Raw genomic sequence first — 144,179 nt, 5'->3', positions numbered from 1 at the left:
TCTATTGGCCATTCTCAAAGAGAATGTTACACCCCTGCACCACGGTGAGGTTACAGCACGCGCAGGGGTACTCAGAAATAAATGTTCATGTGTAGAACGTTTTAGCCCCGTTTTTAGCGCTAACAAGACTTTCGTTTATTAGGAACCAAACAAAACACACATCAACCAATCACGTATTCACGAGGGGTTGAGAAGGGGGGGGGGGGGGGGTGACTGGATCGATGGAATCGGCTTTTTCCGTCTCAACCAGTGCCCCACGACTGATATATTAAACGCTGTGGTATGTACTCTCTCGTCTATGAAAAATGAAATGCATATAAATGACCCTTTTCTCCACAAAATGTCCAAATAACCAACTATATTTTAGACACCAAATTTTCGTTTCATTTCATCTTATTTTCGTGCTTATATCCAATTTAGGTTCAAGCACGCAGTCCTGGGCACACACTTCAGCTATCTGGGCTGTCTGTCCGGGACAGTGGGTTAGTTGTTAGTGAGAGAGAAGATGGTGTAGTGGTCTTACACCTACCCACCGAGTCGTTAAATCTCGCTCTGGGTGGCTGCGAACAATGTACCTACCAGCCTTACGTCCGATGGCTTAACCACGACATCACCGAGGCCGGAAGACACCAAAATTGCTGTAATTTAAAATGTGCTCACGTTAAACAAACACGTCTTTTCTTTTCTCATTGGGCTGGTAGTATTGCCAGCGGGTTCTGTTGTCTAGAAGCTCTATAAGATACCAAACTAATAATGGATAATGGATATGTAGCTTTGATGGTTCAGCGTTACTAGCTATATGCATATACACCAGAAGCAAGAATTCTAAGCTATATTCCGTTAGGTGGGCAGATGCTAGTGTTCATCATGACTTTCGGGTGTAAATGCTATGGACACTTGAACAATAATTACAAATAGCTTTGTTCCGGGTTATATACAAAGTCGGTTATCATGTTTACCGTGGTGAACAAATACAGCCTGTTTTGTCTAACGATGAAGAATTAATCATCGGCTATAAAGTTAGTTCTATCTGAATACACCGCTAGAGCACACTGATTAATTAATTATATGCTATCGTATGTCAAACATTGGACAGCCTCGATACGTTTTTCCATTAACAGCACTTGCAAGTGATCGTTTGAATGTATAATTTCCTATAGTAAAGTCTGTTTTGTTTAACGACACCATTAGAGTATATTGACTTATTAATTATCAGCTATTGGGTATCAAATATTGGTAATTTTTACATAGTCTTTAGAGAGGAAACCCGCTACATTTTTTTTCATTAGTAGCAAGGGATCGTTTATATGTACCATCCCACAGGCAGGACAGCACATACCACGACCTCTGATATACCAGTCGTGGTGCACTGGCTGGAACGAGAAATAGCCCAGTAGACAAGATACCACATACCACGACCTTTGATATACCAGTCGTGGTGCACTGTCTGAAACGAGAAATAGCCCAGTAGACAAGATACCACATACCACGACCTTTGATATTTTGGCAAAGCGTTCTTTGCTTTCATGAATCACTGCCACTTAACAGGAGACTCTCCATTGTCCGTAACGTCTTTGCGTCGCATATAGGAGGACTGCCACTTACCAAGAGACCATTCGTGGGCCGTTGCGTCTTTGCGACGCATATTGGAGGACTGTCACTTACCAACAGACCCACTGTGAAGATAGTGGTAATATCAGGTGTTTACGAAATGTGAACATATCCTGCCCCACTTGTGGCACCCGTTATAAGTACAGCCTATAGTCACATTGTTTTCATTAAAAAAAAGATAAAAAGCATGGGCGTACACGGGGGGGGGGGGGGGGGGGGTCGCTTTTTTTATAATTTAATATATCTGACATTGATATCTGACATTATTATATTTACTCAACATAGAAATATATGCCTGTGACGGAACATGCTCTTATCTTTTCGCCTGTGGCGATGTTAATTGTTTTAGAGGGCCGTGTGCAGCTTGGTTACGTAATACCCCCCGCGCGACGGTGGTAGAGCTGCGTCCCAATATGCACTTAGACCAGGTGTGGAGGCCATGTGGCCAGTAGTTACGTAATAACTCCGGTAGCGCGGTTTACGACCGGGGTATTAATAGCGAACTGGCGACAGTACGTCTGGCCATCTAAGAAAAAATACCGTCCCTGGGAGTTGTGGAAATATCACATGATAGGTGAGGTACCGCGTTGTGCCCCCCGTTCGATATTCGCTGTCTCTGAGATTTTTGGATAAATAGATAGGATTTTAGATATATCGGGGAGAAACATTGGAAGGCTCCCGGGGAACGTTGTCCGTCTGGACTGGTAAATATATTTTTCTGCTCTGTTGTATAACCTTGATGTGATTGATGTGACTTTAAATATTTTAATACTGTATTATACCAATATTATTTAGACAGTGTCTCCGGTAGTCTGACGAAGTAAATTGTAGGCTTCACTGTTCTAAAATATTAAAGCTTAGCCAGTCATCCTAGAGGACCTAGGTAAACTGTAGGTTATTGTCTTTATTGTGATAGGTACCAGTATTAATTCTGTATTATAAGGTTACTGAATGAGTATTTAAAGGTTAATTAAAAATTAACCAGTTAGGAATAGAGTTGTAATTCCTTTATTAATTAAGTTCCCCTGGCAGCGTTTCTCATTATCACACGTGTGTGTGCTGTATCACGGTGAAGTGATTAGAATATTGTGTAAACTAGACACCTAGTGATTAACTAATTAAGTGATTAGTTCTGGGTTGTTATTATATTGTTGTTGTTAATTAACTACTGTGGCAAGTACATTTGTCAGCGTAGAGCTAATATAGATTCCAAAGTGTATTGTGTTTGGTTGTGTTTTCTAGTGAACTAAACGTCCTATATATATATATATATATATATATATATATATATATATATATAAGATCTTATCCCTGATTATACCTAGAACCGAGCCACTCGGGTATTAGACTGCCCGGTACAGAGAGATCTAATAGATATACAGTTAGGAGAGATATTTGGATAATCGTGTTTTATTCAGTTACGGGTATTATAGGATCCCCGTGACAGGAGATAAAAATTGGGGTGCTCGTCCCGGATCTGAAACGGGACATGCATATTTGAAAAGTATTGTTTGTAAATGGGGGTTTTATAAATTATTTGTGCAAATTAACTAGAAGTAGCAACGTTGTTCACTAGAAAACAATAATAATAAGTGCGTCATATCTAAACATGGATAAGAATTTGCTGGATACGCTCAGTGTAGTGGAGATAAAGCGAGCGCGTAAGGCCGAATTAGTTGAAATCGCGAGTGAGCGGGAAAATGATTTAACATCAGCTAAAACATTAGGAGATATAAGGACAATTATTATCCAGGAAGTTTTTGGTGATAGTCCTGTTATGGAAGAAAGTGAGATTGTTCCAGACATAGAGATAAATGACTTGAGTATGGAACAACAGTTAGCTTTTAAAAAGCTTGAGTACGAAAGAGAAGAACGTGCATTAGATAGAGAAGAGAGGGAGAGAGACAGAGAGAGAGAGAGAGAGAGAGAGAGAGAGAGAGAGAGAGAGAGAGAGAGAGAGAGAGAGAGAGAGAGAGAGAGAGAGAGAGAGAGAGAGAGAGAGAGAGAGAGAGAGAGAGAGAGAGAGAATTCCAGTTAGCAAAACTAAAAGTGGAACATGAGTTAAAGTTGAACACTGAAGAAGTTAGACGGGAGGAAGGAAATGGGTTTAACATGTCGGAGGCTTATAGATCAGTGCCTGTATTTGACGTCCAGGAGGTAGATATGTTCTTCCAACTTTTTGAACGGGCTGCTAAGCAGCTAAATTGGCCGCAGACTAAGTGGACATTGTTAGCCGTGTCAAAGTTTAAGGGGAAGGCTAGTGTAGCTTATAATTTAATGAGTGACGAGCGAGCAAGTCAGTACGACCTAGTTACGTCTGCAGTGTTGAGGGCTTATGAGTGACGACCTGAGGATTATCGTTTACGGTATAGCGAGTTGAAGAAAACGCAGGGTCAGTCTTATAGTGAGTTCGTGGCTAAGAAGGCAGGGATGTTTGATAAATGAGTGGTTTCTCATCAGGTAGGGTCATATACCGAGTTACGGGAATTGTTGATCTTACAGGACATTAAAAATGGATTACCAGTTAGCTTACGTATTCATTTAGAGGATCGTGATATCAAAAAATATAGAGGAGGCAGGCATAGCGGCATATGATTACGTGTTAATACACAAAGCTCAGGCAGTACAGGGTAGCTCTATACAACAGGGTGATAAGAAGAAATATTCAGCCAGGTTTTTCCCGGGAAAGTAACTATCGGGGAGAGTCGATCTAGTTGGTCAGCTAGTTAGGCAAGGAATGCACCTGGTGGGCAAAGTAAGGATAAGCCTGCATTATCAGCCAATGCACGAACTTTTCGTCCACATTGCAGTTACTGTAAAAAGGATAACCACCTTGTCGGGGACTGTTTTAAAAGGAAACGCGATATAAAGCGCAAGTGGTCGGTTTAGTGAGGTCAGCTCTGTTAGCGAGAGAGTTAATGGATGGTCCTATGACAGAGAAAGTAAACCCATATGTGTCCACTGGTATGGTTTGTGATGTGAAACAAGAGTTGAGTCCTAAGGCAATATCAATCTATCGAGATACAGGGTGTAGCCAGTCTCTTATAACGTCAGATTGTTTAGCTGGTATTGAAAATCCAGATACAGGACGTAGTTTGGCCGTAACCTCAGTTACTGGCGAAAATATGGTTGTCCGGTTACATAACGTTTTCTTGTGTTCGAAGTTTGTGACGGGACCAGTCGTTATGGGTGTTGTGAAGGACTTGCCTTTTGAGTTTTGCTGGGTAACGATTTGACTAGTCAGTGTTGCCAGCCACCAGGTGACAAATTGTTAATTGAAGACAGCCATAGAAGAGTGTTAGGTTGATGAGATTAGATATCCTGCGTGTGTAATGACTAGGGCTATGGCCAGAAGGGTAGCACGAGACCCAGAGAAACATTGTGATTTGTCTGATACGTGTGTGAGCCATGAAATTGGAGTGGATGAGGTTATCAGTAAAATGGTAGATAAGTGATAGGGTTAGGAAAAGTAGGTATTGTCACATCAATTTGCTGAAAGGTTATTTTGACAGACTGCTGATAGTTCCAGTGTTACCTGTCCAAATTGAGAGTCACTGAATTTCCTGTGATGACGTCAAGACTGCAGAGATCAAATTAACCAACAGCCAGATTCTAGCAGACTTGAGTTCTTATCTACAGCACCTTAACAGCCCCCAGCGAGCAAAGTTGACTACGTTAATACAAGACAATGTTTCCATTTGTCAGGACTTTCCAACGGTTACCAATACCTTAATCCAGGATGTGCGCTTGGAACCCAACGCTACACCGATTCGACAGCATGCCTATCGGATAAACCCTGTAAAACGTACGGCACTGAAAAAGGAGATAGATTACATGTTGGAACACGACACTGTGGGTGCCAGTGACGTGGGAGCTGGAGCCGTGCTGTTCCAAGAAGACGAAAATGGACTGGACCATCCTGTAAGTTTCTTCTCCAAAACGTTTGACAAACACCAGGTGAACTATCCCACTATAGAGAAGGAAGCTTTGGCCATGGTACAAGCTCTGAAGCATTTTCAGATCTACGTGAAATCGGCATTGCATCAAGTGGTTGTCTTTACTGATCATAATCCGCTTACTTTCATTCACAGAATGAAAGCACCAACCAGAGAGTTTTGAGATGGAGTCTTCTTCTGCAGGAATTCCCAATTACCATTGAACATATCAAGGGCACATCCAATGTAATCGCTGATGCCCTGTCACGAAGTTGAACGTTGTGATAATGTGTTGACGTTCTTGATTTCTGTTCTTGTTTTTATATATTTTATTGTATACCAGGGACTCAGAGACTCAGTGTGATTACTGGTAGTCACCTTATTACTATATATGCCCGGATGCGTCGGTTAACGCACATTTTGTTTTGTTTAAATGTAGTATATTTCCCTATTCCTAGAGTAGAGGAAATATCCTTTTTGAGGTGGGGGTGTGTGACGGAACATGCTCTTATCTTTTCGCCTGTGGCGATGTTAATTGTTTTAGAGGGCCGTGTGCAGCTTGGTTACGTAATACCCCCCGCGCGACGGTGGTAGAGCTGCGTCCCAATATGCACTTAGACCAGATGTGGAGGCCATGTGGCCAGTAGTTACGTAATAACTCCGGTAGCGCGGTTTACGGCCGGGGTATTTCTAGCGAACTGGCGACAGTAAGTCTGGCCATTTAAGAAAAAATACCGTCCCTGGGAGTTGTGGAAATATCACATGATAGGTGAGGTACCGCGTTGAGCCCCCAGGCGATATTCGCTGTCTCTGAGATTTTTGGATAAATAGATAGGCTTTTAGATATATCGGGGAGAAACCTTAGAAGGTTCCCGGGGAACGTTGTCCGTCTGGACTGGTAAATATATTTTTCTGCTCTGTTGTATAACCTTGATGTGATTGATGTGACTTTAAATATTTTAATACTGTATTATACCAATATTATTTAGACAGTGTCTCCGGTAGTCTGACGAAGTAAATTGTAGGCTTCACTGTTCTAAAATATTAAAGCTTAGCCAGTCATCCTAGAGGACCTTGGTAAACTGTAGGTTATTGTCTTTATTGTGATAGGTTCCAGTATTAATTCTGTATTATAAGGTTACTGAATGAGTATTTAAAGGTTAATTAAAAATTAACCAGTTAGCAATAGAGTTGTAATTCCTTTATTAATTAAGTTCCCCTGGCAGCGTTTCTCAATTATCACACGTGTGTGTGTTGTATCACGGTGAAGTGATTAGAATATTGTGTAAACTAGACACCTAGTGATTAACTAATTAAGTGATTAGTTCTGGGTTGTTATTATATTGTTGTTGTTAATTAACTACTGCGGCAAGTACATTTGTCAGCGTAGAGCTAATACAGATTCCAAAGTGTATTGTGTTTGGTTGTGTTTTCTAGTGAACNGATATAAACGTATATATATATATATATATATATATATATATAGATCTTATCTTATCTCTGATTATACCTAGAGCTGAGCCACTCGGGTATTAGACTGCCCGATACAGAGAGATCTAATAGGTATACAGTTAGGAGAGATATGTGGATAATCGTGTTTTATTCAGTTACGGGTATTATAGGATCCCCGTGACAATGCCCAATATCTCTGCAATCTATTTTGGAACCCCCCTTTTCAAAACTCAACATAGAAATATATGCCCAATATCTCTGCAATCTATTTTGGAACCCCCCTTTTCAAAATCCTATGTACGCCCATGAAAAGGCATGTATAAATTCAAAGATCATTTTAGTTAGTGATACGTCATATCGTGAAATGTCGACCAAAAAACGTTTTGAAATCTTTAAATGTTATAACCTTGATCACACAATTGATCAACCAGAATATGATGTTGTTTAAAATTACTATGTCAGAATTTGCAAAATACAGACCCTAAAAGTTGGAGCAGAATGAATAGTGCTCGACATAACGGAAAAATATACTATTGGAAAGCTGAAAGGGACATTCCTGAGTTTGCTGCATTGTAAGATGTTTCCGACTAATAAAATAGTTCTACGATTAAACTTACATATTAAATATATGTTCTTGTTTAGAATATCAGTGTCTGTATATTCAATGTGTTTCTGGTCGTTTTAATATTTGTAAAAAGCTCAAACTGGATTTGTCTTCAAATAATTTCTTCTTCTTCTTCTTTGAAGGTTATCGCATAAATCTTCCAGTGACAGTTTTTAGTATATAAAAAATTACTAGGTTTAATCGATAGAACTACACCACTATTTTTATAATATAATGATGATATATAGAATACTAAACGAGGTTGCTTGCCATACCATTTTTATGAAACTCATGAACAGTTTTGGTATCTCACGAGCGAAAGCGAGTCAGATACCAACACTGTTAACGAGTTTCATAAAAAAAATAGTATGACAGGCAAGCTAGTTTAGTATTTTATTTTATTACAAACCAACTGCAAACAAGCCGGAACGCAGAAGTAAGCAGCAGATGTCGAGACCTACTACACGTTAGTTTTCTACGAATTGAGTCAGCAAGTGATTTACGTCATGCTCACGTCACGCCAATATTATACTAGTTAGATATTGGTTGATTGTTATGACATCAGCAATATCTTACACTGGTGTGTAATAAATACGTATAGGCGTCTGAATTTCAAATTAATAGATAGCTGCCCCCACCCCCTCTCTCACTCCCAGTTGCCATTTTCCGACGATGAATTAAAATGTCAGTGTACTTGGTAATCATTAACGCCACTATAAGCATTGTAGGATTACGTGCACGTGTCATTATCTGTCTTGTGGTGACGTCAACGGATATGTAAAACACGATCTTTATGACTTCCAAGAATAAACTGTCAGCACGCCGTGAGACTTGACAAGGTAATATGTATATATTCTATCGATAAGACAGGCTTTAAAGAAATCATTTAACCTTTTCGAAATTTGCATCAGATGTGACGTTAGGTCCAATGTGCAGGGCGAAGTCACTTCTTTATCAGTTTTGAACAGAAGGGAGACATGATTTCTGGAGTACTTTTTTTTTCTGTTTTTTACGAAAACATAACTTTTAAGACGACTATTATATTATAGTCGGGTTCCCAGATGCCAAAATTTGACCTAACCTTGAACTAGGGTACATACAATATTTTATGGTGGTTTTATGTCATTTAAGTTATCCTGAATCAGAAACCGCATGATGACACTTTGTCATCATTGAGCAATTTTTGTACAGCCATTTTAAAAACACCTCCACCAGGCTAAAAAATTACCGTTTTTTTAGTTAGGCCTACTGTGTCATGCTATAATGTCCTATAGGTACAAAGTTATTACAAGACTTCTACTTATTTAGATACCTTTTACAAACATTAAAGAATAAATTAAAATATATAGCAACATGTAAGTGGAGTTTACTGGTGGCCATCTTGGTTTTCAAAATGGCCGCCACTGCAAATTTTATTACGTTTCAAACATCTTTGTACATTGAGTTTACACGGTATTCATTAACAGAAGGGGCCGGATTTAGCTCAGTCGGTTGAGTACTCGCTTGAGGTGTTTGCGTCACAGGATCGAACCACCTCGGTGGATCCATTCAACTGATTGTGGTTATCTCGTTCCATCCAGTGTACCACTACAACTGGACAAAGGCCGTGGTATGTGCTGTCCTGTATGTGGGAAAGTGCATATAAAAAATCCTCTTGCTACATTAGGAAAAATGTGGCGGGTTTCCTTTGATGACTACGTGTCAGAATTACCAAATAGTTTGACATTTCATGAGTAATACATCAATGTGGTCTAGTGTTGTTGTTAAACAAAACAAAACCTTTAAAGGGACATTCCTGAGTTTGCTGCATTGTAAGATGTTTCCGACTAATAAAATATTTCTACGATTAAACTTACATATTAAATATATTTTCTTGTTTAGAATATCAGTGTCTGTGTATTCAATGTGTTTCTGTTCGTCTTAATATTTGTAAGAAGCTTAATTTTTTTTATTAGGAAATAAAATTAAATTTAACCTAGAACGATCAGAAACACGTTTAATATACAGCCACTAATATTTTATGCAGAAAAATATATTTGATATGTAATTGAAATCGTTAAAAAGTCTCCGTTAATTGATAACACTTTAAACATTACAGCAAACTCAGGAATGTCCCTTTAAGCTCATTAAGAGAAAGTCTGTGTAAAACTCTCAAAGAAATAACGTGTAATACCTAAAAATGTAATACTCCTATAATCCTCAAAAAACGTACTGCACATAAGAATTGAAATAATTAAGAAGAACAAACAATTTTAAATAGCAATTTCAATATTACCGTAGAAGAACAAAGCTAATTCCGAAAGGCTTTTCCCAAATGTCTACAAAGGATATCAACCTTATTGTTTTAGAAGGCGTCATCGATTTTTCTGCAGAGACAGTGATAGGATGAAGAAAGAAGGAAGGAAATGTTTTATTTAACGACGCACTGAACACATTTTATTTACTGTTGTATGGCGTCAGACATATGGTTAAGGACCATACAGATATTGAGAGAGGAAACCCGCTGTCGCCACCATCCCACAGACAGGGTAGTACATACCACGGCCTTTGATATACCAGTCGTGGTGCACTGGCTGGAACGAGAAATAGCCCAATGGACCCATCGACGGGGATCGATCCTAAACCGATCGTCCATCAAGCGAGCGCTTTACCACTGGGCTACGTCCCGCCCCGTGATAGGATGAAGTCAGACTGATTAAAGCTGTGTGTTATCACTACAGCTGGCCTTATTGAGTCTTAGGGGCGGGACGTAGCCCAGTGCACCACGACTGGTATATCAAAGGCCGTGGTATGTGTTATCCTGTCTGTAGGATGGTAGATATAAAATATCCCTTCCTTCTAATCAAAAAGAGTAGCCCAAAAAAGTGGCGACAGCGGGTTTCCTATATCAATATCTGTTTGGTCCTTAACCATATGTCCGACGCCATATACCCGTGAATAAAATGTGTTGAGTGCGTCGTTAAATAAAACATTTCCTTATTTATTGAGTCTTAATTCAGCATCCGAAAAACACTCTAAAAGACGCTTGTACTTATTCGCTTATTGTTTTTAATGTTGCTGAAAACCATATTAGTTGCTTAGAAAGGATTGATTTTGTAATTTTATATTTAGCATTCTTCAAAGTAGTGGCAGGATTTAGCCCAGCGGTCGGTCTAGGGTCGATCCCCGTCGGTGGATCCATTGGACTATTTCTTGTTCCAGCCAGTGCACCACAACTGGTATATCAACCGTTGTGGTATGTGCTATCCTGACTGTGGGATGGTGCATATAAAAGATCCCTTGCTACTAATGGGGAAAATGTAGCGGTTTTTCTCTAGAAATACTATACGTCAAAATTATTAAATGTTTTACATGCAATAACCGATGATTCTAGTGGTGTCGTTAAACAAAACAAACTTTAAACTTTCTTTAAAGTGGGATCCTTGTACGTAGTATATTTTCATGTTAATATTAGCTCAGTCTTCTTTGCTAAGGATGGAACGATCTGGCAGTTTTTACACATTTTCTAAATTATGCAGACCTTTGTACTTTAAAGGGACATTCCTGAGTTTGCTGCATTGTAAGATGTTTCCGACTAATAAAATACTTCTACGATTAAACTTACATATTAAATATATTTTCTGGTTTAGAATATCAGTGTCTGTATATTTAATGTGTTTCTGGACGTCTTAATATTTGTAAGAAGCCCAAACTGGATTTTGTCTTCAAATAATTTCGACCGAAAAAATATATCTTAGGAAATAAAATGAAATTTAACCTAGTACAAATATTAGAAAGATCAGAAACACGTTTAATATACAGCCACTAATATATTATGCAGAAAAATATATTTGATATGTAATTACAATCGTTAAATAGTCTCTGTTCGTCGATAACATCTTAAAACGTGCAGCAAACATGGGAATGTCCCTTTAAAATGTATTATATTTTCATAGTCGCTATGAAATAAGGGAACTACAGTTTTTTTTCTTATCGATGTTTTAATTCAGTATTCACAAAAACTTATAAAAAGTTTGGTTGCTTAGAAAAGAAAATGATTTCACAATTTTTAAATATCGATTCTAAACATTCGCTATCTACCAAATGCTATAAATATTTTCATAAAACGTTATTGAAGAAATGCCTGTTACTAGCAATCGGTTATTATTGTTTATTTTAGTTGGTGGCTGTTTCCAAGTGGCACTGACCGCTTCGAGGTCAAGGCTATTTACAACCTCCAGCGATAAGGTACTTATACGAAAATGACAAGACTTAGCATTCGAAGTAAATACAGCTATCACTTGAATATCATACTAATTGGCATTAATCTCATCTCACGGGAGATTCAGAAGAAGATTCAGAAGAGGATTCAGCACTCCGGCCAATCCCATTCAGTGACTTGTTGACAGTTTTTAATAATAAATGATCCACAGCATTTAGTCAAAATCAAAATGAGCCAGTGCAAATTATGCTGGTACTCTCACATAATTATTTCCACCACTGCATGTTGATCGTTTGTAAAGCCTAAGACAATAATTTGAAACAGAAGAGTGTCTACATCGTATCAACGATTATAGGGAATTTCCCTTAATCTGCTCCTGGTTTTTCCCCGCCATAAAATTTCTCTTTTATTAACTGTTTGTCAATAATAGGTTGTATGTGAAATCACCATTGCTGGAAAAACAGTTCTAGTTGTTACCGAAAATTACTCAATATACCAAATGTTCTAGCAAGGTGCATGAAAGGAACGGAATGCTTTAAAACACCCCTCTCTACTAAACCTCAGTTTCTGATCTAAACAACCCTGCAGAAATATCCATCATGCTGTTTTGAGATCCAGATACATACACCTAACAAAAAAGCATAGTTAAGTTTGGTGCTCTCGGATGGTACCAATTGGTCAAAAGTGGGGTTTCGGCTCATGGACTATTAGCATTTTGTCTTCACCCCTATATTAAAAATGAAATTATATATATATATATATATATATATATATATATATAGAGAGATATAGAGAGAGAGAGAGAGAGAGAGAGAGAGAGAGAGAGAGAGAGAGAGAGAGAGAGAGAGAGAGAGAGAGAGAGAGAGAGAGAGAGAGAGAGAGAGAGAGAGAGAGAGAGAGCCTATGCCGTGACATAAGTTACTTCAATCAATGAATCAATGTAAGAAGATAGTTTCATCTGGGCAAAAAATGTATGCAATTTTATTTCATCTAATACCACTGTGTCACGTAGCCTTCTGCTTGAAACATGTATGGGGTATCTGTAAAAAAACTGAAAAAAAGTACTCGTATTTTGTGCGGAACTACGATAGTCATAGACGCTACCCATTATCTTAGAACTGATCAGCTTGACCCCTATTTTTTTTTATCTGATTCACTTTAAGGGTGAGGAGTGGTAGTATTTATATCCGTGGCGTTTATGTCAAATGTTACGCTGCAGTTAGGAGTTTTAGCCACATATTTGTTACTTTTGTCGTCTATGGGATTTGGTTTGGTAATATAAACCCTACAACGAGATTGTGGACGGAATTTAGCTCAGTCGGTTGAGTGCTCGCTTGAGGTGTTTGTGTTACAGGATCGAACCACCTCAGTGGATTGGGTTGTTTGTTTTTTTCGTCCAACATCCAACAGCAGATGATTAATCAATCGATGTGCTCTAGTGGTGTCGTTAAACAAAACAAACTTTATCTTTACAAGCAGACTACAGGGCAGTTGAGAAAACCGCAGAAGCCATCCACCGAGGTGACACTCATATTGCATCGTTTGCAAATGGAGGAAATAAAAATAAAAAGCAATCCAGATTACGAAAGAATGCACGTGGTAGCTAACGCAGAAATGTTAAACTGATGGCACCCTAGAAAACAGTCTAATGTTACACTGATGGCACCCTAGAAAATAGTCTAATATTACACTGATGGCACCATAGAAAACAGTCTAATATTACACTGATGACACCATAGAAAACAGTCTAATATTACACTGATGGCACCATAGAAAACAGTCTAATATTACACTGATGGCACCATAGAAAACAGTCTAATATTACACTGATGGCACCATAGAAAACAGTCTAATATTACACTGATGGCACCATAGAAAACAGTCTAATGTTACACTGATGGCACCCTAGAAAACAGTCTAATATTACACTGATGGCACCCTAGAAAACAGTCTAATGTTACACTGATGGCACCCTAGAAAACAGTCTAATATTACACTGATGGCACCCTAGAAAACAGTCTAATATTACACTGATGGCACCATAGAAAACAGTATAACATTACACTGATGGCACCATAGAAAACAGTCTAATGTTACACTGATGGCACCATAGAAAACAGTATAACATTACACTGATGGCACCCTAGAAAACAGTCTAATGTTACACTGATGGCACCCTAGAAAACAGTCTAATATTACATTGATGGCACCATAGAAAACAGTCTAGTATTACACTGATGGCACCCTAGAAAACAGTCTAATATTACATTGATGGCACCATAGAAAACAGTCTAGTATTACACTGATGCCGCCCTGGAGAAGTCTAATATTACACTGACAGCGCCCTAGAAAACAGTATAACATTACATTGATGGCACCATAGAAAACAGTATAACATTACACTGATGGCACCCTAGAAAACAGTCTAATGTTACACTGATGGCACCCTAGAAAACAGTCTAATATTACATTGAACCATAGTCTAATATTACACTGATGGCACCCTAGAAAACAGTCTAATATTACATTGATGGCACCTAGTCTAGTATTACACTGATGCCGCCTGGAGAAGATGACAGCGCCCTGGATACACTGATGGCACCCTAGAAAACAGTCTATTACCCATGTCTAATATTACATGATGGCACCTAGAAAACAGTATTACACTGATGCCGCCCCTGGATAAGTCATTACACTGACAGCGCCCTAGAAAACAGTATAACATTACACTGATGGCACCCTAGAAAACAGTCTAATGTTACACTGATGGCACCCTAGAAAATAGTCTAATATTACAATGATGGCACCATAGAAAACAGTCTAGTATTACACTGATGCCGCCCTGGAGAAGTCTAATATTACACTTACAGCAACCTAGAAAACAGTATAACATTACACTGAGATGACCATAGAAAACAGTTTAATATTACAATGATAGCACCCTAGAAAACAGTCTAATATTACATTGATGCAGCCCTGGAGAAGTCTAATATTACATTGACAGCACCCTAGAAAAAAGTATAATGTTACACTGAGATCACCCTAGAAAACAGTATAATATTATACAGATGGCAACTTAGGAAATCGTCTAATATTGTACATATGGTTAAGGACCACACAGGTATTGAGAGGAAACCCGATGTCGTCCCTTCACGGGCTACACTTTTCGATTAGCAGCAAGGGATATTTCATATGCACCATCCCACAGACAGGATAGCACATACCACAACCTTTTATATACCATTCGTGGTGCACTGAAAGGAACGATAAATAGCCCAATGGGCCCACCGACGGGTATTGATCCCAGACCGACCGCGCATCAAGCGAGCGCTGTAGCACTGAGCTACGCCCCCACCAGAAGCCAATAAAGATAATACAATCCATACTATTGTTGTGTAGAACGTAGACACCAAACCAACTGTTAAAATGGAGAACTCGGTGGTCAAACCGGTAACGACTAGAGCACATTGATTTTGTGTCTTATCATCGGCTATTGGACGAGAAACATGTGGTCATTCTGACATTGTTTTTCTTTTAGAGGAAACCCGCTATCTTTTACGATAGGCAGCAAGGGATCTTTTATTTGCGCTTCCCACAGGCATGATAGCACAAACCATGGCCTTTGTTGAACCAGTTATGGATCACTGGTCGATGCAAGTGGTTTACACCTACCCATTGAGCCTTGCGGAGCACTCACTCAGGGTTTGGAGTCGGTATCTGGATTAAAAAGCCCATGCCTCGACTGGCATCCGAACCCAGTACCTAACAGCCTGTAGACCGATGGCCTAACCACGACGCCACCGTGGTCGATCTCTATTTTATAAATAGGCTCGCCTAAATGTTCGCGTAAATAGTTTGTCCTTACAGAGAGAGAGAGAGAGAGAGAGAGAGAGAGAGAGAGAGAGAGAGAGAGAGAGAGAGAGAGAGAGAGAGAGAGAGAGAGAGAGAGAGAGAGAGACAGAGACAGAGACAGAGACAGAGAGAGACAGACAGACAGAGAGAGAGAGAGAGAGACAGAGAGAGAGAGAGCCTATGTCGTGATATAAGTTACTCCAATCAATGAATCAGTAACGAATCTTTCATAAACATATTCCAAAAGACGGGAAAATACGTGCCATGGGTTTTGATGCACCATTCATAAGGTATTGAATATGACGGGGGAATCCAAGTCTATCGAGTATGATCGATCCTACGACCAATTACATCTCAGGGCAGGCGCTCTACAACTGAGCTACATCCTGCCCTCAGGGTATATCACTTCCGCCTAAACGTGATCGCTTGGTTTAATCTGGTCCCAATTATTTATGTACATTCAACATCAGAATTAAAATATGGCCAGAGGTTTGTCTTCCGCCTACGTTAGTGTATGTAGAGGTATCATCAGCAAACTATTGTATTTCATTCTATTCCATTCACTTTATCAATATATATATATTACGTATAACGATGGACATAGGACATAACCTTGGGGCACGTAGCAGAACTTATCTTAATACTGGAGCAATATCCTTCAACAGTTCGTTGCTTACGGCAAGCCAGATAATTTGCGAACCAACTTAAGAGATTGCCAGTAATTCCTATGGATTTTGGTTTCATTACCGTGTTTTGGTACCACACTTTGGCAAAGTCTTTACTGATATCGCAGAAGACAGGTTTAACCTCCCTGCCCTCACCCATCGTTTGACAAACAAAATTATGCGAGTTAATACGTTCATTAACCGTAGAGGCTCTTGGTATAAATTTCGACTGAAATTTGGTTATAGTATTTCTTATTAAACGTATTTTAAACTAAATTTCTTAATACTTTGATAAATCAATTAATTTGAATATTGTTTTTTAATTACTTATATCATGAATGGAATAGTTTTCATTCAGAAGAAAAATGTGAATATAGTTTTGAATTTACTGAAAACGTAGGAATATTTCCGCGGCCATTCTTTTGAGCAGTCTCTTGCTTATCAGATCAGGGTCAGTGACCCTTGTTGGGTGTAATGACTTTAAAATAGCTTCTACCGCTTTGGTTTTCATTTGATATGGAATCAATATTATACGGAATCTCGGATGAAAGGAGTGTTGACCTGTTAATGGGAAAGTCATTGCATGCGTCAGCTATATCAGATGGGTTATTTACCACATAAATATTATTATTACCGAACAGATGTTGCAGTTACGTTTGGAATGGAATAGGACAAAGGACGCTATTTGCTTGACCGTGTCCACTTAAGGTTCGGACACGTCCATCTAGGGCTCAGTCTCTGTCAACTGTTGGTAACTTTGTACTGGGACGGGGGGAGGGGGGGGGGGGGGGGCGTAGCTCAGTGGTACAACGCTCGTCTGATGTGTGCTTGATCTAGGATCCATCACAGTCGGTGGGTTTGATTGAAAGATATTTTATTGCATATAAGGTACAGATGGATTGGGCACAAGTTATCCAACTTACGAGGCCCTCTTCTAATAACATACAATAATGACAATATGACAATACATCGGTGGGTCCATTGGGCTATTTCTCTTTCCAGCCAGTGCCCCACAACTGGTGTAACAAAGGCCGTGGTATGTACTATCCTATCTGTGGGATAGTGCATATAAAAAGATCCCTTGCTGCTAATCGACAAGAACCGTCCATGAAGTGGCGACAGCGGGTTTCTTCTCTCAATAGCACTGGGACAGAAGAAAAATTCATCGATGGGGTGAAATTGGTTTATTTTTGGATTAGTAACGCGATGTGCTTTTAAATTCATATTAGTCATCTTTTACCAGTCTTTTTAACCGGAATCTGCTCAATAATTAATTTTACTGTGTAGTTTGTTGTTGGTTTGTTCTTTGTTTTGTTTTTGTTTTTGGGTTTTTAAGTTTAGTTTTTTGCTTTTGTTGTTTGTTTGGTTTTGTTGTTTTGGTTTGTTTTGTTGTGGTTTTGTTTCTTGTGGGTTTTTTTTTTTTTTTTTTTTTTTTTGGGGGGGGGGGGGGGTTCGTTTCGTTTCGTTTTGTTTGTTTTGTGTGTTTTTTCTTTGATAGTGTTGTTGTTGTTTCTCTCGTTGTTGTTGTTGTTGTTTGCTGTTTTCAAGTATGGTAACTACAGTTGTTTTATATGGGGGTTTTTTAACGACACCACTAGAGCCCATTGATTTACATTGTATTAATCATCGGCTATTGGATGTTAAATATTTGGTAATTTTGACATAGTCTTAGACAGGAAACCCGCTACATTTTTCCATTAGTAGCAATGCATCTTTTATATGCACTATCCCACATACAGGATAACACATACTAAGGCCTTTGATATACCAGACATGGTGCACTGGCTGGAACGAGAAATAGCCCAATGGGCCCACCGACGGGAGTGTGTAGTCAGTACTGGTTCTAACCTACTTTGGGTGTTAACGGCTCAACAGGTAAGGAAAGAAATATTTTATTTAACGACGCACTCAACACATTTTATTTACGGTTATATGGCGTCGGACATATGGTTAAAGACCACACAGATATTGATAGAGGAAACCCGCTGTTGTCACTTCATGGGCTACTCTTTTCAATTCGCAGCAAGGGATCTATTATATGCATCATCCTACAGACAGGATAGTACATACCACGGCTTTTATTACACCAGTTGTGGAGCAGTGGCTGGAAAGAGAAATAGCCCAATGGGCCCACCGATGGGAATCGATCCTAGATCAATCGCGCATTAGGCGAGGGCTGTACCACTGAGCTATGTCCCGCTCCCGGCTCAACAGGGAGATGCAAGACCACTACAAAGCTTTTTTCATTTTACTCACCATAGCAACCAACCATTAACGCGTTCTGAACAAACAAACAAACAAACAGATTTTAAAATAACACACAAAAACCGGAAAAAACGCCGTCGAAGGATTCTGGAATTGTATAGAGTCAAAGTACTGTTTAATAACGTGCATATTATATATTCATCGAAGGTTCCCTCACATAGGGCTACTCAGGATCAATGAAAACTTGCAACAGGTGTGATGGACTAAAAACATTTTTTAAATGTAAATATTAAACAAGGGAGAAAAGGGGGACACACCACACACAAACACACACACAGTAAAGTAAAGTAAAGTTTGTTTTATTTAACGACCCCACTAGAGCACATTGATTTTTTATCTTATCATCGGCTATTGGACGTCAAACATATGGTCATTTTTGACACTGTTTTTAGAGGAAACCCGCTGTCGCCACATAGGCTACTCTTTTTACGACAGGCAGCAAGGGATCTTTTATTTGCGCTTCCCACAGGCAGGATAGCACAAACCATAGCCTTTGTTGAACCAGTTATGGATCACTGGTCGGTACAAGTGGTTTACACCTACCCATTTAGCCTTGCGGAGCACTCACTCATTTTTTGGGTGTATGGGGTCCCATTTTTTAAGTTGGAGTCGGTATCTGGATTAAAAATCCCATGCCTCGACTGGGATCCGAACCCAGTACCTACCAGCCTGTAGACCGATGGCCTGCCACGACGCCACCGAGACCGGTACACACACAGAGAGAGAGAGAGAGAGAGAGAGAGAGAGAGAGAGAGAGAGAGAGAGAGAGAGAGAGAGAGAGAGAGAGAGAGAGAGAGAGAGAGAGAGAGAGAGAGAGAGAGACAGACAGACAGACAGACAGACAGACAGACAGAGATAGGCATACACACACACACTAAATTTATTGCAGTACCAAATGGACTTGAACGTATTCTGTCATGAGCTAAAGTGAACTGATCATTTAACATTAGAAAAATATGTATACATAATTAATTAGCATATTAAGATTTACCAAAATAATTAACAACGGCGCGAATCCACGAGCGGTACGTATCCCCTGTCTCGGTCTTTAAAGGGATATTCCTGAGTTTGCTGCAATTTTTAACATGTTATTGACTAACAGAGACTGTAATTACATATCAAATATATTTTTCTGCATAAAATATCAGTAGCTGTATATTAAACGTGTTTCTGGTCGTTCTAATATTTGTACTAGGTTAAATTTCATTTTATTTCCTAAAGATTATTTTTTCGTACATACGAAATTATGTGAAGACAAAATCCAGTTTGGGCTTCTTACAAATATTAAGACGACCAGAAACACATTGAATATACAGACACTGATATTGTAAACAAGAAAATATATTTAATATGTAAGTTTAATCGTAGAAATAGTTTATTAGTCGGAAACATCTTACAATGCAGCTAACTCGGGAATGTCCCTTTAAAGCGCTCCAAAATCAAAGAGTTTAAAGCGTGAATGACACTTTAAAGCGCTCCAAAATCAAAGAGTTTAATGTGTGAATTAATATAAGGAAAAATGTGAATCATGCCAGTGAATCACGTTTCGTGTGAATTACGAATGCCTTAAAACATGTTTTATTTTATAAAATGAATAATTTGTAATGTAAAACTGAAGACTGTTTTAGTTGTGTGTTTTTTAATTAATAATTTGTAATGTAAAATTGAACACTGATAACCCATCCTGTACGTATTGGTATGGTTCGCTGTACTGCGGCCACTAAAATAGAATCGCCCGATATTTTTAGAATTTGTATGCTCCCAAATAACGTTATAAAAGGAGAAGTGTGATTGGTCAATATTTAAATTATTATTTACAGACGAAATGTTACCTGGACATTGGAGACTACGCAGTGTTATTTTTAAATCACTGGCATGATTCTGCAAGTAAGGTTTTGATTGGTGGACATGAGCTCCAACTGGCTGCTGTTAGATCCACATGTAATAGTGGAGCTAATTTTAATTAGATTGGTGAACGACAAAACAGAAATGCATGGTCACGGCCGTATCTCTGCACAATCCAGAGTCGAATGGGCATTTGGTAAAAAATATAGTGATTGATTCCATGAATCTATATCTAGTGCCTCGTCTATAGGAGGACAGGCACTCCCGAGGAGATCATTTACTGGAAATTTCATCCTTCGTGCACCGCTAAAAGAGGACTGCCACTCTCAGACTAGTTTACTTACATCAAAACTGGCACCGAATAGAGCTCATTAGAATAAAAGTTAAAGTTTGTTTTGTTTAACGACACCACTAGAACACATTGATTTATTAATTATTGGCTATTGGATGTCAAATATTTGGAGATTTTGACATATAGTCTTAAAAAAGAAACCCGCAACATTTTTCCATTAGTAGCAAGGGATTTTTTATATGCACCATCCCACAGGCAGTATTTGATATACCAGTCGTGGTGCACTGGCTGGAACGAGAAATAGCCCATCAAGCGAGCGCTTTATCACTGGGCTACGTCTCGACTCTAATTAGAATAAGTACAGCTGTGATGGTATGCACTCATGAATCACTGTGATAGCAGTGATGCGAATATTGTGCCCCATCGCTACAGTACTAATAAATTCTACCACAATAGGTGTTACCAAAGAGATGAAAAAGTATGCATCAGTTCAAAATATGGAATAGTATCAGCCATCATTTGGGTCAGTGATTCATCGTATTCAGTAGATATAGTCTCCAAATGTTTACCATAAAACCTTTTGAAGACCGTCAAGATGGGCGGGACGTAGCCGGCGGTAAAGCGTTCACTTGATGCGCGATCGGTCTGGGATCGATCCCCGTCGGTGGGCCCATTAGATTATTTCTTGTTCTAGCCAGTACACCACGACTGGTATATCAAAGGCCGTGGTATGTGTTATCATGTCTGTGGGATGGTGCATGTAAAAGATCCCTTGATGCTAATAGAAAATGGTAGCCCATAAAATGGCGACAGCGGGTTTCCTCTCTCAATATCTGTGTGGTCCTTAATCATGTCCGACGCCGTATAACCGTAAATAAATTGGGTTGAGTGCGTCGATAATAAAACATTTCCCTCCTTACCCTCAAGAGTCCCTGAACCTCATAATCTCGATGGAACGACTTCTGTGCCAGAATGTTATGCCGTTGTTTGAAATCTATATACAATAAGGTATTTTAGATATTGTGATATGTAGACAACGCACTTTAAAGGGACATTCCTGAGTTTGCTGCATTGTAAGATGTTTCAGACTAATAAAATATTTCTACGATTAAACTTACATATTAAATATATTTTCTTGTTTAGAATATCAGTGGCTGTATATTCAATGTGTTTCTGGTCGTCTTAATATTTGTAGGAAGCCAAAACTAGATTTTGTCTTCAAATAATTTCATACGTACGAAAAAATAGTTTTTTGGAAATAAAATGAAATGTAACCTGGTACATATATTAGAACGATCAGAAACACGTTTAATATACAGCCACTAATATTTTATGCAGAAAAATATATTTGATATGTAATTACAGTCGTTAAAAAGTCTCTGTTAGTCGATAACATCTTAAACATTGCAGCAAATTCGGGAGTGTCCCTTTAATATCTTGGTGGGCTGGGTGTTCCTGGAAGACGGTTTCTTTTGTGTAATACGAATCGTTAAACAACAAAATCCTACAATCGATCATGTTAACAAATCAGTCAAATTATTGTACTATCGCAAAATACCGCAACTTTAGGTTATATAAATAAACTTAAATGTTAGTTGTTCGTCCAAAGATCCGGTCAGTTGTTACAAGTGCATAGCGGTCCAATAACTTCACCTTAAGGGATTTTGCTGCTAAGGTATTATAGACATTTGGTGACAACCTACACTTTTTGTGGATGAGGAAGTAATTGTTGTCGTAAAGTCTTCCACGAAGAACTGTGAGGGACTGTCAAAGAGCGAGTGTAATTGGATCAATGGTCAGAGCTGACGGGGTGAGAGATTGCGGAACACAGAAGGATTAGTGAGGACGGAAGGACTCCGTGACCGACGTAACATTTAGAACCGGTACGAACGAACTAGGACATTGTGGGTACTGTTGTATATCTTATGAAACCAGTGGCGGATCCAGGGGGGTGAATAGGGTGGCTAGCCACCCCCTCCCTTCCTGGGCAATTTGTTTTATGTTCATTCCAAACATATACCGTTACTTCAAAGTTTTGTTCAGGAAGATGCAAATAAAGCCATTCTGTTAGCGAAAATAATATGCATCGCGCTGTTGTCAATCAGGTGTACAAATGAACCGAGTATGACTTGCATCGGTAAGGACAAAAGGGCGGGATGTAGCCCAGTGGTACAGCGCTCGCTCGGTCTGGGATCGATCCCCGTCGGTGGGCCCATTGGGCTATTTCTCGTTCCAGCCAGTGTACCACGACTGGTATATCAAAGGTCGTGGTATGTACTACCCTGTCTGTGGGATAGTGCATATAAAAGATCCCTTGCTGCTAATCGAAAATAGAAGCCTATGAAGTAGTGACAGCGGGTTTCCTCTCTCATTATTTGTGTGGTCCTTAACCACATATTTGACGCCATATAACCGTGAATAAAATGTGTTGAGTGCTTAGTTAAATAAAACATTTATTTATTTATTTCGGCTAGGACAAAATGAAATCGTTTTCTATATATTTTGGTCAATCAGATTAAAATTAGCTCTACTGGTCTACCAGTAGATCTAACAGCATTGCGTGGACTCCCATGTCCAGGTGACATTTCATCTATAAATAACAATTTAAATATCGACCAATTTCACTTCCGTCTTCGCCTTTTATAGCGTTATTCGGGAGCATACAAATTCTAAAAATATCGGACGAGACTATTAATGCAATAGGCGAACTTGTTGGTCTATTTCAACATTAAAAAACGGGGTGGGGGGGGTGCAGTAATAAACTCTGGATTGTATACTAGTATAAACAGATTTTATGGCTATACCATCACGTTTTTTTTCGTCTTGAAACGAAGGAAGGAAATCTTTTATTTAACGACGCACTCAACACATTTTATTTAAGGTTATATGGCGTCAAACATATGGTTAAGGACCACACAGATATTGAGAGAGGAAACCCGCTGTCGCCACTTCATGGGCTACTTTTTTCGATTAGTAGCAAGAGATGTTTTATATGCACCATCCAACAGACAGGGTGGCACATACCACGGCCTTTGATATACCAGTCGTGGTGCACTGGCTGGAACGAGAAATAGCCAAATGGGCCCTCCGACAGGAATCGATCCAACACCGACCGCGCATCGAGCGAGCGCTGTGCTACTGGGCTACGTCCCGCCCCTCGTCTTGAAACGAATGTTATATAAAATTTTATATTGAAATTAGTTTCCGGCATACTTCGTAATTTTGTAGTCCAATAATTAAACCATGATTAAGAACAACACTTCTATATAATTAAATAAAAACAATTATATTTATGATTACCTATCACAGATCAGTCTTCTTTTTCTTAATCCCGCTGCCCTCTTTCCTTTATCTCCTTTGACTGTCCACCCCCACATTCCAGTCCTTGTGTCTCTAACCGCGATATGTGCTTCTCTCTTGTGGCTTTACATGCCACACATCTGCCATTTTCCCATCAGCTTTTAGCTGTGGGCTTAGTTTGACCACTTCGGAGAGTGTGCAGTAGTTAGTTCTGGCATGGTTGAGAGGCACTTGTAACCACCTACAATACTTGGCGGTCGTTAGTTAGTGCCGTGGGTCAGACCAGGGTTTTTTAGTGGCATAGAACGAGGATGCCAGGTGGATGCAGGGAAGTAGACAGAGACTGCACCCGTGGAGGATGTTGAGACAGGTAGGTGATGATGTGGAAAATCGAAGGAAACTGACAGATAGGGTCGAAACAGACTGAAATCGTTGAAGAAATTGGAAATATGTTTATATTAAGATAATGACTAAATGAGAATGTCAGACAGAGGGTGATAGATGGGAAAGATGAATGAAAGTGTGAAGCCTGCTTTGATGGGATTTGAACCACTGCCGTCAGCGTGGTAGTCCAGCAGCTTATCTACTCACAGATCAGTCTTAGTGCACTTGTTTCAAAACTCTTAAAAAAATGTTTTATTTAACGATGCACTCAACACATTTTATTTACGGTTATATGGCATCGGACATATGGTTAAAGACCATACAGATACTGAGAGAGGAAACACGCTGTCGCCACTTCATGGGCTACTCTTTTCGATTAGCAGCAAGGGTTCTTTTATATGCACCACCCCCACAGACAGGATAGTGCATACCACGGCCTTTGTTACATCAGTTGTGGAGCATTGGCTGGAACGAGAAATAGTCCAATGGACCCACCGACGAGAATCGATCGTCCAGCCAGTGGTGTAGCGTGACTTGCCAGCGCCCGGGGCAAGGCAAGTATTTCGCCCCCTAACCAGTGAATGGACCGTTAGCACTCTCCGAGTCCCTTCCACCAGTCCAGAATTTTGCGCCCAGGGCAACCGCCCCGGTGACCCCGCCCACGCTACGCCACTGCGTCCCGCCCCTCAAAACTCTTAAAGTCGCGGACCCTAGTTTAAATCCGTAAAAATAGACACTAAGTTTGGTTAATTTACAAACCTGTAGTAACACATCTGGATAAAGTTACAATACGAGGGGTGATTGATAAGTTCGTGGCCTAAGGTAGGAGTCTGTTTTAGAAAATCAAATACAGTAATTTTTCAACATAGTGCCCTCCTACATTATCAGAAACCACCTATGCTCAATGTTTAATTATCAGTAACAGAAAAACAATTCAAGTTAGTAACTTCAAACATTCTGTGTAATCACTCGACACGTTGAACTGCATTCAAATTCAGTGAAACATGTGCCTTAGCCCACGAACTTATCAATCACCCCTCGTATGCTAGCAGTGAAACAGGAGTCTGTGACGTATACATGAGAAAATACCCTCTAAAATAGGCCGGAGCTCGTCTCCATAACCATTACTTCTCAGAGGTAAGTGTGTTTTTAGAATGATGAAAAATGTATATCTTGGCATTGTAAACACTAGGATGATCATAAACAAACGGTTCGGATGTACGGAAATAGAACATCTGAGCAATAAAATGAAATGGATAATCTAAGCAATAAAATAAAAGTAATGTCTTATTTTAATTATAAAAACTGCTCTAATTGTGAAAAATACGCCGTAGTGTTTAAAAACTAGGGTCTGTCACTTTAAGAGACACTCTGCTGATTGCGTTTTATACGCGACTCTCACGAAGAAAGGAAGGAATGTTTTTATTTAACGACGAACTCAACACATTCTAATTACGATTACGGTATATGGCGTCGAGCACATGTTTAGAGGAAACATGCTTCCGCCACACAATGGGCTACTCTTTTCGACCAGCAACAAAGTTATTAGCGAACGAGACAGGGAGGCTGGAGTGGGGCAACTGGCTCCTCCACCCTCCCCCCTCCCCTTAGTACTGGAGCAATTTCCCAAATTCTGGCAAAAACGATAGCGTTATTCGGGCAAAATATCTAACCTGAGACCTTTTTACCACACATTTCCATCATTCTAACCGCACAGTTAGTTGTAATCCATTTAAAAATGCGTAGTGATTCGTTTGTAACCCTATATAGCTGTTTCGCAGTAGTGCTAATATTAATAAATGTTATCCAGATTCGGGCGTTTTTTTAAATTTAATTCTGGCAAAAACCAGATGTATTTGCCATTCTAACCTTCGAGGATAAATCCGATATCTTAAGGCAGTAACCTATGTTCTGCGATCCTATATAATTCGAAAAATGTATGAACTTAACCATTTTATTACACAACTTTACTGTTTCCTGGGGTAGTAGCTTCACACGTGTTTAATAGCTTTTCAGCTAAGGGGGGGTGGGGGGGGGGAGGCGGGACGTAGCCCAGTAGTAAAGCGCTCACTCGATGCGCGGTCGGTCTCGGATCGATTCCCGTCGGTGGGCCCATTGGGCTATTTCTCATTTCAGCCAGTGTACCACGAGTGGCATATCAAAGGCTGTGGTATGTACTACCCTGTCTGTGGGATGGTCCATATAAAAGATCCCTTGCTGCTAATTGAAAAGAGTAGCCCATGTAGTGGCGACAGCGGGTTTCCTCTCTCAATATCTGTGTGGTCCTTAACCATATGTCTGATGCCATATAACCGTAAATAAAATGTGTTGAGTGCATCGTTAAATAAAACATTCCTTTCCTTATTTCCTTTTCAGGTGTATACCAAAACAAAACAGTTCTTAAATATCAATAATTTATTTTCTATTTTTAAAACAAAAATTGTCTTCAAAATGTTTTTTTTTTAAATGTAAACCATCAACTGGAAATAAAATAATAAATAACATTTAACAACACACAATCTATTTGCTAATGAAAAAAACAACAACGAAACAAAACAAAAAAACACAAAACAAACAAACAAACAAAAAGACCATGAGATTTAGCCCACCCAGGTGATACAGTTAGCGGGGGTTTCGTGTTGTCGGCAATGGAATTAAACATCGACATGTCTACATATCTTTTCACTTTGGAAAACGTGTCTGATGCAGTGTTGTAGAGGAAGAAAGAACACCAGGGATATTTTTTTTCAATCCAGATTCTGGAGCGGGAAGAGCTATAGTGAGTTGCACGTGTCATCTTTGTGGTTGGATACTGTTGAAATGGTGAGGAAAAAGCGAAATGATACAAGGGAAGTAAGATCATGTTGCTAATTGCTTGGTAACTTAAAGGTACATTCCTGAGTTTACTGCATTTTAAGATGTTTTCGACTAATACAATATTTCTACGATTAAACTTACATATTAAATATATTTTCTTGTTTAGAATATCAGTGTCTGTATATTCAACGTGTTTTTGGTCGTCTTAATATTTGCAAGAAGCCCAAACTCGATTTTGCCTTCAAATAATTTCGTACGTATGAAAAAATATTTTTTAGGAAATAAAATGAAATTTAACCTAATACAAATATTAGAACGATCAGAAACACGTTTAACATACAGACACTAATACTGTATGCAGCAAAATATATTTAATATGTAATAATCGTTAAAAAGTCTCTGTTAGTTGATAACATCTTAAAAACTGCAGCAATCTCAGGAATGCCCCTTTAATCCTTTAATAGATAAAGTAAAAATAAATATCCATTCTTTGACTGATGTTTTCAGTCTGTATTGCAGTTATTTATGACCTTATTTATGTTCGGTTTGTTATATACACACTGATTTATACTGAAATTCACAATTTCTGACAAATTATTTGGTTCTTTTTAATAGTTAATTCGTTATACATAGTTTTTTCTATACATGAAAATGTATTGATATTAAATATATAAGGGGGAAAAACGGGATTTTACGACCAGTTCGTTCTATGCAGTAGTTTGTTCAAAGCATTTTCGTTCTATGCAATAGTTTGTTCAAAGTATGTTCGTTCTATGCAGTAGTTTGTCTGAGCATGTTCGTTCTATGCAGTAGTTTGTTCAAAGCATGTTCGTTCTATGCAGTAGTTTGTTCTAAGCATGTTCGTTCTATGCAGTAGTTTGTCTGAGCATGTTCGTTCTATGCAGTAGTTTGTTCAAAGCATGTTCGTTCTATGCAGTAGTTTGTTCTGAGCATGTTCATTCTATGCAGTAGTTTGTTCTAAGCATGTTCGTTCTATGAAGTAGTTTGTTCAAAGTATGTTCGTTCTATGCAGTAGTTTGTTCAAAGCATGTTCGTTCTATGCAGTAGTCTGCTCTAAGCATGTTCGTTCTATGCAGTAGTTTTTTTTGTAAGCATGTTCGTTCTAAGTGTACTACACTGTACAGCTCTGGCCCATGGACTAGCTATTCATTAATCACGTTAAAGGTTTTGGAAATAAACTTCATTTGTTTGACGACATCTCAGAACATTTTAAACTGCGGCTATTTCGTTATTTCGACACTTGTTCGAAAGAGGAAAGCCGCTGCTGTTATAAAAAGTTACTCTATCATACGTATTAAAATTAAAGTAAAAAAAAAAATAAGTATCAGAAAAACCAGCTATAAATTGAACATACTTCATCTGACCTTCCAGGCGCGGATCCAGGAAATTGTACAGGGGGGGTCTAGACTGTTGCAAGATAAGTTTGTGGGGGGGGGGGTTTGTTTTGTTTTGTTTTTGTGGGGGGGTTGGGAGGGGGTCATCCGGATTGTTTTTTTTTTTTTTTTTTTTTTTTTTTTTTGATGACGCAGGGATAGGTTTCAATCCCAAACCTCAACCCTACACACGCGCTTGGAAAAAGGGCATAAACTGGAAATACGGAGAACCACTTAGTCTAACTCTCCAGGTGCGTGTCCAGGAAACTATACGGATAGGGGGTCTAGACTGTGGCATTGTCAGGTTATTTTAGGGGGGTTTGGGGGTCGGGTCATGCTCAGACTAAAAATAAATTGAAAAAAAAAAGAAAATGTTCATGACGCAGAGAGGTTTGGTCCTTCACCCCTACTCACCTTCCAATTGCATACGTACCTGGAAAACAGTCATAAATTGGACATGCGGAAAACCACTTGATCTGATGCTACAGGCGCGTATCCAGGAAACTGTACAGGGGGGGAGTCTAACTTTTTTCGGGGGTCTGGTTATGCTCACCTTGATTATACATTGGAAAAAAAAGGAGAATATTTTCATGACGCAGGGGGACGTTTCGATCACCACCCCTGTACACGCGCCTGAAAAAAAAACAGCCATAAATTGGACATACGGAGAACCACTTGATCTGTGTTGTTGTGGGTAATTTTTGGGCATGCTTCCATCAGAGAACTGTTCAAGCACGCCTGTCGTGGGCACAACCTCTGACTTCGCCATGACAGGGACTTGATCTAGCCCTCGTCTTCACAGTCACACCTTCCAACATAATCTAATTAGTAGTGTTCAATGACCACAATGTTATTTCCCCTACTCTTTCCAAGGAGGCGAAATATGCCAGACCCTCACTCGAGTTTTATATCTCAGAATGAGACCAGCAATTATAGGCAAGACCAATGGAACCCCTGGTGCACAATTGACCACATGGTGGCGCATGTACGGCTGCTCTCACTTCCGTCAAACCATTGTCATCTCTTACTGATAATGAATGAACTTACAGTGGGGAAAAAAAGACTGCGTGTGTTACGCGTTCAAGTCCAATTTAAAATCTACAAGACGGTGCTCGGCCAACGGTATAATTTTAATGTTGCAAGCGGGAAATGACTGAAAGTCTCTTGATCAATATTTCCCCTAGTTTGTCCAGTTGACAACTTACTGTTAAGTGACAATGTGACCAGAGCATTCGAAAAGTCAAAAAAAAAATATATTGTGTTAAAGGGACATTCCTGAGTTTGCTGCATTGTAAGATGTTTTCGACAAATAAAATATTTCTACGATTAAACTTACATAATAAATATATTTTCTTGTTTAGAATATCAGTGTCTGTATATTCAATGTGTTTCTTGTCGTCTTAATATTTGTAAGAAGCCCAAACTGGATTTTGTACGTACGAAAAAATAATATTTTAGGAAATAAAATGAAATTTAACCTAGTACAAATATTAGAACGATCAGAAACACGTTTAATATACAGCCACTAATATGACTAATAGTGATAATGTGACTAGAGCATTCGAAAAGTCTAATTTTTATATATTGTGTTAATTTGGCATTTGACATTGCAGATAGAAACGTGTGTGTATGTACGTGCGCGCGCGCATGTGTGTGTGCTTGTATCTCTCTCTCTCTCTCTCTCTCTCTCTCTCTCTCTCTCTCTCTCTCTCTCTCTCTCTCTCTCTCTCTCTCTCTCTCTCTCTCTCACTCTCTATGTGTGCGCGCGTGTGTGTGTATGTGTGCGCGCGTGTATATATGTGTGTGCATATATGTGGGTGTCTGTGTATGTGCGTGCCTGTGAGTGTGTGTGTGTGCGTGCGCGCGTGTGTGGATATGCATTCATTCTGTAAACAAAGGACCTGACAGTGAAAGGCGGCTGTAAACCTTCACGGCTTTTGGAATCATTCTTGATGGTATTTAGTATATTAATATAGATTTGTAATCCACATTGTTATGTTATGTTACGGTCTTTATTACACATTTCTAGAATTGTATATTGTCTAGGTAAGGCGTATTACTGGTGAGTAGATTATTAAAGACCACACAGATAATGAGAGAGGAAACCTGCTACCCAAACTCATTTCGATTAGCAGCAAGAGCTCTTTCACATGCACCATTCCTTATTCGTAGGTCTTTGTCGTCAATTTTCTCAGGAAAAAAATACCTTCCCTTTGAGGTTAAAGTACCGTTAATCTTGCAAGCGCTGTAATTGGAAAATACGTTTAATTTTTTTTTTTTAAATCCGGTAATAGAATACTTCACATGGCGAACAAAACTCTGTCAGCCCAAGAGACCGCCCCTGGACATAGAACGATGGTTGTGTCACATGCACAACGTCAGCACAAGAGATTGCAGTTTCGCATAAACAAGGAAGAAGAAGAAGAAGAAGAAGAAGAAGAAGAAGAAGAAGAAGAAGAAAAAAATATATATATAACGACACACTGAACACATTGTAATTACGGTTATGCGGCGTCGGACATATTATGGTTAAGGACCACGCAGATAACGACGGAGAAAACCCGCTGATGCCAAGCAATGGGCTACTCTTTCCAATTAGCAGCAAGGAATGTTTTATTATAAAATCACATTGATTTATTAATCGTCAGCTGTTGGATGTCAAAACACTGGTTATTCTGGCATATACTCTTATAGAGAAAACCCGCTACATTTTTCTATGTTTCATTTCTACTTATTTTCGTGCTTATATATTAAGGATCAAGCACACTGTCCTCACACACCTCAGTTATCTGAGCTGTCTAACTAGGAATGTTAGTGGTTAGTTGTTAGTAGTTAGTGAGAGAAACGAGGGTGTAGTGGTCTTACACATACACATTGAGTCGTTAAAACTCGCTCTGAGTGGGAGCTGGTATCGGGCTGTGAACCCAGTACCTATCAGCCTTATATCCGATGGCTTAACCACGACACCATCGAGGCCGGTTTTTTTCTAACCACTAACCACTTACAACTAACAACTAACTCACTGTCCTGGGCAGACATCCCACATAACTGAGGTAGGTGTGTGTGTGTGTGTGTGTGTGTGTGTGTATGTATGTGTATGTGTGTGTGTGGTCTGTGTGTGTGTATGTGTGTGTGTGTCTGTGCGTGTGTATGTATGTGCGTGTGTATGTATGTGTGTGTGTGTATGTACGTGTGTGTTTGTGTGTGTGTCTGTTTGTGTGTGTGTGTGTGTGTGTGTGTGTGTGTGTCCAGTACAGCGTGCTTGTACCTTAATTGGATATAAGCATGAAAATAAGTTGAAATGATAATGAAATTGTCCGCAGTCCGTAGGAGAATTCGTAATCCATAATCTATAGAGTGGTCGGATGCGGAGTCGTAGAGATGGAACCTACTCAACTGATTTGCATAGAAACTAGTTCGTTACAGATCACGTATTACGGATTAGCTATACGTATGCGCAAACTGATCACGCACAAATTGAATTTGTACCTTGCAGCTCGTAACCAACTACAACTACGCTACTGGTGTAACAAAGGCCATGGGATGAGGCATATACATAAAAAAAAATCCCTTGATGCTAATCTCAACAAACCAATTTATTTATTCATTCAAAAAAAATCACGCCCTCACACCATGGAACATCCGTAGGTCCTCTGGTGGGCGTGTCATTATTTCGCTTTAAGTCGCGGCAACAAAATTGGTCGGCAATGTCTGCTTTCATGTTTATTCGCCCCTGTTAACAACGAGATGAGAACCCTGAAGTAAACGGATCTAATTGGTTTGCATGTTCTGCTTTGTGGTATGAACCGTGTTTGTTTCAACGGTATAGAATGTTATGTGATTACTGTCCTGGGTAGAATTTGTAATTACGCTTCCATTAATTTGAGTAGGTACCTGTGCGTTTTTGTTTTTTGTTTATTTGCTCGTATTATGCTCTACCAATTTAAAGGATTACTGTTTTGGGTAGTAAATTTATCTTTCTCTTATATTGAGCAGACGCTTGTCCATTGGTTCTTTTCCCGGTTTAATCTATATAAAGTTTTATATCAAAATGGAAAACTATTTCACATTTAACATTATGGCAGCTGCACAAGTTAGAGTGACTTTTATAGACACGTTATGAGGCGGACGACATTTGTATTACAACCAGCACAAATTTCGCGTAAATAGAAAGCGTGGAGAGAAAATTTACTGGAGGTGTACTACGTCGCAATGCAGAGCCTACGTTGTGACTGTGGACAACATGCTCCAGATGGCAGACCCGGGATGGAAACAACGCCAATTTCTAAGATTTACGCCGATGAGATTTCCAATCTCAGGAAGAACCACGACGTTGTTCCTGACGGATTGTTAGCCGAGATTCCACATTTAGTGCCATCAAGACGATACTATACCGACAGCGACACAAAACCCTACCCCGACTACCCCAGACAAGACAGGATATCAATTTAGAAGGAGAGTGGACCCGCACCGAGGGAGGAGATTCTTTTCTACACCGAGTTGAAGGAGGAGACCTAATACTGATCTTCACAACTGACAAGAACTTGGAGTTGTTGTGTGACGCTGATGTTGTATTATCAGATGGAACATTTTCTTCAGCACCCAAACTGTTCGATCAGTTGTACACCATACATGCCGAGTCCCAAGGTCATATGTTTCCTCTTGTGTATTCACTGCTCCCAAACCGCACAGAAGACACATATGTACGGACATTTCAATACCTTCAAGAGGCTTGCCATGATCTGGGTTTCCATTTAAATCCGAGGACCTTTCAGATGGATTTCGAAAGATCGGCCCATAACGCTGTTCAAACTGTATTTCCCACTACACAACTGAGATGCTGTTTCTTCTACTACACTCAGTGTATTTGGCGCCGTACACAAAAGGTAGGCCTGGCAACAGAATATTCAGAGAACGATGAAATACAAAAAGTAGTAAGACTTGCTTCAGCCCTTCTGATGGTTCCATTGGATAAAATTGAGGACGTTTGGGCTGACACAATTGCCGACAGTCCCCAAGGTGCACAGGTGACACAACTGATGGACTATGTTACGAACACGTGGATAGAAGGACCATGGTCACCAGAAATGTGGAACCATTATCGCAATGATAGTCACCGTACCAATAACTACTTGGAAGGATGGCATCATAAAATAAACAAAATTCGAACATTTTTGAGGTGGTAGGGCTTCTAAAACGTGAGCAGTCTGTAATGGAAGTACAATTGCACCAACTGGATGGTCACTGGCGAGCTCCGGCACGAAAACGCAAATACCGCACTATCCATGCCAGAATCCGCTCTCTGAAAGACGAGCTGATCAACAACCACATCACCGACATGGAGTACACAGATCACACAGGAGAATTTCTACATTTCAACTGATCACTGCGAGAATAAAATATGTTTTTGAACTACGAACTACAAATACAAATATTGTTATAACTAAAATTTATTTTAAAAAGAATTCTATCTATGTAATATTCTTTCTATGGGAAAATTAATATAAAAGATCCCTTGTTGGGGTTTTTTTGTAGCCCATTCTTTTGTCTTCAAAAAGTATAAAAACTTTAAGGAATCTTGATAAATATGTAATTTAATTTGTAACTACATATATATAACAACTATATGTTTATAGTTTTATTATCCTAATTCTTACGTTTATTTTTTTTTCCTGTATTTGTATACTGTAACCTATTACACAACTGTTTCTGTTTTATAACTGTATTCTTGTCTATTTTGTGTTTATAGTCATGCTGACTTTGGCAAATAAATAAATTGAACTGAAATTGAATTGTAGTAATAGTAGTAGTAGTAGTAGTAATAGCTGCGGTACAGTATCATCTCGTTGTTACCTTTTGACTGCGCACACCGTCAACCAGGTAAAACGGCAATTAATGAGTACCGGGAAATCGACAGATCATCACTGGTACATTTCAGCTTGTCCCGCTAAGTAGACACAATTTTAAGATCATTTATACTAGTTGTCGACTTCGCGGGCCATAACCCCGTGGTGCAGGGGTGTAACATTCTCTTTGAGAATGGCCAATACAGCACAAATCCCATTGTTTTCTTCGACATACAATTGACATTTGGAGTACAAGTCAGTATCTATCTGTGATATTTGTATTTTTGCACAGTTCTTTACACTGTTTTTATTTAAATCTTGAATTTTTATATTGATGTTGATATTCACCTTATTTGTTTGCATTACCATAGTTTGACACCCAATAGCCGATGTATTTTTCGTGCTAGAGTGTCGTTAAACATTCATGCATTCATTCATTCATGTTTATTCAAAGGGACCGTCAAAATCGTCGTCCAAATTATTTAAAATTTTAGACAATAAACTTATTTTCATTACAAAGTACACCTGCTAATTTTATCGATTATAGATCACTAATTAAAGGGATTTTTTAAGATGTTGTCAACTAACAGATACTTTCTAACGAAAGTAATTACATATCAAATATATTCTTCTGCATAAAATATTAGTGGCTGTATATTAAACGTGTTTTTGATCGTTCTAATATTTGTACTAGGTTTAATTTCATTTTATTTCATTAAATAATGTTTTTTCTTACGTACGAAATTATTTGAAGACAAAATCCAGTTTGGACTTCATACAAATATTGAGACGACCAGAAATACATTGGATATACAGACATTGATATTCTAAACAAGAACATATATTTAATATGTAAGTTTAATCATAGAAATATTTTATTAGTCGGAAACATCTGACAATGCAGCAAACTCAGGAATGTCCCTTTAATTAAATCAAACCATAGCAGCCGGCGATATTGTCACTGCACAGGGATCGCTATTAAAGACAAAATAAAAATTGGAAACCATAAAAATTAAATGTTTCTGCTGAAACCTTCGAAACCATAAATAGTTTACTAATAAGTTGATCTTTCTGCAAAATCATTGGACACCACTGAAAATAAAACATAACAACAATATGTGGTCTTTATATTATACATTTATTAAATACATACATACATACATACATACATACATACATACATATTGGAAGACAGGTAAATAGTTTTGCGAAATATCTATTCATATTACTGTTATCAAGCGATTTAAGAATTCACAATACTATTGCAATACTATTGCACTAGTACTATCACTATTGCAATATTATCACAATAGTGTTTTAACTATCGCAGCACCATCGCAATAGTAAAACTGACTGCAATAGTCACTCCTACTCATTTTTTGTGTGGTCCTTAATCATAACTCCGACGCTATATAACGGTAATTATAATGTATTGACTGTGTGGTTAAATAAAATACTACTTTCTTTTCTTTCTAACGGCCATCATGTCGTGTGGGATATAAATTATGTGTGGATATGAGTCCATGAAGCTTGTTCGCAACTCTAATATAGAGTCTTAGAGAGGAAGCCCGCTACATTTTTCCATTTGTAGCAAGGGATCTGTAATATACACTTTCACACAACCAGAAAAGCACATACCACGGCCTTTTACCAGTTGTGGTGCACTGGTTAAAACGAGGGGGGAAAACCCGATCAGTTGAACGGATCCAAGGTGGTGGTTCGATCCTGCGAGCCCTCAACCAACTGAGCTAAATCCCGCCTGTGACGGTACATGCTCTTAATTTGTTTTCGCCTGTGGCGATTTTAATTGTGTTAGAGGGCCGTGTGCAGTTTCATTGCACTTAAGCCCAGATGGGCAACTTGTTACGTAATACTTCGCGCGATCGGGCATTCCAATATGCACTTAGTCCAGCTGTGGAGGCCATGTGGCGAGTAGTTACGTAATACCTCTGCGAGTGCGGTTTTTACAACCGTGAATTGGCGACGATGGCGTCAGTAAGTCTGACGATCAGAGAGAAATATACCGACTCTAGTAGAGTTGGAATATGAGATGATACGTGAGGTACCGCCTTGTACCCCCAGGCAAAATCCTGATTTATAATAAATAGCTAGTGTTTTAGAGATATCGAGGAGAACCAGAAAAGGACGGCTCCCAGGGAACGTTAGTCCGTTTGGACTTTGGTAAATATCATTTCTGCTCTGTGTATAACCTTGATGTGATTGATGTGACTTTAAATATTTTGATACTGTATTATACCAATATTCTTTAGACAGTGTCTTCGGTCATCTGACGAAGTAAATCGTAGACTTTTTGTTCTAACATTATATGAGTATTTGGTAATATAAAGCTTAGCCAGTCATCCTAGCGGACCTAGGTAAACTGTAGGTTATTGTCTTTATTGTGATAGGTACCAGTATTAATTTCTGTGTTCCAAGGTTACTGAATGAGTAGTTAGGGTTAATTAAAAATTAACCAGTTAGGAATAGTGTCGTAATTCCTTTATTAATTAAGTTCCCCTGGAAGCGTTTCTAAATTATCACACGTTACTGAACGAGTAGTAAGGGTTAATTAAAAATTAACCAGTTAGGAATGGTGTTGTAATTCCTTTATTAATTAAGTTCCCCTGGAAGCGTTTCTAAATTATCACACGTTACTGAACGAGTAGTAAGGGTTAATTAAAAATTAACCAGTTAGGAATGGTGTTGTAATTCCTTTATTAATTAACTTCTCCTGGAAGCGTTTCTCAATTATCACACGTGTGGGTGTGGTGTACCGGTGAAGTGATTCGCATATTGTGTAACTAGACACCTAGAGATTAACTAATTAAGTGATCAGTTCTGGGTTGTTAGTATTGCTGTTATTAATTAACTACTACGGCTGTACATTTGTCAGCGTAGGATAATACAGATTCCAAAGTGTATTGTGTTTTGTTGTGTTTCTAGTGAGCTAAACGTGCTATAATAATATATACTTATATAAGATCGTATCTCTGATCATACCTAGACGAGCCATACTAGGGTTTAACAGCCTGTTACAGAGAGATCTAATAGATATACAGTTAGGAGAAATATTTTGATAATCGTGTTTTATTCAGTTACGGGAATTATAGAATCCCCGTGACAGGAGTAGAAAATTGGGCGCTCGTCCCGGATCTGAAACGGGACATGCATATTTAAAAAAGTATTGTTTGTAAATGGGGGCTTTATAAATTAATTTTTAAAAATTTACTAGAAGTAGCACGTTGTTCACTAGAAAATTAATTAATAATAAGTGCGTCATATCTAAACATGGATAAGAATTTGCTGGATAGGCCTACGCTCAGTGTAGTGGAGATTAAGCGAGCACGTAAGGCCGAGTTAGTTGAAATCGCGGGTGAGCGAGAAATTGATTTAACATCAGCTAAAACCTTAGGAGATATAAGGACAATTATTATCCAGGAAGTTTTTGGTGATAGTCCTGTTATGGAAGACAGTGAGATTGTTCCAGAGATAGAAATAAATGAGTTAAGTGTGGAACAACAATTAGCTTTTAAAAAGCTTGAGTACGAAAGAGAAGAACGTGCATTAGATAGAGAGAGAGAGAGAGATAGAGAAGATAGAGAGAGAGAGAGATAGAGAAGATAGAGAGAGAGAGAGAGAGAGAGAGAGAGAGAGAGAGAGAGAGAGAGAGAGAGAGAGAGAGAAAGAGAAGATAGAGATAGAGAGAAAGAAGATAGGGATAGAGAAGATAGAGAGAGGGATAGAGAGAGAGAGAGAGAAAGAGAAGAGAGGGATAGAGAATTCCAGTTAGAAAAATTAAAAGTGGAACATGAATTAAAGTTGAATACTGAAGAAGTTAGACATGAGGCAGGAAATGGTTTTAACATGTCGGAGGCTTATAGATCAGTGCCTGTATTTGACGATCAGGAGGTAGACATGTTCTTCCAACTTTTTGAACGGGCCGCTAAGCAGCTAAATTGGCCGGAGTCTAAGTGGACATTGTTAGCCGTGTCTTAGTTTAAGGGGAAGGCTAGTATAGCTTATAATTCAATGAGTGATGAGCGAGCAAGTCAGTACGACTTAGTTAAGGCTGCAGTGTTGAGGGCTTATGAATTACGACCTGAGGATTATCGTTTACGGTATAGCGAGTTGAGAAAAACGCAGGGTCAGTCTTATAGTGAGTTTGTGGCTAAGAAGGCAGGGATGTTTGATAAATGGGTTGTTTCTCATCAGGTAGAGTCATATACCGAGTTACGGGAGTTTTGATCTTACAGGACATTAAAAATGGATTACCAGTTAGCTTACGTATTCATTTAGAGGATCGTGATGTCAAAAAGATAGAGGAGGCAGGCATAGTGGCAGATGATTACGTGTTAATACACAAAGCTCAGGCAGTACCGGGTAGCTCTTTACAACAGGGTGATAAGAAGAAATTTCAGCCAGGTTTTTCCCGGGAAAGTAACTATCGGGGAGAGTCATCTAGTTGGTCAGCTAGTCAGGCAAGGAATGCACCTGGTGGGCAAAGTAAGGATAGGCCTGCATTATCAGCCAATGCACGAACTATTCGTCCACATTGCAGTTACTGTAAAAAGGATAACCATCTTATCGGAGACTGTTTTAAAAGGAAACGCGATAATGCGCAAGTGGTCGGTTTAGTGAGGTCAGCTCCGTTAGCGAGTGAGTTAATGGTTAGTCCCATGGCAGAGAAAGTAAACCCGTATGTGTCCACTGGTATGGTTTGTGATGTGAAACAAGAATTGAGTCCTAAGGCTATATCAATCTATAGAGATACCGGGTGTAGTCAGAGTTTGATCACGCAAGAGTGTTTAGCTGGTATTGAAAATTCAGACATAGGACGTAGTTTGCTTTTAACCTCGGTTACTGGAGAAAATATGGTTGTCAGGTTACATAAGGTTTTCTTGTGTTCGAAGTTTGTGACGGGACCAGTCATTATGGGTGTTGTGAAGGACTTGCCTGTTGAAAACATAGGAGTTTTGTTGGGAAATGATTTGACTAGTCAGTGTTGTCAGCCGAAATGTGACCAACTGTTAATTAAAGACAGCACGTTACCAATAGAAGAGTGTGAGGTTGATGAGATTAAATATCCTGCGTGTGTAATGACTAGGGATATGACCAGTAGGTTAGCACAAGACGCAGAGGATATTTGTGATTTGTCTGATACGTGTGTGAGCCATGAAATTGGAGTGGATGAGGTTATCAGTAAAATTGTAGACAAGTCAACTGAGGAATTAAATGTGGTGGAACCTGTTGATCTCCCGCAGAGGGGAATTGAACCAGTTGTCTTTGATAGAGGGGATTTACCTTGTAATAGACAAGAGTTAATTCTAGAGCAGGGGGCTGATCCAAAATTGTTGGCAGCTCGCACTACCTTGTTAACTGTGGACAAGGGAGTATTAATAAATAAGAGAGTTAGAGATGGGAGGTTGCCGGCGACCGAACTAGCTAGGAAGCAACTGAGCCATGCTCAGAGCAAAATAAAATCAGTGTTTGATAGGAAGGCTAAGAGTCGGGAATTTAAACCAGGGGATAGGGTGCTGCTGTACCTTCCCATTAAACGGGGTTCATTACAGAACAGGTATTTCGGGCCCTATGTTGTGCACAAACGGGTTAATGAGACAGGGTATGTGATAAACACTCCTGATAGGGTTAGGAAAAGTAGGTATTGTCACATCAATTTGCTAAAAGGTTATTTTGACAGACTGCCGATAGTTCCAGAGAGACCGGTCCAAATTGAGAGATGCTCAATTTCCTGTGATGACGTCAAGACTGCAGAGGTCAAGTTGGCCAAAGGCCAGATTCTAGCAGACTTGAGCCCCAAGCGAGCAAAGTTGACTACGTTGAAACAAGACAATGTTTCCATTTGTCAGAACCTTCCAACGGTTACAAATACCTTAAGCCAAGATGTGCGCTTGGAACCCAACGCTACACCGATTCGACAGCATGCCTATCGGAGAAAACCTGGAAAACGTGCGACGCTGAAAAAGAAGGAAACGAAGTTCCATTGGTCAGGTGAATGCGAGAAGTCATTCAACCGTCTCAAGCAGAGGCGCTATTCGTCTCCCGTGATGGCAGCACCAGACTACCGAATGCCGTTCAAGCTAGCTGTGGGTGCCAGTGACGTGGGTGCTGGAGCTGTGCTGTTCCAAGAAGACGAAGACGGACGGGACCATCCTAATGAAAGCCTCCAACCAGAGAGTTTTGAGATGGAGTCTTCTTCTGCAAGAATACCCAATTACCATTGGACATATCAAGGGCACATCCAATGTAATAGCTGATGCCCTGTCCCGAAGTTGAACGTTATGATAATGTGTTGACATTCTTGATTTCTGTTTTGTTGTTATATATATTATATTTGTATACCAGGGACTCAGAGACTCATTGTGATTACTGGTAGTCACCTTATTTTACATGTGTTATAAATGTCCGTATGCGTCGGTTAACGCACATTTTTGTTTAAATGTAGTATATTTCCCTATTCCTAGAGTAGAGGAAATATCCTTTTTGAGGTGGGGGTGTGTGACGGTACATGCTCTTAATTTGTTTTCGCCTGTGGCGATTTTAATTGTGTTAGAGGGCCGTGTGCAGTTTCATTGCACTTAAGCCCAGATGGGCAACTTGTTACGTAATACTTCGCGCGATCGGGCATTCCAATATGCACTTAGTCCAGCTGTGGAGGCCATGTGGCGAGTAGTTACGTAATACCTCTGCGAGTGCGGTTTTTACAACCGTGAATTGGCGACGATGGCGTCAGTAAGTCTGACGATCAGAGAGAAATATACCGACTCTAGTAGAGTTGGAATATGAGATGATACGTGAGGTACCGCCTTGTACCCCCAGGCAAAATCCTGATTTATAATAAATAGCTAGTGTTTTAGAGATATCGAGGAGAACCAGAAAAGGACGGCTCCCAGGGAACGTTAGTCCGTTTGGACTTTGGTAAATATCATTTCTGCTCTGTGTATAACCTTGATGTGATTGATGTGACTTTAAATATTTTGATACTGTATTATACCAATATTCTTTAGACAGTGTCTTCGGTCATCTGACGAAGTAAATCGTAGACTTTTTGTTCTAACATTATATGAGTATTTGGTAATATAAAGCTTAGCCAGTCATCCTAGCGGACCTAGGTAAACTGTAGGTTATTGTCTTTATTGTGATAGGTACCAGTATTAATTTCTGTGTTACAAGGTTACTGAATGAGTAGTTAGGGTTAATTAAAAATTAACCAGTTAGGAATAGTGTTGTAATTCCTTTATTAATTAAGTTCCCCTGGAAGCGTTTCTAAATTATCACACGTTACTGAACGAGTAGTAAGGGTTAATTAAAAATTAACCAGTTAGGAATGGTGTTGTAATTCCTTTATTAATTAACTTCTCCTGGAAGCGTTTCTCAATTATCACACGTGTGGGTGTGGTGTACCGGTGAAGTGATTCGCATATTGTGTAACTAGACACCTAGAGATTAACTAATTAAGTGATCAGTTCTGGGTTGTTATTATTGCTGTTATTAATTAACTACTACGGCTGTACATTTGTCAGCGTAGGATAATACAGATTCCAAAGTGTATTGTGTTTTGTTGTGTTTCTAGTGAGCTAAACGTGCTATAATAATATATACTTATATAAGATCGTATCTCTGATCATACCTAGACGAGCCATACTAGGGTTTAACAGCCTGTTACAGAGAGATCTAATAGATATACAGTTAGGAGAGATATTTTGATAATCGTGTTTTATTCAGTTACGGGAATTATAGACGGAATTGGACGGTACCGCGACTGTGTGAAGGGGGGGGGGGGGGGGGGGGGTTCACTGCGACCTCTCAGCTGCCAAGCCCCTTCGTCACCAAGAGCTGGAGACCAACACCAACTGGTCAAGGGCGGTACCAGTTCCAGTACGTCGAGGGAAGTCGTACCTACTACCTGACGTCGGAGCGGAACGTGATGTACCGGCAAGGCTTACTGAAATCAGACATGGATAATCCAATCGTCCATCGGATTATCAAGCTGATACTTCCGGAAGACTACTCAGCAATACTTCGGGGAGAGTGCTACATCGACCTGCCTCACTTCTTCCCAAAGTTCCGAGCCGATCATCCCATCAACTCGCCATGAGTTCCGCTGCGTACCCTCTCCTAGGACATGTACTTCCTTTTTTAGGGCTCAGTTGGACTTTAAAAACATTTTTGGCCGCAGTTCAAAATTTTATGTTTTTGTGGGGGTTTTTTCTTTGTAAACAGTCCGACGCAGTTTATTTTGGCAGCCCGTCTAAATTGCTCAAATCACTTTAAAACTTTTTCGGTCGAGCACTCTAATTTTATTGTTTGGACTTAAATTTTTGTAGCACATTTTGGTCTTCGGTCTTTGACCTAACTACTAAATTCGTATTCCAAATTCCGCCCACCTCAAAATTACCCCCCCCCCCCCCCCCCCCCCGGCCCGGACCATATAGATCGGACTTTAAACTTTTAGACCTTCGTTCAAAATTTTATGTCAAAAATATTATTAAATAGTCCGATCCTCTCTTCTTTCTCTTATTTATTTTTGGACTGTCCTTCTAAAATGCTCCAAATTATATAAATATTCGGCCGAGCAGTCAATTCCCACTATTTAATTTTTAGATGTAAATTTCAAAATTATCCCCTTAATTTTGTTCTGTCCCGGAGCAAGTCACTGGCTATCCAGAGACAGGCCCCGGGACGGACATGCTCGAAACTCTAGTGGTATATGAGCATGTTAAAAGTATTCGCACTCGCACTGGAAAATCTGGTTCATAATTTTTTCAATTACAGACATTCATTTTCTGTTTGCGCTACAGGGGTTGACTGATCACCAATATTGTTTTATAGCAGCTGACGTTGGTTCTGATCTCGGATGTCATATACTGCAGTGCTACAGGAATATATGTATCGTTATTCATAAAAGATCCGTTATTGCTAACGGAAAAATGTAATAAATTAATGTACTCTAATAGTGTCGCTAAAAATAAATACTGGGATTGACTGATCAGCGAGGTTGTTTGATTGTGGTCGACATGCGTTCGTATGTCGAATCATCGAATGCCATATACTGCAGCTCTGCAAGAATAAAGTTAAAGTTTGTTTTGTTTAACGACACCACTAGAGCACATTGATTTATTAATCATCGGCTATTGGAAGTCAAGCATTGTGTAATTGTATCATATAGTCTTACAGTGGAAACCCGCTACATTTTTCCTTTAGTAGCAAAGGATTTTTTATATGCACCATCCCACAGACAGGATAGCACATACCACGGTCTTTGATATACCAGTCGTGGTGCACTGGCTGTCACGAGAAATAGCCTAATGGTCCCACCGACGGGAATCGATTCTAGACCGACCGCACATCAAGCGAGATCTGGGTTACGTCCCGCCCTCTCTGCAAGAATATCTGAATATGTCTTGTATCTGAGACTAATTTGGTATTCAGACTGAATTTGCACATTCTGTTTGCATCACTAGATCTAATAGATATCTCGACAGCGTTCTACTTGTCGGCAAATTGACTAACGTGACAATGATATATAAACCATTGCATGGGAGAGGAAATTGAAAAAAACAAGAGAAGAAATAGTCAGTTGAAAAGAAAACCAAACTTGAATGCCAAAGTTATATTTATGACGTGGGTAGTTATTACCGACAGAAAATATTTGATGAAATTTTAATGGACATGATATAAAGGTATCTTTTTTCAAGTATTTTATGTTTGGTTCGCATGCTGCTCATAATAGAATTCTGCAGAATTTCTTTTTTTTTCTTCTTTTTTTCGCGTAATGGATCCGTCCAGCTGTCTGACTACGTTACAGAGATTTTTTCTTAAAGTTTTATAATTGTATATGTTAATTTGATTATAATATGCATTATTCATATGGTTCTTAGCAGCCCATGAAGTGGTGACAGCGAGTTTCCTCCCTCAATATCTGTGTGTGCTTCTTAACTATATGTCCGACGCCATATAACCGTAAATAAAATGTGTTGAGTGCGTCGTTAAATAAAACATTTCCTTCCTTAGTTGAAAATACTTTGTTCACGTCAAAGTGTTACGTCACAAAAGGAAAAACGGACGTCACCTGATTGGCCTCTGTCACGAACTATTTTTGCTACACCTTCACTTCATACTTATTGATGAATTAAGAGGTTATAATAGACCAAATCAATTCGTATTGCCGATAAAGTTAACGTTTACTAATAAAACTGATATAAGCAGCGTTATCAACATAACCCAGGAAATACATCAATAAAAAGTGTGGCTCCTCACATCTAATCTACTTGCAAGAAAATGGGGGTCACTTACCATTTACGAAATTTAATTAAAGGGACATTCCTGAGTTTGCTGTATTGTAAAATGTTTCCGACTGATAAAATAATTCTACGAATAAACTTACTTTCTGGTTTAGAATATCAGTGTCTGTATATTTAATGTGTTTCTGGTCGTCTTAATGTTTGTAAGAAGCCCAAACTGGATTTTGTCTTCAAATAATTTCGTACGTACGAAAAAAGAATTTATTTTAGGAAATAAAATGAAATTTAACCTAGTACAAATATAGAACGATCAGAAACACGTTTAATATACAGCCACTAATATTGTATGCAAAAAAATATATTTGATATGTAATTACAGTCGTTAAAAAGTCTGTTAGTCGATAACATCTTAAAAATTGCAGAAAACTCAGGACTGTCCCTTTAAAGTTGTATACATGTATATGTTTATTTGATTATAATATTCATTATCCCTATGGTTCTCAGTTGAAAATATTTTGTTCACGTCAAAGTGTTACGTCACAAAAGGAAAAACGGACGTCACCAGATTGGCTACTGTCACGAACTATTTTTGTTACACCTTCACTTCATAAGTTATGTGTTTAGAGGTTCTAATAGACCAAATCAATTCATATTGCCGATAATGTTAAAAACGTTTACTAATAAAACTGATATAAGAAGCGTATCAACATAACCCAGGAAATAAATCAGTAAAAAGTGTGGCACCTCACATCTAATCTACCTGCAAGAAAATGGGGGGGGGGGGGGGGGGGTCACATACCATTTAAGAAATTTAATTAATGTTTTTATTAGAAAACGTCATTTTTGCTGAAAAATGCAGTTCCATTTGGGGGGTGGGGTGGGGTACCCTGCATTAGTTTCAACCTTTGGTGTATACCGCATAACAACTGTATAACACATAGAAGTGTCTTTATTTATTGTCAATGAATAATAGTATTTGCACAAATAATCAATATCATATATTATTACCAATCACAGCCACAGCTGTTTTTACTCCGTAAATATTTGAGGGTTACACCTCGAACTTTGACACGGAACTCTCTTCTGCGGTACCATGCAACCACGAATTTAACTAGTAACATCGTCATATATCATACCATATCAATTCACTCAGGTTAAACTTAAACACCAGTCTATCAAGCGATCACGATTGCATGTCTTCCTGAACATGCCCCATCTGTTATCACAAGCTCCAGAAAATCATATGCATGCCCTTTGTACAATTGTTCTACAAATTATGCACTATGGCTTTTTAATATTCAAGATGGTCGTCATCATTAATTGTAATAAATAGTAAAACAATAAAATTGTGATAACTCCTCGACCTCAGACTAAACATGTTGATGTATACGTCCATGTTTTCGAGTATACTGAATTCACTGAAGACATGAATTTGAGATTCAGTTCACCTAATTAGCATACATCAAAATGGCAACCAATGATGTCAATAACTGGCCTAGAAACATAACAAAAATTAATACGCACTTTGAAAACATTACCAAAAACCTAACGTTTTCAAAAACTGTAATATACATATTATATATATATATATATATATATATATATATATACCCCATTCCCATTCTGTGACATTTTTGTTATTCATGATTTGTGATAAAAGCGAAAACCACTAAAATTACAATAACTGGTCAACTACAGACATTAGAACAGTGATTTTAGTGCGAATACGCATGGTGTCTGCTAAACCAAATAAACTCACACAAACTTCTTTTTGAAACAAGTTGGGGTTTTGGGGTTTTTTAATTAATTGTAAATACAAATTCTTGGCGGCAACATTAATGAAGTAAGAGTTACGTTTATCTAATTAATTTGAAAAAAAATAAAATAAAAAGCTTTTTTCACAATGTTAACGTTAAAACTTGGAGTTTTCTTTTAAAAACGCCTGAATCACGTATCCATTTCCTGTTGTGAGCGCTCAGCATGATGTTGCAACAGAAGATGAAGCAGTTTCTTTCAGGTTTTGATTGTGGTTTCAAAATCAATAAATCTGATATACGTTAGAAATGCTCATCTGATCTAGATTATAAAATATTTATTCTTAGGTCTCACTACACAGATGTCATCTGCAATTGAAATCCATGTTAAATTACCCAACTTTAAATGAAGATTGTCAATAGGGTTCTCGTTAGTACTAACAACATACACCATTGCGAACATACGTTATATAAGCATTTATTTTCACTCAAAAATTGATAACATTTCCGTCTCAGTTTTTTTGCTATATACCGCTCCGAACAGGTGGTTCATTAACCCATCCACTGGCTTATCTTCCGCTATACACCCATGTCCCAAAATGTCAATGCAGATATTACAAAATAACATGGGCAAAATCCAGACAGAAGGCTTACCATTAAACACAAATTATTTTAATTCTTCCCCAGTTCCAAGAAGTGAATATGTGAACCACAACATATGTCACAATTAGGAGCTATAGTGGATGAATGAACTCTTACCCGGAAGTGAACTGTGTAGTGAGACCTTAGCAGTAACAAACCGATTTTATTATACTTGCGGTGAAACAAATGGTTAAATATTCTATATTGTTAAAATTCGCATCTTAAGTGTCATTGGCAATCTGGTAATCTATAATCACGCATAACATATTGTTGTGAAAATAAAATATTTAGGTGATCTTCCGGTTATGAGTGAATGGATTTATTTATTTCGCTTCAGAAGTCAGGTACACATAAATATTATTTAAAGGGACATTCCTGAGTTTGCTGCAATGTTTTAAGATGTTATCGACTAATAAAATAGTTCTACGATTAAACTTACATATTAAATATATTTTCTTGTTTAGAATATTAGTGGCTGTATACTAAACGTGTTTCTGATCATTCTAATATTTGTACTAGGTTAAATTTCATTTTATTTCCTAAAATATTTTTTTTCGTATGTACGAAATTATTTGAAGACAAAATCCAGATTGGGCTTCTTACAAATATTAAGACGATCAGAAACACATTGAATATACAGAAACTGATATTCTAAACAAGAAAATATATTTAATATGTAAGTTTAATCGTAGAAATATTTTTTTATTCGGAAACATCTTACAATGCAGCAAACTCAGGAATGTCCCTTTAATACATAAAATAATTATACGTTATCTACATTCCCTCCCATCCACAGCACCCACATTAAAAAAAAAAAACATTTTTAGTAATGCAAAATTAGGTGATTTTTATCAGTAACTACCATTACTTTAACAGGAAAATCTCCCAGTTGTTTTCTTTGCATAACAATATATCATGCTTGATTAAATTTGCCAGGCGTGATTTACACAAACAGGATTGTAGGCGTTCTCTGGAAATCGATTTTATTTCAAACGTGATCAGTTAGTTTAAAGATTGTCCCGAGTTCGCTCCTGTTGTAACACGTTTCCGGCCGACAGAGCCTTTTTTTAAAGTTTGTTTTCTTTAACGACACTAGTAGAACAAATTGATTTATTAATGATCGGCTATTTGATGTCAAACATTCGGTAATTGTGACATATAGTCTTAGAGAGGAAACCCGCTACATTTTTCCATTTGTAGCAAGGGATCTTTTATATGCACCATCTCACAGACAAGGGGCGGGACCTAGCCCAGTGGTAAAGCGCTCGCTTGATGCGCGGTTGGTGTGGGATCGATCCCAGTCGGTGGGCCCTTTGGGCTATTTCTCGTTCCAGCCAATGCACCACGACTGGTATATCAAAGGCCGTGGTATGCGCTATCCTGTCTGTGGGAAACTGTAAAAGATCCCTTGCTGCATTAGGAAAGATGTAGCGGGTTTTCTCTCTAATACTATATGTCAAAATTACCAAATGTTTCACATCAAATAGCCGATGATTGATTAATGAATGTGCTCTAGTGGTGTCGTTAAACAAAACAAACTTCTCCCATCACACAGACAGGTTAACACATACCACGGCCTTTGATCTACCAGTCGTGATACACTGGCTGGAATGACAAATAGCCCAAATGGGCCTACCGATGGGGATCGGTCCCAAACCGACCGCGCATCAAGCGAGCGCTACATCCCGTCCCGCCTCAAAAGAAATGAAAGAAATGTTTTATTTAACGACGCACTCAACACATTTTATTTACGGTTATATGGCGTCAGACATATGGTTAAGGACCACACAGATTTGGAGAGGAAACCCGCTGTTGCCAGTACATGGGCTACTCTTTCCGATTAGCAGCAAGGGATCTTTTTTTTGCGCTTCCCACAGGCAGGATAGCACAAACCATGGCCTTTGTTGAACCAGTTATAGATCACTGGTCGGTGCAAGTGGTTTACACCTACCCATTGAGCCGTGCGGAGCTCTTACTCGGGGTTTGGAGTCGGTATCTGGATTACAAATCCCATGCCTCGACTGGGATCCGAACCCAGTACCTACCAGCCTGTAGACCGATGGCCTACCACGACGCCACCGAGGCCGGTTTTTTGGTTTAGAATAACAGTGTAATTATATACAAAGTCTTTCTGATCGCGATGAATGTTTCTGGAAGCTGAGGCTAGATTTTACATCCTAATAATTTCGTACGTACGAAAAACATATAAATTAGGAATTAAAATGAAGTTTTAGCTACAACAACCAGAAACAAACTGAATATAAAAATACTGATATTCTAAACAAAACAAAAATGTATTCAAAAACGTAATTATAGTCGTCAAAAAGGCTGTGTTGGTCAGAAACATCTTACAATGGCAACAAAAACTCGGGACAGTGCCTTAAAAGGGACGGACCCTAGTTTTTAAACACTAAGGCATAATGTTCACCTAGACTCTAGTTTCAACCCGTAAAAATGGACACTAAGTTTGGTTAATTTACAAACCTGTAACAAATTTGGATATAAGAGAGTGAAACAAAGAGTCTGTGACGTTGAAATACCCCTAAAAATAGACTGAAACGCGACTCCATAACAGTCATCTCTCAGACGCACGTGAGTTTTTAAAAATATGAAGGAAAAAAATCATTTTGTGGTATTAGGAACACCAGGATAACCAGAAACTCTTCGGCTGTACGGAAATGGATAAACTAAACAATAAAATATAAGTAATGTTTGATTTCAGTGATTATAAACGGCTCTAATAGTGAAAAATATGCCTTAGTGTTTAAAAACTAGGGTATGTCCCTTTAACGCTACTTAGACACTACGCGTTGACCGCTAAATATGTCCTGACCATTTTCGTTAACTTGGTTACGTTTACCAATGAAAGGAAAGCATTGATTATTTAACGACACTGTTAAAACAATTAGGTTAACATATCGCGCGGTAATTGCGACGGAAAATAGTCTGAGTATCACGTAAAAACTGCCGCAGTCAGACACTTATTAGAAAATACGCTAACGAGGTGTCGGTGTTAAGCCGTAGGTATCGGGTTCGTAGCGACTCAATTGGTAGAAAAGAAAGAAAGAAAGAAATGTTTTATTTAACGACGCACTCAACACATTTTATTTACGGTTATATGGCGTCAGACATGTGGTTAAGGACCACACAGATTTTGAGAGGAAACCCGCTGTCGCCACTACATGGGCTACTCTTTCCGATTAGCAGCAAGGGATCTTTTATTTGCGCTTCCCACAGGCAGGATAGCACAAACCATGGCCTTTGTTGAACTAGTTATGAATCACTGGTCGGTGCAAGTGGTTTACACCTACCCATTGAGCCTTGCGGAGCACTCACTCAGGGTTTGGAGTCGGTATATGGATTAAAATTCCCATGCCTCGACTGGGATCCGAACCCAGTACCTAACAGCCTGTAGACCGATGGCCTAACCACGACGCCACCGAGGCCGGTGGGTAGAAGAGAAAGAAATACATAGAGAGAAAGGCAGAGAGAGAGAGAGAGAGAGAGAGAGAGAGAGAGAGAGAGAGAGAGAGAGAGAGAGAGAGAGAGAGAGAGAGAGAGAGAGAGAGAGAGACAGAGAGGTGACCTTAGAACACTAACCCACTGAGTGGTTAAAGGGACATTCCTGAGTTTGCTGCATTGTAAGATTTTTCTGACTAATAAAATATTTCTACAATTAAACTTACATATTAAATATATTTTCAGGTTTAGAATATCAGTGTCTGTATATTTAATGCGTTTCTGGTCGTCTTAATATTTGTAAGAAGCCCAAACTGGATTTTGTTTTCAAATAATTTCGTACGTACGAACAAATTATATTTTAGGAAATAAAATGAAATTTAACCTAATACAAATATTAGAACGATCAGAAACACGTTTAATATACAGCCACTAAAAATGTATGCAGAAAAATATATTTGGTATGTAATTGCAATCGTTAAAATGTCTCTGTTAGTCGATAACATCTTAAAAAGTGCAGGAAACTCAGGAATGTCCCTTTAAAGCTCACTCTGGGTGGGAGCCAGTATCGAGATACGAACCCAGTACCTACCAGCCTTAACAACTACACCACCGAGGCCGACGTACCAGACGATGAAAAAACCTGATTCCATCATGTACGTTTAGGCTGGTTTTATTTTCTATATGTGTGATGTACATAACGTGAGACATTAATAAATGATGTCTGTCTGTCTGTCTGTCTCAATCGAGCGCTCAACCCCTTTGTTGCATTCTGCAGGTGAGCAGTCTAATGAAAACAGTTACTAAAATACATTTCTGTCCCGGGTTGGGTTTCCTGCTATTCTGAGACGAAATCCGGGATAGACATCTTAAAAATTGCAGGAATGTCCCTTTTTGATGCATAATGGTATTTTACTTTATCCCTTAGTCTGATTATCATCTCGTGTAAATGTCGGGTACTCGGGTCCGGGTCGAGTTTGAACCTCGAATACTCGAGTATATTACGGTCAGTGCCATTTTATTATGCTCAGATTTCTATAACTAAGATTGGAACCAGGGGCTAAATAACAAATTAAAAAGCACAAATGCCGCAATAGCCTGGAACCCGCGATGTAATAGCCATAGATTAAAATGGTATTGGATGTCGTTCCAACACACATCCTTCGCTTTCAAACTAATTTGCCTAGTAATTCAGTCCGACAGTTACTTTCCCACTTTTAATATGTATACGGTATTAAACGAGCTTCAGTTTTATACCGTGTATATTTCCAGAGTGAAAACAAAATTCAATTGACAGGAGCTTTAGTGAGTGACAATGAAAATTATTTCACAGGGATATAACCATTGATAAAGAATACCGGCCTCGGTGGTGTCGTGGTTAAGCCATCGGACATAAGGATGGTAGGTATTGGGTTCGCAGCCAGGTACCGGCTCCCACTCAGAGCGAGGTTTAACGACTCAATGGGTAGGTGTAAGACCACTACACCCTCTTCTCTCATTAACAACTAACCCACTGTCCTGGATAGACAGCCCAGATAGCTGACGTGTGTGTGCCCAGGACAGCGTGCTTGAACCTTACGTGGATACAAGCAGGAAAATAAGTTGAAATGAAATGAAATGATAAGGAATGGTAGTGGATTTTAATATCCTATTTATTAGCCATTGACGATTTAAATATAAATCATTGAAGAAAAAAAAACCCCAAATTAGCGCCAAGGCGTATTACACAAAATATAGTCCACTACAAAATATAGTCCCAAATTAAAAGATGTAAGTTTTCGTAGTTTGAATGCAAACATACATTATATAACAATACTAACATTTTATGACCAGGGAGTTGGACGTAGCTCAGGGGTACAGCGCTCGCCTGATGCGCGATCGGTCTTGGATCAATTCTCGTCTGTGGGTCCATTTGGGCTATTTCTCGTTCCAGCCAGTGCTCCACAAACGGTGTAACAAAGTCGGTGTATGTACTATCCTGTCTGTGGGATGGTGCATATAAAATATCCCTTGCTGATAATCGAAAAGAGTAGCCCATGAAGTGGCGACAGCGGGTTTCCTCTCACAGTATATGTGTGGTCCTTTATCATATGTACGACGCCATACAACCGTAAATAAAATATGTTGAGTGCGTGTCGTTAAATAAAATATTTCCTTTCTTTTATGACCATTTAGTCTGGAACCCAAGACTGAAAATTTGGGTCACGGTGAACCAATCTGCTATACTTTTTAAACCATTTTTTATTGCAAGTTTATCATCTTAGGTGTTAGGAAAAGCTGGTCTGCTCTGCGAATTCCTTTGCGAATTTTATAAAACACGTATATACTATGGGGACCCAACAACTTTTCTGAGATAAGCTGTTTTAGCACTTTCAATTATTAGATTATAGAATTCCAACTGAATTGAATGCACAAATAAAAAACATAGATTTTTTACTTCTAGGAATATAAATAATTAAGAAAAAATGATGTTTTAAATTTTTTCATTTAACCACTTCCTGTAAAAATCCAATATGGCCGCCATAATAGCCATAGGTTAAAGAACTGGCTATAATTTTGGTTCTAAATCACTTAGGATGAATATTTTACGATCTAGACCTATATTTTAAGGGGTAGGGAATATTATAATAATATATAGAACAATGTCAGATGCAGAAATTCAAGATGGCCACCACAATTATCATGGAACAAATGACTGACCATAACTTTGTTTCCAAACCACTTACATGTCATTTTTGCAGGACAACTATTTTTAGGTCTATATCATGTTTTTTATGGGTATGAAATAATGTAATCATATTTAGAACACTGATAAAAAGCAAAAATCGAAGACTGCTGCCATAATGATCATGAAACAAAGAAATTACCATAACTTTGCTTGTAAATGACTTACGATCAATATTTTTTGGATCCGCATATAGGTTTAAAAATGGAAGGATCATACCAGGAACACTGTCATTTTCTAGGCTTAACGTCCAGTAGAATATATTTCTTTCTCGAACCTATAAATACACTGTTACTTGTGAAACTAACATTTGTTTTTACAGATTATGTGTTCATGTTACTCAGCATCACTACAGTCGTCACTGATACCAATCAAAGCTGCAGTTCGTTCACATTTCTCTGGTTCTGCACCACAAAGACATGAAATGGCACATCTTAGATTTTGTTTTGCACAGGTACACAGATGAAGACTATTCTCTTTCGTGTACTTACAAAATGAAGGCTTTATTAAGATGTCTGGTCTTGCAGCTTTGTTCATCACTGTTGGTACCAGCTTTCCTCCAACCAAATGTCGACCGAAATTTGTTGCGTCAGGTAGTACTGGTGCAGATGAGTGGGCACGCTTGCTCACCACTATTTGGTTTAGCGCAGTGAATATGAAGCAGAAATGCATTGTCAGTTGGAGCTAGGTGCCGAAGATCCACCTTGGTAGTTGCAAATGAATGTGCATGAAGTTCAAAATTGGGCCTACCACAGAGAGCTGTAAAGAGCCGTCTGCATGATTCATACACCTCATCCGTGAGAACTATACTCATTCCTTCTTCGTCAAATTGTGCTAGGGCAATTAGCTGTTCAAGGTTGCTTAGTGTCATTTTCAATACTCTTTTCTTTCCTTTTTTTTTTTTTTGAATGGACAGCTGACTGTATCACAATTAGTGATAATGTAGGTACTAAGCAAAATACCAGTCAAAGTTTCAGCATCCACACCACACTTTCTTGACATGCATGCAACAATCGTGTGTACAGGAATGTATTTATCTTCTTCTTTTTTTTTAATTGTGTCGGGTTGTTTTGTTTGTTTTGGGGTTATTGCTGTTGTTGTTTGTTGTTGTTGTTTTGTTTGTTTTTTTGTGTGGTTTTTTTGTGTGTTTTTTTTTTTTTTTTTTTTGGGGGGGGGGGGGGGGGTATGTGGGTGTTTTTGTAACAAATATGGCACATGTATTATTTTTTAAGGGACTATCCAGAGTTTCCTGCATTGTAAGATGTTTCCGACCAATGAAATATTTTAACGTCTAAAAATACGCATTAAATATAGTTTTTTGTTTAGAATATCAGTGTCTGTATATTCAATGTGTTTCTGGTCGTCTTAATATTTGTAAGAAGCCCAAACTGGATTTGGTTTGCTAATTATTTCGTATATACGAAAAATAATATTTTTATTAAAAATAAAATGAAATTTAACCTAGTACAAACACTACGACTATCGGAAACACATTTAACACACAGCCACTAATATTTTGTTTAGAAACATATATTTGATATGTAATTACAGTAGTTAAAAAGTCTCTGCAACTACAGTAAACTCAAGACAGTCCCTTTAACAAAATACTATTCAGGGCCCTCTTACGAAGCGAACTTAGCTCTAAGATCACCTTATGAATTTAAGGCGATCTCAGCGCTAAGATCGCTTCGTGGAACGGGGCCCTGCTCTGTAAATTAGTGACTATTTTTGACAATGTAAATATCAATTAGTATTGGCCTATCGTATGACGATGAGGTATTATGTCCCACCTTACATTCCAGTGGAACATAATACTTTGAAATGAACCAAGATAATATGTTGAACCGTATCGATAATAATTGCTCTTTACGGCTTATGGAGCTCAGTACTTGAGCAGACTTGATAGTTTCTATGACAAAATTAGATATTGGTTTTTTCCGTGTCTTTAAGAATTTGAATTCTGTCAAATATGTAGATGACTTTAGAGCTTCACAAGAGACCAAGGTCATGCTATTCTCCAGTGTCTCCAGGAGAGATGTATCAGTTCTGAAGGCAATTATTTTGGAAATTAGGTTACCGCAGGGGTCGAAATGCTGCCGTTTTGACCGGTTAATATCAACACGGGCCGGAGATATTTTTGCCTGTCGTCCCGCTGGACCGGCAATTATTTTGCGCTTATACTTTACGATCATGTTTGGTCCGGCAGTTTTTTATTCGGGCAGGTAAAATTTTGTATCTTACCAGACCGAATGTCCGGCAGGAATTGAATCCAGTTTCGACCCCTGTTACCGCATCTTGTTTTATGACTAGACCAAATGAATGGTTCTTTCTCTGTAAAGCTATATTTCATATTTTATATATTTTTTATTGTAATTTTGTTTCTTTTATATGTATGCCTTATGTTCAACAGCGTTATAAAAACCGTAGTTTAAAATATTCTTGGGTCTTGTTCAACAAACATACCTTATTTGAAACTAATCAGAACCGGCCTCGGTGGTATAGTGGCTAAGCCATCTGGTATAAGACTAATAGGTAATGAGTTCGCTTCCCGGTACCGGCTCCCACCTAGGCAAAAGTTTAATGACTCGGTGGGTAGGTGTAAGGCCACTACACTGACTTCTCTCTCACTAACCACTAACCACTAACCCACTGTCCTGGACAGACAGCCCAGATAGTCGAGATGTGTGCCCAGGGCAGTCTGTTTGAATCTTAATTGGATACAAGCAAGAAAATACTTATAAACGAAATGAACTGGTCTGACCAGTAATACCGTCTGTCAATTACTTCCCACTTTCAGTATTTACTGTTCACGACTTGTGTGTTTAACCACATGACTTGATTTCTATGATGAAATTAGAGATCGGTTTCCCGTGTCTTTGTGAGATTCGATTCTGTGGTAATTCTCGTTAAATATGTAGATGACTGTCGTGCTTTACAAATAGCAAGGCTCACGTTATTCTCCAGTGTCTGAGTGCAGATGTAAATAAAACGAAGGCAGTTATTCGCAAATTAGGTTATCGCATCTTGTTTTATAAGGAAGGTAGGAAATGTTTTATTTAACGATGCACTCAACACATTTTATTTACGGTTATATGGCGTCGGACATATGGTTAAGGACCACACAGATATTGAGAGAGGAAACCCGCTGTCGCCACTTTATGAGCTATTCTTTTCGATTATCAGCAAGGGATCTTTTATATGCACCATCCCCACAGACAGGATAACACATACAACGGCCTTTGATATATCAGTCGTGGTGCACTGGCTGGAGCGAGAAATAGCCCAAATGGGCCCACCGACGGGGATCGATCCCATACCGATTGCACATCAAGCGAACGCTTTACTACTGGGCTACATCCCGCCCCCTGGTTTTATAAATGCTTCAGAAGTCCACATGTAGAGGCCCAATATGATGCATCACTGAATGAAATCTTATCTGATGCTGTACCCTATTTTCAACTTCACAGACTCTTCTTTCCCTCTCCTGTAACGTTATCCAAATGAGTTACAGGTTTGTAACTTAATTAAACTTAGTGTCTATTTTTCATGGGTTGAAACTACGATCTGCGTCTTCAACTACTAAAATTACACTTCTTAAAAATATCGGTGTGATTTTTATCGTCCTAATGTAGTTACTTTTAAAAACGTATTTTTATTTCCAAATATATATGTACATTATTTCGTACATTTTCCCCTTAGTAGCAAAGGATCTTTTATTTGCACCATCCCAAAGACAGTATAGCACATGCCACGGACTTTGATATATCAGTTGTATAGCACTGGTTGGAACGAGAAATAGCCAAATGGGGATTGATCCTAGACCGACTACGCATCATGCTCTTTACCACTAGGCTATGTATCAATGTTAGGTGTGGGGGGGGGGGGGGGGGAGATGGTCTTGACCACCATACATGATTTCATCTCTGTTCCAGGATTACTGTTATAGCGCGCCAGTACTGTACATGTCACAAAAACAAAAAAACAAAAACAAAATTAAAACAGAAAAACAACCTTTCTACAACTTCAGAAAAAGAAAATCTGTCTGAATACGCATACGATTGTGCACAGAATCATACTTCAAGCTTAGACTTTTGGGGATTCATCAAGTGCTATTTTTAGGCTTCATCGAGTCCAATTTTCGGCTTCATCAGGCATTTGGCAGAACTGTGGTGTTTGGATGTTATCTGGACTGGAAGTCGAGAGATTTCCAAGGGATGTGTCAGTGTCGGAGTAAATATGTCTCGTAATGACGCAAATTATCGTGTTCGCAGCCAAGTGGGGTCTTGTGGAAAAAATTACGCAATGTCGTTAACGTCATGTGAACCATGTTTACCGTAGTGTTTTAGGGTCATAGTGCCAAATGCTTTGTAGCCCTTCCGATATTTCCGAATGCAGTCTAGAGGACAAAAGTATGCAATGTCGTTAAGCATCTTTACCTTGCTTTTTCAGGGTCATAGTGCCAAATGCAGTCTAGTGGACAAACTTACGCAATGTCGTTAACGTCATGTGAACCATGTTTACCTTAGTTTTACAGGGTCATACTGCCAAATGCTTTGTAGACCTTCCGATATGTCCGAATGTAGTCTAGTGGATAAAATTACGCAATGTTAACGTCATGTGAAGCATATTTACCTTACTTTTTCAGGGTCATACAGTCAAATTCAGTCTAGTGGACAAAAATACGCAATGTCGTTAACGTGAAGCATCTTTACCTTAATTTTTCAGGGCCATACTGCCAAATGCAGTCTAGTGGACACACTTACGCAATGTCGTTAACGTCGTGTGAACCATCTTTACCTTAATATTTCAGGGTCATACTGCCAAATGCTTTGTAGCCCTTTCGATATGTCCGAATGCAGTCAAGTGGACAAAATTACGCAATGTTAACGTCATGTGAAGCATCTTTACCTTACTCTTTCAGGGTCATACTGCCAAATGCAGTCTAGTGGACAAAGTTACGCATTGTCGTAACGTCACGAGAAGCATCTTTACCTTACTTTTTCAGGGCCATACTGCCAAATGCAGTCTAGTGGACAAAGTTACGCATTGTCGTAACGTTAAGAAAAGCATCTTTACCTTAATTTTTCAGGGTCATGGTGCCAAATGCTTTGTAGCCCTTCCGATATGTCCGATTGCAGTCTAGTGGACAAAATTACGCAAAGTCGTTAACGTCATGTGAAGCAGCTTTACGGTTACCTTAATTTTTCAAGTTCATACTGACAAATGCAGTCTAGTGGACAAAGTTACGCAATGTCGTTAATGTCATGTGAAACATCTTTACCTTACTTTTTCACGATCATACTGCCAAATGCAGTCTAGTGGATAAAAATACGCATTGTCGTTAACGTCATGTGACCCATGCTTACTTTAAATTGTTTCAAGGTCATAGTGTCAGCGCTTATAAATCGTAACGACAAAACCGTTACCGTAATCAAAATTCATAGCTCTGTACAACGCAGAGTCAAAGAGGTGTTTTGACACGATTGTGACTTCTACTGTGAAGCAACCGGCCTCGGTGGCGTCGTGGCAGGCCATCGGTCTACAGGCTGGTAGGTACTGGGTTCGGATCCCAGTCGAGGCATGGGATTTGTAATCCAGATACCGACTCCAAACCCTGAGTGAGTGCTCCGCAAGGCTCAGTGGGTAGGTGTAAACCACTTGCACCGACCAGTGATCTATAACTGGTTCAACAAAGGCCATGGTTTGTGCTATCCTGCCTGTGGGAAGCGCAAATAAAAGATCCCTTGCTGCTAATCGGAAGAGTAGCCCATGTAGTGGCGACAGCGGGTTTCCTGTCCAAAATCTGTGTGGTCCTTAACCATATGTCTGACGCCATATAACCGTAAATAAAATGTGTTGAGTGCGTCGTTAAATAAAACACTTCTTTCTTTCTACTGTGAGGCACTGACATGTGCCTTGTTTATAGGTGACACTGGCGGATTCAGAAGGGGGTCAGATGTGATCCCACGACCCCCGCCCGTTTGAGGTACCCTTCTTAATAAGAGGTTGTCTTCTTTAAATTCATCATCCAGCATATACAAGACTAAATTGCCCTGAAAACATTTCTGTAAACATATTTACTTTTAAAAAAATTCACGGAGCATGATCTCGCAACCGTCCCCCCACCACTTTTTTCTAATTAAGTTGCCCTTTTTAGAATTGTTTAGCCCTCTCTTTACAAATCCTATATCCACCCCTGGGTGGACTACCACTCAACAGGACGATTTGTAAATCCTGGCCTGTTTGCAAGAGGACTGCCACTCTCAAGACTGAAAAATGTTGAAACCTATACACAAGACAGAACTTAATGTATAGATTTATAGACAGATGAGATGGCATGCATTCATGAATCACTGTAAAAAAAAAACCACACAAAAAACCCCATCTACCAATGGAACTTTAACATCAAAATACATGGATCTTACCACATAGCTATTTTGTCATTGAAATCGTAGTGTAATGATCCATGATGAAGACCTAATTGCACACAGAATAGGGTTTCCTGGGCACTAATGAAATATTATATTCCACAGGTTTTTATATACTGAACACCAAAATTATCGCGAATATCAGTTTAAGCTGTAACATTAATTTTTGTTTTCAAAGAAAGAATAGGGGATAGAATAGATGTTTAACGACACCCCAGCACGAAACAATACATCGGCAATTGGGTGTCAAACTATGGTAAAGGCAAAACATTAGAGAAGGAAGGAAATGGTTTATTTAACGACGCACTCAACACATTTTATTTTACTGCTATATGGCGTCGGGCATATTGTTAAGGACCACACTGATATTGAGGGAGAAAACCTGCTGTCGCCACTTCGTGGGCTACTCTTTTCGATTAGCAGTAAGGGATCATTTATATGCACCATCCCACAGACAGGATAGCACATACCACGGCCTTTGTTACACCAGATGTGGAGCACTTGCTGTTTTGTTTTCAAAGAAAGAATAGAGGATAGAATAGATGTTTAACGACACCCCAGCACGAAAAAAATATATCGGCAATTGGGTGTCAAACTATGGTGAAGGCAAAACATTAAAGAAGGAAGGAAATGGTTTATTTAACGACGCACTCAACACATTTTATTGTACTGTTATATGGTGTCGGACATATGGTTAAGGACCACACTGATATTGAGGGAGCAAACCCGCTGTCGTCACTTCGTGGGCTACTCTTTGTTGATTAGCAGCAAGGGATCATTTATATGCACCATCCCACAGACGGCAAAACATTAAATGAAGGACATCATGGTAAATGTAAAACTATTTAAAGAAAGAATTGACAAATACTGAGATTCAGGAGAATATAGGTTCATATACTATTTATGATTTAACAGACATGAGCGTCTGTAATTAAGTAAACCTTTTGTATTTACAAACTAACCATAACCTTGATTTGCATTTCGTTTGGTCCCCAGTATATATACCGTTATATTTGCTCCATAAACTAAGTACATTTGCAAATGACTAACTCCCAGAGGCAGATTCCGGCCCGAGTACCTAATCTTATGAATAAAAATAATTTAAAATATTCCTTAATTTACTAGAATTGAATATGTCGACTTCTCTATCAGATTTATGGTTGACCTTTGGCCCGATATAAGCTGTCCTGCCATGACCCTCACGGATAACGTGATATTAACTGTAAGGAACATCTGTGAACGAGTGCATACATGGTAATTGGGAGCCAGGAAATACTGGCCATCTGCAGAATATGCCAGTGGACACTGCAGATCAAGTGATCGGTTTGGTAGCTGATTGCTTCCAATTAATAGAGAAATTATTGATTTGGATGCACACAACACACGGCGTGTTAGATGATCAACACCTTGTTTGGTGATACATCATTCATCTGGACTCACAAAGTAGACAGACAGACAAATTGTTTATTAAAATATCAGACTTTATATTGTTCGCTATCAGAGCCGTTTTTGATATAATTGAAATCAGATATTGCGTAAGCACGAAACGCATGCATCAATTACTCCAATTAGTCCATGAGCCAGACCTCAAAATGTGGAGTTTGAGTATCAGATTGGTGAATAGATCCAACATGGTTTTTTATGTAGATTTTGTTTTTTATGTTATCCGTTTTCGTACATCCGAAGAGTTTCTGATCATCCTGGTGTTTGTAACACCACAAAATATTAGTCATTGAGTATTGGGTGTAAAACATTTGGTAATTTTGATTACAGTCTTTAGAGAGGAAACCGCTACATTTTTTCAATTTGTAGCAAGGGATATTTTATATGCACCATCACACAAACAGGATAGCACGTACCACGGCATTTGATATACCAGTCGTGGTGTACTGGCTGGAAAAAGAAATAGCCCAATGGGCCCACCGATGGAGATGGATCCCACTCCGACCTGGCATCAAGCGAGCGCTTTACCACTGGGCTACGCCCCATCCTAATAACGAGAGAGAGAGAGAGAGAGAGAGAGAGAAATGTTTATTTACGACGCACTCAACACATTTTATTTACGGTTATATGGCGTCAGACATATGGTTAAGACCACACAGATTTTTAGAGGAAACCCGCTGTCGCCACTACATGGGCTACTCTTTTCGATTAGCAGCTAGGGATCTTTTATTTGCACTTCCCACAGGCAGGATAGCACAAACCATGGCCTTTGTTGAACCAGTTATGGATCACTGGTCGGTGCAAGTGGTAAACACCTACTCAATGAGCCTTGCGGAGCACTCACTCGGGGTTTGGAGTCGGTATTTGGATTAAAAATCCCATGCCTCCACTGGGATCCGAACCCAGTACCTACCAGCCTATAGACCGATGGCCTAACCACGACGCCACCGAGGCCGGTAGAGAGAGAGAGAGAGAGAGAGAGAGAGAGAGAGAGAGAGAGAGAGAGAGAGAGAGAGAGAGAGAGAGAGAGAGAGAGAGAGATAGAGAGAGAGAGAGAGAGAGAGAGAGAGACACACACACACACACACACACACAGAGAGAGACACTTTTTTGGCACCTTCCTACGCCCGTGCTTCTTGTAAATACAATACTTTTTAATATTTCTAATAGTCTTTTAATAGTTTTAAAGTCTCTCATAACTCCATAGGAGTGGTTCTGACTGTCTGTCTGCCTGTCTGCTTGTCTGTCTGTCTGTGCTCCAGCGGTGTTTGATAATGGTCTTCATCTCTCGGTAAACCGGCGTCGTGGCAGGCCATCGGTCTACAGGCTGGTAGGTACTGGGTTCGGATCACAGTCGAGGTATGGGATTTTTAATCGAGATACCGACTCCAAACCCTGAGTGAGTGCTCCGCAAGGCTCAATGGGTAGGTGTAAACCACTTGCACCGACCAGTGATCCATAACTGGTTCAACAAAGGCCATGGTTTGTGCTATCCTGCCTGTGGGAAGCGCAAATAAAAGATCCCTTGCTGCCTGTCGTAAAAAGAGTAGCCAATGTGGCGACAGCGGGTTTCCTCTAAAAAACAGTGTCAGAATGACCATATGTTTGACGTCCAATAGCCGATGATAAGATTAAAAAATCAATGTGCTCTAGCGGCGTCGTTAAATAAAACAAACTTTACTTTACTTTTCATCTCTCGGTAAGACAGATTGGATTCAGGTCGTCTTTATTTTCCTCTCTCCTTGGCAAGCATCGCTGCCTTCTCATTCCCACTATTGCTGCATTACAGCGTATTCAAACAGTTTGTCTACCGCGAGCGTTAACGTCGTTATCTTTTTTGACAAGAGCACAAATTGAACTTGACGTGGATGTAGTGTCGATACCCATTGTCTTTGTAATCAGGTGGCGTGGATATTCTGTTGGTCCAATTATTAAACCAGTGGCAATCAACACTCCATTCACTGCCATCAATTTATCGGCTAAATTCTATCCTTGAAAAAACTGCAGCGATGTTTAGAGTTCATGGTGTCCTAGATATATGAACACAGATTTCTGATGGTACTTTGACTTGGTCATAGCTGTGGGCTAGACGTAGCCCAGTAGTACAGCGGTCGTCTGAGACGCGGTCGGTCTAGGATCGATCCCCGTCGGTGGTCCCATTGGACTATTTATTGTTACAGCCGGTGCACCACGACTTGTTTATCAAATGTCGTAATATGTGCTATCCTGTCTGTGGGATGGTGCATATAAAAGATCGCTTGCTACTAATGGAAACAAAATATAGCGGGTTTCTTCTCTAAGACTATAATGTTAGAAATGTTTGGCTTCGAATAGCCAATGATTAATAAATCAATATGCTCTAGCGGTTTCGTTAAACGAAACAAACTTTAAAAAAAAAAAATATTATTAATATATCAATGTGCTCTAGTGTTTAACTTGTTAACTTTTGGTGATAGCTGTAGTTAGTAATGATGGTAGTTGCTCCAGTCTTGAGCGGGGTTGAGTTCTGCAGTAGAGATGGGTCGTTTTTGATATACTCTGTTTTTTATTCCCGTCCCAAGATTCATACATCAACAGGTATGTACTCTCCTCTCTATGGGAAAGTGCATATAAAAGATCTCTTGCTGTTCGGTGGGGGGTTTTGTGTGCTTTTTTTTGTTTGTTTTTCTGTAGGTGTAACAGTGGTCCCCCCCCCTCTCTCTCTCTCTCTCTCTCTCTCTCTCTCTCTCTCTCTCTCTCTCTCTCTCTCTCTCTCTCTCTCTCTCTCTCTCCCCTGCCAATTCTGTTGAAATATAATATATATTATGTTAGACACCAAATATAGGGGCGAATTCAAAAAATATTTTTCGAGGTGACTAAAGAGAAAAGAGCGCGCACACCAACTCATCAAAAGTGCATCCCAATGAATATAAATCTAATAAAAGAAGACAAAAGGGGCACATGGATATTTTAAGGGGGAAGAATTCCCTGGTATCCCCCACCCCTTGGATCCGCCACTGCAAATAGCTGTTGTTTAAAGGGAAAGAAAGAAAGAAATGTTTTATTTAACGACGCACTCAACACATTTTAGTTACGGTTATATGGCGTCAGACATATGGTTAAGGACCACACAGAGTTTGAGAGGATACCCGCTGTCGCCACTACATGGGCTACTCTTTCCGATTAGCAGCAAGTGATCTTTTATCCGCGCTTCCCACAGGCGTAATAGCACAAACCATGGCCTTTTGTGACAGAGACAGCCGTCTGCACATTAACTTTTGACCAGGGTCTGAAACAACTGGAGTAGCACTTTAATGATCGAAAGCCATTGCATGGAGAATTACCCAAGAAGGTTCCCCTATTAGTTAGATGGTATCTGTATTGTTGGTAGGTTTAGAGAATTAGTGTGGCCATTAGTTCGCCACTCGTCCATAAATGGCAGGGCTGCCAAAGATGGGACCCAGCTGCCAAGAATCCAAATAGGGGATATAAGCTGAGAGTTCGTCCTGTATAGGGACTTGGGGTGGCAAGCACGTATAGAGAGGCGGTGGAAAAGCTGTCTGCTGGGCGAACTTTATTAGTCCAGTGGACATAGGTAACTATATTTTACTGCTCTGTAGTAACGGAAAGGTAGTTGTTGTGGCATTCAAGTATTATAACTATGTGTATTCTTGTTTTGCTTAGTGGGGGAAGGACAGCTGGTAATCTAAGTCAGACCGACTAAAGTAAACTGTAGGCGTCGCTTAACCAAAATATATAGAGAGAGGTTATAATATCTATAGCTGGTAATCCTAATATTATGACCTGGTAAATTATAGGTTCTCTGAATATTGGATGTAGAGAAGACTGAGGACTGAGGTCCTCTGGAAGGAAGGAAGGAAACTGGGTTTTACGTACCCCTATCCACAGAGGTTCAGGCACGCCCACTTCGGATTTAGCCTCTGACTTCGCCAGTGACCAACTCCGGAGGGGGGGGGGGGGGGGGTGAGTTTGAGGTGGGCGGAATTTGGAAAAAAGCCATTTAGTAAGGTCAAACGCAAGCGCGGACCGACTAGCAGACACTTAGCAGACTTCAAGTAACACCGAGTGGGAGCCGTGTTCTGATTGGCTGAATTTCAATTGCTCGGTAAAACTTGTCAAGTACCTGAGTCTACATAAGATATCTGCGTCCAAAAATGTCTGGACTAAAAAGTTAAACCAAAAGTTAGTTTTGACTGCTCGACCGAAAGGGTTTTAAGGTGATTTGAGCAATTTAGACGGACTGCCGAAAATAAAAGGTTACCGACTGTTTACAAAAAAATAAACAAAGTTTTTGAAATGACGGCCTAAAGATTAAAGTCTAGTAAAGTCCATACTCATGGAGGCAAAGGAGGTTGGTAGAGGGGATGTCGTCAAGGAGAAGCGATGAACAGGGATGCGTCAAGATGTTGGAGGGCTTGCCGGTATGTGGACTCTGCGATGATCTCGGTGAGAGGACGGTAGTCTTCCCCGGCAACGGTCTTTATGACGCGGTGGATGGTCGGGTTGTCCATTTCATCGAGAAGCAATCCTTGGTGGAAAAGTCCCTTCCGGCGCACGGTGAGACAAATCCCACGCCCATCCTGCATCGTGACCCTGCGCACCGTGTATTCTCCTTCGGTTCGTGGCAGAGGTTCGTAGGATTCTTGTCTAGGTTCGCAGAGTAGCTGACGAACATCCCCGAGGTTGGTCTTGACGAGCCTGGAGTAGCGAGTTGGTAGCTTGCCGGCCTGGAGTGACCAAGGCTGTCCACAGGACGGATCTTCTGTTGGAGCTGTAGGCGGTGTCGGCGGTTGAGGCGGCGGGCTTGGCTTGACTGGTTGGTCGCCTGGGGAAGCGATCGCCTTCCGCTTTCCACCGGCCACAAGACGGGCCTGGGACTCTACGGCGGCACTCTTCCTAGGTGGAGGTGGCAGCGCTGGAATCCCGGGAGTCGAAGTCTGCGGAGTTGTGGGGGGCGATTCCATCAGGGCCTGGTTCAGGTCCGGGTCCGCCCCTGGCGCGTCAACAGCTGGGTCCGGCTGAGCTGGATCGGCTGGTTTCGCTGGTGTAGACCGGTGCTGGGGGTGAACTACGGCACAAGTCGCCGCCGGCAGTTGAGCTGTCGGTTTTGTCCTCCCCCGGTCCGCCCCTGGCGCGTCGGTCTTCCTCCGGCTTCTCTTCCTTGTTCGGCTGGGTACCGGGTCCCCGTACACCAAAGTCGCGGACGCCCGTGACCCGGTGTACGATACTCGGTATTCCAATAACACCCCGTAACTGGTGATGAGTCCCCCCAGGTGGGGGGTAACTCGAGAGAGCACGGACAAAGGTCTTGCCTCATCGTAATCAAAAGTCGGAGTGGATATTGGATGTAGAGAAGACTGAGGATAATAATTAATTATTCTAAGGTTGGGTTATGTTTTATCTGTGAGTGGTAGCTATATCCCTAATTGTCAAGTGATTAAGTTTACATGAGGTGCTCAGCCTAGAGATGGTGTGACACCGGTTTTAACAGGCCATGTAAGTGCTGTAACACTTACCTGGTATTATATAATACATATTTGAAACTAAACTTGTGTTGTTGTCTTTCTACTGAATTTAACGTTGGTTAATAGTAAATATAAATATATATACGATCCTGTTCCCTGAATACCCCTAGAGCCAGCCACTCGGGTAGAAACCTACCCGATACAGAGAGATCTATTTGTATAGGTTCGGATATTTTGAAAAATACTGTTACACCCATTGCGGATTTCTGATTCGGTTACCGGGGAACTAAGTGGTGGGAGCAGTTGCCGGTAACGACGTTTAGAACCCCCGTGACACCTTTGTTGAACCAGTTATGGATCACTGGTCGGTGCAAGTGATTTACACCTACCCATTTTGTTTAAAAGGTGCCAAGATGTCGTTAAATGAATAATACTTTCCGTTTTTCCCAGTTTCACTCTTAGCTCACGACAAATCATGATACATAATGTGGATCGATAAAGTGGAACTCTAATGTCAAAACCTTTTTTTTTTTTTAATTACATATAAATAGGGTAAATTAGTAAACATGTGGAGACACCGTAATTTAAAAATGGTATAAATAACGACTTTACGTGCGATATTTTACAGGAATTACTCATTTATTTTCACCTCACGTGACATTAAATTGAAACATATATGTTTTATGAACTATAAATTATCAAAATGGGACTATATATTTCGTTGTTTACGAGCGTATGATTTTCACGTCAGTTGCAAACCGAGTCTGCGGCCTTTTGATTTATGGATGTAATAATGGTCGGGAGAACGCTGCCATAATCTGTTACCCGACATTGGTTGCATATAGGTTTTGGGGTCTGCAAGGTGCCTACTTGATTGCTATGGAAACGGTCTATTGATAGTGAAGACTGATTAAAGCGACCCAAGTTAATTGAGAATTTCGCAATTCTTTCGCACTCTGGATCCTGCGTCATTGGGTACATTTTTTATTATCAATTATCTATTTTGATTAGATCATCAAAATAATCTCTCTTACCATCGTAAGTCATTCTTTGATATCATCTGGCCGTACTCGCTATCTAAAAAAAAGTTTGTTTTATTTAACGACGCCACTAGAGTACATTGATTTTTTATCTTATCATCGGCTATTGGACGTCAAACATATGGTCATTCTGAAACAGTTTTTTAGAGGAAACCCGCTGTCGCCACAAAGGCTGCTTTTTTACGACAGGCAGCAAGGGATCTTTTATTTGCGCTTCCCACAGGCAGGAGAGTACAAACCATAGCCTTTGTTGAACCAGTTATGGATCACTGGTCGGTGCAAGTGGTTTACACCTACCCATTGAGCCTTGCGGAGCACTCACTCAGGGTTTGAAGTCGGTATCTGGATTAAAAATCCCATACCTCGACTGGGATCCGAACCCAGTACCTACCAGCCTGTATACCGATGGCCTAACCACGACGCCACCGAGGCCGGTCTACTCGCTATCTAGGTCATACGAAAAAAAAAAAAAATCTTCATTTCAACTTATTCCCGTGCTTATATCCAATTAAGGTTCAAGCACGCTGTCCTGGGCACACACGTCAGCTACCTGGGCTATATGTCCAGGACAGTGGGTTAGTTGTTAGGTGTTAGTGAAAGGTCACATGAAAAACTTTAATTTCTTCATTTTAACTTATTTTCGTGCTTATATATATCCAATTAAGGTTAAGACACGCTTTCCTGGGCACACACCTCGGCTACCTGGGCTGTCTGTCCACGACAGTGGGTTAGTTGTTAGTTTTAGTGAAAGAGAAGATAGTGTAATTGGCTTACACCTACCCACTGAGTCGTTAAAACTCGCTCTGGGTGGGAGACGGTACTGGGCTGCGAACCCAGTACCTACCAGCCTTATGTCCGATGGCTTAACCACAACACCACCGAGGTCGGTTTGGAAGAAAAACATTTGTTACTCTCCATATAAACCGAGAGGCGAGCCGCTATTTCACTGGTTTGAGAACCAATAAATAAATAATAATAATAATAATAATACCACCACCATGAACAACGAACGAACGAACGAACGAACGAACGAACGAACGAACGAACGAACGAACGAATGAATGAATGAATGAATGAATGAATGAATGAATGAACGAATGAATGGTTTAACGACACCCCAGCACGAAAAATACATCGCCTATTGGGTGTGAAACTATGGTAAATGTAAAATTTAGTTTTTCAAAGAAGGACAGGCGGGATCTAGCTTAGTGGGTAGAGTGTTCGCCTGAGTTGCTTTGGTCGTAGTATCAAATCCTCTTAGAGGGTCCATTCTCTGACTGGGTTTTTTCCTCCGTCTCAACCAGTGCCGCGTGATTGATATATCAAAAACCGTGGTATGTGCTATCCTGTCTGTCGTAAAGTGCATATCAAAGATCCCTGGTTTCTCTAATTGGCGTTTTTCCTTGTCTCATCTAGTGCCGCACGACACTGGTATATCAAACGCCGTGGTATGTGATGTCCCGTCTGTTGTAAAGTGCATATCAAAGATCCCTGGTTTCTCTAGGGGCCTGCACTGACTCTCGTGAGATGAAGTTGTGTTTGGAGAACGTGGAGATTACTCCCCCCCCCCCCCCCCCACCACCACCCTAGGGGCTGTGTTGCGATCGCTTGGGCCTTTGTCCAAGTACAAGATCGAACACAATGGCGACTCGGCGACCGTCACGCTCATATATGGCAGTGACCGAAAGAACCGCGCACCCAGCAGAAGACGGAGGAGGCGACCCAAGACCTCACAGGGGGGACCAAACTTGGCGGCTCAACCGCCAGGGGCGGTCCCACCTGTTCCGAAGAGGAGGACGGGACTTAGAGTGGCGCAGGATGATCCAAACTCGGTGGCTAAACCACCGGGGGCGGTTCAGTCTGCGCAACCTCGACCAACTCGACCGAAGCACTCGCCAGGAACCACCCAGGGGGGACCAAAGCTGTCAGCTCCACTGACAGTGGCGGTCCCTTCTGTTGAGGAACCGCCAAAGATGGACACGGACCACGTGGTCATTCATGACCCACCGGCGAGCCCACCACCACCTCCGGTAGTTGTTGTTGCAGACACGGCGGCAGACCAGCGAGAATTCAAGAGGAGGAAGATGTCATCGACCACCATACCGAGGACGTCTGATGAATCCGATTGGATTCTCGTTTGCGACAAACTGCCAACCAAGTACACAGGGGCGGTTATCGGTGACTTCACCGATAACAAACACCTCAAGGGACCTTGGAACGACAATCACTGGCGCCAACTTCCAACCGGACAAGGGAAGTACCAGCTACAAGGTGCCCTAAACTCCGACAAACTCTACGTGACAGCCCAGCAGGAAGGACTGTACAGGCAGGGGCTCCTGATGCCATCGATGTCAAATGGGACCATACACCGCATCCTAAAGATGGTTCTACGAGACATCTACCCAGGAGCCATCGACCGCAACATCCAGGTCTTGACTGAAGGACTCCCCAACTTCAAGCCTGAACAGTCCATCAACTCGCCATGAGTCCTGCTGCGCCAACCTTAACTAGGACAGGTAACCTCCTTTTGGGCTTAGTTGGACTTTAAACATTTTTCGATCGAGCTTCCAAATTCTTATGTTTATTTTTTTCTAAATAGTCCAACGCATTTTACTTTGGCGCCCGTTCAATTGCTCAAATCACCTTAAAACCTTTTCGGCTGAGCAGTCAAACTTATTTTTGGGTTTAAATTCTTAGTCCGGACATGATGTTAGGTGCAGGTATTCTCCGTAGACTTAGGTTTGTCTAGTTAGATCCGAAGGAATCGAAATTCAGCCAGTCAGAACACGGCCCATTTTCGGTGTCTACTAGTCGGTCCGCGCAGTCGCTGGACGCTACTAAATACTTATTCCAAATTCCGCCCACTTCAAACTCAATCCCCCCCCCCCCCCCCCCCGTCCTGGACTTAGTCACTGGCAAAGGCCAGAGATTAAGCCCAGGACAGGCGTGCGTGAAACCTTCGTGGTATATATGCTCGTTAATACTTTTATGAATGAATGAATGAATGGTTTCTCTAATTGGCTTTTTGTCCTCGTCTCAACTAACCGGCCTCGGTGGCGTCGTGGCAGGTCATCGGTCTACAGGCTGGTAGGTACTGGGTTCGGATCCCAGTCGAGGCATGGGATTTGTAATCCAGATACCGACTCCAAACCCTGAGTGAGTGCTCCGCAAGGCTCAATGGGTAGGTGTAAACCACTTGCACCGACCAGTGATCCATAACTGGTTCAACAAAGGCCATGGTTTGTGTTATCCTGCCTGTGGGAAGCGCAAATAAAAGATCCCTTGCTGCCTGTCGTAAAGAAGAGTAGCCTATGTGGCGACAGCGGGTTTCCTCTAAAAAAAAACAGTGTCAGAATGACCATATGTTTGACGTCCAATAGCCGATGATAAGATTAAAAATCAATGTGCTCTAGTGGCGTCGTTAAATAAAACAAACTTTACTTTCGTCTCAACTAGTGCCGCACGACACTGGTATATCAAACGCCGTGGTATGTGATGTCCTCTCTGTTGTAAAGTGCATGTCAAAGATCCCTGGTTTCTCTAATTGGTTTTTTTCCTCGTCTCAACTAGTGCCGCACGACACTGGTATATCAAACGCCGTGGTATGTGATGTCCTGTCTGTTGTAAAGTGCATATCAAAGATCCCTGGTTTCTCTAATTGGCTTTTTTCCTCGTCTCAACTAGTGCCGCACGACACTGGTATATCAAACGCCGTGGTATGTGATGTCCCGTCTGTTGTAAAGTGCATATCAAAGATCCCTGGTTTCTCTAATTGGCTTTTTGTCCTCGTCTCAACTAGTGCCGCACGACACTGGTATATCAAACGCCGTGGTATGTGATGTCCCGTCTGTTGTAAAGTGCATATCAAAGATCCCTGGTTTCTCTAATTGGCTTTTTGTCCTCGTCTCAACTAGTGCCGCACGACACTGGTATATCAAACGCCGTGGTATGTGATGTCCTGTCTGTTGTAAAGTGCATGTCAAAGATCCCTGGTTTCTCTAATTGGCTTTTTGTCCTCGTCTCAACTAGTGCCTCACGACACTGGTATATCAAACGAGGTTCAAACTCGACCCGGACCCGAGTACCCGACATTTACACGAGATGATAATCAGACTACGGGATAAGGTAAAATACCATTATGCATCTTAAAGGGACATTCTTGAGTTTGCTGCACTTTTTAAGATGATGTCGACTAACAGAGACTTTTTAACGATTGTAATTAAATATTAAATATATTTTCCTGCATAACATATTAGTGGCTGTATATTAAACGTGTTTCTGATCGTTTTAATATTTGTACTAGGTTAAATTTCATTTTATTTCCTAAAAAATATTTTTTCATACGTACGAAATTGCAAATATTAAGACGACCAAAAACACCTTGAATATACAGATACTGATATTTTAAACAAGAAAATATATTTAATATGTAAGTTTAATCGTAGAAATATTTTATTAGTCAAAAACATCTTATAATGCAGCAAACTCAGGAATGTCCCTTTAAAGTGTTTCATATTCAAAAGCCGATATTTAATAAATAAATGTGTTCTGATGGTTTCGTTAAACAAAACAAACTATAACTTTAGAAAGAAAGATGTTCAGGAAACCGGTTCAAAGGTAAAACAAACTGATATTGCTAAGTGTCATTTTACATTATTATAAAAAAGGATAGCCATTATTAATACTAGTCCAGTCAGTTTGCGTTATAAAATGGGTCACTACAAGTTCTTTCTGCATTTGTGTTATCTTTTATACTACATACTACACATTCACACGTTGACAATACCTGGATTAGAAGTGAATTTTTTGTCAAAATCGCGCAATAACTAATACTGTGGCGGCCATTTTTAATTTATGCAAATTAGGCACTGTTGCACTGCCTTGAGTTTGAAGGACTTTGTTTGCTTGTGGGCCTTTCTGAGATGAATGATAAAGAAATAAATTCTGTTGCAATTTGTGGTGGGTTATTTTATAAATTGACAAGGCTATATTCTTTTTTTTTCTTCCCTAGGACTAACCCATCTACTATCAAATCCAGCCCTTGAGAAACAAGAGGGGGATTTAGCTCAGTCGGTTGAGCGCTCGCTTGAGGTGCATGCGTCGCAGGATCGAACCACCATTGGTGAATCCATTGAACTGATTGGGATTTTTATCTTTCCAACTAGTGCACCACAACTGGTCAAAGGCCGTGGTATGTGTTTTCCTGTCTCTGGGAAAGTGCGTATAAAAGATCGCTTGTTGCATTAAGGAAAATGTACCGGGTTCCCTCTGATGACTACGTATCAGTATTACCAAATGTTTGACATCCGGTAACCGATGATTAATATATAATTAATCAAAGTGTTCTAGTGGTGTCGTTAAACAAAACAAACTTTTTTTTTAGAAACAGTAACATGGAAATCACGTAATTACACTGGGTTGCCCTTAAAATAATTATTGTTGCTACCTTGTTTATTTAACCCTTTAATGTTCGTAACATGGAAATCACATAATAACACTGGGTTGCCCTTAAAATAATTATTGTTGCTACCTTGTTTATTTAACCCTTTAATGTTCGTAACATGGAAATCACATAATTACACTGGGTTGCCCTTAAAATTATTATTGTTGCTACCTTGTTTATTTAACCCTTTAATGTTCGTATTTGTTTATTTAACCCTTTAATGTTCGTATTTGTTTATTTAACCCTTTAATGTTCGTATCTGTTTATTTAACCCTTTAATGTTCGTAACACGGAAATCACAGCATTAAAATGGGTCGCTCTTAAAATAATTATTGTTGCTACCTTGTTTATTTAACCCTTTAATGTTCGTAACACGGAAATCACAGCATTAAAATGAGTCGCTCTTAAAATAATTCTTGTTGCTACCTTGTTTATTTAACCCTTTAATGTTCGTAACACGGAAATCACAGCATTAAAATGGGTCGCTCTTAAAATAAGTCTTGTTGCTACCTTGTTTATTTAACCCTTTAATGTTCGTAACACGGAAATCACAGCATTAAAATGGGTCGCTCTTAAAATAAGTCTTGTTGCTACTTTGTTTATTTAACCCTTTAATGTTCGTAACACGGAAATCACAGCATTAAAATGGGTCGCTCTTAAAATAAGTCTTGTTGCTACCTTGTTTATTTAACCCTTTAATGTTCGTATCTGTTTATTTAACCCTTTAATGTTCGTAACACGGAAATCACAGCATTAAAATGGGTCGCTCTTAAAATAATTCTTGTTGCTACCTTGTTTATTTAAGCCTTGTAGTTTTGGTAAACATGTCACATATTTCGAGTCTTCACAGCTAATCTAAGATTTCCTTCATGCGAGCTTAATCTACGTTTGACATTTCTTCTTTTTTTGTAATTGCGCATTGAAGCATCTGAATAATTCTCATATCTAGCGACAAATGACCAAAACGTAATAATATTGAACTATTGGGAATCAAGTAGGAAATTATTACTATCAAAAAATAACTGGTATGGAAATAATTTAAACTTGATTGCTCGAATTATTGGATGTCTGTGCGGCAACGCCTTTGAAGTGGTCTTGGTGAAGAAAGTGAAAGAAGAAAATAATCACAATCTCTCCCTCTTCGTCTAATTGGTCTGCTAGAAGACATCAAAAGCCCTCACCGACTATTCTGTCAATGGTCGTGTCACCAAGGTGATTTTGGATGTAATGGGCAATAAACGAGCACTATTTCCATGTCTTAGTCGGTCTTATTAGTAGTACGCTAACCGGCCACGGTAGTGTCGTGATTAAGCCATCGGACATAAGGGCTGGTAGGTACAGGGTTCGCAGCCCGGTACCGGCTCCCACCCACAGTTTGGGTTTTTTTAACGACTCAGTGGGTAGGTATAAGACCACTACACCCTCTTCTCTCACACTAACCACTAACCTATAAACTACTGTCCTTGACAGACAGTTTACATAGCTGGTGTGTCTATGCTCAGGACAGCGTGCCTAAACCTTAATTGGATATAAGCACGAAAATAAATTGAAATGAAAAACAATGTTCATGTACTAGTTCGTATTATTAGCAAAGAATGGTATTGTTTCAGATTTTCGTGTTAAAATGTTATTGTTATTTCATGACATTGTTTCCATTTTCTTGTGTTTTATTTTACCATTGTTTGACTCCCAATAGCTAATGTACTTTTTGTGTGTGTTGGGATGTCGTTAAACATTCATTAATTCTTGGCATTAATTGTTAGTGCATGATACGTTTTGGTGTTATAGTTGCAGTTGTTAGAATGTGATATTGTTTCATCTTTTGATGTTGCATTTTCTATTGTTAGTACATGATACTGTAGCATTTTTTGGTGTTAAAGTTTCTATTGTTAGTACATGATACTGTAGCATTTTTTGGTGTTACAGTTTCTATTGTTATTATATAATACTGTAGCATTTTGTGGTGTTACAGTTTCTATTGTTAGTACATAATATTGTACCATTATTTGGTGTTACAGTTTCTATTGTTATTACATAATACTGTAGCATTTTGTGGTGTTACAGTTTCTATTGTTAGTACATAAGATTGTAGCATTTTGTGGTGTTACAATATCTATTGTTAATACATAAGATTGTAGCATTTTGTGGTGTTACAATATCTATTGTTAATGCATAAGATTGTAGCATTTTGTGGTGTTACAATATCTATTGTTAATACATGATATTATTTAATTTTTGGTTTTACCATTTTTATTGCTAACTCATGATATCATTTCATTTTTGGTGTTACAATTTCTATTGTTAGTTCATGGCGTTATTTCTGTTTTGTTTTGTTTTTGTTATTGTTTTTTTGTTTTGTTTTTTTTGGGTTTTTTTGTTGTATGGCAGTACACAGACGTGGCAGGCCATCTACACACTGGCGTAGGAAGCGGGGGGGGGGGGGGGGGGGCAGGGGCATGCCCCCCCCACTTTGTGGGAACAGCGATGGGTTTTTTTTTATATATATTTATACATGTATTTATATGTGTGTGCACCCCCCCCCCCCCCCCACACACACACACACTCACACTTTCTGGCACCTTCCTACGCCCGTGCTACAGACAACATGACAGTGATTCATGATGAAGGTCGCAACCTTGTCAAAACGTCCCCTTTATCGTTAAGATTTATTTACGGTAAATGGGCTCGACTTCACTTTCCAGCAGCCTGTATTACCATAAGGCGAAAAACATTGTATAGCTCCTGAAAAAAACAACGTTTTCGTATTGTCAATTAACCCCAGGGTTTCAGTAATATAGGTAAAACTCGGTATCATTTTTAAAACATCTCTGTGCGTTCGATAATGTGTCTGAGTCCAAGAGGCTGGTAAATTAAGTCATTGTTCAATACGACTATTCCTGTCCGTGTAAAACAACTTTAATGACGTGTTATGTATTCTGGTTAGAAGACTGGCTACCATCGACAGTGTGAACGGAAACTGGTTCTGTCAACCATCACAAACAGATAGATGTCTATATTAATCTATATATGGCCTTCTGTCCGGAACAGGAAGTCAAGCGGCATACCTGTAATTTCTCTTTCTAACTTCAGATGACTATGTATGTACATTTTTGTACACTTTGAGTAATGCAAATACATTTGTGATGTGTTAAATTTAAATCTAGACTGCCAATAATGGGTTTTCTTTTTCTTCTGTGCATACTTTAAAGGTCATATTTTTATCGTGATATCTTTACAAAAGCGTTAGGAGCTTGGGAAGGATCTATTTTCAGTTGGCAGAGCGTTCGTCTGACGTGTTTGGGTCGACGGATCTAATCCCTTCAATGTAATTTATTTGTCCAATCCCAATCAATGCTGCACGACTGGTAAGTGCATGTAAAAGAGTTCTTGATGCTGATGGGAACATGTAGCCTGAAATGAAGACTGTATATCAAAAGTTTGACATCTGTTAGCCGATGATTAATACATCACTGAACTCATGTGGTGTCGTTAAACAAAACAGACTTTTAACTTTTTGATGAATTTGCCTATGGATGAAGTGGCGACAGCGGGTTTCCTTTCTCAATATCTGTGTGGTCCTTAACCTTATGTCTGACGCCATATAACCGTAAATAAAATGTGTTGAGTGCGTCGTTAAATAAAACATTTCCTTCCTTTCTTTTGATGAATTTGCTTTAAAGAGATTTAGCTCAGTCGGTTGAGTGCTCGTTTGAGGTGCTTCCGTCGCAGGATCGAATCACCTCAGTGGATCCATTCAACTAACTGTATTTTTCTCGTTCTATTCAGTGCACCACAACTGGTCAAAGACCGTTGTATGTGCTTTCCTGTCTGTGGTAAAGTGCATATAAAAGATATCTTGCTGCATTAGGAAAAGAATGTAGCGGGTTTCCTCTGATGACTACGAGTCAGAATTACCAAAATGTTTGACATCCAATAGCTGATGATTAATTAATCAATGTGCTCTAGTGGTGTCGGTAAACAAAACAAACTTTAACTTTTTAGAGAGAAAACTTTCAGACTTTTGTTGTCTTTGTTTCTTATTCTCTTTGTTGTTGTTTTTTGTTTTGTTGTTTGTTAGTATATATAGGAACAATCTATACTGATGTCCAAAAGAAACTATACCAAATTGATTTAATTTCCTTTATAATTTAGATAATGGAAATAAAATGGTGGTTAAATATGTTTCTGCTTTTATGGAATGAATTTTTTTTCTAAACATGCCAAAACGCCACTCTTATGAATATGTATATTTTAAACATGCTACATTTTTTTTTCTTCAGTAGTCTCGCATAGTAATTGTATAGTTTCTTTAGGACGTCGGTATATAAATCAATTTTTAAAATGACAAATGAAGATATCGTTTGAGATGAAGATGGTGGAGTTTTTGATCGTGTAAGTAGCTCATTTGGAAAACCCACTGGAACAAACTACACTCCTGTTTAACAACACTACTAGAGCACAGCATTAATTGATCATCGGCTATTGGATGTCAAAAACAGATACATCTGACACGCAGTTATCACAGGAAACCCCCATTAGTATCAAGGGATCTTTTATATGCACGTTCCCAAAGACAGGACTTCACATACTACGGTCTTTGCTATACATGTCATGGAGTATTGGTTGGGATGAGAAAACAAAACATTCAAAGGGTTCGCCGAGGAGGTTCGATCCTACGTACCAAGCACCCCAAGCACTCTAATCCCGCTAAATCCCGCTCCACCTGATACGAGAACTCTAACCAACCCTATAGTCATGATAAGGTACAGGAAATAGCTCAGTCGGTAAAACGCATAAGCTTAGGTCTTAGAATCATAACCCCCACCCCCCCCCCGTTGGACCCCCCCCCCCCCACACACACACACACACTCACACACGTCATACCCAGTGCCAGTAAATACTTGATATGTGATGTCCTGTCATGCCGCCATGGGTCCAATCACTGGCCATGCTAAGAATGAATGAATGAATGAATGTTTAACGACACCCCAGCACGAAAAATACATCGGCTATTGGTTGTCAAACTATGGTAATGCAAACAAATAAAGTGATGATCAACATCAATATAAAAATTCAAGATTTAAATAAAAACAGTGTAAAGAACTGTGCAAAAATACAAATATCACAGATAGATACTGACTTTTACTCAAAATTTCAATTGTATCTCAAAGAAAACAAGGGGATTGGTGCTGTATTGGCCATTCTCAAAGAGGATGTTACACCCCTGCACAAGTTTTTTTTTTTTTTAACGACTCAGTGGGTAGGTGTAAGACCACTACACCCTCTTCTCTCAAACTAACCACTAACCACTAACCTACTGTCCTTGACAGACAGTCTACATAGCTAACGTGTGTGTATACTCAGGACAGCGTGCTTGAACCTTAATTGGATATAAGCACGAAAATAAATTGAAATGAAAAAAAAAATTCATGTACTAGTTCGTATTATTAGCAAGGAATGGTGTTACAGTTGTTATTGTTATGCATGGTATTGTTTCAGATTTTCGTGTTAGAATGTTATTGTTATTTCATGACATTGTTTCAATTTTCTGGTGTTTTATCTTACCATTGTTTGACTCCCAATGGCGGATGTACTTTTGTATGAGCGAGTTGGGGTGTCGTTAAACATGCATTAACTCATGGCATTAATTGTTAGTGCATGACACGTTTTGGTGTCATAGTTTCAGTTGTTAGAATGTGATATTGTAGCATTTTTTGGTGTTACAGTTTCTATAGTTAGTACATAAGATTGTAGCATTTTTTGGTGTTACAGTTTCTATAGTTAGTACATAAGATTGTAGCATTTTTTGGTGTTACAGTTTCTATAGTTAGTACATAAGATTGTAGCATTTTTTGGTGTTACAGTTTCTATAGTTAGTACATAAGATTGTAGCATTTTTTGGTGTTACAGTTTCTATAGTTAGTACATAAGATTGTTTCATTTTTTGGTGTTACAGTTTCTATTGTTAGTACATAAGATTGTAGCATTTTTTGGTGTTACAGTTTCTATAGTTAGTACATAAGATTGTAGCATTTTTTGGTGTTACAGTTTCTATAGTTAGTACATAAGATTGTAGCATTTTTTGGTGTTACAGTTTCTATTGTTAGTACATAATATTGTAGCTTTTTATGGTGTTACAGTTTCTATTGTTAGTACATGATATTTAAATTTTTCGTGTTTAAATTTCTATTATAAGTTCATGACATTGTTAAATTTTTGGAGTTACTGTTTCTATTGTTGGTTCACGATATTGTTAAATTTTTGGTGTTACATTTTGTATTGCTAGTTCATAACATTGTTAAATTTTTGGTGTTATATTTTCTAATGTTAGTACATAATATTGTTTCTTTTTTGCATGTTACAATTTCTATTGTTAATATATGATACTATTGCATTGTTGGTTTCACTATTTCTATTGTTAGTACATAACATTGTTTCTCCGTTTTGGGTGTTACAATATCTATTGTTAACACATAATATTATTTCATTTTTGGTTTTACCATTTTTATTGCTAACTCATGATATTATTTCATTTTCGGTCTTATAATTTCTGTTGTTAGTTCATGGCGTTATTTCGGGGAGGGGGGTGTTTGTTTTGTTGGGTGTTTTTTTGGGGGGGTTGTATGGCAGTACGCAGACGTGGCAGGCCATCTACACACTGGCGTAGGAAGCGGGGGGGTGGCAGGGAGCATGTCCCCCCATTGGGGAACAGCAATGTTTATATATATATATATATATATATATATATATATATATATATATATATATATATATATATACGTGTGTGTGCGTATGTCCCCCCAAACACCCCCACCCCCTCCTCTCCCCCCACCCCACACACACACACTTTCTGGCACCTTCCTACGCCCGTGCTACAGACAACATGACAGTGATTCATGATGACGGTCGCGACCTTGTCAAAACGTCCCTTTATCGTTAAGATTTATTTACAGTAAATTGGGCTCGACTTCACTTTCCAGCAGCCTGTTTTACCATAAGGCGAAAAATATTGTATAGCTCCTGAAAAAAACAACCTTTCCGTATTGTCAATTAACCCCAATGTTTTCAGTAATATAGGTAAAACTCGGTATCATTTTTAGAACATCTCTGTTCGTTCGATAATGTGTCTGAGTCCAAGAGTCTGGTAAGTTAAGTCATTGTTCAATACGACTATTCTTGTCCGTGTAAAACAACTTTAATGACGTGTTATGTATTCTGGTTAGAAGACCGACTACCATCGACAGTGTGAACGGAAACTGGTTCTGTCATCCATCACAAACAGATAGATGTCTATATTAATCTATATATGTCCTTCTGTTCGGAACAGGAAGTCAAGCGGCACACCTGTAATTTCTCTTTCTAACTTCAGATGACTATGTATGTACATTTTTGTACACCTTGAGTAACGCAAATACATTTGTGATGTGTTAAATTTAAATCTAGACTGCCAATAATGGGTTTTCTTTTTCTTCTGAGCATACTTTAAAGGTCATATTTATATCGTGATATCTTTACAAAAGCGTTAGGAGCTTGGGAAGGATCTATTTTCAGTTGATAGAGCGTTCGTCTGACGTGTTTGGGTCGAAGGATCTAATCCCCTCAATGTAATTTATTTCTCCAATCCCAATCAATGCTGCACGACTGGTAAGTGCATGTAAAAGAGCTAAATCCCGCTCCACCTGATACGAGAACTCTAACCAACCCTATAGTCATGATAAGGTACAGGAAATAGCTCAGTCGGTAAAACGTATAAGCTTAGGTCTTAGAATCATACCCCCTCCCCCCCCGGTGAACCCCCCCCCCCCCCCCCCCACACACACACACACGTGTCATAACCAGTGCCAGTAAATACTTGATACGTGATGTCTTACCATGCCGCCATGGGACCAATCACTTGCCATGCTAAGAATATGGACCCATGCTAAACATGACTAAACCTTGAATGTTAACCTTGAATGTTAAAGATGACGTGGTCATGTTAAGGTCTCACTACACAGATGACATCTGCCATTGAAACCCATGTTAAACTGCCGAACTTCAAATGAAGATTGCCAGTAGAACGGGTTCTCGTTGGCACTAACAACATACATCATTGCGAACATACATTATGTAAGCATTTATTTTCACTCCAAAATTGAGAACTCTCACCCGAAAGTGATCTGTGTAGTGAGACCTAAATATGTTTGGACTTTGGATTCTGAACTTTGACCTGTATGTGCGTATACACGATCTGTTGCTATTAATGAAACGTTTTGCGGCGGGTTTCCTCTGTTCGGGCAATGAGTCGTTATCGTCCCGACATCCTGGATCCAGCTACTTTCGATTAATCAAACAATGTACTCTAGCTGTGTCGTTAAACAAAACAAACGTTTAACGCAACGGTATGTAGCGCTCCATGTTTGTACAAGCCTGTCAGCCGAGGAAACTAATTCATCGAAATGCGGGGTCTCGATACTGGTATAATACAGCACAGAGGAATTGTTTTGATCCCTGTGATCATCCAAATCATCACGGCATTAATCAGCGCAAAGTCCAGTCTCAGACAGATGCGAGCAGTCTCTAGTGAGCTACAAAAGAAAGTGTGTGCACAGTGCAGAAACAAATAAAGTGATTGATGAACGTAAAAACTGAATTCAGGAACGAACCACTGACACTGACAGCACATTTCCGAGACGGTCCTGATGGTGCATAGGAAATGGTACATCCGATAGGTGCATCTGTATTAAGCCGATGTCTTCTGTCACATTCAGATGGCAGTTAAACAAATGTTGAATGGGATTTTTAAATTTATTTTTGTTGTTGTTGTTGTTGTTGTTTCTGTTTGTTTGTTGTTGTTGTGGTTGTTGTTGTGGGGTGTGTTTTTTTTTTGGGGGGGGGGGTTTGTATGCGATTTTCTTCTTCTGTTTTTCTTTTTTAGTACTTTAGTTTTTTGTTTTTTTTTGTTGGTTTTTCTTTTGTCTTTCTTTCTTTTCTTTTTTCCGGGGGGGGGGGGGGGGGAGGGGTAATGGGGTATTCAAATATTTACATTTTATTAAAGGCATACTGTCACAGATTTAAGGACCTTATTTCTCTAAAAATTAATAATAAATCAAATTTGCATTAATGTTTACAGACCAAATCTAGCTATTGCATCACTTTAACTACACCATGATGAAGTGAAATCCATGTCAACCCTTTCAGCAATGTTAGTTTTTGAATTATGGACCATTGCCATAATTCCATTATTTTTACAAAATATCATTAATAAGTGGAGTATGGTGGTTACGTAGATGGTTGAATAAAGTACATTTAAGGACAAATCAAATATATATGTATTTAAGTAATACTTTTGTTAGGCCATGTAATAGGTCAGTGGTCTGTGACAATATGCCTTTAAGTTTTGATACCACCAAAGCGTTTAATAGCGTGTTTTTATACCTCGTTTAAACGGCCAGATCTGGTTAACATCTTGACGGTAAGCTTGGGTGGAGTGTGTTCGTTGTCAGTCAGTCAACTGTTTGAGAACAAAAAGTCATTTCGAAGAGATATAGTCTCCCCCCCCCCCCCCCCCCCCCCCCCCCCCCCCCAAACATAAGCGTACAAGGCAGGGGGACAGGGTGCCGGACGTTAACCTCAAATTCGGGCAAACATTATAGAGATATTCGGACAAAATAAGACCTGAAACCTTTTTTTTTGCCATGTATTTCCATCATTCTACCCTCAAAACTAGTGATAATCCATGAAACAAAATGCGTAGTGATTCGTTTGCAACCCTATATGGCTGTTTGGTAGTATATGCTAATATGACTTTAATGTTGCTATCCAAATTCGGTCATTTTTGTTTAATTCGGGTGAAAACCAGCCCCACCCCCCACCCCCACCCCTACAAAAACGGAAGCCCGTACACCTATGCCCTCAAACGTTAAAGTGGAATCAGACCTTTTGGCAATTTGTGTCATAAAATGTACCGCTAACTTCATTCGCCAACAATACGACTATCCATGTAGATGCCCTTTTTCAAGTTGATCCTGTTCGATTATATCAAACACAGAATTACCACTTTTAATCCATATTCACTGGGAGAAAAAACGTGAAATAATGGAGATATGATGACGATAATTATAATTATATACTAGTATTAGAAGACATACCAGGAAGCACAGTTTGATCTGGGGGAAAAAAAAGTACATGTATATGGGTTCATTTTTTGTTTTTGTTGTTGTCGTTGTTGTTATTATTGTTATTGCTTTTGTTTGTTGTCGTTGGGGGGGGGGGGGGAGGGGTTGGGGGGGGGTTGTGGATTTTTTTGTTTTTTGGATGTTTTTTGGTTTGGTTTGGTTTTTGCGGGGAGAGGGGTTATTTTGTTTTGTTTGTTTGTTTGGTTTTGGGGGTTCAATAATTTTAAAATTCGCAAAACAGAAAATTAATTGTTTTGTATCGGGGAGGAGTGGGGCGATTGGTGTTGTTTTATGTGGGTTAGGGTTTTTTGCTCTTTTTCATTATGTTTTTTAAGTCACAAGACAGAATATAAAATAAACTTAGTCAGTGCGCTCATGGCAGAGTTTATAAATACTACTTATCCCATATAAGGGGCTTAGGGTGTTTACCGTTATGTGTTTCCAGCGTGGTGAAAGGTTATTCCGTCAACCGTTGCTGCAAAAAGTGACCGCTATTATGGCTTCGTTATCATCGCGCGGTGCACGGTGCCGGGGCAACTCTTGACACTGCGCAAATGAGATTATTTCTCCTCGGTGGAAACTTCTGATATCGCGTAAATCAAACGGTGTTTATTTCAATCAGCCAATGATTGATTTCACGATAACGCGAGTCCGCTGGGGGGGGGGGGGCAACAAGGACGATCGTCTGCAGCAGACAGTGGAAGATTCGTGTGCAGGAGGGGTGAGGTCGGGGATCGAAACCCCCTCACATACTAAAATTCCTGCACACACGCCTGAGCGCGGTACCTAGTTGAGAAAAGAGGAGGGTGGGGACAATTTTCTCCTTTTTTTTTGGTCAGTATATTTTCCCGGGGAGCATGACTCGACGCCTCTATAAACTTCGGACGCCACTCTCCCTCCCCCCCCCCCCCCCCCACCACATGCTAAAATTCCTACACACACACTCTTCTGAGCGCCAAACCTAATCGAGACAAGGGGGAGAGTAAGGGCAGGCTGTTGCATTCACATAAAGATATATTGTCCTTTAGTTTATAAAGTAAAGCTTGTTTCGTTTACGGCACCACTAGAGCACGTTGATTGACTGACCATCGGCTATTGGATGCCAAACATTGGGTCATTTCCATCTATAGTCTTTAGAGAGGAAACCCGCTACATGTTTCAATTAGTAGCAATTTTTTTTTTTATATATATATACACGTAGACAGGATAGCACATACCAGTCGTGGTGTAATGGCTGGAACGAAAAATAACCCAATGGGCCCACCGACAGATATCGACCCCAGACCGACCGCGTATCAAGCAAGCGCGCTACCACTGGGCTATGACCCGCTCCCACAGAAAGCAAAATCGTTCTTTGGTTTTGCAAAGTAAATTTCGTTTTGTTTAACGATAATCCTAGAGCGCATTGATCAGTTAATCATCGGCTATTGGATGTCAAACATTTGGTAATTTAGAACACGGCCGCTAAATGTTTTCATTAGCAGCAAGGGATCTTTTATATGAACTTTCCCCACAGAAAGGACAGCACATCATACCACGGCATTTAATATACCAGTCGTGGGGTACTGGTTAGTACGGGCGGGGGGGGGGGGGGGGGGGGGGCAACCCGAGACGATATCCTGGAGTGGGGGAGCCACTATCTCTAATGTGACTACGACTTGATATTTTTGCACAGCTGTGTTTCAATTTAACTTTATAATTTTTGTACTGATAATCGCTTCATTCATGTATTTTACTTTTCTTTGATATCAAATAGCCGGTGTGTTTTGTGTCCTGGGGTGTTGTTATACATTCATTCCTTTACTTATTCATTCCCTATTCATCTAAGAAACCTCCAAAACCAGTTATATGAACGCATCAACATATAGCACAAAATCTTTTTTTTTTCATTAGAAAACAGCATACTTTTGATTCAGTACTTTGAAGTCATCTCGCCAACGCCGAATTTTACGAATTATTGTCATGAATCAGTAACCGCTACTGATACATTCCATCAAGCTCTTGTTAAGATACAGCCATACAAATTTCTTGCTTTCAGCGGAACCAAATTACCAGTAGTATTCTGTAGTAAAATTAATCTGACTTATCAATGAAGCTGAAATCCTTGTCTTAAGCAATGAAATAACTATGTTAAGCTAATCAGCTTTTTTCTCTGTGAATTCCATCTCTTTTTTTCTGATGTGGCATTAATTTTTAGATAAAGCCAATACATTTCCTAACGACATAAGCCTATTACATATGGATACAAGCCACTGAACTGAAAGAGGTGCCTGCTAAATACTTCGTTCGCGTACAATACCAATCTGATTGCAATCAGCTCTACTGGTCGACCACATGTAATAGTTATAGACCACTGGGCGGATTTCAGTCAAGTTGAAACTATCTCTGCTGATCTATCATCGGTAATAGCTCAATCAGATCGAAACTATTTCTACTGGTCTATCATCGGTAATAGTTATAGATCACTGTAGCTGATTTCAATCAGATCGAAACTATCTCTACTGGTCTATCATCGGTAATAGTTATAGACCACTGGAGCCGATTTCAGTCACATTAAAACTATCTCTACTGGTCTATCATCGGTAATAGTTATAGACCACTGGGGCTGATTTCAGTCAGATAAAAACTATCTCTACTGGTCTATCATCGGTAATAGTTATAGACCATTGGGGTTGATTTCAATCAGATCGAAACTATCTCTGCTGATCTATCATGGGTAATAATTATAGACCACTTTGGCTGATTTTAATCAGATCGTAACTATCTCTGCTGATCTATTATCGGTAATAGTTATAGACAACCGGGGTTGATTTCAATCAGATCGAAACTATCTCTGCTGGTCTATCATCGGTAATAGTTATAGACCACTGGAGCTGATTTCAATCAGATCGAAACTATCTCTGCTGATCTATTATCGGTAATAGTTATAGACAACCGGGGTTGATTTTAATCAGATCGTAACTATCTCTGCTGATCTATTATCGGTAATAGTTATAGACAACCGGGGTTGATTTCAATCAGATCGAAACTATCTCTGCTGGTCTATCATCGGTAATAGTTATAGACCACTGGAGCTGATTTCAATCAGATCGAAACTATCTCTGCTGATCTATTATCGGTAATAGTTATAGACAACCGGGGTTGATTTCAATCAGATCGAAACTATCTCTGCTGGTCTATCATCGGTAATAGTTATAGACAACCGGGGTTGATTTTAATCAGATCGTAACTATCTCTGCTGATCTATTATCGGTAATAGTTATAGACAACCGGGGTTGATTTCAATCAGATCGAAACTATCTCTGCTGATCTATCATCGGTAATGGTTATAGACCACTGAGGCGGATTTCAGTCAAGTTGAAACTATCTCTGCTGATCTATCATCGGTAATAGCTCAATCAGATCGAAACTATCTCTACTGGTCTACTGAAGGTAATAGTTATAGACCATTGGGCTGATTTCAATCAGATCGAAACTATTTCTATTGGTCTATCATCGGTAATAGTTATAGATCACTGCAGCTGATTTCAATCAGATTGAAACTATCTCTGCTGATCTATTATCGATAATAGTTATAGACCATTGGGCTGATTTCAATCAGATCGAAACTATCTCTGCTGATCTATTATCGGTAATAGTTATAGACAACCGGGGTTGATTTTAATCAGATCGTAACTATCTCTGCTGATCTATTATCGGTAATAGTTATAGACAACCGGGGTTGATTTCAATCAGATCGAAACTATCTCTGCTGGTCTATCATCGGTAATAGTTATAGACCACTGGAGCTGATTTCAATCAGATCGAAACTATCTCTGCTGATCTATTATCGGTAATAGTTATAGACAACCGGGGTTGATTTCAATCAGATCGAAACTATCTCTGCTGGTCTATCATCGGTAATAGTTATAGACAACCGGGGTTGATTTTAATCAGATCGTAACTATCTCTGCTGATCTATTATCGGTAATAGTTATAGACAACCGGGGTTGATTTCAATCAGATCGAAACTATCTCTGCTGATCTATCATCGGTAATGGTTATAGACCACTGAGGCGGATTTCAGTCAAGTTGAAACTATCTCTGCTGATCTATCATCGGTAATAGCTCAATCAGATCGAAACTATCTCTACTGGTCTACTGAAGGTAATAGTTATAGACCATTGGGCTGATTTCAATCAGATCGAAACTATTTCTATTGGTCTATCATCGGTAATAGTTATAGATCACTGCAGCTGATTTCAATCAGATTGAAACTATCTCTGCTGATCTATTATCGATAATAGTTATAGACCATTGGGCTGATTTCAATCAGATCGAAACTATTTCTATTGGTCTATCATCGGTAATAGTTATAGATCACTGCAGCTGATTTCAATCAGATTGAAACTATCTCTGCTGATCTATTATCGATAATAGTTATAGACCACAGGGCTGATTTCAATCAGATCCAAACTGTTTCTACTGGTCGACCGCAGGTAATAGTTATAGACCACTGGAGGTGATTTCAATCAGATTGTGCACAGTACATGAAAAAGGTTAATTTGTATTCTTTAACGACACCACTAGGGCACATTGATATATTAAAACATCGGCTTTTGGATGTCAAACATTTGGTAATTTTGACATATAGTCTTAGGGAATGAATGAATGAATGTTTAACGACACCCCAGCACGAAAAATACATCGGCTATTGGGTGTCAAACTATGGTAATGCAAACAAATAAGGTGATGATCAACATCAATATAAAAATTCAAGATTTAAATAAAAACAGTGTAAAGAACTGTGCAAAAATACAAATATCACAGATAGATAATGACTTTTACTCAAAATTTCAATTTGTGCTGTATTGGCCATTCTCAAAGAGAATGTTGCACCACGGTGAGGTTACAGCACGCGCAGGTGTAGTCTTAGGGAGGCAACCCGCTACATTTTCCCATTAGTAACAAGGGATCTGTTTGTATGCACCATCCCACAGGATAATACATATCACGGCCTTTGATACACCAGTTGTGGTACACAGGCTGTAATGAGAAATATCCCAAATTGGCCCTCCGACGGGGATCGATCCTAGACCGACCGCACATCAAGCGAGCAATTTACCACTGGACTAAAAAAAGAAAGAAATGTTTTATTTAACGACGCACTCAACACATTTTATTTACGGTTGTATGGCGTCAGACATATGGTTAAGGACCACACAGATTTTGAGAGGAAACCCGCAGTCGCCACTACATGGGCTACTCTTTCCGATTGGCAGCAAGGGATCTTTTATTTGCGCTTCCCACAGGCAGGATAGCACAAACCATGGCCTTTGTTGAACCAGTTATGGATCACTGGTCGGTGCAAGTGGTTTACACCTACCCATTGAGTCTTGCGGAGCACTCACTCAGGGTTTGGAGTCGGTATCTGGATTAAAGATCCCATGCCTCGACTGGGATCCGAACCCAGTACCTACCAGCCTGTAGACCGATGGCCTAACCACGACGCCACCGAGGACGGTCCACTGAACTACGTCCCGCCTCCTACAATACATAAATAAGAAAACCAAATGTTGATGTTTTTAACAAAACAACTCAAATTCTTTGCGGTTTATTTTGTTTCTTCTTCTTCTCTGGGTCACTCTGACCTTAAACTGATATCATCCTTGTTTACATGACTGCAAATTAATCGTGTTATTTTTAAAGAACAAGGATTTAAAATACTTTTCCCTTCGGTTGTATCAGTCTCTTGAGATTCCGTGTACTTAAGAAGCAGACAAAACGCGGCTATGCTAAGGTTTCAAACAATTTCAGCACAATCGGGGGTTTCTTTCGGTCGTTAGAAATAGATAGATTAGTGTGGCGGAACTCCAATGCTGACAATGAAATCGAGATCTCTTGACAGTCCGAAACTGCCGGGGGTCTCATAAAGATGAAAGAGTTTGTTGCGCAGTTTGGCAGCTTTAATAATCTCCAAAGCACTGATCCCTTGCCACTAATTGATAAATGTGCCGGGTTTCCTATCTAAGACTCTATGTCACTGAGCTTATTTCTCGTTTCAGCCAGTGCACCACGACTGGTATATCAAAGGCCGTGGTATGTGCTATCCTGTTTGTGGGATGGTGCATATAAAAGATTCCTTGCTACTAATGGAAACAAAATGTGGCGGGTTTCTTCTCTAAGACTATATGTCAAAATTGCTAAATGTTTGACATCCAATAGCCGATGATTAATAAATCAATGTACTCTAGTGGTGTCTTTAAACAAAAACAAACTTTAACTTATGTATGGCGTTTTCAATACGTACCGTCGGTACAGCGACATTTCACTGCCTAACAACCATTATGACATGATGGCGTTGCTGTTTGTGACGTAATGTCATTGTTATTCCATGACGCATCAAGGTAAGCTACAACAGTTATCTGTAGGTAAAAATACAACAGCCTCCAAAAGATTTAGGGCCGATGAAAGTTACAGTAGCAACAGTGTACAAACCATACTAGTTATGGTACCAACACCCTCCTAAAATATACATTAACAAATGTTGAGTATGTGAGGAATATATTTTTTCTTTCTTCTTTTTATGGCATTAATTATCATTCCATAAGGATACGGTGTGTATGCTCATAAACATGTTAATGGTTGTGAACGTTCCTTATAGCAAACATAGTGTGTGTTGGAAGAGATTGCTTCAGTGGGCAAGACTGTATTTTACGAGAAGAAAACAAGTGATCAGACAAAGTTAAAATTTGTTTTGTTTAACGATACCACTGGAGCACTAATTTATTCACTGGATGTCAAACGTGGTAATTTTGACATATAGTCTTAGAGACGAAACCCGCTACTTTTTTTTCTATTAGTAGCAAGGGATCTTTTTATATGCATCATCTCACAAACAGGATAGCATATGCTACGGCCTTTAATATACTGCGGGCGGGATTTAGCTTAGTGGGTTCAGTGATTGTTTGAGGTGCTTGCGTCGCAGGATCGAACCACCTAGGTGGATCCATTAAACTGATTGTGTTTTTTTCTCGTTCCAACAAGTTCTCCACATCTGGACAAAGGCTGTGGTATGTGCTTTCCTGTTTGCGGGAAAGTGCATATAAAAAATCGCTTTCTGCATTAAGAAAATAGCGGGTTTCCTCTGATGACTATGTGTCAGAATTACCAAATGTTTGACATCCAATTGCCGTTGATTAATTTATCAAAGAAAAAAAAGAAAGAAATGTTTTATTTAACGACGCACTCAACACATTTTATTTACGGTTATATGGCGTCAGACATATGGTTAAGGACCACACAGATTTTGAAAGGAAACCCACTGTCGCCACTACATGGGCTACTCTTTCCGATTAGCAGCAAGGGATCTTTTATTTGTGCTTCCCACAGGCAGGATAGCACAAACCATGGCCTTTGTTGAACCAGTTATGGATCACTGGTCGGTGCAAGTGGTTTACACCTACCCTTTGAGTACCTACCAGCCTGTAGACCGATGGCCTAACCACGACGCCACCGAGGCCGGTTAAATTTATCAATGTACTCTAATGGTATCGTTAAACAAACCAAACTTTCATGCACTGGCTGGAACGAGAAATAGCCCATACCAACGGGGATCGATCCCAGACCGACCGTGGATCAGGCGAGCGCTTTACCACTGGTCTACGTATGAGTGTGCGAGCGAGCGTGCGTGCGTGCGTGCGAGCGTGCGTGCGTGCGTGCGTGCGTGCGTGTGCGTGCGTGCGTGTGTGTGTGTGTGTGTGTTTGTGTGTGTTAAATAAAATACAAATTATACAAATTATAATTACAACAATGCTCGAATCAACTTAATTATAACTTAACTAAAGGCATAATAACGTTTTCCACCCAAACTGGATATAACTAGTTTAATGATCGGAGTGACAACCAAACATACACGACATTATCAATCATGTTTGTTACAATGTGGCACAAAGACAGACCCAACAAATAGTTTAGGGAGGTCACAAAGGGCAATACCGCACATGGACCCACTTCCTGAAAAGGGCACTTCAATAAAAAATTTTTTGAAAAAGCGGCGGTTTAATTGTTCTGAAGAATTATCAAAGTTTTAACACCCAGTAGCCGTTTATTAATTAATCAATGTGCTCTAGTGGAGTCAAAAAACAAAACAAAGTTTAACTTTTAACTTTTAGTCATTAAGTTTATTGATCATATCTTGATGGATTTGCTTTAGAGCGATATCGTCCAGATGTTTTTTATGTTTTTATTATTTTATATTATTTCATTTTTTTTTTTCATTTTTTTTTTTTTTTTTTTTTATTTATTTATTTATTTATTTATATATATATATATATATATATATATATTTTTTTTTTTTTTTTTTTTTTTTTTTTTTTTAATGTAGAATATAATTAGGTTACGGCCTTTTAAAACAGTCTTTCGTACAAATCATAGTGACAAGTTATGTGTAATAAAGGTTTGAGGGGTTTTTTTGTCGCATTATTTCAGATGAGTACATCTTCAGTCGAAGTGAAAAATCAGCCAGAAAATATAAATGAAATTACCGAAGATGATCTGTCACTGGAAACAGATTTTGAAAAACTTAAGGTAATAGTATTTCAAAATTACATGTATATACTACATATAAATCAGAAATGTCTATGTCCAAAGTCAATGTTTTTAGAAGAAAAAAAAAGAAGCAAGATAAAAAATATTCAGGAGAAACCAATCAGAAAAAACAGCAATGTGATTGATTTTTTTCCCTTCAAATTGTATAGCTTTGCGTCACTCTTATTAGATACGCAGGATTCGACCTTAGCGGTAGCCCGGAGTCTTTTGACTACCGATTTCTCGCTCGGGCAACTAGATGTCCAGTTATTTCGCATTCTGTCATGACTTTGGAAAATACTTGATTTTGACTGGCCAGTTACCTTAAATCCTAGGTGATTAATCATGGAGAACCACCTAATATTTAATTAGGCCGCTTTACTAGCGTATGAATACAACGCAGTATTTACAAACATGTCAGCAGAACAAAGGGGCACCTCCGCGTATTAAAAATAATTCTAACTTTGAATACGTTTAGACTTTGGTATTTAAAGTTTAATGTTTGTTTTTGTTTAACGACACCTCTAGAGCAAATAGATTTGTTAATCATCGGTTATTGGATGTCAAACATTAGAGAGAAAAAACCCGCTACATTTTTCTATAAGTAGCAAGGGATCTTTTATGTGCATCGTCCCACAGACAGGATAGTATATACCACAGTCTTTGATATAATAGTCGTGCACCACGACTGGTATATCAAAGGCCGTGGTTATTGCTATCCTGTCTGTGGGATGGTGCATATAAAAGATCCCTTGCTACTAATGTAAAAAAATGTAGCGGGTTTCATTTCTAAGATTATATGTAAAAAATACCAAATGTTTGACATTCAATAACCGATGATTAAAAAAATCAATGTGTTCCAGTGGTGCCGGTAAACAAAACTAACTTTAACTTCATGTGATGATCTAGTATACCTGTTGATTTTGACCATACTGAAGTAAATTAGATAAGGGAAATTATTACATTAATGTCTTAGATGATTCTATTTATAAAGACAATTATATATGTCATGTATAACATTGTCTCAAGGTTAATGAATGCACGGTGACCAAAAAATACCCTAACGGGTGTTCAGTAATGGTTGCCCACGAACAGAGATTTTCTTTCAGAAACAAAGAAAAATAGACACGTTTTATTTAACGACGCACTCAACATATTTTATTTACGGTTATATGGTGTCAGACATATGGTTAAGGACCACACAGATAGAGGAAACCCGCTGTCGTCACTTCATGGGCTATTCTTTTTGATTAGCAGCAAAGGTTCTTTTATATGCACCATCCCACAGATAGGGTTGTACATACAACGGCCTTTGATATACCAGTCGAGGTGCACTGGCTGGAAGGAGAAATAGTACAATGGGTCCACCGACGGGGACCGATCCTAGACAGACCGCGCATCAAGCGAACGCTTTATCACTGGGCTACGTCCCGCCCCCTTTCAGAAACAAATTTACCGAGACTTTCCACGATACATTCAAAATGATTTTGCGAGGTTCCGTATCAGAAACATCATTACTCGGATAGAAATCCGGACACTTTCCGCCGTGAAAGGTCTCTTGATATCTTTTAAACTTCAGACCATCCTAAATAAAAATCTAGAGGGAAACCTATTCAATTCAATGTAGGTCACAGTGAAAACTTGACCTATACATCATGAAAAGGTCACAGTGAAAATTTGACCTACTTTTAACACTATACAAAATTTACGTGGCTTCCTGAAAGAAGCCTATTGCTGGGATCTGAATAGCAAACTTGAGATCACGAGGTCATGTTTCGTATCAAAATGTTCGTAATGATCAGATTAACTCGATCTTATAAGATTTGGGTCACTAACATCCAATAATGACAAGACAAAATGTAATATTGTCTTAAAGGAGCAGATCCTAGTTTCAGGCCGTGAAAATGAACACTACGTTTAGTCAATCTACAAACCTGCAACACACATGTGGATACGGTTATATCAGAGAGAAACTAATGTTTGTGTTGTTGTTTAAACGGGCAAATACCGTCTAAAAATAGACTTAGAGCTTGTCTCGATAACCATTACTTCTCAGACGAACGTGCGTTTTTAGAATTATGAAAAATGTATTTTCGAGTACGGTATTATAAAACCCTGAATAACCAAAACCACTTCAGGTGTACGAAAATGGATATTCTAAATAATAAAATGTAAATAGTTCTAATTTAAATTATTAAAAACGGCTTCAATAGTGAAGAATACGTCGTAGTGTTTAAAAACCAGAGTCTGTCACTCTAAATTAAAGCAAATTGTATGCGTTCCGTCATTCCAGTGTCTGTGGGCTCCCCATGTGCATGTAACGTGGCCTTACTCGCTCTTCATATTCTTAAAATATATTATGCGAGTAGACAAAAAAGTGATGGTAGACTTTCTGTAACTTGACAACTGAGAAAATGACGTGGAAAAACATCCCCTCCATGGCCAAATTTGGAAGCCATTTTAGGGGGCATGCACACTGCCAAAAGTACTTTAATGGAAAATATGGTTATATCTAGCGTATAAAGAAGGGACAAGAGCCTCTACTTCTACCGATAAATCCTTTTAGTCTAGCTTGAAAAGACCCTATATTATTGTACCTTGGTTATTTATTTACTTCCCACCCTGTTATTTTGATCTAGGTACGGCCCTTGAAGAGCTTTACTTCAATAATGATGCGGATGATTATTCAAATTCCATTCCGAAAAATCAGAATCAATTTACCATCTCTTAATTATTATTGTTTCAAGACACTCGGTTATGACGTTCCTTTGCTGCAGTACACAGATATTAGCACTCATACTTTGACCTACCGGCCTCGGTGGTGTCGTGGTTAGGCCATCGATCTACAGGCTGGTAGGTACTGGGTTCGGATCCCAGTCGAGGCATGGGATTTTTAATCCAGATGCCGACTCCAAACCCCGAGTGAGTGCTCCGCAAGGTTCAGTGGGTAGGTGTAAACCACTTGCACCGACCAGTGATCCATAACTGGTTCAACAAAGGCCATGGTTTGTGCTATCCTCCCTGTGGGAACCAGTATTCTGATTGTTATAAAAAAAAAAAAATGGTATTTTGTTTCTGAGACTTCTTTCTCAGACTAAAGCGGCCCTCACATATCGGTCGCGGCGCCCGCGCGACTCCTAAAACAGGCCAAAAAGGGCGAGGCGTCCGGCCGGACGCTGCCCGATTTCTACGGGCTCCGCTGCGATTTTTAGATCGGTGATCTGGCGGCCGCCTGAAGATTTTGACGAAAATTATTCGGAAAAAAATCCGCCGGGCGCCTTGGTTTTGGCCACCCTACGATAGCCTCACGAAGCGGTCAGGCCCTTTGTAAGGGCCCTATGGGCAACTTAGGGAGACACCACAGCATCGTAGAGGTATAAAATTAACGAGCTACTCTCGATTCACTAATATCAAAACCTATATTAGCTCGGTCATTTACCTTTCGACCGACCGTTCAAAATAGCGCCAAATTCCCTCGATCAAAATTGCGCACCCTTTTCTCTTTGGCATTTAACTGCTCCATTCAAATTCCATAGCACCACCACCACCACCCCCACCCGCCTGCTACCGATTTGATCGGGCTGCTGGTGCTTCCTTGCACCTGCCAGTGCAGGCGGTCCCTCCTCTCCCCTCCCCCCACCTTTCATGTCATGGGCGGAGGAGCCGGCCAAGGCCGGCTCTTGTGCCCACGACAGGCGTGCGCTACAACAGCTTGTTCTGAATGTGCACGCAAAACCCTATGACATGACATGACATAGCCTCACGGCCCCCTCGCGGATCCCGGGCGATTTGTACAACATCGGCCGGGCGCCCCGCTGGTCTTGACCGCCCCCCCCCCCCCCCCCAAACGGCCCCCATACGTTTATACAACGCATCTATAATTTATATACTCGAGGCGCGGACGCCGGGGGGAATCCCGACATCAACCGCCAGTCGCCCGGCCGGGCACCGCCACGACGCCTACCGACCTGTTGTTTGATCAGCCGGCGCCCGCCAGATTATCTAGCGGCATCCAGCCGACGCCCTGGTGGCCGCATGGTATCCACTGCCCGGGCCCCGTCTAATATGTGAGGGCACACGTCGCAGACATGAAAATCGCCCGATTCATCCACGGGCTCTAAATCCCCCGGCGACTCCTGCGATTAGAAAAATTGCGCGGACGCCGGCTGATATGTGAGAGCCCCTTTAACACTGCTGATCGGAAACTGAGGATTTTGACGATTCGTCATCATGAAAAAAGGTCTCGAAAACGAGGTTTCCGAAAGAAAATCTCCGAGATTTCGTTGGTGTATCTTAGGTTTAACATTACTGGTGATATTTCACAACCTATATATCCCGCTACACTTTAATTCTGTTTGTAGGTTTTCATATTCTGTTTAAAAACAATATCTTATAAGATACTTGAAGAGATATTAGTTTTTGTAAGTTATTCTTGTGTGACTACTGATCATGTTACTGACAAATCAATATTTTTACCGTTGCAATGTCTTTTTGCATATTTCAATAATATCAACAAAGATTAACTTATACAAGTGTGTGTATATATATATATATATATATAAAATTTTTTTTTTTTTTTTTTTTTTTTTTTGCAACGGATATAAGTTACATTTAAAAAAAATTAATCAAATGTTTCAAACAAAATCACTATAGAAATATAAAATCAAAATGTGAAACAAAATATAGCTTGCAATGGCTGCAATGTAGCAACTCAGACTGATAAATATTATCGAGCTATATAACACTACCGTTATTAGAATATCTTTAGACCTGGTTTTTATATTGATGTTGATCATCACCTTATTTGTTTGCATTAACATAGTTTGACACCCAATAGCCGATGTATTTTTCGTGCTGGGGTGTCGTTAAACATTCATTCATTCATTCATTCATGGTGTGCTGTCGGTGTAGGATCGATTCCAGTCTATGTGGGCTATTTCTCGATCCGGCCAGTGCACTACGATTAGTATATCAAAGGCTATGGTATGTGCTATCCTGTCTGTAGGATAGTACTATTAATGGAAAAAAGTAGCCGTATCCTCTCTAAGACTATATATGTCAGAATGACCAAATGTTTGGCATGCAATAGCCAATGATTAATAAATCAATGTGTTCTAGTGGTGTCGTTAAACAAAATGATGAACCCTTGCTACTAATGGAAAAATGTAGCGGTTTTCCTCTCTAAGACTATATGTCAGAATTACCAAATATGTGCTCTAGTGATGTCGTAAAACAAAATCAAACTTTGTCGAGCTATTCGGTATATCGATTTATTTCCATTCGCTCGTTTAGACACATTTGACAACCTCTCCAACGGGGGACGGGTCGTAGCCCAGTGGTAAAGCTTTCGCTTGATGCGCGATCGGCCTGTGATCGATCCCCGTCGGTGGGCCCATTTGGGCTATTTCTCGCTCCAGCCAGTGCACCACGACTGGCATGTCAAAGGCTGTGGTATGTGTTATCCTGTCTGTGGGATGGTGCATATAAAAGATCCCTTGCTGCTAATCGAAAAGAGTAGCCCATGAAGTGGCGACAGCGGGTTTCCTCTCTCAGTATCTGTGTGGTCCTTAACCATATGTCCGACGCCATATAACCGTAAATAAAATGTGTTGAGTGCGTCGTTAAATAAAACATTTCCTTCCTTCCTTTCCAAAGGGTACGCCTGTATCATTCTCTATACTTTTAAATTAAACCAAACACAGCTATTTAACTCAAAAAAATGTATCAAGCATAAATAACGTTTTATATTTATCAAATTGATTAATGATATGGTTTAAAACATTTATCTGTCGTAAACTACGTATTTGTATCTTTGATTTTAATACATGTTATTTTAGGAAATTATGTACAGTTTTAAATTTGATTAAGAACGTATATAAAACCCTTTATTTGTCGTAAATCTATTAATTAATTAATTTATTTATTTATTTATTTATTTATTTATTTTTATTTATTTATTTATGTTGAATTATATAATTCGTATTATGTAGTATACTTGCTGCTGCTTCATTCAAAAAGATCCCTTGCTACTAATTGAAAAGAGTAACCCATGACGTTTCCTCTCTCAATATATGTGTGGTCCTTAACCATATGTCCGACGCCATATAACCGTAAATAAAATGTGTTGAGTGCGTCGTTAAATAAAACATGTCTTTCTTTCTTTCATTCAAAAACGTGTATAGCTTTTTGAAGTGTGTGTGTATATGATATATATACTACAAAGAACTCATGTTGTCATCTTGTCATTATAAATACCCATTGCACAATTATTCCGCATATATTGTGATTTGACAGCCTGGGTGAATCCTAATAAAGTTTCAAAGAAATGTTTGTTAACCACCGATGGTGTTCTATTCGGACGTTTTGATAACTGATTGTAAATTAAATGTTCACCAAAAACCACTTATTGTCATCTGATATGAACCTAACAGCATGTGATACATGGAAAACGAATATAAATTTTATTTAAAGACCAGGCCCCGTGCTTATAAACCTTAAAGTCTAGACTTTAATAAAGTCCAGACTTTAACGTCATGGCAACGCCATTCAAATAGCATTGCGTTAAAGTCTAGACTTTAAGTTTTATAAGCACGGGCCCAGATACAGTGGTCATCAAAATACAGGTACACGTATATTGGGATAAAGAAATGATGGAACACTTAGTATTGCAGGCTAAATTTAATGCACTACTTGTATAAGTAAAGTCCTTATATAATAAAGAGATGTAATGCGGGATTGGATATCAAATGTGCTATTGACTGAAAGTAACACGGTTAATGGAAATATTATATTAGTGATTAATGCACATTAAAATAAGTGGAAATAAATTTTGTCATGAGCAGGGTGGGTCCACACATCTGGATCCTCGCCTGAAACCCTACCCCACCTCCACAAGTATTTAAAATTAAAATATTGGCTGAGTTTGTAACGTTCAATATGCCAATCTGTATCTGGGTTGTATTTCCATCCAAACTGAAGGCGTTTGTAGAGAAGTAGCATGACATTTATATCTATGTTGTATTTCAGTCCAAAACTGAAAGCGTTCTTAGAAAAGTAGAATGACATTTGTATCTGGGTTGTATTTCAGTCCAAACTGAAGTCGTCTGTATAACAGCAGCGTTACATTTGTATCTGGGTTGTATTTCAGTCCAAACTGAAGGCGTTCTTAGAAAAGCAGCATGCCATTTGTATCTGGGCTGTATTTCAGTCCAAAACTGAAGGCGTTCTTAGAAAAGCAGCATGATATTTGTATCTGGGTTGTATTTTAGTCCAAACTGAAGTCATTCTTAGAAAAGCAGCATGATATTTGTATCTGGGTTGTATTTCAGTCCAAACTGAAGGCGTTCTTAGAAAAGTAGCGTGACAGTTGTATCTGGGTTGTATTTCAGTCCAAACTGAAGGCGTTCTTATAAAAGTAGCATGATATTTGTATCTGGGTTGTATTTCAGTCCAAAACTGAAGGCGTTGTTAGAAAAGCAGCATGCTATTTGTATCTGGGTTGTATTTCAGTCCAAAACTGAAGGCGTTCTTAGAAAAGTAGAATGACATTTGTATCTGGGTTGTATTTCAGTCCAAAACTGAAACCGTTCTCAGAGAAGTAGCATGAGAGTATGTATTTGGGTTGTATTTCAGTCCAAAACTGAAACCGTTCTCAGAGAAGTAGCATGAGAGTATGTATTTGGGTTGTATTTCAGTCCAAAACTGAAGGCTTTCTTAGAAGTAGAATGACATTTGTATCTGGGTTGTATTTCAGTCCAAAACTGAAGGCGTTCTTAGGAAAGTAGCATGACATTTGTATCTGGGTTGTATTTCAGTCCAAACTGAAGGCGTTCTCAGAGAAGTAGCATGACAGTATGTATTTGGGTTGTATTTCAGTCTAAATTGAAGTTGTTCTTAGAACATGAACATGATATTTGTATCTGGGCTGTATTTCAGTCCAAACTGAAGTCATTCTTAGAAAAGCAGCATGATATTTGTATCTGGGTTGTATTTCAGTCCAAACTGAAGGCGTTCTTAGAACAGCAGCCTGACATTTGTATCTGGGTTGTATTTCAGTCCAAACTGAAGGAGTTCTTAGAACAGCAGCGTGACGCTAAGAAGTCGACACATAAGAAAACAGGGTCTCACACCAGCGATCAGAAACCTCCCGATGAAGTCGAACAGAAGGTCATCAGCTTGGTCAAGGACTTCGAAAAGGAGCTTGACGCAAACAAGAAAGAAATAGAAGAAATGGGCGCGAAGTATAAACAACTGCAGCAAATGCAGGGTATGTGAAAAACAGCCCTCGTGTGTGGGTTATGTTGGTGTTAGTGTATTGGGAATCGGTTGAGAAATAGAAGAAATGGGCATGAAGTATAAACAACTGCAGCAAATTCAGGGTATGTGAAATAACAGACCTCGTGTGTATTCATATGGGTTACGTTGGTGTTAGTGTGTTGGGAATCGGTTGGTAAATAGAAGAAATGGGCATGAAGTATAAACAGCTGCAGCAAATGAAGGGTATGTGAAATAACAGATCTCGTGTGTATTTATATGGGTTACGTTGGTGTTAGTGTGTTGGGAATCGGTTGGTAAATAGAAGAAATGGGCATGAAGTATAAACAGCTGCAGCAAATGCAGGGTATGTGAAATAACAGACCTCGTGTGTATTCATATGGGTTATGTTGGTGTTAGTGTTCGGAATCGGTTGGTAAATAGAAGAAATGGGCATGAAGTATAAACAGCTGCAGCAAATGCAGGGTATGTGAAATAACAGACCTCGTGTGTATTCATATGGGTTATGTTGGTGTTAGTGTTCGGAATCGGTTGGGAAATAGAAGAAATGGGCATGAAGTATAAACAGCTGCAGCAAATGAAGGGTATGTGAAATAACAGACCTCGTGTGTATTTATATGGGTTACGTTGGTGTTAGTGTGTTGGGAATCGGTTGGTAAATAGAAGAAATGGGTATGAAGTATAAACAGCTGCAGCAAATGAAGGGTATGTGAAATAACAGACCTCGTGTGTATTTATATGGGTTACGTTGGTGTTAGTGTGTTGGGAATCGGTTGGTAAATAGAAGAAATGGGCATGAAGTATAAACAGCTGCAGCAAATGAAGGGTATGTGAAATAACAGACCTCGTGTGTATTTATATGGGTTACGTTGGTGTTAGTGTGTTGGGAATCGGTTGGTAAATAGAAGAAATGGGCATGAAGTATAAACAGCTGCAGCAAATGAAGGGTATGTGAAATAACAGACCTCGTGTGTATTTATATGGGTTACGTTGGTGTTAGTGTGTTGGGAATCGGTTGGTAAATAGAATAAATGGGCATGAAGTATAAACAGCTGCAGCAAATGAAGGGTATGTGAAATAACAGACCTCGTGTGTATTTATATGGGTTATGTTGGTGTTAGTGTTGGGAATCGGTTGGTAAATAGAAGAAATGGGTATGAAGTATAAACAGCTGCAGCAAATGAAGGGTATGTGAAATAACAGACCTCGTGTGTATTTATATGGGTTACGTTGGTGTTAGTGTGTTGGGAATCGGTTGGTAAATAGAAGAAATGGGCATGAAGTATAAACAGCTGCAGCAAATGAAGGGTATGTGAAATAACAGTCCTCGTGTGTATTTATATGGGTTACGTTGGTGTTAGTGTGTTGGGAATCGGTTGGGATTTCATCATCGACCATCGGTTATAATCGGTTGGCACCGACCGATCAATTGACGATTACACAATCGGTTAGAATTTTATGATCATACGAGTATAAGAAGGATATATATAAGAAGGATTTGAAATATAACGACCCTGCATCAGTTGTCATGTGCCATGCATCTATTGTCGTGTCGGGACCTGGATTTAGCTAAATGCTCAGTTGGATGAGTGCTCGCTTGAGGTGCTTACGTCGCAGGATCGAACCACCTCGCTGGATCCATTCAACTGATGGGTTTTTGTTCTCAATCCAACCAGTGCACCACAACTGGTCATAGGCGTGATATGTGCTTTCCTATCTGTGTAAATTTGTATATAAAAGATACATTGCTGCATTAGGGGAAATGTAGCGGGTTTCCTCTGTTGACTAAGTGTCCGAATTACCAAATGTTTGACATCAAATAGTCATTGATTGATTAATCAATGAGCTTTAGTGGTGTCGTTAAACAAAACAAACTTTAACTTTGTAACTATTGTCGTGCGTACCTTACAAATGACTAAATGCTTTGCGTATTTCTATTATAGAGGACCTTTTCGCTGATTATTGCATGCACGAAAAATCGGGCCTTGCCAAGCAGGAATCGGATGCCAGTGTCAGAGATAAGGCTAGAATCAAATTTCAGAATGGTTAGTATTATTATCGCGCATGGCGGAGCTGAAATCAGATGCCAGTGTCAGAGATAAGGCTAGAATCAAATTTCAGAATTGTTAGTATTATTATCGGGACTTGCCAACCAGGAATCAGATGTCAGTATCAGGGATAAGGCTAGAATCAAATATCAGAATGGTTAGTATTATTATCGGATCTTCCCAGGCAGGAATCAAATGCCAGTGTCCGAGATAAGGATAGAATCAAATTTCAGAATGGTTAGTATTATTATCGCGCATGGCGGAGCTGAAATCAGATGTCAGTGTCAGAGATAAGGCTAGAATCAAATTTCAGAATGGTTAGTGTTATTATCGGGCCGTGCCGGGCAGGAATCAGATGTCAGTGTCCGAAATAAGGTTAGAATCAAATTTCAGATTGGTTAGTATTATTATCGAGCCTTGTCGAGCAGGAATCAGATGACAGTGTCAGAGATAAGGCTAGAATCAAATTTCAGAATGGTTAGTATTATTATCGAGCCTTGTCGAGCAGGAATCAGATGCCAGTGTCAGAGATAAGGATAGAATCAAATGTCAGAATGGTTAGTATTATTATTATTATCGAGTCTTGTCGAGCAGGAATCAGATATCAGTATCAGGGATAAGGCTAGAATCAAATTTCAGAATGGTTAGTATTATTATCGAGCCTTGTCGAGCAGGAATCAGATGTTAGTATCAGGGATAAGGCTAGAATCAAATTTCAGAATGGTTAGTATTATTATTGAGCCTTGTCAAGCAGGAATCAGATGCCAATGTCAGAGATACGGCTAGAATCAAATTTCAGAATGGTTAGTGTTATTATCTGGCCATATGTCTAGCAGGAATCAAAGATAAGGTCTCACTACATAGATGTCATCTGCCATTGAAACCCATGTTAAATTGCACAACTTCAAATGAAGATTGCCAGTAGAACGGGTTCTCGTTGGCACCATTGCGAACATACATTATGTAAGCATTTATTTTCACTTCAAAATTGAGAGCATTTCCGTCTCATTTGTTTGCTATATGACCGCATCTGGCTGTAGTACCGGTTCGAAGAGATGGTTCATTAACCGATTCCTACCGGCTGTGTCTTGCGCTATACACCCATGTCCCAAAAAGCCAATGCATATTATTACAAAATAACATGGGCGGCAAAATACAGCTAGAAGGTTTACCATTAAACATACATATTGTTTTAATTCTTCCCCCAATTCCTATTAGTAAATATGTGAACCACAACATGTGTTACAAGTAGGAACTATAGTGGACCGTGATGAATGAACTCTCACCCGGAAGTGAACTGTATAGTGCAGGGTTTCTAGATTATGGTAGCCCCACTTCCATGAATAGTGATATTTAATGTTGGGCTAGTAAATAACTACTATTGTCATGCCCGACGGCTAGTGAAAAAAAGTCAAATGTTGCAGTTAAGTCTATTTTGTAAATATAAATATCCTGCACCCACTCCAACCCCCCAATGTTAGTGTTTTTAAGCTCTATCTCCCTCTTTAAGTTACATATCTGATTATTACTATTATTTAGTAAAATTGATCCCATGGCTAGTGGATTTTATGAAGCCCTGGTAGTGAGACCCTGAGCTAAAATCAAATTTCAGAATGGTTAGTATTATTATGGACTTGGAGGGACGATGTTAACGCTTCAATCCAACCGAAGGAGACTATAAGTTTCATATCCGTCCTTCTGAACGTCGGTCTGTCTGTCTGTCCGTTTATCTGTCTGTCCGATAAATAGTTTTCCATACTTTATTTCGCACTGCCTCCAGATACGGAGCTGAAATTTGGTTTACGGCAGTATCATGTACTGTTACAGATCAAGTTTGATTTTCATGGAGAATTATCCATTTTTAACCGTTATGACCCTTGAATTTAGGAGACACAAAAATACGATGGGCCCCGGTAGAGGGGTGTGTATGTTTTCTCCGACTGCTTGTTTCTTAATGAACAATAAGGCCAATACAGAGGGCCAATACAACAGACTTTTGACCTATAACAAGGCAAAACAACCATAAAAGGGACATTCCTGAGTTTGCTGCAATTTTTAAGATGTTATCGACTAACACAGACTTTTTTAACGATTACAGTTACATATCAAATATATATTTCTGCATAAAATATTAGTGGCTGTATATTAAACATGTTTCTGATCGTTCTAATATCGTTCTAGGTTAAATTTTAGTTTATTTCTTAAAATATTTGGGGGGTTTTCGTACGTACGAAATTATTTGAAGACAAAATCCAATTTGGGCTTCTTACAAATATTAAGACGACCAGAAACACATTGAATACAGACATTGATATTCTAAACAAGAAAATATATTTAATATGTAAGTTTAATCGTAGAAATATTTTATTAGTCGAAAACATCTTACAATGCAGCAAACTCAGGAATGTCCCTTTAATAAAATAGTATTATTAATCAACTAACTATAATTCGTAGGAAACGGCCCAGACACACACGTCATAGTGGGCCATTAAAACATAATCATGTATAAGTTCTAAACCTAATACCAGTGTTTTACTTCCTGGTATATTTCTGTTGAACAACCTCGGAAAGTTTGTATCGCTTCGTTGTGAGTTCGCCTCGAAAAACTAAGTTTGCTTACTTAGCCTTAATAGTTAAAAATAACTCCAATATAAGACACATACTAGGGTGGGGTTTTTTTGTTTTTTGTAACCTAAAAGCCTATAACGTTTGTTTTCTATATTTGGAAATATGGATTTTTCTCTTTTTTTCTCTCTGTCTAGCTGTTTAAATTCTCTTTTATTATATATTATTCTGTCATTAATTTTGTGCTCCAAATTTGACTGTTTCAATTAAATAGTAATTTTATTGAATGCACTTTATATTTATGTATCTATTGTAGGATAATGATTTCAGTGCCCCAAACCTGACTTTATCAGTATATATATATATCTGGGAAAGTAAATATTTTTAAAAATGTATATATATATATATATATATATATATATATATATATATATATATATATATATATATATATGTATATTCTTGCTTTTGGTAACTCATTTTATTATTAAAAAAATCGAAAGTAGTTGTAATATAAATTTGCGAATTTTTTTTTGTAGAAAGTAAATTTATGTTGTTTTTATTATTAAAATTTTGTAACGATATTTTTATCGTTCTTAACGCAACCAGTTGGCGATATCAGAGTTTGTACCCACAACGAGCGTGTTTAAACTTTAACTGGATGTAAACACTTTAAACCAGTTGATTGACTGGTTGATTGAAAGTCTGAACTCATAAGTAAACATTTCGTTTTAGGCACAACGCTTATTTACATTTTGTGTTATAATTTGGCACTACGGGTTGTCGTTATAGCGCTTTATTTCGAGGCCACAATCCAATCCAAAAACGAATCAACGTGTCCCTATCATCTCAAGGTTCAGATACGCCACTCAAATCACACCCCTACCCCCACCCTCGACGTCCAATAGCCGATGATTAATAAATCAGTGTGCTCTAGTGGTGTCGTTAAACAAAATTAACTTTATATTATTGTTTGTGTTTTGGGGCGGGACGTAGCCCAGTGGTATAACGCACGCCCGATGCGGTATATCAAAGGTCGTGGTATGTGCTATCCTGTCTGTGGGATAGTGCATATAAAAGATCCCTGGCTGCTAATCGAAAAGAGTAGCCTATGAAGTGGCGACAGCGGGTTTCCTCTCTCAATAGCTGTGTGGTCCTTAACCATATGTCCGACGCCATATAACCGTAAATAAAATGTTTTGAGTGCGTCGTTAAATAAAACATTTCCTTCCTTCGTCTCTAAGACTGTGTCGAGATCCGATAGTCAGTGGTTAATAAACAAATGTGCTCTAGTAGTGTCGTTAAACAAACAGAGTTTAACTCTCTCTCTCTCTCCTCTCTCTCTCTCTCTCTCTCTCCTCTCTCTCTCTCTCTCTCTCTCTCTCTCTCTGTCTGTGTGTCTGCCTGTGTCGTCGCTCTCTGTCTCTGTGGTGTCTCTCTCTGTCTCTGTGTGTGTCTTTCTCTTCTCGTCTCTCCTTCTTTTTTCTCCTGTCTCATCTCCTCCTCTATCCTCTCTCTCCCTCTCTCCCTCTCCTGTCTCCCCCTCCCCCTCCTCTCTCTCCTCTCACTCCCTCTCTCTCTCTCTCTCTCTCTCTCTCTCTCTCTCTTCCTCTCTCTCTCTCTCTCTCTCTCTCTCTCTCTCTCTCTCTCTCTCTCTCTCACTCTCACTCTCTAACTTTATATTATTGTTCGTGTTATAGAGGAGAATGCCGAGATGCTCAACAGACTGAAAGACGATCTTGAACTGGCCAACCGACGTCTGGAGAATGAAAGATTCAACACGTTCCGAGCACTGGTGAGATAACTTGATTGTGCTGTAGACAGATTGCTGGCCAGTGCGTGGCCAGATTTCAATCAAATAATAGAACTATTATTTTTATCTCGAACCACCAGTATCTCGAGCATTTTGCTTTGGACCCTCCAGCATCGAGATAACGAAGTTTGACTATGTATGTGCGTGTCCGTACAAATATGTATGTATGTATGTATGTATGTATGTAATGTATGTAATGTATGTAATGTATGTAATGTAATGTATGTATGTATGTATGCACCAGAGTTGCAGAAAGTACTCGCCCGCTCTCGAAATGCGAGTAATCATTCTTACGGACGATTTAAAAAATGCAGCTACCAGCCCGATGGTCTGTCTTGTCTTTTTGACTTTCGTTGACACATGGTATTGATTACTTACCAAATGCTATTAATACTGTTTTGTCATTATAACTATAATTATAGTTCATTTGAAGTGAAGACACTGTATATTATATATTGTTAATAATATATTGTTCTATAGAGACTGGCGGACTAGTCGAAATTTTGACGGGCTAGTAAAATTTAGTTGGTTCTGGTTCGGCGGGCTAGTTAAAGATTTTCCATTTCTGCACCCCTGAATGCATGCATGGCTAGTGATATTCAATGTGGGGCTAGTAAATAACTACTATTGCCATGCCCGATGGCTGGTGAAAAAAAGTTATAAAATGCTGCACTTAAGTCTATTTTGTAAATATTAATATCCTGAAAACACTGCACCACCACCCACCCACCCACCCTCCACTCCAATCTTAGTGTTTTTAATCTCTATCTCCCTCTTCAGGTAACATATATCTCTGATTATTACAATAATAAACTTGTATTAAGTAAATTAGGGCTAGTGAATTTTTAATCGTGGCCAGTAAATTTTTAAAATCACCGATTCCATGGCTAGTGGATTTTGTAAAAATTCTAGAAGCTCTGTATTATATATTGTGTGTGTGTGTGCGTGCGTGCGTGCGTGCGTGCGTGCGTGCGTGCGTGTGTGTGTGCGTGTGTACGTGCGTGCGTGCGTAACGATACTGGAAAGTTCCACCCCACCTCATCTTAACTAGATCAAATATATAATTATTGGTGTAACAAATATACCTTTTTCCTACCTGAGGTTGATTGCTACATTCACGTGTTTTGTACAGGATGCTTTAAAGAAGGACCTAAAGACGTACAGGAAGGAGAGAGCTCCACTGATCGCAGAGCTACACAGCCTGGAAAAGATTAAGGAAAATCGAATTAAACAGTGGATGGCAGGTACTTGTGTAATCACTGTTAGGCGATCATTTCATCAACCTGATATTAGGTACAATTTTCGCAGTATTAAAATGAAATATGTTTTCACTTTGCATGGTAGAAGCACGCACGCACGTATGAACACACGCATGTACACACATATACAAACAAATACATACGCACGCACACACACACACATACACACACACACTCTCTCTCTCTTTCTGTCTGTCTGTCTGTCTGTCTGTCTGTCTCTCTCTCTCTCTCTCCTCTCTCTCTCTCTCTCTCTCTGTCGCTCTCTCTCTCTCTCTCTCTCTCTCTCTCTCTCTCTCTCTCTCTCTCTCTCTCTCTCTCTCTCTCACACACACACACACACATACACACATATACACACACTCGCACACATGATCATAGTAGAAAAAACAATTTAACCCCTAATAAATTCAAATAATCAGAAAAGAAAGCATTTTAAATTATAGTTTTACATCTTTCTTATTTTAGGTATGCTCCATCTCCCCGAAAACAAAAACTGAATCTCTCTCGGTCTCTCCCTCTCCCTCCCTCTCTCTCTCTCTCTCTCTCTCTCTCTCTCTCTCTCTCTCTCTCTCTCTCTCTCTCTCTCTCTCTCTCTCTCTCTCTCTCTCTCTCTCTCTCTCTCTCATGATATTGTAAAACGAAACATGCGTTTGACTCTGCCTTGTGCAGAGATACGATTTTTTGAAAATATTAATGGTTTTATCGGTTGTTGTTTTTATCATACGTACACGGTCCACATGATTTTGTTTCATTAGAAAACAAGAACGGGAGTCTGGTACAGCTACGTCTAGCACAAGACGCTGTAGACTTCATCGCATTACTGCAGAAAAACCGCAGCCTCAGAGCAAAGGTAACCACCTCAGAAGTCAGGCGCGTGTGCAGGAATTTTACCGAGAGTGTATTGTGGGGTTGAGATAATATGCTACTCTGGCAAATGTATTGAAAAAACAAAAGAAAATTTGCTTGAGCAGAGGGGAGTTTCTACCCTCCCCTCCACACCAAAAAAAAAAAAAAAAAAAAAAAAAAAAAAAAAAAAAAAAAAAAAAAAACCCACCCAGCACACGCCCCTGGAATTAACCACTCACAGGGCTTGAACTCAAGAATTTTAAATAGTTTTGCTGTTGGCAAAATACTCACCTCCGGCTTGCCAACACCAATTTTAAACCAGTAACTTTTGCAACAAATATACAAACCAAATTTTAATTCTGAAGGCTCATAAAGAGTGGACGCGGAGCTATAAAAAAATAAAATCGAAATACATTGGTTACAATGAGAGCGTCTAGACTGGATGCGTGCGTCTGCTAAAATGAATGCAGCGCACCGCAAGCCGCAGACGCAACAGGCGCACCGCAAGCCGCAGACGCAACAGGCGCACCGCAAACCGCAGGCGCAACAGTCGCACCGCAAGCTGCAGCCGCAACAATCGCACCGCAAGCCGCAGACGCAACAGGCGCACCGCAAGCCGCAGACGCAACAATCGCACCGCAAGCCGCAGAAGCAACAGTTGCACCGCAAGCCGCAGACACAACAATCGCACCGTACGCCGCAGACACAACAATCGCACCGCTAGAACGCCGCATCCAGTCTATATTATGAAAAAAAAAAAAAAAAAAAAAAAAAAGAAGAAAAAAAAAGTGCCATCGGTGAAGGCTCTCACCTACTGCAATTGCTGTCGGTGCTGTCGTTAAGTTCGATCCCTGCTGCACTCTGTATCTGGTCTGGTGCTTATTAAATATTTAGAGTCTCGAGACTCTAATAGAGACTGAGACAGTAAAATGTCATGACAACGCCATACAAATTGCATGCGAATGACGTCATTAGATTTTGAGTCTGGACTCGAAAACGTTTTATAAGCACGGGGCCAGTTCTTTTCAGAAAAACAAACACACGTCACAACAACAAAACAACAACAACAGCGTTAAGCAAATCAATGCGACGACCCGACCTGCCAAATTGACATTTCACACCATGATTCCAAACCGCAAAGCCTCCCAATTGTATCAGAGTTATGGGACTCGAGGTAATCGGTCTGATTAGCTACCATACACGTTCTGGTGTCACCCGTGCAATGGTGATGGTCTGGTTTCCTACGATTAATGGGCAACGTGGTATCCGTTGTAATTGCAAGGTGTATTAAAAACAGTCCGGCTGTAGTTGCACTTATGCAATGTCAACATGTAATGCATCTTGTCGCATGAGCAGATATGGAGAAATTTGCAAGTGTAATCATTAAGATATCTTTTATTTTGCGAGTTATTTGAGAACAAAAAAAATCCAACAAGAGAAAGCAAGTTCGATACGATTTTAAAACAGATAAAGGGTATCTAACAGATATGTTTCATTTCAACTTATTTTCGTGCTTATATTCAAATAAGGTTCAAGGACGCTGTCCTGGGCACACACCTCAGTTATCTGGGCTGTCTGTCCAGGACAGTGGGTTAGTTGTTAGTGGTTAGTTGTTAGTGAGAAATAAGAGGGTATAGTGGTCTTACACCTACCCATTGGGTCGTTAAAACTCTCTCTGGGTGGGAGCCGGTATCGGGCTGCGAACCCTGTACCTACCAGCCATATGTCCGATGGCTTAAGTACGACACCACCGAGGCCGGTAACGGATATGTGAGTAGTATTCTCTTCCATACATTGTCATTAAATAAAAGAAATTTAGATATTTATATATTCCAAATAAACCTTATTTACAGCGTATTAGCAGTTTGCATAGTGTTCATGTCATTGGACGGTGTTGCTTTGTCGTCTGGGTCTTCACAGTGGGACAGTGGAACAGTGGAACAATCAATCGGACATCTTTAAATTGATATCTTGCACGTGTGATATCACTCTGATACCAACATTCTCACCTCTTATTAGTTGGCTCAGTTTAGACTCTTAGGACCAAAACACATCGAAGTTGGGACTGGGTCTGGTGCATTCTAATTAAAATTAGCTCCACTGGTTAATTACTATTACATGTGGATCTAACAGCAGCCCGTTGGAGCTCATGTTCAGTTGACCTTTCATTCGACCAATCAAAACCTTACTTGCAAAATCATGCCAGTGATTTGAAAAGAATTTGAAAACATTCGGGATTATGCCGAGGGTATACGAAATGATTCGGGTGAATTATGAATTATGCCGGAAACTAATTTCAATATAAAATTTTATATAAAATTCGTTTCAAGACGGAAAAAAACCCGTGATAGTATAGCCATAAAATCTGTTTATACTAGTATACAATCCAGAGTTTATTACTGCACTCCCCCCCCCCTGTTTTTCAATATTGAAATAGACCAACAAGTTCACCTATTGCATAAATAGTTTCGTCCGATATTTTTAAAATTTGTATGCTCCCGAATAACGCTATAAAAGGCGAAGTGTAATTGGTCGATATTTAAATTGTTATTTATAAATGAAATGTCACCTGGACATGGGATTTCACGCAATGCTGTTAGATCTACTGGTGAGACCACTAGAGCTAATTTTAATCAGAGTGGGTCTGGTGCTGTTAAAATACAGAGCAAGTTCTGTATCGTCTGCTATATCTGCTGCTGTAGCTGCTTTTGCTCTATAAACATTTGACGGCGCCTCTTTAACGCGGAAGTGAATGCTCCGCAAGGCTCAGTGGGTAGGTGTAACCACGTGCACCGACCAGTGATCCATAACTGGTTCAACAAAGGCCATGGTTTGTGCTATCCTGCCTGTGGGAAGCGCAAATAAAAGATCCCTTGCTGCCTGTCGTAAAAGAGTAGCCTATGTGGCGACAGCGGGTTTCCTCTGAAAAAACAGTGTCAGAATGACCATATGTTTGACGTCCAATAGCCGATGATAAGATAAAAAAAATCAATGTGCTCTAGTGGCGTCGTTAAATAAAACAAACTTTACTTTTACTTTAACGCGGAACTCTCTTTGTTTGGTACAACACAACCTTTATTTACGCCTTAACGGGGACGGGACGTAGCCCAATGGTAAAGTACTCGCCTGATGCGCAGGCGGGTCAAGGATCGATCCCTGTCGGTGGACCCATTGGGCTATTTCTCGTTCCAGCCCGTGCGCTGTCTGTGGAATATCTGTGGGATGTCTGTGCATATAAAGGAATGAATGAATGAATGAATGAATGAAAGAATGAATGAATGAATGAATGAATGAATGAATGAATGAATGAATGAATGTTTAACGACACCCCAGCACTTAAAATACATCGGCTGTTGGGTGTCAAACTATGGTAAATGCAAACAAATAAAGTGATGATCAACATCAATATAAGAATTCCACAGTATATAAAAGATCCCTTGCTACTAATGGAACATGTAGCTGGTTTCTCTCAAAGACTATCTATCAGAATTACCAAATGTTTGACATCCAATAGCCGATGATTAACAAATCAGTGTGATCTAGTGGTGTCGTTAATCAAAACAGACATTAAAGGGACATTCCTGAGTTTGCTTCAATTTTTCAGATGTTATCGACTAACAGAGACTTTTAACGACTGTAATTACATATCAAATATATTTTTCTGCATGACATATTAGTGGCTGTATATTAAACGTGTTTCTGATCGTTCTAATTGTACTTGGTAAATTTCATTTTATTTCCTAAAATAATATTTTTTCGTACGTACGAAATTATTTGAAGACAAAATCCAGTTTGGGCTTCTTAAAAATATTAAGACGACCGAAAACACATTGAATATACAGACACTGATATTCTAAACAAGAAAATATATTTAATATGTAAGTTTAATCGTAGAAATATTTTATTAGTCGGAAACATCTTACAATGAAACAGACTCAGGAATGTCCCTTTAACATTATATATGTGATATACTTCCCTCGCAGGTCCAGGATGCCGAGATCGAACTGAAGGACCTCGCCACGGCGTTCAAGATTCTGGGAGCCCAGAAATCCGCCAGGATGAAGAGGCTGGACAAGCTCAACGAGCAGCTACAGGGGGAGAGCTGCGACGACGGCGAGTTCGGCCTGAGGACCACCACCCCGTGTTTGAACCTGACTGCCGCGAAATCCGAGGAGCTTCTGTCGGCGTTGAACGTTACTCGGAGGTGGCACAGCGGCGGCAAGACCCTGCACCGCTGCCGCAAGATCACGGACCTGCCCAAGATGGTGAGTCAGGAGCTGGAGGACGAAGTCGAGATGGCGGCGGAGGCCCTGAAGAGACTCGATCTTGACGACGGGGTCGGCGGCGGGCCGCGGACATACAAGGGCAGCGAAGATAGGGAGATTGACGGAGACGGCGGAAGCAGAGGGCAGCTCGAGTGCTGCGAACTGACCAATCGAACGCCGTCGTCGTACCCTCTCGGTCACATGGAGTCCGCCATTCTTACGTGTTAGTATAATTATTGCTATTGGGCGATTTATATTAATTATTACAACATGTAACATAGAAACAAAAACATTTTGTGTTTTGTTGATGATGATGATGATGATGATGATGATAACGATGATTGATGACGACGATGATGATGATGATGACGATGACGATGATCATCATCATCATAATGATGACTATGATGATGATCATAAGAATAAACTACAAAGTAAATACTTTTATTTATTTAAATTGCACTTCCAATGACATGTATTTAGACTGTGCCTTGTTGCCATTGTTAACACGTTGTCCACTAACATCCATTCATCCGTTTATTTATTTATTTATTTATTTATTTATTTGTATTTTAACAATGACAACAAACTCAGGACAGTCCCTTTAAATTCATTTTATTGATAGTGCAATTTAAATAATTATAAGTAATTACAAGTTTTTTTGTGGGGGGTTTTCATCATGTATTTATTTATTTATCTCTCTATTTATTTATAAAAAAAATTACACTGTAATTTATTTTTATCATCATCTTCTTCATCTGTTTGTTTATATATATATATATATATATATATATATATATTTGGGTGTTTTTTTAATTAGTGCAATTTAAATAATTATAAGTAATTACACTATTTTATTTTTATCATTATTATCATCATCTATTTATTATTTATTTATTTAGTACTATTATTTATTTTATTTTATTTTATTTTATTTTATTTTATTTTATTTTTTCATTTCATTTCATTTATTTTTATCAGACAAGCTTGGTTCGCGTATTGCCGGACAGCCCAGTCACATCGCCGCCGCCGAGAGCGCCACTGCGCTCAGAAAAAGCTCGGGATTACACGCAACCGGAAGTTCTCACAGCACCATTGAGCAAGCAACAAGTCGCCATAGAAACTGAAAGTTCTTTACCTTTAGGCTTTGTTGAACGTTTGGCTTGGCTTGTTTTATCATTATTGAAATGTTATGAACTGTAAATTTATGTCTGATAAGTAAACATTTAAATAACAAAATAATAAATTCTATGAAACATTTGTTGCAATAATATATATATATATATATATATATATATATATATATATATATATTTAACCCATAGCAACGAAATCACGATTTCAATACGATCATTATAAGTTTTGGCTGTGCAGTAATTTATTAAAGACTTTCTTTTTGATTAGTTGATGACATTTCTCTTTTTCTATTTTCATAAATATGCAACTTAATACCATCATAATCCTTGTGTTGTTGTTGTTTCTGTTATTAGGGGATTAAAGGTATATTAAAATCCACTACCGGCCTCGATGGCGTCGTGGCTAAGCCACTTGACAGTATACTTGAACCTTAATTGGTTATAAGCACGAAAATAAGTTGAAATGAAATGAAATAAAATCCACTTTTAATGTGACAACTTTTAAAATATTGTTCAATGACAAAGTCCATAGTGTCACGACTCAGTAGCGGATCCAGAGGTGTCCAGGGGTCCGGACCCCCCCCCCCCCCCCCCCCCCCCCCCCAATTTTGAAAACCGACCATAACCTTTAAGCTGTAAGAGGCGCGCTGTGTAAAAGGAGAGATCATCAGTTATCGCATTTGGACCCCCCTCCCCTTCAGAAATCCTGCATCCGCGCCTTCGACTAGTATATCAAAGGCCGTGGTATGTGCTGTCCTGTCTGTGGGATGGTGCATATAAAAGATTCCTTGCTGCTAATCGAAAAATGTAGCCGTTTCCTCTCTATGACTGTCAAAATTACCATATGTTTGACATCCAATAGCCGATGATTAACAAATCAATGTGCTCTAGTGGTGTCGTTAAACAAAACAAACTTTAAGTCCATAGTATATTATGTATACATGTGCGTGTCAGTGTGTTTGGGGTGGGGGTGTCTAAGATATGATATCCACCGTATGTGAGAGTTGTACTCTAAGCGATATTTGCATACCGGTCAGTAAACGCACATTAAAATACACCTGTGACGTCACAGCATTGTCTCAACGCTCCATTATTAATTTGTTCAGTAATGGAGAGATGGAACCCTACTTAATCAACCCACCAAAATCACTAGTGTTAAACTCCATACTAACATATATTGGCATAAAGTTATTATTTAGTAGCGTATTTTAAGTAGGGGAATATCCTCGTAACTCTCCATTCCTGAAAAATAATAGGACTCGGCACTAGCGGGCCTCGTCTCCATTATTTTTCAGGAATGGAGAGAAAGAAATGTTTTATTTAACGACGCACTCAACACATTTTATTCACGGTTATATGGCGTCAGACATATGGTGAAGGACTACACAGGTACTGAGAAAGGAAACCCGCTGTCGCCACTTCAAGGGCTACGCTTTTCGACTAGCAGTAAGGGATCTTTTATATGCACCATCCCACAGACAGGGTAGTACAAATTTTTGTTGCACACAGTAATGGACATCGTCGCTTTATTTCAAATTGCTCAGCAGGAGGCTGATGAAATTAAGAAAGAAGACGGTTACATATATTTAGGGACCGATTTAACCCACTTGAGGAATACTCAGATGAGGATTTTATCGGTAGATTTAGACTTAGTAAAGATACTTTTGTGCATCTAATGGAAACCATGCGTTTGGATATAACCCACCCCACAAGGAGAAGCAGCGCGTTGACACCAGCATTGCAGTTGGCCATCACGGTTCTGTTCTGTTCATGTGGCTCATTCCAGAAAGCAGTCGGCGATACACTTAGCATTTCTCAATCAGCTTGCTGTCAGGCAATTCATCGTGTAACTGACGCCATTTGTAGTGTGAAACATAATTTTGTGCATTTTCCCTACAACCTTCAAGCAAGAACAGCTGTTATGCAGGGATTTTTTGACATAGCGCAAATGCCGGGAATTATTGGAGCTATCGATGGCACTCATGTTCCGATTATCAACCCTGGTGGAGATGATGCTGCACGATTTATTAACAGGAAAGGTTGGTATAGCCTAAACTGTCAGCTTGTCTGTGATTCCAACCTGCTTTTCACTAATGTTGTTAGTCGATGGTATGGGTCAGCCCACGATTCCCGGATTTTTGAAAATTCCATGCTACGTCAAAAATATAGAGATAGGACCATTAGGGGGATCCTGGTGGGCGATCCAGCATACACATGCACGTCATTTCTTCTTACGCCAATCAGGAATGTCCATACTGAAGCGGAAAGACGTTATAACGTTGCCCAACGTAGGACAAGGTCGGTGATCGAAAGGGCATTTGGAATATGGAAACGACGCTTTCCGTGTGTTGCAATCTAATTAAAATTAGCTCCACTATTACATGTGGATCTAACACCAGCCATTTGGAGCTCATGTCCACCAATCGAAACCTTACTTGCAGAATCCTGCCAGTGATTTAAAACTAACAACACTGCGTAGTCCCCAATGTCCAGGTAACATTTCGTCTGTAAATAATAATTTAAATATTGACCAATCACACTTCGCCTTTTATAACGTTATTTGGGAGCATACAAATTCTAAAAATATCGGGCGAGTCTATTTTAGTGGCCGAGTACAGCGAACCATACCAATACGTACGGGGTGGGTTATCAGTCTTCAATTTTACATTACAAATTATTTATTTATTTATAAAAAAAAACACCTAAATCAGTCTTCAGTTTTACATTACAAATTATTTATTTTATAAAATAAAACATGTTTTACGGCATTCGTAATTCACACGAAACATGTCGTATACCCTCAGGATAATTCGGAATCTTTTGAAATTATTTTTAAATCACTGGCATGATTCTGCAAGTAAGGTTTTGATTGGTGGACATGAGCTCCAACTGGCTGGTGTTAGATCCACATGTAATAGTGGAGCTAATTTTAATTAGATTGCGTGTGTTGCATTTGGCAATCGACTTCGATGTTCGGTGAGTACAATAAAATTACCTTTTAAAGTAACCATTAATTAAAGCTGCAATGTCTGGTTTCAATCGTATATAATCAAGTTCTAAGTTCAAATACAAGCATAACTGCACTTTTAATTCACTCGCGAGTTGTTGTCATTAACGCATATCGTCAAATGCATACTAGCCAGTTAGAACAATTCTCGCCATTTTGTAATACCGAGTGGATTCTAGCAGCCACTTCCTAGCAGCCAATTACGCTAGCAGCCAATTTCAGCAGACACGCACGACGACGTTCTAAACACGTCTTATATGTACCAAACGTAATGGCATTTTCTGTTCTAAATGCTTAAATAATAAAAATATTCCAGACAATGCACGTTTAATCTATGCTTTAGGGGCGGGATCTAGCTCAGTCGGTTGAGATTCTTCGGTCGAAGGATCGATCCCGCTCGGTGGACCCAATTCTCCGATTGATCTTTTTCCTGTTCCAACCAGTGCCCAAGACTGGTATACAAAAAATCGTGGTATGTACTGTCCTGAATATGGGAAAGTGCATATAAAAGATCCCTTGCTACTAACAGAAACTGTAGCGGGTCCCCTCTGACTGCGTGAGAAAATAAACAAATGTTTGACGACCAGTAGCCGATGATTAATAAATCAATGTGCTCTAGTAGCGTCGTTAAACAAAACAAACTGTAACTTTTATTTATGCTTTGAACAGGCATAGCGTGCTTAATTTTTATAAATACAAAAAATACTGATGATTTAAATTAGTATACATGAAGGCCTTTGCCCCTTTTCTATGCTTTATACGATTACTTATATGTCAACATTATTGTTAACGACCCATAATCAATGGAAAGTTCATTGTTGGTATGGTAAGTGTTTTGGGGCGGAAGATCCCATTATACCATTATAGTATCTAGACCGATAAATGATATACATAAAAATTGTTGTTGGGTTGTTGTTGTTGTTGTTTTTTTTTTTTGGGGGGGGGGGGGGGGGGGGGGCGAAATTTAATTACGATCAAAGATTTATTAAACGCATTTAAAATAGAACGAATTTATCAAAATGAAAATAAAAACACACGGTCATGATATATAAAAGTATATTTCTTTAACTTACTGTATTCCAAATGAGCGCTGCTTTTTTAAAAATGGGGGTAGGGGTATGCAATTTAGTATCTTATATGAAAAGTAAAGTGACATTATATTGTTACACATTTTGGGTTAATGAAGGTTACTCCCTTCATTTTAAAAAATCAGAACTGGAGTGTTACCATTACATTAATTCCTTTGATATCAAATAAGAGCAATGTTACATTTGTAACTTTTCAGCTACAGCACAACATGGCTATTGTGGTAGCTACAGTCTGCCTCCATAACCTTGCCAGGGAGCGTAATGATCCGCTGCCTGGAGACGATGGTTCAGCTGATGAAGATGGACAACCTCAACATGTAGCCAATGTAGACAAAATTTCATGTAAGCTTCAGTTATTTGATCAATTTATTAACCAGAAAATTACATGTCATAAATGGATGCATAGTTGTCTATGTTTTTCGTCATAGTATTTCTGCTTTGCTTGATATGCTTGTTTTTTTTGCATTTTGCAGCCTCCTGCTGTAAGGTTATTAGTTTTATGTTTGCTTGATGTTCTGCTTGCAGGTAGGACATGGCTTCCTCCGCCCTCTTCATAACAGCAGTTCGTCCCTGTGTACCAGCCCTGTTAGAGTTGTCCGAAGATCGTTTGGTGCCACGTCTGAAATAACAAACACAGAGAAAGTCTGTTAACAAGTATGTTAATGGGCAATACACTCTAAAATTAAGAGATGAATCATTGTTATGTTAGCTTCCCATATGCACATTAAAGCATACCTTAACCCTCTGCTTGCAGTGTCTGATTGGGAACTGTGCCTAGGTATTTGGCCTAGGTATTTGGCCATCAAAGGAATCGCTTGACTGGTTTATCGGCAATGGATCTTGATGAGAACTGTGGGATTCACTGAAATAAGATTTGTAGTCATAATATATTATAATTTCTGTATAATTAAGAGTTGGTGATGTATTTCCATTTTAACAACCAGTGCTATTTTACTAGTTTAGTATTGACAATGTTTAATACATGTGTATAATGTTGTGAAATAATTACACCTCCATACATGTTATGTTATTAATGATGATGATTTTGGAATATTTAAAATTAATACCTGTTAATAATAAATGAATATATTGCAATTGTTTGGTTGTTATTGAATTTTGACCAATTACATTTAGTAGTTACCTCGAGTTATAACAGGATTGCGACTGATCACTTGGGATAGTCGGCTCTATATCCTCGGTTTCCAGTTGAGTGGTCTGTTTCCCGGTTGGGGTTGGTGTCTCATTTGCAGCTGACAGTGGTTGAAGCTCGCTATCATCATCCCAAGTGTTGAAGAACACCTTCAGATCTTTTTTAATAATATTTAATATTATTAATGTTTCTTCGTCAACGTCGCCACAAACTAGTTCTCCACCCCCTGTTTTCACTAGATCTACTTTCATATCCCAGGCAATCTTTTTTGCTTTAATTTTCATTCGCCTCCACAACTCCTTATAGTCCTTTATACCGCACGACTTTCGATTAGGGAATGCCGCTGCCATTTCTGCACTAACCTCAACCCATGCTGTGGGGTTTTTTTCCTCATTATTGCTGCGTTGTTACTTTTGTCTTCAATTATATCAGAACGTTCTTTGATGGCTAGTATTATAGTCATTCTTTCATCCTCGGAAAAATTATCATTTCGTTTTTTGTCCATGGCAATTTTCAATGTGTAGAACTACGAGGCATATAAAATAGACAACACAATTTGAACGTGCAACAACACCATTTTTAAGGGCGGATCCAACAAGTATATTGAAGCATTGGGGGTGGGGGTGGGGGGGTGAGAAAGGAGTCCGGAAAACAAATTCCCGTATACTAAGTTCAATCATCACAATTCAGTAAAAATGTGTAAATCGTCATGAAAGTCAAACTTGATATGTAATGGTATATGATAAAATTATATACAAAATTTCAGCTCAATATCTCGAGGAATTGTGAGAAGAAAAAAAACATCTAGAAAACTTTATGTGGGACAGACGGATGGACGGACAGACGGAAAGACAGAAATACGGAGATAAAACTTATAACCCCCTCCGGTTGGACCGATAGGGGTCTAATATTGAATGTGGATTATATTCACTGAATAGCACTTAAGTATTATCAATCCAAAGTTCTTTTAAGAAACAATTAATGTATTCAGTATTTAAACATAGTAGTGAAGAGTGCATATTATATTTGTAATAATAACCAGGGGAGTGCAAATAATTCAAGGGGAGTGCGTATTATATGTATAATAATAACTGGGGGAGTGCAAATTATACGTATAATAATGACTGGGGAGTGCATATTCTTGGGGAGTGTAAATTAAATGCTACAACCGGTACCGGCCTGCGAACCCTGTACCTACCAGTCTGTAGATCGATTGCTTAACTACGACATCACCGAGGCCGGTAATTAAAGGCATACTGTCACAGACCACTGACCTACTTAATGGTCTAACAAATAATTACCTGAACAAAAATAATTTGATTTGTCTCTAAATGTACTTTATTCAACCATCTTCATAACCACCATACTCCATTTATTAATGACATTTTGTAAAAATAATTGAATTGTGGCAATGGTCCATAATTCAAAAACTAAAATTGCCGAGAGGGATGACATGGATTTCACTCCATCATGGTTCAGTTAAGGTGATGCGATAGCTAGATTTGGTTTCCAACAATTAATGGAATTTTTATTTATTATCTATTTTTAGAGAAATAAGTTCCTTAAATCCGTGACAGTATGCCTTTAAAGTCACCCGAAAATCGGTGAACGTGTAAACACCACTTAGAGTACATTCAAAATCATAAGGGTACGAGACGAGGGGTCAAGGGAAGGAAGTATTTTATTTAACGACGCCACTCAACACATTCTTTTTTTTATTTTACGGTTTTATGGCATCGGACCTATGGTTAAAGATCACACATATAGGGTGTATACTACCAAATCAAATCCCATAGACGACAATAGTAACATATGCGGCTAAAACTCCTACCTGCAACGTATCAACCGACATAAACACCACGGATATAAATACTACCACCCCTTACACTTAAAGTGAATCAGAAAAAAATGGGGGTCAAGCTGCTCGTTTCTGAGATAACGGGTAGCGTCTATGACTACCCTAGTTTCGCACAACATTCGAGTACTTTTTTTTACAGGTACCCCATACATGTTTCAAGCACAAGGCTACTTGACACATTGGTACTAGATGAAATAAAATTGCACATTTATTTTACCCAGATGAAACTATTATTTTTTACAACCAACACACTCACATTTATAACCAATCACAGGACTTGTGGTGTTCACTTCTCTATCAAACGTTGGGTGCACTTCCAACTTTGACCCAGCCGGAAGTTATTTGGTATAGTACTACCTATACTGATAACATACATTTTTCAAAAAGTGTCCAGCTATGTGTCTTTATGACAACCAGGATCTGGTGTATTCTGACATAAACTGACAACCCCTCTAAAACTGTTGTTTCTACAGTGCAACCTAATATAATGTACACCTCAAAAAGCATATATATTGCATATAGTTTTGTACAAATGCAATATGTCATATTAAACAACAAAATGTTTTAAAATAAAACTCCTGAAGATATTTACTTTCAGTTGGGTGTGTGTACTCGGGTATATATGTAAAGACAACAAAGATAGTCAGAGTGCCTCTACCCCTTTAAAGAATTCCATTAAAACACATGCACTTGATTGACCCCTAGATTATGAAGACCTTAACAGGCACATCAAAGAAATATCAGTATTAAAAACATACACTGTCTGAGGAAGGAAACACAAACATGACTGTACCTGTATGAAGTAATGACTTAATGTCCTGAACATTAGTGTCGGGAGGAAATCCTGTATGCTGGGTGTGGGTGTCTTCAAGTTACCAGGTGTGGGAATTTCAAATCCATCGGCCATGCTGATTTTCACAATGAACCATCAAAACTATTGGCAGCCACCAATATTCCTGACTATATTTTATTTATAGCCTACTGTAGTTGGAGGTTTTAATAGGTGTGATATCTGGAATAATCATGCAGCTTTAACACATTTATTTTTGATTAATTACTGAAAAAAACTATTTTTAAATGACAAAATTACCCGAACATCTATTTTCTTGCATTATTTTCTAATCCAGATGAATACAATATGTACATTAGATGGATTCCTACAATCTGTAATCCAGCATTTTATTTAGCTAGTAACATTAGGTAATACAGCTTTAACAATAAAATAAATTATCAACTTAATCCAAGGCAGATAATCAAATCTGAAAAAATTGGTTCTGAATCTAGTATAAACTCAAAATGCTTTTCATGAGAGCTAACTAAGTGATTATTAAGAAACAAAAATTATCTGGAGATCTAAGTATATGTTTAACAACCTTATTGTTATGTACAAATAAGAACAGAAGGCACAATAGTGACAACAAATTTAATTATGTTTTTGGTAAAGTTTTTCTTCAAATTTACTTTAAATTTTGCATAAAACTACAAATTTGTCTAAAATATAACTTAGCACCCTATAAATATGTCAAAATGACAATAAAAATCAACTTCTTTACAAATTTGAGTTTTCAAAATTTCATACATAAAACATTAACAATGTTAATGGAAACTAAAGACATTAACCCACTATTGGCACATGCTATTTTTAATATAAAAATAAATTGCTATTAAAATCTTAGTTCAGGTTGCCTACATATAATACCATGTTTAAGAGCAGTTGTATATGGCAAGTCAAATACCATGTAAAAAGAAATTATTGAAATCTTTACAGTATGAATTATAGGCCACAATCAACTTTTCTTCAGTGCTAACTTTGATTCAAACTCCATTCAGAGCCATGTACAGAGATTATTGTCAAGGTCAAGGTCATTGTGAACTTGCATGATCGAGTGATGGCTAATTAATCAACCAGTATAGTTTAATTAAATAAAATGACAAAATCATAATATTTTTTATTATGCACTGAATATGTGCTATAGGGTGTATACTACCAAATCAAATCCCATAGACGACAATAGTAACATATGCGGCTAAAACTCCTACCTGCAACGTATCAACCGACATAAACACCACGGATATAAATACTACCACCCCTTACACTTAAAGTGAATCAGAAAAAAAATGGGGGTCAAGCTGCTCGTTTCTGAGATAACGGGTAGCGTCTATGACTACCCTAGTTTCGCACAACATTCGAGTACTTTTTTTTACAGGTACCCCATACATGTTTCAAGCACAAGGCTACTTGACACATTGGTACTAGATGAAATAAAATTGCACATTTATTTTACCCAGATGAAACTATTATTTTTTACAACCAACACACTCACATTTATAACCAATCACAGGACTTGTGGTGTTCACTTCTCTATCAAACGTTGGGTGCACCTCCAACTTTGACCCAGCCGGAAGTTATTTGGTATAGTACTACCTATATTGAGACAGAAAACCCGCTGTCGCCACTTCACGATTAGCAGCATGGGATGTTTTATATGCACCATCCCACAAACAGGGTAGTACATACCACGGCCTTTGTTACACCCACCAATTGTGGAGCACTGGCTGGAACGAGAAATAGCCCAATGGCCCCACCGACGGAGATCGATCCTAGATCGATCGCGCATCAGGCGAGCGCTGTACCACTGGGCTACGTCCCGCTCCTAGGGGTCAATGGAATCGACTGCCACTCCAACAATGTTGAAGAAAATGTTCGGGTAAAAACAATGGAGACGTTGGGGCAAAATAAGCTGGCTTGAAATCTGTTTACTATGTTTTTCCATCATTTTACTCACAATATTAAAAATAATCCATGAAACACAATACATAATGATTCGTTTGGAAAACTATATTGCTGTTTGGTAGTAATGCAAATATGTGTTAACGTTATTATCCAGATTCGAGAATTTTCATTTCATTCGGGCAGAATTCAGTTTTCTCCTCCCCCGTGCGCCTATATTCATAATTGGATTTCTTTTTAAATCGGTGTACGCTTGTCACAAAATCAATAAAACGATTTTAAATCTGGTGCGTTGGATTCGTACAACAGTTTTTTTTACAAATAATTTTAAATTTTAGCAAATGGAATCGTCATAAGCAAAAAAAATAATCTTTGATAACATTTCTCTTTTTGTTTCTTAAACCTCAACAATGTCACTTAAAACAGGCGGGAAGTGGAGTCCAATACATTTGATTATTTTAAAAAGTATCCATAAAATCTATTTTTTATTAAATCATCACTATCACCATCATCATCATTACCATCATCACCACCACCACCACCACCATCATCATCATTATCATCACCACCACCATCATAATCATCATCACCACCACCACCACCACCATCATCATCACCACCATCATCATCATCACTATCATCATCATCATCATCACCACGATCATCATCATCATTATCATCACCACCACCACCACCATCATCATCACCATCATTATCATCATCATCACCATCATCATCATCACCACCACCATTATCATCATCATCACCATCATCATCATCATCATCACCATCATCATTAACAACATCATCATCACCACCACCATCATTAACATCATCATCACCACCACTAAAACCATCATCATCATCATCACCACCACCATTATCATCATCATCATCACCACCAGCATCATCATCATCATCACCACCACCACCATCATCATCATTATCATCATTAACAACATCAACATCATTGTCATCATTAACAACAACAACAACAAATGGATTGGGCACAAGTTATACAACTTACTAGTCTTCTCCGTAATACATACACATTACGACTGTAATATATTTTTGCAATTTAAATATGAACAGAAATAAATATAATCCACACTATTATATCATCACTATCACCACCATCATCATCATCATTATCACCATCATAACCAACAACAACAACATCATAAACATCATCATCATCAACATCATTATCATCATTATCATCGTAATCGTCATTAACAACATCATCATCAACATCATCATGATCATTATCAACATCAACATCATCGTCATTAACAACATCATCATCATCAACAACATCATCATCATTACTATTATTACTATTAAAGAAGTACATATGTTATCTTAATATAAAAACAGAAATAGCGTTTATTAACAAGACATCAATTTTATACCATAAAAATAACGATATTACTTTTATCAAATTTAATGTGTATTACTATATATCCAATATATCTTATCTGGAATTTAGGTCTCGTTTTTGAAAATATAAATGCTTCTTTTTTCTTTCTTTTTTAGTCTTATGTCTTTTCAGCAAATTCAGAAATTGTTTGCAGTCTTCGAATTAATTCTGTCTAGTATCTAAATCACCAGCAAAACTATTAACCTTGTTCACTGAATTGCGAACATCACGTAAAATATTAAATTACTGCTTCTCTGAGACCATCTTGGCATTTAAAAACTATTTTGCCAAAAACTCTTCATAATTAAAATATATGCCTCTAGTTTAAAACTTTGTCGAGTGGCGCGACTTTTTTCCCCCTAACCGTCCCCTTAGGTATTGGAAACATTCAAATGCGTAGCATTTTGAAGCATATTGTGGCTTTCATTTAAATAATTCTATTTATTCTTCGCGCCAAGATTGTCTCGCGGCCAGATTGAATGATTCGATAAGTTATCACTTTGTATTATTAGCCTCTGTATGTGTTAATCAGTGCCAATCTCACCGCATCTTACCAGACCATATGTCGACAAGGCAATTAAGTTAGCTGCTTATTTGATTTCGGGACGCATGCTAAAAACTACTGGTATATGCCAGTTTTGCCATTAAAGTGCACATGAAATGCGCCATCTTAAGTTTGCGCTGTTGTATATTTTCTACACAGAAGTAATTTTGTAAATCCTTATGTGATGAAGTGGATTTGGGCGAGATTGAAATTGGAGTTATTTACAAACGGGACGAACTAATATGCGGCATTATTGCAATTGTTGTAAGGTTTTTTGTTGATGTATACAATTTATTGTAAACTTGATATTTAAAGGCGCAGACCATAGTTTCAACCCGTAAAAATGGACACTAAGTTTGTTTAAGTTACAAATCTGTAACACATTTGGATAACATTACAAAAGAATGAAACAAAAGTCTGTGACGTTGAAGCGGTCATATATCGTTAAAAATAGACTAAAACTCGACTTCGTAACTGTTATTTCTAACAAAAAATCTGAAAAGTGCATTTTGTGTTATTAGAAACACCAGGATGACCAGAAACACGTCGGTTGTACGGAAATGGATTATCTAAGCAATAAAAATGTAATGTTTGATTTCAGTGATCATATACGACTGTAATAGTGAACAAAATATGCCTTAATGTTTAAAAACTAGTGTCCGTCCTTTTAAATCAGTAATATGTGAGAAGAAAAAAAGATTCTATACCACTGGTGATTTTTTTCCCCTTATTAAGTAAGGGAGAGGAGACGAAATCGGTGACTGACACATTTGTTAGAAGGAAGGAAATATTTTATTTAACGACACGCTCGACACATGTTATTTACGGTTATATAGCGTCAGACATATGGTTAAGGACCACACAGATATTGAGAGAGGAAACTCGCTGTCGCCACTTCATGAGCTACTCTTTTCGATTAGCAGCAAGGGATCTTTTATATGCACCATCCCACAGACAGGATAGTACATACCACGGCCTTTGTTACACCAGTTGTGGAGTACTGGCTGGAACGAGAAATAGCCCAATGGGTCCACCGACGAGGATCGATCCTAGACCGACCGCGCATCAAGCGAACGTTTTACCACTGGGCTACGTCCGCCTCACATTTGTTAGAGGTAGTCCTGAGTTTGCAGCCATTGTAAGGTGTACACTACCAAATCAAACCCCATAGACGACAATAGTAACATATGTGGCTAAAACTCCTACCTGCAGCGTATCAATCGACATAAACGCCACGGATATAAATACTACCACCCCTCAACCTTAAAGTGAATCAGAAAAAAATGGGGGTCAAGCTGCTCATTTCTGAGATAACGGGTAGCGTCTATGACTACCCTAATTCCGCACAAAATTCGGATACTTTTTTTTACAGGTACCTCATACATACAACGAACACACTCACATTTATCTTCAATCACAGGACTTGTGGTGTTAACTTCTCTATCAAAAGTTGGGTGCACCTCGAAGTTTGACCCAGCCGGATGTTATTTGGTTTAGTATTACCTATAGAGCTTTTGTGGCGACTAAAATTACATATTAAATACATTTTCTTGTTAAGACTATCAGTGTCTATATATCAAATGTGTTTTCGGTAGTGTGGTAATGTGTGCAGTAGTCATTGGTCATTTTTTTCTTAAGATATATATATATACTGACGTTCAAAAGAAACTTTACATACATAAAATTTGAATAATTTAATAAATATTGTTGCTAATCGAAAAAAGAATCCATTTCGAAACCACCTTACAAACAATTTGCATGTATCAGAAATAATTTTTTTATTTAACGACGCACTCAACACATTTTATATACGGTTATATGGCGTCAAACATATGGTTACGGACCACATAGATATTGAGAGAGGAAACCCGCTGTCGCCACTTCATGGGCTACTCTTTTCGATTAGCAGCAAGGGATCTTTTATATGCATCATCCCACAGACAGGGTAGTACATACCACGGCCTTTGATATACCAGTCGTGGTGCACTGGGTGGAACGAGAAATAGCCCAATGGGCCCACGGACAGGGATCGATCCCAGACCGACCGCGCATCGAGCGAGCACTTTACCACTGGGTTACATCCCGCCCCCTTGCATGTATCACGAAGTACATTGTGATATTTATATGCTAAACTTCATTACACAGTAAAGTACTCTTATAACGAACCGAAAGGGATCATGATAGTTAGTTCGTTATAGCAGTAGTTCAATGTACACATTTGCATAAGTTGGTTATCAATGTATAGGGAGATAAAACTGGACTTTACGATCAGTTCATTCTATGCAATAGTTCGTTCTAAGTATGTTCGTTATAAGTGTACTTTCGTAAGCCACCGTACATTTTTCTATAATACAATTTCAAGTCTTGTAACGTTTCTACTTGACGTCAGTATATTTTCTCGTAGGCTACGCACGAAACTATTGCAAGGTTAAATCGGGTTTGGGCTACTACAAGAATTAGGAAGACGAACACAACCATCGTGCTTATACACAGGCGCGGATGCAGGATTTCTGAAAGGGGGGAGACCCAAATGTGATGACTGATCTCTCCTTTTACACAGAACAGTTAATATAATCACGTTTCCCCTTAAATGTTATGGTCGGTTTTCAAAAAGGGGGGTCCGGACCCCCCCCCCCCCCCCCCTCCCCGGTTCCGCTACTGATACAAATACTTGTACTGTTATTCTAAACAGAGAAATATCTTGTTTAATATGTACTTTTAGTCAACAAAAAAGATCTGTTAGTCGTAACATGTTTCAATGGCAGCGCACTCAGGCGGTTCCTGTATTAAAGTTAAAGTTCTAAGAAATAAGTTGTCAGAACACTTGTATTGTGTTCTGAATAATTGAGCCAATACAAAAACACGCTTGGTGCCGGTGGCAGTGAAATAATCAAAGAATACGGCTGAGCACAACCTAGAATCATTAGCAATTCATCACCAGAGGGCTTCATATTGTTTCCGCAGTCTGCAGTTAATACGTTTCGTGACGATGTTGGGCTTTTATTGGTGATTGTGGGGTTTTGTTTGTTTGTGTGTGTGGGACTTTGTTGGATTCTTTTCTCTTGCTGGGTGGTTTTTTTTTATGTGGGTGGGTTTTTTTGGTGGGGGTGTTTTTTAAAAAAAAAAAAAAAAAAAAATTGGGGGGGGGTTGTTGGGGTTTTTTTGTTTGTTTTGTTTTGCTTAGTGGTGGTGGTGGTGGCAATTAGTGTACGTATGTCTTATTGCGGTGTGTGTTGTGTGTTGTGTGTGTGTGTGTGTGTGTGTGTGTGTGTGTGTGTGTGTGTGTGTGTGTGTGTGTGTGTGTGTGTGTGTGTTTTGTGTGTTTGTTTTGGGGTTGTTTTTGTTTGTGTGGGGGGTTGGGTTTTTTTTAAACATTAGGCTATTTCTCGTCCCAATCAGTGTTCCGCAACTGGTGTATCAAAGGCCGTCACATGCACTATCCTGCATGTGGGATGCTATATATAAAACATCCCTTTTATGCTACTAATCGGAAAGAGTAGCCAGCGTGTTTCCTCTCTCGTTATCATTGCGGTCCTTAACCATATGTCCGACTGTAATCAAAATGTGTTAAGTGCGTCGTTAAATAAAACATTCCTTCCTTCCTGATAGGTGATTTGTCTACAGAGAGCTAGATCACGATAAATGGTTCCAATTCCGTGTATAGGAAGACTGCCACTCTGTAGAGCGCGCCAGTATTGTAGGCGCCTAAAATTGTTCTACAGCTTCCGTAAATCAAGGGGCGTCCGAATGCGTATACGGATGTGCATAGAATATTTCAAGCAAGTAACTTTAAGTATTTTACAAAAATATTACTGGAAATATTTAAAGCGAGAAGCCCATTGGATTAATCAATATGGCTTTAGTGGCATCGTCCAACAAAAACTGTACTTTTCGTTCGTCCTTTCACCACAGCTTTTGACGCGACTTTCTATTCCACAAAGATATCTTAATGCTAAGATCACCTTAAGTGTATAACTACATTATGCACTTTAGGTGATCTTAGCGCTAAGATAGCACCGTGGAGCAAAACCCAGGCCTGTAGGAGTCGGGATGGGGGCTGCGCGCATTACAAAGATTTTACAAACATTAATTGTGCTCCCCCCCCCCCCCCCCCCATCTAGAGATTATGTCCCCTCCACTTGAGCTTATGCCCCGGCCCCATGGACCTGCTTTTTTAAGCTGTTCTGATCGTGGATGATCTTTTACTAGGCCAATAACCAGGGGTAAATTGTTTCGGAAGCGGAGGTGGGGCAGGAGGTACTGCCCTCAACTCAGGATAATGCACCCTTCCCCCGCAGTTGAAAATCAAATTAATATATTGCGCACCCCCAACCCCCACCCTCCGTCATTTCAAAATCTTTATGTTAAAATCTGAGCTGGCTTTTTTTCATTTTCTTTCGTGACTAGAAGACAAAGATGTTGCCCATTGTATTCCTACTTAAACACGTTTAGGTTTTTTTTCATATGCTTCGATTTTTGCGTCGCTTTAGTTCTGATATACTTCTGATTTTAAAGCAAATGTTTGTCACACTGCACTTCAAAATGTCATTACATTTCCCCCATATTTTATAAACTCATTTAGTAATCAACTATGGTTTGTGTGTCCCGAAAACAGGTACTATTCTTTTTAGCTAAACACAATCGAATTTTCAGACTAGAAATTTTATCTTGGCGTAATTAATTTAAAAAAAAATTCCTAATTTCTTCTGTTTATTCAAATTCGGTTTATATGTACACGCGCTGTTTGTAAATAAAAGGCTTCAGTTTCGAAGTGTTTTCTTAATTGCATTTAATAATGACTAAACAGTGTCAATAATGTCTTGGTGACGTTGTTCTGGAACAGAGATGTTGGCTGTGGCGCAGATTTCTACACAGACTTATTTCACCGCCACTGCATATACTATTGCTGTTCTACTTAGTAGTCGAACCATTAACCCTATCATAGTAAAGTCCTTTAAAGTGACAGACACTAGTTTTTAAACACTAAGACATATGTTTCACTATTAGAGCCGTTTTTGATAACTGAAATCATATTTTACTTATATTGTAATGTATAGATTATCCATTTCCATACATCCGAAAGTGTTTTTGATCATCCTGGTGTTTTTTAATATCACAAAATGCTTTTTCTATATTTTTAAAAACGCACGTGCGTCTGAGAAGTAACGGTTATGGAGTCGAGTTCTAGTCTATGTTTAAGGGTATTTCACCATTTCAATGTCACAGATTCTTGCTTCACTCTAATGTAACTTTATCCAACCATATTGCAGGGCCCCGTTCCACGAAAGAATTGTAGCTACGGTTAAAGGGATATTCCTGAATTTTCTGCAATTTTTAAGATGTTATCGACTAACAGAGACTTTTTAACGATTGTAATTACATATCAAATATATTTGTCTGCATAAAATATTAGTGGCTGTATATTAAACGTGTTTCTGATCGTTCTAATATTTGTACTAGGTTAAATTTCATTTTATTTCCTAAAATATTATTTATGACACCGTAAACTTTACAGCCGTTCCACAAAGCAACCTTACGGTGGTCGTAAGTGCCCCTTTAATGATTAAAATATTCTTTACGAAGAAAGTAAAGTTTGTTTTATTTAACGACGCCACTAGAGCACATTGATTTTGTATCTTATCATCGGCTATTGGACGTCAAACATATGTTATTCTGACACTGTTTTTTTAGAGGAAACCCGCTGTCGCCACATAGGCTACTCTTTTACGACAGGCAGCAAGGGATCTTTTATTTGCGCTTCCCACAGGCAGGATAGCACAAACCATGGCCTTTGTTGAACCAGTTATGGATCACTGGTCGGCGCAAGTGGTTTACACCTACCCACTAGCCTTGCGGAGCACTCACTCAGGGTTTGGAGTCGGTATCTGCATTAAAAATCCCATGCCTCGACTGGGATCCGAACCCAGTACCTACCAGCCTGTAGACCGATGGCCTAACCACGACGCCACCGAGGCCGGTCTTTACGAAGAAGTACGAATTAGTTAAATAATGAATTGGTTATCGACTTTTCGGAACATCTTAGATGTATTCATTGGTATCAGACAACCATGAAGTAACTTTGTCAGTTTATTTGTTAAGCGATAATTGCCGAATGCATAAGGCATGAGAGTTATCTCTCGTATTTTCGTGTGAAAGTCGTATGGCCAAGAATGTTTTTCATAGAACGCCGAGTTTCATAAAAGGTATTTGGTATGTATCAGATCTATTTTTACACAATGAGTTAGTATCCTTCTTCGAAAATGATCAAATCATCATCTAACTGCCATTTGACATCTACGTCAGTGGCTTACAACTGCCTCGTACCTATTGTAAATTTTGACAGTAATTTACGACGATAGTAAGCTACGCCGCGTCGTGGAACGGGCTGGCGATCGTAGAACAAAATTAAGGTGGCGATGGTAGGTATTTACGGCGATAGTAGTTATTTACGGCGATGGTAGGTATTTACGGCGATGGTGGGTATTTACGGTATTTACGGCGAGAGTAGGTATTTACGGCGATGGTAGGTATTTACGGCGATGGTAGGTATTTACGGCGATAGTAGTGCTACGGTCGCTTCGTGGAACGGGGCCCAGGTTTGTAGATTAACCAAACTTAGTGTCCATTTTCACGAGTTGGAACTAGGATCTGCAACATTACATTGACTTTCACCACAGAGCCCAGTGGTAAAGCGCTCGCTTGATGCGCGGTCGCAGCTTTGGTCTTCTTGAAAATGTCCAATGATTTCTGTTTCAGATACGGTCATTTTAATATTTCGATCATTTCCGATCTGATTAACATTTACACGTGTTTCTATTTTTTCCTAACAAACAATTATGTCACATTCGTAACAAGACAAACACCGCGTGATTAGAACACCTGGGGCCTAATTCACTAAACTCTCGCAACTTTGCGATCTCGCAGTGCAATGCTAAAAGACTTGCAAAGAGGATGCTTTGTTGTCTAGCAGAGCCTAAGAGACCTTTGTGAATTAGGCCCCTGATGTATCTGTCGTGACAGTCTGGTGTATCTTCGTAGTGTTACTTACTGGATTACAGTTGTCAAGTCTGTCCCGGGGAATTATCTCCGCTTAGAAGAATTTCCTACGTTTGTAAATACCCGACTTTGGCGAACTCAAAGAAATCTTTTGCATTAGGAATTGTGTGTGTACCACGCAAAAATTGCCAAGTCGGCTTGATTTTTTATAAAGTATTTTTTTTTATAAAAACTGCTATACTCCATTTTCATGAACCTAGACGGAAACTGGAACCGTTTTGCAGGTTTCGCTTTCCTTTTCGGTGAAGCCAGTATTTAATTTATTGACTAAACCAGATCTAGGTCCGCGTTTTAAGTGGAATGATTACGATGTATTTACCACATCGGGTCGCCTATAATTCATATTATTCCAGTCAATGCATAAGAAATTAAGGCGTTAGTCGTTTCCATGACATTGGTGCACGGAATTTCGTTATATTCTTCGGCGTGTAATTTGATATCCAGGAAGAATCAATATTTAAATAAAGGGTGACCTGGTTCTGTTAGTAACTTGAAAGGCGTCATTAACACATGAATGGTATTTTTGGGGCCGGAGTTAGCTAAGTTGGTGGAGTGCTCGTCAGGGTAACTTAGGTCGTATGATCGAAGCACCTCGGCGAACCTATTTGTGAGGGGGGGAAGTCATCATAAAGAGACTGTCCTGAGTTTTCTGTCATTATAAAAAACCTTTCCGAGTTCAAGAGTACTTTTAAAGTTACATTATCTGGTTACCATCATGTACAAATGTGAAATACAAGCTCAAATTCACTTTTAAAAAAGTCGTCTGTGTTCGCTATGAATGGATATCGTCAAACGTATACGCTTGATTCGTCGCCTGTGCCGCCATAGCTCGGCAAAGCACAAACGACAGCCTGTTGTCAGTTTCAGTTAACACGTGCGTTTGCCGACTTCAAATTGTAGGGTTCGTCTCAAAAAATTAAAAGAGAAATCTTGCGCTGTACGAAGAACGTTCGGTTGATGATACGGTACTAGAGACTTTAGTTAAAACCGGTTTGATCTTGACAACGTATTATCGACAGTCGTACCTTCCTATTTCAGAATTGATATTTTATAAAGTGTTAGTAGAACTTTCAAAGTTGAGTTTGTATACTAGTAACACATTAATCATGTATATATTTGTTAAATTAAATATACTAAAGTAGACAATGAACATTTTCACTTCATAATTTTACGTGTTAAAATCGACAAATTCAAATAAATATTATTTCGTTTGGAAAGGGTAAAGTTAGGGGGGGGGGGGGGGGGGGTGTTTAACGACATCAAAAATAAAGCAGATTGATTTAATAATCATCCGACCCCATACAACCGTAAATAAAATGTGTTGAGTGAGTCGTTAAATAAAACATATCCTATCCTTCCTTCCATCTGCTGTTGGATGTCTAACATTTGGTAATTTTGACATAATCTTAGAGAGGAATCGGGTGCATGTGCATGGGGAGGGTATTGGAGGTCGAAACCCTTACTTGCCCAAGCTTAAAACAAATTGAAATGTATTTTTGGTGGAGCATGGCCCCATATAAACTTCGCTCAACACAGTCTATAATCCCAACCCCGCTGAAATCCCTGCACACGCGCCTTTGAAACCCGCTACATTTTTTTTTTTTTTTTAGCAAGGGATCGTTTATATGTACCATCCCACAGACAGGATATCACATACCATGGTATTTTATATACCCGCCGATGGGGATCTATCCTAGACTGACCGCGCATTTCCAAAAAACACCTTTTGAGGTCTAAGTAATGAATAAAAATAACATAGTCTTGAAAAATGTTACATAAATCGAACACAGTACCCTCTTCCTCTACCCCTAGAGCGTTACGTAATTAGTAACACCCCCTTACATGTAACGCGTATGCCAACAGCTGGAGACTGTCAAAATTTCAAGGCAAATCCCCCACCCACCGACCCCTAGAAAGGCGTTGTACCATACCTCTATGGATATAAATATGTTTTGGAGATATGAGACGACCCCTCAATCAAGACAGTTAAATTTGTTCAAAAATTGCGAAATCTCACGTGATCTCTTGTTGGGGAACGCTATACTTGTGATAAGCCAATGAAAACCGAGATCGGTACGAGCCCGTCAAAAGTGTCTCACTTTCAAAATAATGGCTTTGTTTTTGACCTGGATAAGCCAGCGTAGTGAAACCAATGCGGAGTGCGGCGTCATAATATATGCACCAAACGTAATTGGATTTTCTGTTCTATATGCTTAAATAATAAAAATATTCCAGGTAATGCCGCTTTAACAACTGAAAGTACGGTACATGTCAAATGCATGTTCTTGTTGATAATATCAGTGTCCATGTATTCAGTGTTATTCTTGACATCCAATAGCCGATGCATTTTTCGTCGTCAAACATGTATTGACCAGCTGGTCATGATGCCTTAAAATTCACCATGTCTGCATTTTACATTTTGAGAAAACAGTGAAATCCAAATTGACCGCCATTTACTTCAACCAGGTCGATTTCATGACAGTCAGTCATGTTATTACGGTCGTTTTGAAGAAATCGATGAATTAAAAAAAATAGCCACAAAAAGCAAGAAAAGTGTGAAATATGTGTTAAGGATATCGATACTGAAGTAAACAAGGTTTGGGTTACCTGACCTTGACCAAATTCAGGTTTCGATGTTTTTTTGTTTTGTTTTTTTGTATTTTGTATTTTTGTATTTTTTTTTTTTGTATTTTTTTTTTTAAATTGTGAATAAAAACATCGAAACCTGTTTTTTATCACAATTACCGGCCTCGGTGGCGCAGTGGTTACGCCATCGGATTACAGGCTGGTAGGTACAGGGTTTGCAGCCCGGTACCGGTGTCACGTATAATTTGCACTCCCGTGGATTTGCACTCCCGAGTCAACATTAAACGTAGAATAAGCACTCCCCAGTGTATACTATATATTTAATATACACTCCCCCAGTCTATATTATATGTATAATATGCACTCCCTCTGAATAATATGCAGGCTATAATCATTTTTTTAATGTATTCAGTATTCAACATACAAGTAGTAGTGGAGAGTACATATTATATGTATAATTATAACTAGGGGAGTGCAAATAATTCAAGGGGAGTGCGTATTATACGTATAATAGTAACTGGGGGAGCGCTAATTATACGTATAATAATGGCTGAGGAGTGCGTATTCTTGGAGAGTGCAAATTAAATGCTACACTGGCTCCGACCCAGAGCGAGTTCTTAAGGGTTCAGTGGGTAGGTGTAAGGCCACTACACCCTCTTCTCTCTCACTAACCACTAACCAACTAACAACTAACTCACTGTCCTGGACAGACATCCCAGATAGCTGAGGTGTGTGTCCAGGACAGCGTGCTTGAACTTGAATTGAATATAAGCACGAACATAAGTTGAAATTAAATGAAATTCACAACAACAAAAAATTGAGACCTAAAAAACCAAAACCAAAAACAATAACAAAATAACACACACACACAAAACAAAATAAAGTTACATAAAAGTTTTTGTTTTGTTGGGGTTTTTTCAGAGGGAAAAATACCATAATCCCATTTCGTTCTGTTAATGCACATTGGAATATATTTAGTTAAATAGTTTATTATATTATCAGGTCATTTATGTTGTTTTACAAGTCATGCTGATCAAAGCGAAGCGCCTTGTCGTAAATTTATTGCGTTTGTTTACATTGCATACATGAGTTGACAGAACAGAAGCTGACGTCACTTCCTTTCCAAGCTAGAGTACCGGACACGACAAAAAGAAACAAAATGGCTGCCCCACAGTTAGCAGGAATAATCACGGGGTTTTTTTAAATTATTAATTCTAAAATTACGCGTTTTTCATTTCTTAAACTGTCAGTATGTGTTGGTGGTCCGAGTATACATCTTTTCAACACATAATGCTCATATTTGACTTCACATCCCTTTTAACACTGTTGTGGATAATTAGGGCAGCTGTCATATACGACGTGACAACATTCGTAGGAGATGTGAAACGTTAAAGAATTACAAATGCATAATTTATATCAGATGGTGTAATAGCTGCAAAAAACGGTCAACTAAATAATTTAACAACTTAGACGAACTATCTTGGAGCCTCCATTCGAGGACTTTGACAGCACAAAATTGAAAGATTCATACAATAAAATGAACTGAATTGAAATGTGCTTGATACTTTTAACAATTAGAATTATCGTTAAATATCCACGCGAATTTCCATTGATGTTTAATTCTTCACCTGTATCAGTATTTAAAGTTTAATAAAATATTATTTATTTATTTATTTATTTATTTATTTATTTATTTATATATATATATATATATATATTTATGTGTTTGTTGTCTTTCTTTTCTTTCTGTCTTTCTTTATTTACTATTCACAATTATTTGTATCATTCTTCATAGTAGTAGTCAGCTACAACTTCATTTACAATATTGTATTTCCGACAGAAAGATTATTATGAAAATGCCCGAATAACAACATTTATTCATAAATATGACATAATATAACTACCAAATAGCTAGATAGGGTTGCAAATGAATCACTACTATTTTTTTTTTTTTTTTTTTTTTTTATTTATTAAGTTCTATACTTTTCTTTTCTTTAAAAAAAAAAAAAAAATTATTGTCCCTAGAATATATACTGGCAGTGTCGGGGTTGGGGTGCCCTGAGCTCACTGTCTCACAATATTTTTTTATATATTAGCTATGGTATACATATTGTTATATACATACATATAAATGCAAAATATATAAACGCACGTTATGTACATTTTTGTTGATGATGTGTTTCTTTTGTTTTGTTTGTTTTATTTGTTTATTGTTGTTGTTTTTTTAATTTTATTTTCTGGGGCCAAAAAAACAGAAAGAAAAAGAAGAGGAAAATATGTCATGTACGGATTTAAAATTGAAAAAAAAAAGTGTTATAAAAAGGTGTGTGAAGGACTAAAAAGTGCGAAGAAGGTGTTTTAGAGATAAATATATATCATTATTTGATAGATTTAATGACCGGCCTCGGTGGCGTCGTGGTAGGCCATCGGTCTTCAGGCTGGTAGGTACTGAGTTCGGATCCCAGTCGAGGCATGGGATTTTTAATCCAGATACCGACTCCAAACCCTGAGTGAGTGCTCCGCAAGGCTCAATGGGTAGGTGTAAACCACTTGCACCGACCAGTGATCCATAACTGGTTCAACAAAGGCTATGGTTTGTGCTATCCTGCCTGTGGGAAGTGCAAATAAAAGATCCCTTGCTGCTAATCGGAAGAGTAGCCCATGTAGTGGCGGCAGCGGGTTTCCTCTCAAAATCTGTGTGGTCCTTAACCATATGTCTGACGCCATATAACCGTAAATAAAATGTGTTGAGTGCGTCGTTAAATAAAACATTTCTTTCTTTCTTCTTTTGATAGATTTAATAAGCTTTTTATGCTTTTAAACATCCATATACTTCAATCTCATTGGTTTTGAAAATAAATTATATTTCTGTCGATACGTTTTTAGTGTTGACTCGAAGAAGGGGGAGGTGGGGGCGTCAGTTGCTTGAATTAATATACCAGTAGTTTTAAGTCATTACACAATCGGAACAAATCTTCAAAGTGGGCGACGACTGTTTGTCAAGGTGTGTTTGTATATTATATATTTATATACTGAAGAGCGTCGGAGTGTATTTTTGTGTTATTCCTATTTCAGCTGTGTGGATTTGTTTTGTTTTATCATTTTGTATAGGACGGGACGTAGCCCAGTGGTAAAGCGCTCGCTTGAGGATCGATCCCCGTTGGTGGGCCCATTGGGCAATTTCTCGTTCCAGCCAGTGCACCACGACTGCTATATGAAAGGCCGTGGTATGTGCTCTCCTGTCTGTGGGATGGTGCATATAAAAGATCCCTTGCTACTAATGGAAAAAATGTAGCGGGTTTCCTCTCTAAGACTATATGTTAAAATTACCAAATGTTTGACATCCAATAATTAATAAATCAATGTGCTCTAGTCGTGTCGTTAAACAAAACAAACTTTTTTATTATATTGTATAATTAATCGTCTTTTCTTTCTTTTTTCCATACACTGTCAAACGATTTAGAGAATTTAACAATAGAGCAAATAATAATAATAATAATAATAATAATAATAATAAAAGAATAAATAAACCATAAAAAAAACGTAATAAAAATTATTGGACTTGCATTTGTTTATTAATATTTGTAGTAAAAATTCATTACCCATTGTTTGGTGTTTTTGCTTGGAACTTACGTTGGGTTTTCAAAGACGATGGTATGTGTTGATCTGTCTGTCGGATGATGCATATAAAAGATCCCATGCTACCAATAAAAAAATATAGAACACTTTCTCTAAGGCTATTTCGGGTAGCAAAGACAAATGTTATAACTTTACTGTATATAGAATTATTTTTAAAAGTATGGGGACTGTAACTTTGATATTTGACACCCATTACAATATACTCAACAACGAAAGTTTAGCTAATGTTAAATGAAATGGCATAGCATTTATAAATTAACCTATTTTTATTAATTAGTATTCACATCTGAAATGTTTACCATTTACAAACAACTTAAACTCATCAACATTTGCCTTAACACAACAGGACATGGTGGGTTTTTTAAGTTTATTCAACCATGGCAAATTTAGACGTCATAAGAGATATTTGCTTTCGTTGTTGAGTATATATTGATATTGGCCACCTAGAGGTGAAATGTTAGGCCCATAGGTCAAATATTGGTAAAATAGCAACAGAAAGAAAGAAAGAAATGTTTTATTTAACGACGCACTCAACACATTTTATTTACGGTTATATGGCGTCAGACATATGGTTAAGGACCACATAGATTTTGAGAGGAAACCCGCTGTCGCCACTACATGGGCTACTCTTTCCGATTAGCAGCAAGGGATCTTTTATTTGCGCTTCCCACAGGCAGGATAGCACAAACCATGGCCTTTGTTGAACCAGTTATGGATCACTGGTCGGTGCAAGTGGTTTACACCTACCCATTGAGCCTTGCGGAGCACTCACTCAGGGTTTGGAGTCGGTATCTGGATTAAAAATCCCATGCCTCGACTGGGATCTGAACCCAGTACCTACCAGCCGATGGCCTAACCACTACGCCACCGAGGCCGGTATAAATAGCAACAGATTCAACTGTGTAAGCACAACAAAACGCGACGGTCGATATTTACATGAGAATTATCACGTGTGACATCCATTAGCGGATAATTATATATCAATGTCCTCTTGTGGTGTCAAATAACAAAAAACTTTTATCTTTTCATCTGCTAAGATGCTTAAATGTATTTATTTATTTTATTTATTTTATTTATTAACAAAAATAATAACTTTCCTAAACAAATACCACGATGGGTATGTGGATTAGAGTGGTTGTTTTTATGTTAAAGGGACATTCCCGAGTTTGCTGCATTGTAAGATGTTTCCGACTAATAAAATAGTTCTACGATTAAACTTAAATATTAAATATATTTTCTTGTTTCGAATATCACCGTCTGCATATTCAGTGTGTTTCTGGTCGTCTTAATATTTGTAAAAAGCCCAAACTGGATTTTGTCTTCAAATAATTTCGTACGTACGTGAGATTCTCAGGAGGGTAACTGCCCCCCCTCTGAGGGTACGGCCATGTACAATGCATCCATTGTCAAGTTTTGATCTAACTAAAGATCTATACAGACAGAGTATAACATTTCGGTCTTTTAAACAGTTCTTTTTAACATATTTAAGATGGGGCATAAAAGATAGCCTCCTGTCAAATATAACCTGTGGAGACCTCTTTTCTGGCTGATATGCATACAAACAGTCTTCGACTTGGAGCACCTACGGCCATTGTCAATTGCCCATTAATAACGTTTATTCAAACAAAGCTGCAAGATATGTTCAATGATACTCATATTGAACGATCTGTAGCATACTAGTATTTAAAACTCATCGACATATAACGATCAATCCACCAGCTTTGCAAGTACAAAATTCCAGATCAAAAGAGAAGAAGCGATCAGAGCCTATTATATTACAGATAAGTTAAAGGGACATTCCCGAGTTTGCTGCAATTTTTAAGATATTATTGACTAACAGAGACTTTTTAACGATTGTAATTACATATCAAATATATCTTTTTGCATAAAATATTAGTGGGTGTATATTAAACGTGTTTCTGATCGTTCTAATATTTGTACTAGGTTAAATTTCATTTGATTTCCTAAAAAAAACAAATTTCGTACGTACGAATACAAAATTCAGTTTGGGCTTCTTACAAATATTAAGAAACCAGAAACACATTGAATATACAGACACTGATACTCTAAACAAGAAAATATATTTAATATGTAAGTTTAATCGTAGAAATATTTTATTAGTCGGAAACATCTTACAAACTCAGGAATGTCCCTTTAATATTTGTAAGAAGCCCAAACTGGATTTTGTCTTCAAATAATTTCGTACGTACGAAAAACAAATATGTTAGGAAATAAAATGAAATTTAACCTAGTACAAATATTAGAAAGATCAGAAACATGTTTAATATACAGCCACTAATATTTTATGCAGAAAAATATATTTGATATGTAATCACAATCGTTAAAAATTCTTTGTTAGTCGGTAACATGTTAAAATGTGTAGCAAACTCAGGAATGTCCCTTTAATGGTTAAGAACGATTATTTCGTGTACTAGAGTATCTTTTCTGTAGTTTAACAGTGAAAATCTTCCAATAATGTTTCGGAATTCTGTTTTCCACAGCATCAGTAAAATCGCCTCTTTTGTTCTAAAATGTTATTTTAGGAAACCATTTGTTATTCCAGATATAATTCCAACATGTATTGTTAGTTAAATATTATTCACAAATATACTGTGCGGGCTTAGTGATTGATTCACAGTCTGCTTTACAAAGTAAGTAATGTTCTACTAATGCGTTGTCATGGGTTACCATTATTGTTCCAGAGTTGCTGCTGCTGTGACATTTCCCACCAACAGCTTCGTCTCTTTAATGACTAAAATTAAGCTGTAATTTAAATACCTTTTAATGTCTAGAATATCAGTGAATATCAGTGTCTGTATATGAAATGTGTTTTGACTCAGTCATAATTGGGGATGTGGTACCCAATTAAAACTGAAAGCTGGAATAATCTTTTAAAAGCTGAAAATTATACACAGTACCTAAATAAAGATCATTTTTAGTCATTTCAAACCAAATCCAATCTATTTTGTGAAAATCATTTTATTAAAAAAAGAAAAAAAAGAAAGAACAACAAAAAGATAATAATCAAAAAAAAATTAAGCTGAAATCAGATAAAAAGCGGAACAAAAATCACATCCCTGCACAGTGCTTTCTCAAGTAGCTCAAACTTCAATTTACTCCTTACCGTTTAATTAACATTTCGTACATACGAACTTATTGGGACCTAAAATCCAGTCTGAGGGCAGGATGTTGACCAGTGGTAAAAACGCTCGCTCGAGGCGCGGTCCGTCTGGGATCGATCCCCGTCGGTGGGCCTATTGGGCATTTTCTCGTTCCAGCCAGTGCACCACGACTTTCATATCAAAGGCCGTGGTATGTACTACCCTGTCTGTGGGATGGTGCATATAAAAGATCCCTTGCTGCAAATAGAAAAAAGAGTTGCCCATGAAGTGGCGGCATTCCTCTCTCAATATCTGCGTGGTCCTTAAAGGAGGGGACAATTAAGGCATTTGGCCTGGTATGCATATTCAACGATATATAATGCACATTATTGCTTAATATCAACACGTAAAATCGTATAGTTAATTAATAAAACGGTTAAATGTGACGGCTATTATATATAACGGGCGCAGCCATTTTGTACCATCCCAGTGAATACGCCCTCTGGCGAGCTGGTGGTTACGTAATACCTAACGTGTCACGTCAGGAATTAGTCTTCGAACTGAAGAAATAAAACATACCTGATTTTTGCAGATGCATCGCAATGTTCTGTAATTATATACATCCTAGTAAGCCACACCAATTATATATTATTTTTCAATACAAAATAAACCACCATTGTCAGTGTTGAAATAACTGTATTATGTTCCGTACTTAAATTAACCCTCGTACTGAAATAATAATCAGAGTGTTTTCTTGGTTAATTGGTCTTTTCTTTCCGTGGCCTTTCAGTGATTCCTGATTGGCAGGTGTATATTCAGACGGTCCCCAGACACTGTGTCTAGACACACTAAAATGTGTAATGTCATGTCATGTCATGTCATGTCATGTCATAGGGTTTTACGTGCACATTCAGAACAAGCTGTTGTAGCGCACGCCTGTCCATGACAGGAAAGGTGGGGGGAGGGGAGAGGAGGGACCTCCTGCACTGGCAGGTGCAAGGGAGCACCAGCAGCCCGATCAAATCGGCAGCAGGCGGGTGGGGGTGGTGGTGGTGCTACGGAATTTGAATGGAGCAGTTAAATGCCAAAGAGAAAAGGGTGCGCAATTTTTATTGAGGGAATTTGGCGCAATTTTGAACGGTCGGTCGAAAGGTAAATTGCCGAGCTAATATAGGTTTTGATATTAGTGAATCGAGAGTAGCTCGTTAATTTTAGACCTTTACGGTGCTGTGGTGTCTCCCTACACACTAAAAAGACGTGTCTCTTTTATGAAGATCACAGGGTATTGTGTGATAACGGCACGGATACACGTCAAATCGTAATGGGCATTACCAACCGTCCTGCTTTATTACTGTAAGTAATTCTGTAAAACACTTGATTAAGTAGACTTTCCCATCTAAAATCACAAAACTGACCAATTACGTCGTCCGAAAGAAAAGAAAAGTATCACTTGGGTATCGTGAGTGGTAGTTTTTGCTCGAACGTGCCCTACTAATAGGTCTAATAGTATGCATTTTTCTTTGGATTTTTTTAAAAAGAAAAATAGTATAACTCCATTTCGTTCTGTTGATGCAACCTGAAATATATTTAGTTAAATAGTTTATTATACTATCAAGTCATTTATGTTGTTTTACAAGTTACGTTGATGAAAGCGAAGCCTTGTCGTAAATTAGAGCAGTTTGTTTACACTGTGCATAGAGAAGATGGACGGAGCTGACGTCACTTCGCCCCAAGCTATACCACCGGACCTCACAAAAACGAAACAAAATGGCTGCCCCCAGTTAGCAGGAATAATCATGGTTTTTTATTAACTCTAAAATTACGCGTTTTTCATTTGTTAAAGTGTCAGTATGTGTTGGTGGTCCGGGTATGCATTTTTCCAACACATAAGGCTCTTGTTTGAGTTGACTCTACCTTTAACCATATGTCCGACGCCATGTAACC

At 38.9% G+C, this 144,179-nt stretch overlaps 1 protein-coding gene across 2 annotated transcripts; it reads left to right on the top strand.

The window, feature by feature from the left end:
• Positions 1-89,630: 89,630 nt before the first annotated feature.
• LOC121389480 (polyamine-modulated factor 1-binding protein 1-like) lies at positions 89,631-114,379 on the top strand. Of its 2 annotated transcripts, none has more exons than XM_041521128.1 (9): positions 89,631-89,667; positions 91,751-91,849; positions 99,905-100,115; positions 102,067-102,168; positions 106,437-106,531; positions 107,682-107,793; positions 108,564-108,658; positions 112,638-113,142; positions 113,901-114,379. In XM_041521128.1, exons 2-9 carry the CDS (start codon positions 91,751-91,753, stop codon positions 114,044-114,046), a joined length of 1,365 nt encoding a protein of 454 aa, XP_041377062.1. In that variant the 5' UTR covers positions 89,631-89,667; the 3' UTR covers positions 114,047-114,379. The 2 variants fall into 2 exon arrangements, with proteins under 2 accessions (XP_041377062.1, XP_041377063.1); XM_041521129.1 differs by lacking the exon at positions 89,631-89,667 and adding an exon at positions 89,782-89,811.
• Positions 114,380-144,179: the final 29,800 nt, after the last annotated feature.

The sequence above is a fragment of the Gigantopelta aegis genome, chromosome 14 (assembly GCF_016097555.1).
Source record: "Gigantopelta aegis isolate Gae_Host chromosome 14, Gae_host_genome, whole genome shotgun sequence".
NCBI lineage: Eukaryota > Metazoa > Mollusca > Gastropoda > Neomphalida > Peltospiridae > Gigantopelta > Gigantopelta aegis.
This window is presented reverse-complemented; position numbering and strand designations above follow the sequence as displayed.

Excerpts from the sequence above, each read along its gene's own strand:
- LOC121389480 (XM_041521128.1), top strand. The coding sequence starts at position 91,751 with ATGAGTACATCTTCAGTCGAAGTGAAAAATCAGCCAGAAAATATAAAT. Across the intron at positions 100,116-102,066 it reads ACAACTGCAGCAAATGCAGG|AGGACCTTTTCGCTGATTAT; the intron begins GTATGTGAAAAA and ends TTTCTATTATAG. Across the intron at positions 102,169-106,436 it reads TAGAATCAAATTTCAGAATG|AGGAGAATGCCGAGATGCTC; the intron begins GTTAGTATTATT and ends TTCGTGTTATAG.